Below are 140,358 nucleotides of genomic sequence, written 5' to 3' on the forward strand. Positions count from 1 at the left end.
CAGTATTCGAGTACCACCTGTCGCCTAGCAAGGTGTCAAAAACGATGACCAAAAAAAAGGAAAAAAAGTGATAAAGTACAGGTACAGGTAGTCCTCGACTTACAACAGCTCGCTTAGTGACTGTTCAAAGTTACAACAGCATTGAAAAAAAGTGACTTATGACCATTTTTCACACTTATGACTGTTGCAGCATCCCCAGGGTCATGTGATTTACATTCGGATGCTTGGCAACTGATTCATACTTATGACGGTCACAGTGTCCCAGAGTCATGTGATCACCTTTTGCAACTTTTTGACAAGCAAAGTCAGTGGCCAGTGGTGGTGGTGTGTGTGGCCAGCTCAACGTCACTCAGGTTGTGGGGCGCCTGTGGGGGGTGCAGGCAGGGCTGTGGGAGGGATTCAGGGGTCTCCGGTGGAGAGGGATGGGACTGGGGTGGGTGCCAGGGTATGTCCACCAGAGGAGACTCGCTGTCCCTCTTGGGCCGCACAGGGGACTCCCGGACAGTGGCGTGGGCTGCCCAGAGCTCTGGGCAGAGGAGGGCAAGTGCCCAGCCTGGCCCTCGAGCTCCCGGGACACCGGGCCCTGCAGCCCAACCCACTCCAGCCCCACTTCCCCAAGGGGGCACCTGGCCATGCTTATCTCCTCATCAAGGCTGCTGCTGCTGCTGCTGCAGTGCTCACTCTCCTTGGCCAGGTTGCTCATGGTGGGTGCAGGAGGGCAAAGTGCGTGTGTCAGAGGGAGGCCCATTCCTTCTCTGCGAGGAGATCCGGCTTTGCAACCAAAGCATCCTTAGCGATAGGATGGGAGACCATCAAGATAGGCCAGGAGGAGGGGGCAAGGGGATGGCGAAAGGGCAGCAGGGCTGCTGGTGGCCAAGGCAGGACTTCCCTCAGACCCTCCCTCCCTCTCATTCCAATTTCCCTCTTTCCTTCCCTCCCCCTCCCTCCCCAGGGAGAGACAAGGGGAGGGGACAGGCTGCCGGCACCCGTAGTGCCAGTGACCATGACTTGAAAGGCCACAGTAAATTCCTGGACAAGAGCTGCACAGCCTTAAGAGCAGAGTGGCGGGAAGACATTTGTAATGAGGGAGGTAGAAAAACAGACAAGAAACACAGATGGGGAGGAATTCTGGGAGGAATGAAGAAAGGCAGCATCCCCTGAAGGAGATCAGCAAATGGCCCTCGTCCACTTCGCACATCCGTGGACTCTGGGGAAGGGGACGCCAAGAGTGGCATGAGAGTCCACATTACCTCTGCTACGCCACCCAGACCCCAGCCTCCCATTTCCTCACTGTGGAGAGGCTGGGCGGGGTGAGGTGAACCGGCGACAAGCTGAACCCACCTGCAGAGGTGGCAGCGAGCGCCTGGCACCTGGAGTCTCAGGTGAAAGGGAAGCGCTCAGAACACGGTCAGCCTATGGGGCAAAACAGTCACCCTGATGCCAGGCATCGTGCGCTTGCCACCGCCTCTGTGTGTGGCCAGGCAGGTTCGGCTTCTCGACGGTTTGCCTCGCCCGGCCCAGCTCTCTGAGCGATGAGAACACACCGCTGCCTGCCGAAACCGGGCAGGCTGGGGTCTGGGCGGCATAGCGCAGGTAACATGGACTCTCATGCCGCAACCCTTCCCCAGCTGCGTTTCTTACCTGTTTGTTGCTGCCACCTGTGTGCGCACCTGGCCTGTTTTTTGTCCTCTCCTCTCTCGCCCTTCCTCCTCCTCCTCCTTCTTTTACCTTCGGTGCAGCTGCAGCTGCCTCTTCCTCCTCCTCCCAAGGCTGCGTCTTTTCTTTCTCTCCCTCGCCCGCCCAGACTGCCTCCTTTTATAGCCTCTCCTGTCTCCACCCCCTCCCCCTCCTTTCTCTTCCGGGTGTGCCGGAAGTGCCGATCACGGGGCCTTTGCTTCGCCCCAGCAGGACTCTCTCAAGGCAATCCTGCCCTGTGCCACTTTGGCTTGTTCCCTCCCCCGCTAACCTGGGCTGGGCAGGGCCATGTACCACCTGCCACATGCCAATGTACCACCGGTGGTACCGGTTGAAAAGCCCTGCTTTAGGAACTCAAGGCAATATATGTAATGCTCCCTCCTTCTGCTTTTCTCAACAGCAACCCTGTAAGGTAGATTAGAGAGAGGTGTCAAAGTGGTGGCCCATGGGCCGGATGTGTCATGCGCAGGCCACACCCACCCCAGCTCCACAAAGGGGAAAAAATGTCACAATAATTCACGTGATCCAATCAAGTCTGACACCCGTGGACTCTAGAGTCCTCTTGGGAGCTTCCATGGGTGAGGGGAGAATCCAGTCTCAGATCCCAGATCTGGTCTCCTCCAACAGATTCACAGCCCTTGTGAAGCAACCCTTCAAAATCTCAGCTGGAAACAACAGCAGTGCCCTAGTTTAGCATCTACTTTTCAGAACTTCTTTCTCCAGCCTTTGGAGACATGACACCATGGAGATGGATAAAAAAAATGTAACCCATTTATTTTCTGGACATGGAAAGTAGTTCCATTAAGCCAGAACTCACTGTGATCTATTTCCAGAAGCTTGGATCTGACTGTCCTTATTTTTCAAGAGCTGTACTTCTTATTTAGGCTGTGAAAAGGCTCCAAAGAACCCTGGTTCTACCTAGACCAGAGAAGAAGGAAACACCGGAGTGAATTTCAGACTTTCAGCCGGCAGCAGCTCCAGAAATGCTCCAGCTCTTCACTCCTTGGCACTTTCCATCAGCCGAGTGCCCCGCTGAGGACTGGCATGGAGACAGGCACATCGGCTGCCACCACAGGGGTGCCGACTTCAGCACTGGCTCTCTTGCCCGGGCCAGAGCCCAACCCCCGGCCCGGAGTGGCAGCATTGCTCCTTCAGGAGGAGTAAATGTGACAGGGCTCCCAGGCCAAGGTTTTCAACGAAGGTCAGTCAGTAGCTCTCTCAAGCCAGAGTGTCAAGTTTCCAAAGTATGGGCTTTTCAAGTGACTCTGAGGCATTGTTTACCTTAAAAGTCTTTTATTTAGCCTAATACACCGGCAAATGCTTGCTCGAAGGAAGCTGGAATCTGAAATCTCCGCCCCCTTGCACAATATATTAAAATACAATTCTCCACCTTTCTAATTTTGTCATTAATCATATTCTCCAATTAAAGAATCAAGTTTTCCTTCCATTAGAAAACCCGCCAAGTTCTCATCTTCTTTAATTTCATGGCCTTGAGCTACAATCCTCCTCCTCCCAGCCTTAATCCAAGCAATACACAAGTTTAACATATAAAATAGCTGTTTCTTCAACTCTTGTCAAGCAAGAACATTGGATGTTAGCAGTGTTGAGACAGAGTGAGATGTGGGCTCAGCTTCCTTCCGGTGCTCTGCCTGTCTAGGGTTTCCTGAACCTCTTGGCCCCTAGTTGCACACACTGTCTCAGTTGTGGGGTCTCTTCCACCTATTCTAAACTGTTGGCTGCCTCGAATTGTATTCGGCCAGGAGGGCATTTTTGTAAGAATTACAAATGAGTTAATGTCTGCACTTAGAAGAGGTAATGTGTCTTTTCAGCAGCAGCCATCAGCCTTGCAAGAAAGAGACTTCTCTCCCAGTTGAGGTTGCTGGTTCATTTAAGTTCTTTGACAGATCGTAATATGCAGCATGTCCTTCAGGTTTATAAAGCACTTCTGCTTGATTTAGGCCAGGGGTCTTCAAACTTGGCCCTTTTATGACTTGTGGACTTCAACTCCCAGAATTCCTCAGCCAGGCACGCTTGGCTGAGGAATTCTGGGAGTTGAAGTCCACAAGTCATAAAAGGGCCAAGTTTGAAGACCCCTGATTTAGGCAATCCTCACAACAGACCAGTTGGTAGGTCAACCTGTTGCAGATTTCAGCCTGAGATTAAGAAAAGGGAATAACTTACAGGAAACTTATTGTGCTTGCTTTGCAAAGTCCATTCCTTCCAGACAGCCTGCCCTTAAAGGGCCAAACTGTTTGCAGAGCAGGATTTACTCGTAAGCAAATGGTACACAACGGTGATGAATTGTGTAGTTCTTTATTATACATGCTCTGACTCAACAGAGTAACCTAGATATTTCAAAACAATCACTTAGGCAATAATCAACCAGCTAGTGCAATCTGAAACTCTGTGGCTCCATCTGGGGCCAAAGGAGAAATAAAACCATGATAAAACCAGGAATGTCTACAAAGGGAGGGACAAAAAAGTCAAGCTGTAGCTAAGAGAGAGACCACTTGGTTGGTGCAATCTGACTAATGATTATTTTATGATTACATCACATGACATAATCAGGAAGTAACTGTGATGTAATCATGATATGATTGTATTGTGATGTAATCAGGATTAATACATTTTTTTTATTTTATTACATTTATATAACCGCCCTTTCCCTGAGGACTCAGGACGGTTTACAGGGAGTTAAAAAACCAGCAATACAAAAGTTAAAACCAATTTAAAAAAGATTAAACTAACCCTGTGCAATTAAAACCCCAATTAAAAATTTCTCCTCAGCCTGGGCCCGAGAGCTCGAAGAGCCATGTCTTCAGGCCCCGGCGGAATGACCGGAGGTCGGGGGCAGTCCTCAGCTCCACTGGCAGCTGGTTCCAGAGGGCAGGCGCCCCCACTGAGAAGGCCCTATCCCTGGGTGTCACCCGCCGGCAATCTCTTACCGGCGGAACCCTGAGCAGACCCTCCCTGTGGGAGCGCACTGGGCGAAGGGCGTTTGATGCCGGCAGCAGGTGTTCCCTCAAATACCCCGGACCCAGGCCATGTAGGGCTTTATAGGTGATAACCAGCACCTTGAATTTCACCCGGAGGGCAACCGGAAGCCAATGCAGCTCGCGGAGTAGAGGTGTTACATGGGAGTATCGGGAGACCCCCATTACAACTCGCGCGGCCGCATTCTCCACCAGTTGAAGCCTCCGAGTGGTCTTCAAGGGCAGCCCCATGTAGAGAGCGTTACAGTAGTCCAAATGGGAGGTCACGAGCGCATGAGTAACTGTGCGTAGGGCGTCTCGGTCCAGATAGGGACGCAACTGGCGCACCAGGCGAACCTGTGCAAAAGCCCCCTGGTCACGGCTCCTATGTGGTCTTCAAAATTGAGTTTCCGTGATGCACGCTAGATCCGCACATTCCTCCTCGATCAGATCATGGATGAGGGGAGCTTTGTTAACTACGGATCTAGCGTTAAAATAGAGCAACCTGAGCTCAGGGACCTGATCACCCTCATCCCTGGGTAAGAGGGTGCTAACCGGAGGGTCGGAGCGCGCCACCGCTCGGAGATAGCGGGGATGCGATCCCGGGTGTTGATATGGCCCTCCGCGCGAGCACCTGCTGCCATTCCCTATCGCCGTGGGGATTTGAAGCCCCACCCCCACGTTCCCAGAACCAGTAGCCACCTCCCCCGACCCCGTCCCGTCAGGACCCCTAACAGGTCCAGACTGAGTGCCGGTTAAAGATTCCCTCCCTGCCCCCCTATCCCTCCCCCTCCCTAACCTTTTAAAATAACCGGCTAAAAAATTTATCAGGGGCCTCTTAGCACGTCTCAACTCGAGGCCCCTATCTAAGCCCAGCCACCTCTCGGAGTCCCAACACTTGGGCTCGTCATTAAGGGGAGTGTGGAAACAGGCGGTAGGTCGCGCCCAGGAGGCAGGAACCCCCCTGAGGGCATACAGGTCAGCTTCGGAGTAACGGAGGTAAACCATACAGCGCTAGGATAGTCTCATAGGGCAGATGTTATAAATATGTCCAAAGGGTATCTCAATGATGTTATATAGATGGAAAAAGAAGTCCAGTAGGCATATCTCTCAGTCCACAGGACCATCACAGTACAAAAAAGACACTCAAATCCTAGAAAGAGCGCAGAGACGAGCAACAAAAATTACTAGGGGGCTGGAGGCTGAAACATATTAAGTACAGTTGCAGGAACTGAAAAAGTCTAGTTTAATGAAAAGAAGGAATAGGGGTGACGTGATAGCAGCCCCCCCCATTGCGGCTTTTCCCCTCCCCCCAGTCATTTCCACACACCATTGCAGGCTGCCACAGAACACTCTGCTGTTTGACTGTCCCAAGCAGCTGCTTCTGCCTCCCGCTGGGACACTCACTGGGCCCTACATTGTCTGCAGGGACTCAGAGCAAGGAAGCGGTCTGTCTCCCCCAACCCGGAGCAGTTGCTTGGGGCAAGGCAGCTCTTGGCCTCAGCCAGGTGGACTCCGCTTGTGCTGAGAGCTCCAACCAGGTTGAGATGGTGAACAATCCGCCCATGATTGCCTCAAACAGCCTGGCCATTAACGCTTCCAGCCCAGCTCACCAACAGCCTGATGGCTCGTTTATTTCTTTGCTGTCCATCACCATTAAGACACTGGATTGCATGCAAAAAATATCTGGACTTGCATGGTGTGCTAAACCATAAATTGTTTCTGTAGGTGCTTGTGATCTATTGTAGCTTCTAAAACAGTGTTGGGTTCAGGGGTCAGGCAACACGATTAACTCACATTCTGGGCCAACTATTGGGGGGAGGGGTTTAACTAAATCAGAAAAGGGCAAAGGGGGCTGTTTTCCACATCACAAAAGGGGGCAGAGAGCCATAGGTGGAATTAAAAAAAAGCTGAGATACAACTCTAGGCAATTAAAACCCTGACCTTTTATTACAGGCATTGGTTGTCTGCTTGGGGCAGCCACATCTTTTAAATACAGCCCCCTCCTGGCTAGAAAACGACTGGTTAGTCATTAATGCAACCAGGACTGTCCACAGCGAGCAAGACGGAGAATCAGAAGTAACCTAACAGACATAGCAGTGGAAGAGATCCAAAACCTCGATGACACATAATCAATTAGGCAATCCACAGCCACTGAGCAGGGCAGGCCTGCTTCCCACAGATGTTTTGAGGCAGTTTCGTGTCCTTACCTCTGTACAAAAGGTGGCAAAGTGGTTTGTTGGTTTATTAAATTGATACACCATCCATTGTGAAGTGATTGTGGGCCGTCTGTTCAGGGACGTGTTTATTTCCAACATCCCATCCAAAGGTTCGCCCCGCCCAAAGGAGCAGAGCTTCGTTCACTGGGTAGTAATCAGAGAAGGACTGGAAGAACGGGCGCATTTCCCCAAAGCATCTGGTCAACATCCACTAATCGCAACAACAGAATGACGAGAGTTGGCAGGGACTTCGGAGGTCTTCTAGTCCAGCCGCCTCCCCGAGCAGGCGGCTACCGTTCGCCCTCCCCGACGAATGGCCCCCCACTCTCTTCCTACTCTCCGCCAGTGATGGAGCCCCCAGAGCGTCTGGAGGGAAGCCCCTCCGCGGGCTCCTTCGTGCCGCTGCTGTCCTCCCGGCCAGCGGCAAACCGGGCTCGCGGCTCCGCATCCCCGGGCTCCCGCGGAGGGGCGGGGCGGGGCGGGGCGGGGCGGGGCTGGCCGCCACCCCGCCCCCTTCGCAGGCGGGCGGGGCGGGGCGGGGCGAGGGGAGGCGGCGCCGCCCGCGCGCGCGCGCTGCCCGTCCGGCTCCGCAGCCCGTGCGGCATGGCCGAGGCGCAGCAGCTGCGGGTGCAGGAGGCCATCGACGGGATGGTGCAGGGCCTGGAGCGGGAGCACATCCGCAAGATGCAGGTCGGCGGGCGGGGGGCGGGCGGGGGGCCCCGGCTCCTCCGGGCAGAGCCACGCGGCCGCCCCTCGGGCGCTGGAGCCGGGCAGGCGGGCGGGCCGGGCCCCCGCGGCGCTTCCCTCCCTCGATCTCCCGGCGCCGGGCGGGTCGGGCGGGCGCGCGAGCGAGGCCTGACCCTGAGCGCCGCTCTCTTCCTCCTCCTCCCGGCAGGGCCTCATGTTCCGCTGCAGCGCGACCTGCTGCGAAGACCAGCGGGCCTCCATGCAGCAGGTGCACCGGTGCATCGAGCGCTGCCACGCGCCGCTGGCCCAGGCGCAGGCGCTGGTGACCGGGGAGCTGGAGCGGTTCCAGGTGAGGCGCCGCGGCCAGAGACCGTTGCGCCGCCGCGGGGCCCGGATTCTGCTGCCCTCGAGAGCGGCGCCTCCTCTGGCAGCATCGCAGGGGCTCGCCGGTCTCCCGAGGAGGAGAATCGTCCCCTCCGGCCCCTCCTCTCCTCCGGCCGCTTGGGCTGAAAATCAGGCCTCCGTTTCTCTCTATTGGCCGCAGGAAACATGAAAAGTTTGTGTGTGTGTGTGTGTGAGACACATAAAAACAGGCAGAGATTTGACTGGGCTGTTACAGCTGCCCTCTTGACTTGCTTTGCCATACTGTGAGGAATAAAAATTCAACTCCGAGGGTGCTGGAATCCAAAGAGGTTTTATTGACGCATTTGCAAAGGCTCTTGGGCCCTTCTATGGGCAAGGAAAGGGCCACACTTGAATCATTTCAGCACACGCTTCTATGTCCTGTCCCTTAGCCACATCCTTCTGTTCCAGACCCAGTTGATAGGTCCATTCTGGTCACATTCTGGTCACGTGCTTTCCGACCGCCTAGCAACCAGACCCTCCAATTATTAGGTCAAAAGCCCCTTTTGTTTCTGTCTTATCTCTCCTTCCTTATCTGTGGCATGATTTGTAACATCCTGCTAACTCAGGGTGTAGCTTATCCACAAGGTGAGCCTGTCTACCTGGACTGGATAATTGCAATTACAAAGCATTTATATCTTCCCTGGTCTATAAGAATGCCTGCTTTTCATCTAGAAGCTGTGTACGTAACGGAGTTCATGCTTCAGTTAAACATGGCTACACTTTGGTTCATAGTTATACTTTAAAATGCTAACTCTAGGCAGTTTTTATAAAGAATAAACCTTATATAAATTGAATTATATGCCATTCATAAACTATGTGCCATTCTACAATAATGTGCTTTGAGTCAGTGTATATAGTCCTTCTCTGTTCTTACTACATCTTCTTTCCTAAAAGCACCTTAGCTACTGTAAGTGCCTCTACATGTCTATTCCTTAAGCAGAAATGGAAAATTACAACATGTACATTTATCGTGTATTTCACAAATACTCTTGGCATCCCTGCCTAAGAAGCACCCCTGCTAAATTAAGGAGGGGGTGGCGGAACTGTTTGCACCACTTCCTCTCTCAGGATGGCTCCTGGCCTTGCAGCCCAAAGGTTCCCCAACCCTGAATTCCAAGGAAGCCCATCCTTTTACGAATCCGGGATCAGCTGATCTTCCTGTTGCATGAGGAGACGCCCCATAACTTCTCCGCTTTGCACGGAGCCTTCTGGCTGTGCTCACCTGTACCCACCTCTGGTTTTTCCCCACAGAACCGCCTCTCTCGCTGCACCATGCACTGCAATGACAAAGCAAAGGATGCCTTGGACTCTGGGAGCAAAGAATCGCAGGTGAAGCTTCAGCTGGAGAGCTGCGTGATGAAGTGTGTGGATGACCATGTTCACCTCATCCCCAGCATGACAAAGAAGATGAAGGAGACCTTGACCGGCATCACGCAGTAGTCCTGCCCTTGGGCACAAACCCAGGTCCGCCTAGGAAGGGTGCGGTAAACTTGATGAAACTAGGAAACAAAAGTGGGAATAAATTGGGTGCTTTCTTTGGGGTGGGGTGGCCCAAGAAGCACCCTGTCTTGTGGAGGAAAGGCTGCCAGTTGTCAGAATGGGAAACGGGTGGTTGGGTTTCCCCTAGCAGCTTATGGATACGTTCACAGGCCCAGGGAATTTCCCTGCCTTGTTTTGGCCAACTCTCCCTACCCTTGTGGTGATCGTGGGGAGGGAGAGAGGAGAGGGTGCTTCGTTAGTCACCCTGAAGTTTGTTCGCCTGTTGTCTTAGCAGGGCAGATTAACTTAGGCCAGTTAAAATTAATACCTCTGGTGCTCTATAAAGACACAAAATGACTATTTCTACAATCCTGCTAAAAGAGATGGCTTGTTCTGGGCTTTGTGATGTAACTGAGTGACAGAAGACACAATACTAAACCTTCTGAATTCTCCAAAGCTGCTGAGAGCTATTTGTGCTTTCATCCAAATCAGGCAGGGTTTGTTTGTTTTTTGTTCAGACAGCAGATATGGATATGTGTGCCTTAATACGTCCTGAATAGGGGAAAACGCACTCGTGTGTGCATCCACATCTGGGCCAGATCTAAGCAGAAGTGTTGTCACTGGCACCGATGACGAGGGATTCAAACAGGAAAGGAGCCATCGGAACCTGGAAAGCTGGGCTGCTTCAGTTGCTGAGTGAGTCAGAAATGAACATTTTAAGGGGTTTTAAAGATGCAACATCAAAATGTGAACTTTCTATCAAAATATGTGAGGTCTTTTTAGTTACTCCCCAAACAAATGTTTATTAAATTCTTAAAATCTTGTATAGTTTTGCATTATTTGCATTTGGTCTGTGTTTTGAGTTCATTTCGATATGGAGAATTTCTGTATTTGGCCGAGTAACCTTATTGGCTACTCCCAAGGCATTGTCCTGTTAGGGTTTTTTACTTGGAAAAGTGAGCTGGAAAGAATGGTTCCTTCTCTTCATTGCTGGCTTCGAGGGCAGAATAAATAGGAGCAGTGCATATATAAGAGGCAAGGAAATACCTGTGAGTGATTGACAAAAGTGATTCTTCCACCTTTGTTGATTTCTCTTAGCTGAAGTCAATTTGCCGACATAGCAATACCATGGCACACTCCTTAAGGTAGACATGTCAAACTTGTGATGTCACATGATATTGCACAACATATTGGAGCTTTTTCACCATTGCCAGCAGTGGGGTGGGCGCAGTTTCTTCATGATGCGTCCGGCCCATGGGCCGGCAGTTTGACACCCCTGCCTTAAGGGCTCCAGCACTCCATAATTTTAGCTTTGTCTGTTAGTACTTTGCCTTTAGTTGTTTGCTCCTAATTTTAGAGTCAAATAGTAACTCAGCTGTGGTTGAATGGAAAAGAAACTTGGCTGTATTTGTGGAAAGAGACTGAATTTCCTCCCCGCAGGCTTCAAAAAACAGGGAATGCTGGTCACTCCACTAAACTTATAGTGATCCATATTTCAGAAAAATAAAAATATACCTAAATGCTTCACACTGTCTCAAAAAATAAATTTTCTGTTTGTGCAGAAGAACATCTCCATCACTGGAGATTTTTAAGAAGAGACTAGACATTCATTTGTCTGAGATGGTATAGATTCTCCTTCTTGAGCAGGGGGCTGGACTAGAAGACCTCCAAGGTCCCTTCCAGCTCTATTCTATTCTATTCTGTTCTGTTCTGTTCTGTTCTATTCTTTAATTGACGTATTTCTTTGGTACAATTAATCTGCATTGACCTGTGGAAGTTCAAGGGAATTCCGAGTTAGCATTGCAATTAAGTACTATCCTGCAGTTGAACAATTGTGCACTGCTCCAATCCCCAGTGGATCCACAATTCTCTTAAATAATAAATAATATATGGATTGTGGATCCATAATCCACAGAATCTTTGGATATTGGGGTCACTGATTGGTGATCTTGTGGTTTATGAGTAAAATAGAAAATATTGCTTATGGGTTGGAAAAATACTGATCTGCAATCAGCTTAAGATCCCAATGGCCCTGTTTTTTTCCATCTCTTTGAATGTACGTTATTTTCTAAAAATGTGATTAGATACATTTTAAGTGACTAAACTATTGTTGCCTGAATTTTCTATGGGCTATACAGGTAGTCCTCGAATTACAAGTGTAATGGAGCCTCACCATTCCACTCGTAACTCAAAAACTCATAGAGTGAATCACTCCCTTTCTCATTAAGACGCACGCAGCTCCTTAAGTGAACATGAGGTATCTCAGGATGGGGAAGGCCATGGAGGGCCTAGTGATAGAACAGGCCCCCAAGGTGTCCACGACCCACTAAGATACCTCATGCTTCCCCCTCCCTTCCTGCCGCACCGGATTCACCTTGCAAAATCTGTCTCCTCTCTGCTGCAGTTCCTGCTGCCACCCAGATCTGAGGCCTTGGAATGCTTCCGTGCATCCTGCGCAGCCCAATCCGGACTCTGGAGGCCTTTTTCAGGCTGCTGCCGCCCGGATCTGAGGTTGGGGAACACTTCCATGCATCTCGCACAGCCCGATCCGGGCTCCGGAAGCCTTTTCCAGGCTGCTGCTGCCTGGAAACTGGCCGCCGAAAGGCTACGTAAGCGTTCCCTGGCCTTAGATCCGGGCCGCAGCAGCCTGGAAAAGGCCTCTGGAGCCCGGATCTAGCCTGCTGAGACACACAGAAGCATCCCCTGACTTCGGTTCTGTTCTCTGTTGCACAGAACAGAGGCCTAAAGTACCATGAGATCATGCAAGATCGGTAGCATGAGATCTCGCCCCACTGATCTCACGTGATCTTGCGTTACTTTAGGCCTCCATTCTCTGTGAATGCACCGAAAGCCTGGGGCAGCCAAGAAAGCGAAGGATCTCGACCTTTGCAGGGCGAGTATTGGAGGCCTGGTGCCTGGGGAGACTTGGGCAGGGCTGGGGAGGGAATAACCAAGGTGAATGTTGCAGAGCCACTGCGGTTGCTCAGAAGGGCGAACGGCTGCCGTGGTGCTGCAATATTCATAACTTCAGGACTTGCTCATAAGCACTAGGGGGCGCTCATCACGTAACTTTGAATGAGCGTCAAGTGAACGCTCCTAACTCCGGGATTACCTGTATTCTAAAGTATTTAAGAAATTTGTAGATTACTATAAAATGAATTCAACCCTGATGTTGGGAAACCTCATAAAAGTGTCCAAGACTGAATTTCTGGTGACGTCCAAGTCATACTCTTGCAGCTATTTCCTTGACAATAGGACAGAAGTAGCTTGCTATGGCTACCAGGATAGTTTTCAACTAGGGATCTGTAGTAGTTTCCATCCAGGTACTAGTCTGGTCTGATATTTCTGAGGATCAGCCAGGGTTGCCTAGATGTTCCACCTATTTTAGTGGATCACAGGCTAGTGCAGAAGAAACTTTCGTCGATTAATGAATAGGTCTGAGATATATATTTTTGTTAAAGCACTGTTTACTTTGGTATTGGTGGAGCAGTGGGCTAATGCCTCCTTAAGTAACACCAGCTGCCTGCAATTAGTGCAGGTTCGAGTCCCACCAGGCTCAAGGTTGACTCAGCCTTCCATCCTTCCGAGGTAGGTAAAATGAGGACCCAGATTGTTGGGGGCAATTAAGCTGACTTTGTAATAATGCCGCTTGGGGTGTGTGTGAAAGCCCTAATGTATACATAGAATGAAGGCTACTGCTAAGCTTGTAAGCTGCCCTGAGTCTTCGGAGAAGGGCGGGATATAAATGGAATTAAAATAAATAAATAAAATAAATAAATATTGGAAGTAGCTGAGGCTACCCTAAAGAAGAGAAGTGCTCTATGGCTGTTTATATAGTTAGGCTAATTACAACAGGCTTAATACAGCAAATTGAATGAAGATAGCATAGGATAGGATAGGATAGGATAGGATAGGATAGGATAGAACAGAATATCTTTATTGTCATTGTGTAACTCACAACAAAATTAATTGCTGTCCACAGTGCACACTACACACAAGTAAAAACCATAATAAATAAGCACATACATTCCACACACACATCCTTCACATATTATTCACCATTGTGCTCCCCCTAATATCGCACTTCAATGTTGCACTATACTGTGGTATTTAATATGGTTACAGCTCTGGGATTAAAATCTTTTTCAGCCTATTTGTCTTTGTTTTTATTATCCTGTACCGTCTGCCAGATGGTGATAGTTCAAAAACAGAATGTCCGGGACGAGATGAGTCTTTAAGAATATTTTGAACTTTTCTAAGACAACAGGAACTGTACAATTCTTCCGGCGGAAGGGGGGGGGAGAGGAGAGGGCAGCCAATAATCCTCTGGGCGATGGTAATGACCCTCTGGAGCACTTTCCTATCCGCTACTGTGCCGTTGGCAAAGCACACACAAATGCAGGTCAGAATGCTCTATGGAGCAATGGGAGAAGGTCACCAGCAGTTTTTCATTCAGTTGTTTCCTGAGAAATATAATCTCTGCTGTGACACGAGCACTCCAGGCCAGGTCCTCCTTTAGGGTAACACCCAGAAACGTAAAGCCGGCCACCCGCTCCACACAGTCTCCGCTGAGGATCAGGGGCTGAATGTCTGATCTATTCCTCCTGTGATCTACTATAGCTCCTCGGTCTCAGCTGTGTTGAGAACCAAATTATTGTCTCTGCCCCACGAGAGCAGCCGCCCCACCTCATCCCTGTAGGCAGCCACATCCCCCTTGGAGATAAGCCCACCACTCTTGTATCATCCGCAACTTTAACAGTAATATTGCTGGTATGAGTGGGGGTGCAGTCCTAAGTGTATAGCATAATCTGATTGGGTATGTACATACCACAGATTCAATGAAATAAGGGTACACTACACAGGGTGTACTACACAGACAAAAGCACTTACTGTTTTTGCCTGAAAGTAAGACCCGGTCTTTCTTCTGGAATCTGAAATAAGCACTAGGTCTTACTTTTGGTTAGGGCTTTTACTGGTACCAGCAGGCTGCAAGTGTGCGGGGGTGGGGCCTGCACATGGGGTAGAGATGCAACATGGCGGTGAGACTATGGTGGTAGACCAAGCCCTTCCTGTGCCAGGCCAGCCCCTGCAGCCTTGGGGCGGCCGTGTTGCCCGGTGGCGGGAAGGGTGCCGAGGTGGGGGCAGCCAGGCCAACGCTCCTTCACCTTTGCCCTGGGGATCCAGAGAGGCTGACTCCATGGCCTGGCTGAGCCCACCTGAGAGGTGAGCAGGGAGGCGGCAGCCCAGCACCAAAGCGGCAGGTGTTGCACTGGAAGCTCAGGGAGGGAGAGTGCTGAAGTGAGCAGGCGTCCTGCCATCAGCAGCCACGCCAGCTGCCCCTTCCCCACCAGAGCCGGAATGCCGCCACGTTTACCATGAGTGCCAGTAGATGTTGGCCTTCCTTCCAGCAGGCCTGGGCAGCTGTGAGACAGAGATGGGCCCATTTCAGCATCTTGCCACCTGCTTTGCAGCTCCGTAGCAGTTCTCTGCCACCGTGGAGCTGGAGAGCTTGCCAGACCAGATGCCCTCGCTTCCCCCAGGAATTGCATGTGTTTGCTTACCTGACTTCCAGCCCTGTCCCATTTCTTCTTTATGCTCCTCTGCCGCCCCATGCAGGGAAACAAGTTTGGGTGTGTGGCGTGTGTGTGTGTGTGTGTCAATCAATCAATTCCAACTTCCAGAGATCTTTTGTGAGAAGTTGGAATTGACCTTTCCCCCCCCCCAAGCTTCTTGTGTTTCCCTGCACGCAGCAGTGGAGGAGCATGAAGGAGCAATGGGACAGGGCTGGAAGGTAGGTAAACAAAGACATGCAATTCCTGGGGGAAGCGAGGGCATCTGGGCAGTGCTGTGGTAAACTCTCCACCTCCATGGAGAAGGAGCAGCCAGCATGGGCGCTTACGGCAGGACGCCCACTTGCTTCAGCACCCTCCCTCCCCGAGCCTCTGGCGCTCCACCTGCCGCTTTGGTGACTGTGGGCAGAGCTGCAAAGAGGGCCAGGTGGCCAAAAGCACCAGCAGTCTGGCTTGGAAGTGAAAGGGAAGAGGCTGGGCAGGGGAGTGGGGAATCTGCCCCACTTGTTCCATGGCTGCTTTCAGCTGAACCTCTTTGTGCCCAAAGGCGCAGCCATGAGGCTTGGCAGATTTCCCCCATCTGACCCACGGGAGGCTGTAGCCAGGCCTCCCATGCCTAAGGTAACCCTAACCCCCATTCCCACACAACCCTATGTGCAAATAGGAAGCCCTGGGGGGGAAAATTGAAAACGTTGGGGGGGGGGACCAGGGTTTTTCCTGTTTCCAAATTACTTTGGCTATGGCCTCTCGTGGATCAGATGGGGGGGGGGCTGCCAAGCCTCTTGGCAGCGGCATTGGGCGTGATGTGGCAAACTGCTGTGGCCAGCTGAAACTGGCTGCAGAACAAACCGGGCAGCATGAGAGGTGGCGGTAAGGTATACTATAGGTTAGCGGGGTACATGGGTCAGATTCCCCCTTCCCCACAGGCTTCGCCTTGTCGCAGAGACACTGGCAGCTCCTGTCAGAATCCATTCCCCCCCCCCCCCAACCTCATGTCTATGGTAGAAACCAGACGGAATTGGCGGCCGACTGCGCAGGTTCTTGAAGTACTTTCAGAGGGGACTTATATTAGGCCACCCCAAAAAACAAGCTGGGGCTTATTTTCGGGGAAAACACGGTAGAATTAGACAACCTTTGTATTTTAGAATAAGAATTATAGGTCCTCCTCATTGAGCAACCATAGTTGTGACCAGCGACTTTGGCATTAATCAAAGCAGTTGCTAAGTGAAATCATCAATGTGCTTACAATGTTCCTTCAGCTTTCCAGACCTGCAGAGATTATAAAAAGCATAAATGTGAGGATTGGTTGCAAAGTTACTTTCTCATCATTGTCCAAAATGCAAATGGTCACTAAAGGCAGTTGCTAAACAATACTACCTATACTGAATTAAGATTGTAGGCTACTGTACTATTTATTTCTTAAATTTAGTTGCTGCCTATCTCTAGGCAGCTTGCAACAAGAGTATAAGATGACCTTTATTGTCATTTTTTTACTGTGGGTACAACGGCACACATCAAAAATGAAATTTAGTTGCCCACTCTCAGTGAAACACATACACGACACACCTAAAACATACTACATACAACATATGTATAGACCCACACCCCCTACATATCCATAACAATAAAATACTAAATACTGTCCATCTTGAATATATAACGGAAGGAGGAAGCCTGAGAGTTCACAAGGTTAATGCTATATGGAATAAAACTATGGTTGAATCTGGATGTTCTGCTACAGATACCACGAAGCCATATGGATACCATGGAGAAGGTAACAAGGAAAACCGGTGGTGAAGAGGATGAGTAGTGTCCCAGACAATCTTACGGACCCTCCTCAAGCAACGCTTCTGTGCTGTGTCCCGGATGGGAGGGAGGGAACTGCCAATGATCTTTTCGGCCATCCTCACCACTCTGCATCGCCTTCCTGTCTGAAGCAGGGATGCTTCCAAACCAGACTGTGATGCTGTATGACAGGATGCTCTCGATCGTCCCTCTGTAGAAAGTGGTCAGGACAGGGGGAGGAAGATGAGCTTTTCTCATCCGATGCAGAAATGAAAGGAAAAAAGATAAAATGAAAAAAATACATCAATATTATAAAAAGATGAACGGTAGAGCAGCCACCTCCATCCAGCATGCAACTCCCCCATTGGGTTCCTAAGTTTCAGTGGTCTGGCTTCTATTGCATTTTTTTTTGCCTCAACATTTTTATGTCTGTTATTACGTAGACAAGAATTTATTTTGGCTTTGTGTAAGGGGTAATTGACTTGCCTTAATTGATGCCATTCTCCTACAATATCCAACCCGTTCTTACTTAGTTTAGGCCGAGTGAAGCCAGCCAGTGCTTGTTCTTTCCTGATGGGAGAGCAGCCCTGTTCTGCTTCCCCGGCCGGCGCATCCTGAATTGCGGGGTGGAGGTCACGTGACGGCGCCTGTTTCTCACGAAGGAGCGGATTCTCCAACCTGCAATTGGTGGTTATTTACGGCCCTTCCAAGAGGAGGAAAGTGCAGCCTTCCGGGAAGAGCTGCCTCTGCCCACCTTCCCCCCAAAGCAGGGCCGGCAACCTCGGCCCTTTTAGGACTCATGGACTGACTCGGGAACCCTGGGAGTTGGAGTCCATGAGTCCTGAAAGAGCCGAGGGTCTCCCACTGGCTTCCGGAGAGAACGGGGGGGGGGGCTCCGATCCCCACCGTGCCTGGTCCCCGGGGGTGACGAGAGTCCGAAAGGCTCGTGCCGCTGGTTCCTCCCACGCGCGTGGCGACCGAAGCCCGGCGGAGCCTCTACGGCAGGGGTCTTCAAACTGGGCCCTTTTATGACTTGTGGACTTCAACTCCCAGCTTTGCTGGCTGAGGAATTCTGGGAGTTGAAGTCCACAAGTCATAAAAGGGCCCAGTTTGAAGACCCCTGCTCTACGGAATCCAAAGCGCGCCGGCCAAAGGCCCGAGAGCGGAAGCCGCCCCCGCCGGAGCGCGCCTCGAGAAGGGGGCGTTCCCAGGGAGCCGGGGATTGGTCGCTAGGACGGGCGGCCCCGCCCTCCGGGACCGTTTGGGCGGGCTCGAGGTTCGTACGCATGGGCGTCCTTTGCGCCTGCGCCTGCGACGCCTGGTGATTGGGCAGAGGAGCGAGCGCCGTGGGGACGTTCGACCGCAGGAGTGAGGAGCGACAGACGCTTCGCGAGGCGGTCGGCTTGGAAAAGGAAGGATGAGCAAAGCGCACCCGCCGGAGCTGAAGAAGTGAGTGCGCGCCGGGGAGCAGCGTCGGGGCGCTCCGCTCGGAGGTGCCGCGGGGCGGGGGCGCGGCAGCCAGAGAAGCGAGCGGGAGGCCCTAAGGCCGCTCTTCTTCGGCCCATCATGCACTGCGCGGCGTGTGGCCATAGAGCTGCTTTCCTAGAGGTGCCTTTCTGGGCCCACGTGGCCCGTTCCTGCTGGGCGCTCCGGAAGCCCCCCCCGAGAGAGGGAAGGGACCGGCAGGAAGTCTCTGCGAGGCTCTCCCTCCTGCAGCGGCCCATCTTCGGGTCTGTGCTGGGCCCGTTTCTTGGTCAGCCTGTTCGTCAAGCGACGCTCCTTCCCGACCGGTTTATTCTTCAGAATAACAGCTGGAAGGGACCTTGGAGGTCCTCTAGTCCAGCCCCCCGGCTCAAGCAGGAGACCCTGTGCCATTCCAGACAGGCGGCTGTCTACCGTCAGGAAGTTTCTCCTTGATTCCAAGTTGCTTCTCTCTTTGGTCAGTTTCCACCCGTTGCTTCTCGTCTGGCCTCCTCCGGTGACCCCCTCTTCCCTGTGGCTGTTCATCCTGTAGGCTTTGTCCTCCGGTCACCCAATCATCTTTGTTGCTGTTCTCTGCCCTTTTTCTAGAGACGCAACATCGTGATAAACAGAAGTGGGCTCAGTATCCCAAGTGTGGCCTCACTAAGTGCAGCATAAAGCAATGGTATCGTTTCGTGTGATCTTGATGCTGTCCCTCTGTTGATGCAGCCCAGGACTGCATTGGTTTTCTTGCCGCACACTCCTGACTTATATTTAAGTGGTTGTCCACTAGCACAGGGCTTTTCAACCAGTGGTACGGGTACCCCCTGTGGGACATTGGCACCTGGCAGGTGGTACGCAACCATCCTAGAAAAGTGGTAGCGGGGGAGGGGAATGAGCTGAACCGGTGGCAGCACCGCAGAAGCCTGAGCGAGAGACGGCTGGAACTGCAGGGCTGTCAGGGCTCAGCGGAAGCGCCAGGCTCAGCGCTTCTTCGGGGCTGTCAGGGCTCAGTGGAAGTGCCAGGATCAGCACCAGGCTCCAGCTGGAACTCAGTGCTGATCCTGGCGCTTCTGAGCCCAGAGGAAGCACCGATCAGCTGGAATGTTACAGCATCTCCAGGATCTTGTGATTTACATTCAGATGCTCGGCAACTGATTCATCTTTATGACGGTCACAGTGTCCCAGGGTCATGCGAAGTGACCAAAGCAACCACCCAGCAGACGGGGGAAATAAAAACCAAAAAAAACCCCACCCCACCCCCGCTGCCAATCCTCAACAGAAATGCTCACAACAATGAAAACCTCGGACAGGAGGAAGAGCGCCCCCGGGCAGGCAGGCAGGTGTCTTGCTTGGCTGTGGCTTGGGGGGCACTTTTCTCAGTGCCATTGTCTCTTCGAACAGGCACTAAGTGAACTGTTGTAAGTCGAGGACTACCTGTACTTAATGACCTTTTTTCTTTTTTTGTGTCATGAAGTTTTTGACCCCTTGCTAGGCGACTGCTGGTCCTCGGATGTTGCCATATCCTACAAGTGGTACAATCAGTGAAAAGGTTGAAAAGCCCTGCACTAGGACTCCAAGATCCCTCTCGCAGTTACTGCTATTGAGCTTACTTTGTACCTGTGCCTTTGGTTTTTCTTGCCTAAGTGTAGGACCTTGCTTTTCTCCCCACTGAATTGTATTTTGTAGGAATGGGGCCCAGGGTTCAGATCTGTAAAGAGCCTCCTGGTTCTTCAGCCTATCTTCTAAAGTGCCATCTGCAAATTTGATGACTTCCCCTAATATCCCCCTCATCTAAATCGTTTATGAAGATGTTGAAGAGTTCTGGGCCTAAGAAAGAACCTTGGGGTGCTCCATTGCATGCTTCCCTCTGTGTCAATGTGGTTATGTTGAGAACTATAAACATGAGTGCAGTAATCAGCCATGTGCGAATCCACCTGGTGGCAATGCAAATTCTTCTCACCAAGAAGTAGGTTGTGGTCTACTTTGTCAAATGCCTTAGTGAAGTTCAACAACGTATCCCTGATCCACCAATTTAGTCATTTTGTCAAAGAATGCATAAGATTTGTCTGGCATGATCTGACAAACCCATGTTTGGCTTTGTATGTTTCTAGGTGTTCACAGATCCCTTACTTGACTATCTTTTCCAGGATCTTTGAAAACATTGATAGTTGATTGGTATGTAGTTTTCTGGGTCCCCTTGTCTCCTTATTTGAAGATCAAAACCATATCTGCTCTTTTGCAATCCTCTGGTATTCCTTGATGCTCTGAGATTTTTAAAAGATGTGGTTCCAAGATCACATCTGCCAGTCCTTCAGAATCCTGTAATATAATCCACCTTGTCCTGGTGATTGAATCTAATCTAGCGTAGATAGGTGTTGTTTTACCAATTTTTTTATCTACTTTGACTTGTATTCTTAATCTGTCTTTTACAATATTGCTTTTGTGAGGTTGGATTAGTTTTTCCTTTTATGTAAAAACAGATGCAAAGAATGAATTAAGCCATTCCGATTTCTCCCTGCTATTCATCACCTCCTTGCCATTTCCTGTTAGTGGACCAATCATTTCCTTGATTTCTTCCTTGTTTTTTACATTTTGAAAGCCTTTTTTTTATTTGTGACATTTGCTGCAAATCTTAGTTCATTCTGAGCCTTAGCTTTCCTGACCCTGTTTGCAGATTCAGGCTATTTGCTATTATTCTGCCTTAGTTATGTGACTCTCTTCGCATTTTTTATTCTTGTCTTTGAGCCATCCATCTCTTGTATATGACCTTGGGCAGCTTGATTGATTATGTGCCATTAAGTAGTTTTTGAATCCTCGGGACCACAGATGTTGAGAGTCTGGAAAAAATTCAGAGAAGAACAACTAAGATGATCAAAGGCCTGGAGTCCAAAATGTACGAAGAAAGGCTGCGGAACTTGGCTTTGGCCAGTCTAAAGAAAAGAAGAAATAGGGGAGACATGATAGCAGTATTCCAGTGTCTGAGAGGCTGCCACAAAGAAGAAGGGGTCAGATTGTTCACCAGAGCACCAGAGGGAAGGACAAGAAACAATGGTTGGAAGCTGATCAAAGAGAGAAGCAACCTGGAATTAAGGAGAAACTTCCTGACAGTGAGGACAATCAACCAGAGGAACAGCTTACCCTCAGAAATCATGGGCGCTCCATCGCTGGAGGTTTTTAAGATGAGACTGGACAATCTCTTATCTGAGATGGTATAGGTTCTCCTGCTTGAGCAGGGGGCTGGACTAGAAGACCTCCAAGGTCCCTTCCAGCTGTATTCTGTTCTATCTTTCCCATGACTGGGTAGCTTACAAACTTTATTAAATCAACTATAAATACAACAAAAATTGATGTGGTGGCTCAGTGGGTTAGGACGCTGAGCTTGTCGATCAAATGGTCGGCAGTTTGGTGGGTCAAATCCTGAGTGCCGCGTAACACAGTGAGCGCCTGTTACTCGTCCCAGCTTCTGCCAACCTAGCAAATAAATAATAAATAAATAACAAACCTTTATTGTCAAAGTACAACATGTGTACACTGAGATTAGCTGAGCCTCCCCCCGTGCTCTCTCCCCCCAACACACAGTGACAACAAACCCTCCATCCTACCACACCATGTGAACCAACTACACCACACACCGGCCTCCCAAGTCAATTCTGCATAAGATTATGTCCCATTTAAAAGCCTAACAGCCCACGGATAAAAGCTATTTTTCAGCCTGTTGGTACAGCTGGCTATATTCCTATATCTCCTACCGGATGGTAGGAGAGTAAAGAGATACCATCCAGGGTGTGAGTCACCCCTGAGAATCTTCCTCACTCTTCCAAGGCAACGAGCCCTGGCGAGGTCATCCAGTGGTGTCAGGGAACAGCCCACGAAGTCTTGTGCTGTGCTCACTACCCTATTTAATAGTTTCCTATCCTCGGCTGTCAGGCCAGCATACCAGACCACAATACCATACGAGAGGACACTCTCTATAGTAGACCAGTAAAAGAGGGTCATTAGCTGTTGTTCTACCCTGTTCTTCCGCAAGACCCTAAGAAAGTGAAGCCTCTGTTGGGCCTTTCTAGCCACCTGGGTTGTGTTAACTTTCCAGGTCAGATCTTCACAGAGGTAGACTCCCAGAAATTTAAAGGAGGAAACTCTCTCTACACAGTCCTCCCCGATGTAAAAATGCAAGTAGAAAAATAGGGACCACTACGGTGGGAAGGTAACAGTGTTCCGTGCGCCTTTGGTGTCTAGTCATGCCGGCCACATGACCTCGGAGACGTCCTCGGACAAGCGCTGGCTCTTCGGCTTTGAAACGGAGATGAGCGCCGGCCCCTAGAGTCGGAAACGACTAGCACACATGTGCGGGGGAACCTTTACCATTTTAAATACAACAAAAGAGAACAATTTAATTTAAAAATGAGGGGAAAACCATACAAAACAATTTTTAAAATCTCAAGGAAGTGGTGAATTAGTGAGATAGCTGTATTGCCTAAAATAACTCTCTCTACTAGTAGTAGTAATTCTAATTGTTCTTAACTGCAGTGTTTTTGATTGTTAGTTTTGCGTGATTTCTTTTTATTATTCACTCGCCAGTCACATCCTGTATAAATATGATTGATTGATAAAACTATAATTCTTATCTATAAGAATATAGATTCCAGTAACTATAAGATAACACATAAAATACATGAACCTCCCAGCCAAGGTAATTCCACAAAACCACCCGTCCCCATGCTCGTTGGCAAAACATCTACTTCAGGGCCTTGCATCTAAAACAAACGACACGTTTGTTCCCGCCATTGGAAAGGAAGCGTCTTTTCTGAGAGCAACTTCCTGTTGTGTCTCTTCTTGCACTATTTTATGCTCAAAGCTTTGGAATTTCCCATTCCTCAGTCAGGAAATGGGTAAGACGCACAAAAGGCCAGGTGACAAAGAGAAATGACAGAAGCTTGGTAAGATTGCTTAAGACACTGTTTCACAAAGCGTGGTCCTAGGACACCTTGGTGCTGCCCTTCTTAGGGGTACTGAGAAATCAAAATTATTTGCCAGTCTATTTTAAAATGTAATGCAATATTAAAATCCCAGCAAACAATTGTGAGAAGTGATAGCAGCACTGAATCCATAAATTTTAATTTTTAATACAATAAATATTGATAAATATTCATACAAACATAACTTTTCAAAGGGGGGGGTAAGAAACAGTAGTTTAAGAAAATGGGGAAAACTAGCTATGAATGGGCATGTATCCTTTCCCCGTTGATAATGAACCTCTTGGTTTCTTGCTCATTGTTGCCCAATAGAGAGAGAGGCTTACATCCGCAGAACTGAAGCAGCATGAAATTGAAAGAGAAAAGTCATAGCTTCCTCATGCTAAATGGCAGATTAAAACAGCATCCCTGAAACAGCCTTGCAGCAGTTGTGAGGCTAGCAGATGTGTTGTCTTTTTAAAGGCTGTGATCCTACACGTTTCTTATATTTAGATGAAATTAGTTGAATTAATTTTTCTTTATTATAGACTTGACTTGCATGAGGCTTATTTCCTCTGTTTTGAATTTTCAGGTTTATGGACAAGAAGCTATCATGTAAGTGAACTGACTGAAGGTTCTGTTTTGCATGAAAAAACTACAATTTATTTCTTATCTGGTTACCTTGTGTAAATAATTTTCCTAAGACGTGCTGACTTCCCCTTATTTTCTTTATCCATTGCATCTATTTCAGTACTTTTTCAAATCTTGGTCTTTTGTGCTCTAAATATTTCATTAATTTTGAACTGATTTTCAAAATTCATTAATTGTTTAGTCTCCCTATATCTATTTCCCTGTATCCATGTCAATTCTGGTCACCACAATACAAAAGTGCAGAGAAGAGCAACAAAGATGATAAAGGGTCTGGAAGCTAAATCACAGTGATGAACAGTTGAGGGATCCTATCGAAGAGGAGAACATAACTGTCTTCCAGTGTGTGAGGGGCTCTCACAGAGAAGATGCGATCGACTTCTTCTCCAAAGCCCCAGAGAGCAGGGCCAGAAGCAGTGGGGGGAAGCTGGCTAAAGAGAGATCCAATCTAGCAGGAAAGAGGATTTTTCTGACAGGGAGAACAATTAATCAGTGGATAGCTTACCTCCTGGAGTTGTGGGGGCTTCATTACTGGAGACTTTCAAAAATAAACTGGACAGCCACTTGACTGAAATGGCAGAGGTCTTTTACCAGGAGTAGGGCCTTGGATTTCTGAGGGTCCTCCCTCCCTATGAGTCTATTTTTTAGGCTTAAGCAACCCGTTTTTTTCAGTCTTCACATTAATAATTTCTTCACAATTTTATTGTAGGTCACTGAACCAAGCTGCATAAAAATACACTATGTAATATAAAATACAGTATTGCATAAAATTGGTGATGGCACTAGGCTAGAAAGCAAGATGCTGTGAGTTCTGGTCCTCCCTTGGACATGAAAGCTGGCTGGGTGACTGGATCACTGATCACTGGTAACCCTAACCTTACATAAGTAGGAAAAACAGGGAAGTTGAGGTCAACCCAGAAATGATTGTAGTAGAAAAGAAATGATGGAGACAGGTTTGGGGGAAAAAGATAAAACATACATTTTATGTGGTACCAGACCTCTTTCTTTCTCCAAATATTACCGTGTTTTCCCAAAAGTAAGACTTACCTTATTTTGGGCTTTACTTTCTTTTTGCCGGTACCGGCACCAGTAGGCCGTGTGGGGGTGGGGTGGGGCCTGTGCATGGGGTGGAGAACCAACACGGCGGCTAGAGCATGGTGGCGGACCACTTGCTTCCCTCCCCCCGCCAGACACCTCCTGAAACTGCACAGGGTAAGGTTGCCGCCCCTGCCCCCGTCCAGATGCCCTCGCCTCCCGCAAGCGTTTCTTTACTAACCTGCCTTTCAGCTGCATTCCGTTTCTCCGCTTCTCAGCCTTCACCGCGTGTTTGTGGGACCAAAAAAAAGAAGCTCCATCAGACTTTCTAACTTCTCGCAAGATCTCAAGAAGTTAGAAAGTCTGACTGAACTTTTTTTTTTACCGGTAGTCCCACAAACACGTGGTGAAGGCTGAGAAGCGAATGGAGAAACGGAATGCAGCTGAAAGGCAGGTTAGTAAAAAAAAAAAACGCTTGCGGGAGGCGAGAGCATCTGGGTGGGGGTGGCAACCTTACCCTGTGTGGTTTCGGAAACCAAGTTTTTTTCGGGGGGAAAAGGTCAGTCAATTCCAACTCTGCGAGATCTTTGCGAATAGACCTGGAAGGGACCTTGGAGGTCTTCTAGTCCAGCCCCATCCTCATGCAGGAGAATCTACCGTTTCAGACAAGTGACTGTCTAGTCTCTTCTTAAAAACCTCCAGTGATGGAGCACCCACGATTTCTGAAGGCAAGCTTGTTCCACTGGTTAATTGTCCTCACTGTCAGGAAGTTTCTCCTTAATTCCAGGTTGCTTCTCTCTTTGATCCGTTTCCAACCATTGTTTCATATCCTGCCCTTTGGTGCTTTGGTGATAACATGACCCCTTCTTGGTGGCAGCCCCTCAAATACTGGGATACTGCTATCATATCACCCCTATTTCTTATTTTCTTCAGACTAGCCCAGGGGTCGGCAAACCTTAAACACTCAAAGAGCCACTTGGACCCGTTTCTCACAGAAAACATTGGGAGCCACAAAACCCTTTTGACATCTAAAATGAAGATAACACTGCATATATCATTTTTACCTTTATGCTATGTATAAAAAACTATAGTGTGTTGCATTTATGAAATCAATGAACTGCTACAAAGAAAACCAATTTTTATGCTGGAGAAAGAGGGAGAAAAAACCTTTCTCCATCCCAACAGGTGAAAACAATTTTAGTAGCTTATCTACCATCTTTACATACAGCATAATTACGCCCATACCTCATCTTTTAATTTTAAAAAAATCAAAATATTTCATTAAACGTTCTTTACTAAAAGTCCAGTAAGGACAACATATATTCATATTTTCTCTCCCTCTTTCCTCTCCCTCTTTTTTTCTCTCTACCTCTCTTTCCTCTCTCTCTTTCCTCCCTCTTTCCTCTCCATCTCTCTTTCTCTCTCTTTCTCTTTCTCCTTCCTCCCTCTCTTTCCTCTCCCCCTCTCTCTCTCTCTTTCCAATCTTCTGCTCAGCTGGCCTCACGCTGTTCTCCAACAAGCTGACACACATTCTTACTGGGCTGGGTCTCCTGACCTTGTCTGCCAGTCCTCTTCCCCCACTAAGTAAGTAAAAGGGGGGATGTGAGAGAGAAAGCTGCTGCTTTTTGCTGCTTCCTGGGGGGGGGGGGGGAGAGAAGGCAAGTGCCTCTCTGTGCAAATGGCAGAGCAGGACTGGGAGTCGCAGTAGAAGGCTGACAGAGCCACAGGCAGCGTGGACTAGCCAAACCCAAATCCCACAGCCGTTCTTCAAGTTTTAGTCTCCAGGCCTTGGATCATCTTAGTTGATCTTCTCTGAACTTTTTCCAAGGTCTCAACATCTTTTTTGTAGTATGGTGACCAAAATTGGTTGCAGTATTCCATGTGTGGTCTTACTAGGGTTTATAAAGCAGTACTAATACTTCGCGTGATCTTGATTCTATGCCTCTGTTTATACAACCCAGGATTGTACTAGCTTTTTTGGCTGCTGCTGCTCACAGTTGAGTAATCGTCCACTCCTCACAGTTGCTGGTTTTGAGCCAGGTCTCGCCTAATCTGTACTTATACCTTTGTTGGTATAAGTTAGGGAAGGCTATCACATAGCTTCTGCTCCTGGACTTGAGCTGTAGGATAATTGTATTAAATAGTTGCTACTGCTTTCAACCTTGTCCATGGGAAAGTAATCTCAGTTGCTTACAATTCTTTATCCTTTGTATTCCCTGCTGAAGAGATCTTAAAATGGATGCCTCAGTGAATATGGTCTATCTTTGCATGAAATAGCAAAGGACATTCAGCTACTGGTGCTGTTTGATGCTTGCCTTTAACTTGTTCTAAGTATACATTTAAATGTTAATGATGAAGGAGATGGTGAAAGAATTGATCGTGTCTACTGGGTCTTAGTTGCTCATGGAATACAACTTTTGTTTAAAAGAACTGGGATTTAATGAAAACTGTTGGAAGCCTTTTGTGCTAATTTTTCACCTTAGTTCTAGTGGGAAGATAACCATAGCAAAATATATTGAGGACCACTTAACTTGCTGTCTGTTCTTTGCAGTAAAACTAAATGGAGGTCGGCATGTTCAAGGGATATTAAGAGGTTTTGATCCATTCATGAATTTGGTGATAGATGAGTGTGTGGAAATGGCACCTGGTGGACAACAGAACAACATAGGGATGGTGGTAAGCAAAAATAAGTTAAATTAAGAATTGTTGAAGCCATTTTACCAGGGAAGGGAATGATAAGCTGTTGCATTCTGTCATGGCACAACACAGTTTATATCTCATGTTCAAGAACCATAAAAAGTTGCAGTATAAATCAACTTGTGTTGGTTCTAGTAGTAAAGGAAGCAGTTATCATTTGCATTTGTGATTTAGGTCAAAACTTTCAAATTCTCCTTCAGGCACTTTTGACACTAAGAACCCTGTAGTATCTTTGTCTGTAGTCTTAGATTGGGGACACCAGAAGCATTCATCAAATACTATCCTAGTGAAGTAAAATATGTCTATAAAAAACTAAGTAATCTGTCATGGATCTTTCTGGATTAGTTATAGAACAATCCACCATATTAGCGGTCTTTAGCCATCTTGAAACTATTTTTTTCTTCAAATTCATTCTTAGGTATGCTAGTGATAATTATTTGTTTTGCTTTCTAGGTAATACGAGGAAACAGCATCATTATGCTAGAAGCCCTGGAACGAGTATAAAAAATGAAGTACTGGCTCTTACTACTGTGTGGGCAATTTTTATTGTTGGTTCTACAGGATCATTCCATGTTTACATTTTTTTAAAAAAAATAAATTCTTAAAAATTGGTATAAATTGCTTCACAATGTTGAAAAATTTGGGAATAGGATAGTATCAGTGTTCCACATATTTTGCCTAATAACCAAGTGGAGAATTCCGAACAAATTGAATGAGAAAGGAGCTTGTGCTGGCAGCCGTCCTGATCCTTTAAGATCCTGCTTTATGACTTTTGAGAAGTCCTTGACTAATGGCCAGTGAAACAAGTATGACAGCTTGGAAAGCGGCTCTTCCAGCCATCATAAAATATTTTGCTCTGATGTGATTGTGATCTGGGCATTAGCAACCTGGTCACACAAGCGTTGCCAAGCACCCCTCAATCATGGGATGGCCATTGGCAGTCTTCTCTGCTGGCTTCCTCAGAAAGTCAGTGGGGAAGCTGGCTGGGAAAGTTGCACTCCGCCGCCACCTCCTGCCAGGAAATTGGGACTCTCTCCTGGCAGGCAGGTCTCTGGGAGTGAGACGGCTGTCAGCTGGGAAGGAAATTTGGTTTCAGTCACATCTGGAAGATCTGAACTCTGTTTCTGCAGCCCTTTGAAGAAAGAAGCTCCCTTCTGTGCATGGGAGAGGAAGGTCACATCTCTGCAGCCGACCAAAACTGGAGAGGAACTTGTGTGGCAAGCTGTGGAAACAGCTTGGAGCTTTGTCTCTCTGGCTCACCATATAAGTTCCCTTCCACACATTTGGGGGGGGGGTGTGGCTACTTGCCCTTCTTTTGACAGGAGCTCTTCCTCTCTGTTCGCTTAACCTGTACAATCAATGATTACAGCTAATTAGAACCAGGATTGCAGTCACTGAGCAAAGTGATCATGTGGGTGTCTTGCTTAATGACCACTCTGCTGGTCTTCCTAATTGTAGCCGTGATTCAACTCAAACCTCCCATGATGTAGCCCTCTTATTGGTGTGACATCTTTCTAGAATTCTCAGTTGTAGATCCTTAGCCATACATTTGTTTAAAAAGGCACAATAACACCACAAGAATGTGTTTTTCCCACTTTTAATAAAGTTAGTATATCTGATCTCTTACCTGCGAATTATTGCTACCCACTTTTATGCCTAACACAGTCACGCCTGGATGGCATGAGCAGTTCATAGAACCACACACCTTGCAGTAGAGGTATGTTTTTTCCTACTGCTTTCAGGTGGCTTAAATCTTTTATTACTTATCTGCTTTTGGAATAGTGCCCCCAGCACCTCTCAGTTAAACAGAGCCCTATTGTGAATTGTTTTTCTACACCATAACACATTGCTCTCCTTAGCTGCTAAAACTAATCACACTCATCTAAACAAAAGGTGCATAAAATGACAAGAAATATCCTTCCTACTGGGTTATGGTATAATGAATAAATAATAAACAATTATGGCTTCTGACTTCTTTTCCAAGGATATTAAAAAAAAATATCTGTTTGCTACTACCATTTTCCTGGCTGCCTGAATAAGCATCAAAAGGCACAAAATATAATTTTGATTACTCCTTCTCGACTCCATTTTATACATTCTTTATTTTCCCCTCTCAAGTTATATTTTTTAATATGAAGTTTGGCCTAGTGGTGAAGACACCAGGCTAGCAACCAGGGGACTGAGTTCCAGTCCTGCCTTCGGCATGAAAGCGGCTGGGGGACTTTGGGCCAGTCCCCTCTGCCCACAGCAAGGGGCACAGGCAACAAGCCAGTCGATTCCCATCGCAACCAAGTGGATCCCACTTGGTGAATTTGCTACTTATCTATGGAGTTTGTCAAAAGAAATCCTGAACGTTTTCTTCCCATTAAAAAAAAGAAGGGGCTGAATTCTCCTCTTACAAGTCCTCATTTGCATAACTACACTACTAAAAGCTTATAAAATACAAATTTTATAACTTCAGTTATTTGAACAGCCCAATTTAGAGATTCAATTTGGGCATATCCATTCTCTCATTCCCCAAACGAACGGCTTCCAGAATTGTAAAAATGTCTTCTAATCAAAACTAATGAGCTGTTGGGAGTCGCCGTCTGCCAGGCTAAGTACATGAAGTCTCTTGGCAACTTTATCCAGTGGCTTTAGGAAACTGCTATGTAAAATACCTGAGTTGTCAGCCCGAAGGCTTTTTATTCAAGGTTTTTCTTGTGCCCCAAAGAATTACTTATAGCACGTAATGTGATTTGCAAAAGAAATCCAGAAGGTACAGTAGTTTTAAAAAGGCTAGTGCCAAGAATTCCCTTTACGCCTGTTTTCTTGGAGTAGCAAAATAGGTTCAACAGTGATGGTTGCAAACTTTTAAGCTTGAAACATTTTCAAAAGCTTTCTTATCTCACTAAAAATATTTTGGCCCTTGTAGGAATGTTGAGCTTAAAATGACATTTGAAGCTTAACATTTTGGGCTTCAAATGCAGCATTTCAAAGTTCAGACATTTTGCGCACTCCTACCCAACACCCAAGATACGTTGCAAGTTTCCCACACCCTTTGAGGCCTCCCTCCAATCCTTGGGATGCCAAATCAAAGTTCTGTCTTGAGTCTCTCATGCAAGTCCTCTTGATCAATCATATCCATCTTATTGTACCAACGATGGTGAGCCAAGAGGGCCGCATTTTTGGCAGAGATGGCACTCATCTCCATGGCGCTGGCTACCCATTCTATGGCGTTGACGTAATACACGTGGTCGTGGAGAATGAAAGGTGGGCACTTCTCGGGGGGACTGTAGCGTGGGTAGGCCAGCCATTTCCGTACTTCCACCAAATCATAGGATGAGAAAAGCAGCTTCAGTTGCTCCTTGGTCAGCAGCTGACGGGAGAACACTTTCCAGACAGGAGGGCCCAGCTTGCCTTGAACCGGAGAAACCACACCAAGGCTGTTGATGAACAGGTGAGGGTCTTCCGTCGTGAAGATGGTGTTCAGGTGGAACTGAGAAGGATCCTGGTAGCCAAAAAAAGAAGCATTGATGTGCCCATGGACAAATGTTGCCACCGTCTGGTGGTAGGGAGCAGAGAACTCGGGGATCTGTGGGTTGAAGTTGCGGAAAGTTATGTTGGCGATTTTGCGTTGCAAGGGAGTAGCGATGAGTAGGATGTCGTAGGCATCTGATGTTACTCCAGATGTAGAGTTGTAGGTAACCTCATATTGCTTTGTCAGAGCACCTGTGAAATAACCAAGAGAAATTAAAGCAGCAGTTTTGACGTTACTATAATTTTTACTGCCTGAGATGAGATTTTGGGGGTATTTTCCAAATGTGAAAGAGTACCGCCGAGTTAACTTTTTTCAGAGAACAGCATAATGCCAGGGCTGCACAATTCCCAAGCTACTCTTTTCCCCTTTCCAGCCATACTCGGGCACACCTTGTGACAACTTTCTCCATGTTGTGACCACCATCGGTATAATTCACTCTGAAGCAGTGACCTAATCAGGTGACCCGTCTGTCAAGTTTCATCATCTCCAAAATGGCAGATGTGGACACCAAAGGGGGGGGGGGGGGTTTGCTGTTCAACTACCTGGTCTCTGATGGAAATCCTTCCCAACAATCCAAGAGGGTTTGAAAGGAAGGAGTGGAATTTCCATGTTGTGTTTGGGGGACGGCAACCCCCCCCACACACACACACACATCACCAGTCTGCTCTGTCTCAATCATCACAGAGCTTCTTCAACACCTCTCTTCCAATCTGGAGCTGCTGCTTCTCAGTTTTGGTTCTAGGAAGCTTTCCACGACCACCCTGTTCATGGGGTCTGCTGAGGTCCCACCCAACTTAGCTCCATTTAAAATGGCTTAATTTTTAGAAATGGAGAGCTTGCTTGCAGCAAAGCTCCAACTTCCAGTGCCATCTCTTTTCCCAATAATGACATTGGACTCCCAATAGCCATGGGGGAATTGTATCTTGATGCCTACCTGCAAGCAGAAAGGTATGTAAGGCTATTTGAGAGCATGGAAGGAGGGAGAGAGCAAGAGTGGGAAACAAATCGGCAGCTACAATTTGTGGAATTTCATTCTTTACAGCTTACGTCTCTCACAGAAGCCATCTCAGGAGAACACCTACCATCTGTTCTCTAAATCTGCTCTCTGGACATATGGAGATCTGCAAATGTCCAGGCCTAACCAGATGTTTGGATGAGAAGCAAAATGTTTTCAAAGAAAAAAAAACAGTCGAATTGCCTTTTGAAAAGCACCTTTGTAACATCACAGACGTTTCCCCAGATCTTTGTATCTCCAGAGAGCAGCGGACATATGCATTGGCTTGAATGGAAGCCCGACACTACTTTCTCATTAACACTGTTAAACACAAAAGAGTTTGACTTATATACAGGTAGTCCTTGCATGTGACTGTCTGAAGTTATCACAGACCCTCCAGAAAGCTACTAACAACCTGTTCTCAAAGATACAAATGCCACACAAACCCTTCCCAGTTGCACAATCATATTTCAGGCACTTGGCAACTGACTCATGTTTATGACCACGATTTGTGATGTTTTCACCAGTTTAATGACATGATTTGCCATTGTAAACACGGTCATAAAGTCGGTGTTGTAGCCTATGCAATGATTTGGCTCAACTGTGGTCGTTCAGGAAGAAAACCTGCATAAGCAGCCCAAAGGTGCTTTTCCACCATGACCTGGATGATTGCGCGTCTCCACAGACATCTGCATAAGCAACATTATGCAGACACTTTGGCTCAATCTCAGGTCTGGGGCTAAAGGAAGAGGGTCAGAGGACACTGGAAGACACAGCAGGACGACTGACCGGGGGGGGGGGAGAGCAAAGGGCAGCAAAGGCTATCCTTGCTGCAGTTGCTTAGAGCCTGATCTATTCCAGATGCAATCCTGACAATGGAGACAAAAAAGCTTCATATAATCTGGGAGCAGATTATTTAAAAGATCACCGTCTTCTGCCTAACAGTCCAGTGGCCATCAGAGACACCTCGCAAAAATACGAGAGGAGAGGCGACCGCTCTCTGCTAGACACTGAACACTGTTGCCTGAATTATTACCAGACCTGCCACGATCATCCTCCCCATCTTCACCACCATCATCATAGTTTGCCACTGAAAATTGCTCTTTTATTTCAGAATTTCAGCACAACAATGTTGCCAACTTTGGAGATTGCAAGAACTGAGTTTGGTTTGCCTTCCACTCCTATCCATAGTCAATGGCCAACCAGCATGCCTTCCTTAACTTACCCCAAACTTTGAGAAAAATAAGACAAAGGCCTTTTCGGCCTGGACTTCTCCAGGGACAGCCTGTACCCAGAAGGCCTGCGCTGGTTCTCAGGAGGCCCACTGTCGATCTACCCTGGCAGAAGGCAGCTTGTGCTGAGCCATCTTAAGATTGCAGACCTTGACGCCCATCAGCGCCAGCACTGGTGACCAAAGACAAGGAACTGGGGAAGTGGCGGACCCAAACTTCTGGAAGGCGACAGATTGCTCACTTCTTTTTCAATCTGTCAGAATCCATTTATATTTCATTTCTAACTCCCTCCCTGTGCAAACCCGAATCTCACCCCCACCCCTTTCTGGATTCTGCCATTCCCAAGGAGGAAACAGAATAGACAGGGGAGTTTATTGCCCCCATCTCTTTCCCTTAGATGTAACTTTTGTTTATTCAGCCTGCCTCTTGGCCATCACAAAAAGACCCATGGAAGGAACCCTCTCCCTCCCTGATCTACGAGCAGACAAGAAAGGGGGTGGGGGGAATTCTGGCTTGTGTCTCCGGATGGAATGTGAAGGGGAGGAAGTAATTGTGTTGCGAACGGACTGAGGCTTCTCCCTTTCCCACGAGGGGTTTGACTCCTGAGACTTGACTGATCCGGGACTGACCAAATGGACTGAGGGGGTGGGGTTTTGCTCGGGGACACTTTAAAAATACTGATCTGTGAGAGAGTTTTCAGATCCTGTCTATTATATCTTCTGTCATCTATGTCTTAGTAAAAGTTCCTGCTTGGACAATCTTGTCTCCAAGAGTTTTTCTTTCCTAAGATGTGGATTGGAGTGGGTTCTGACACACAGCTTTCATGCTTGATAAACTTATCTCATATTTTGCAAATCTGAAATAAATAAATATTAGGCAACCACACCTGAACGACCCTTCAGCCTTGTTTTTTCTTCTATGGAGATAACAGGACCAGAAATCAGCTGCGCTTTGGAAGCATACAGAAGGCCTGTACACACCAATTTATTACCACCTTCTACCGACCAAAGTCCTCCACTTGCTCCAGCCAAAGATACAGCTCCTGCAAAGAAACAAAGTCCAAGACCAAAATGGTCAGACACACCTAAACAAGACAGTAGCTGAGGCTAAAGTGATTCAGTGACAGGGTCAGAAATAAAACTAAGCCAAAAATTAAAAAACTGTTTTACAAAATATGTGAACCCAGCCACTGGACACTTGTGTTTATGACCTACTCTTATGAGCAAATGAAACGGCTATGGCTTACTGAGTAACGTGCAAAACCAACTATCCTATAATGTAACAAGAGAAGTAACTGTTAATGCTGCACTTTCAACTGGCTCTGTCATTTGCTACCTGTCAAAGAAGCATGCAAAGTCCCATCTGTTTGGGGCAGAATTTGCTTCCACCGTTCATTTTTTGACACAGGGACTTCCAGAAATGAAAGTTCCCCAAATGTATGCCTGAAGGTCTTGGTACATTTTTCTTCCTTCTGTTCAATCGTGCCTGATTCTCAGAGAGTGTCTGGACAGGTCCCTGCGGTTTTCTTGGCCAGGTTTTTTAGAAGTGGTTTGCCACTGCTTCCTCCCTAGGGCTGAGAGAGTATGACTTCAACAACAGAGGAACTGTTGGCTGGGATATTTGGGGTGTTGTGGTTTCAATCCAATTAGCAACAATGGACCAATAACAACACAAGTGTCACCCCAGAAGTGACACAAATTACAAAATCTATGTAATTTACAAGATGTCCCAGGTCATGTTACAGTGGTAAAAATCTCCAGCCCAAAATATTCCAGAAAACCTAGCTTCTGGGTGGCTAGTGCACTTTGTGTTAGCAAGAAAAGAAAAAGGCAATACATTTAGTGCTGGCAAAATATAATAGTAAGAGCTTGCAGAGTTTCAAGACTAAAATGATCCTATTTTAATAAGACGCCTGTGAGGGATCAGAAGCGCATACAGCTCCCTAATGGCCTTGTTTGAAAGAGTCCCCTACAAAGAGGGCAGGATGAAGTCCTGCCCAGAAGCTCACCATGGATACAGAGGGTCTCAACTCCCACCACAGGGAGCCAGGGTCAAGATCCCTTCACCAGATAAGAAAGGCGACAGATAAAAGTAACCAAGACAAAGGAAAGATGTCACCTGACTCAGACAAAACAAGTTTGGCCTGAGCACAGTGGTGCCTCAGTGTCCAGCTGAAGGTGATTTGAACGTGACTGTTGACCAGGGTTGGAGAGAGTGGTAGCGATAGCACTTAAGGCTCACATATGGCTTTACAGCCTTCTCTAAGCAGTTTACAGAGCCAGCCTATGGCCCCCAAGAATCTAGGTCCTCATTTTAGTGACCTCAGAAGGAGATGGAAGGCTGAGTCAACCTTGACCTAAACCAAGTTAAATCTGTATATCCAAGTCCTCAAGATAGAACAAAACTAAAAAATACCCTCTTCTCTGCAGCTTTCTCTATCCTCAAGTCACCTATAGGTGGACTCCTTGAAGCAAGCTGTGCAAGAAGCACACATGGCCGTCCAGGGGTGCAACGCTTCGGAACAAGCGCCACTTACCTACGAAGCCGTTGATGCTGGCACCTTGCCCATAGTTGACTCGCATGACAGGGGTTACCATCTCGTTGATGAATGCCTGAGAAAACCTGGCCTTCTGCAGGGACTCATCGATGGTCTGGTTCAGCATGCGAAGAAAACTGTCCCCTCCGAGGGCCTGGAGCAGGTGCTCAGGGCTGCTGAAGGCGTAGTCGCGGGACTGGAACCGATAGACCCTGGACCAAAAGAGGAAGCGGGGGGCGAACAGGCTAAAGATCTTACAGCGGTGCAAAACAGATCACGCAGTGGGGCAACTTATGCCTTTGGTAACGAATATTTTGAGCTGATGTTTCTGTCTTGTTTTTGAAGAAAACAAAACTAGAGCTGCCGCTTATTATCCTTGTGATAATATCAAATAACATTTCCAAGTTGGTGCAGAAAATTGTGCTTTCGTCTTCCATCTTCCCCCAGATGATGAAGACAGTAGAAATCCACACAACGGGGGATGTGATATTAACTCATCCCAATGGACTGCAAAGCCTAGGAAGATAAGTTAGAAACCCAGATGGAGTGTTTTAAATACAGTGCATTCAGAAAGCATTCAGATCCCCTTCACTTCTGTCAATTTTGTTATGCTGCAGCCTGATTCTACACTTGTTGAAATTCATTTTTTTCTCATTAATTTGCACTCAGTACTGCATAATGACAAGGTGAAAGCAGAATGTTAGAAATGTCTGTAAATATCTTAACAAGAAAAAAAATGAAATATCACATTAAGTATTCAGGCCCTTCACTCAGTACTTTGTTGAAGCACCTTTGGCAGCCTAGTCTCCTCCAGACATAACATCTAGAATTGAGGCCAAACGGTTCAATCTTGATTTCATCAGATCAGAGAATCTTGTTCCTCACAGGCTGACAGTCCTTCAGGTGCTTTTTTGCAAACTCCAAGCGGATTTTCATGTGTCTTGCACTGAGGAGAGGCTATCGTCTAGCCACTCTGCCATAAAGCCCAGATCGGTGGAGGACTGCGGTGATGGTTGTCCTTCTGGAACTCTACCCCATCTCCAGGATCTCTGGAGCTCAGTCAGAGTGGCCATCAGGTTCTCGGTCACCTCTTATTAAGACCCTTCTCCCCGAGTGCTCAGTTTGACCGGGCGACCAGCTCAAGAGAGTCCTGGCTGTGCCAAACATCTTTCATTTGAGAATTATGGAGGCCGCTGTGCCCTTAGGACCCTTCAGTGCAGCAGAAAGTTTATTGCAGCCTTCCCCAGATCTGGGCCTTGTAATAATCCCATCTCTGAGCTCTGCAGGCAGCTCCTTAGACCTCATGGCTTTTGCTCTGCTACACTAGGCATTGTCAGCTCTGAGGCCTTCTATAGAGAGGTGTGTGCCTTTCCAAATCATGCCCAATCAGTTTAATTTACTACAAGTGGACTCCAAGGTGTAGGAACATGTCAGCAATGATCAAGAGAAATGGGATGCCCCACAGCTAAATTTCACATGTAGTTGCAAAGGGTCTGAATACTTATGCCAATTTCAGTTTTTTTCTTTTTAATTTATAGACATTTCTAAAATTTTGTTTTCACTTTGTCATTATGGGGTGCTGAGTGTAGATTGAGGAAAAAATGAATTTCAGCAACTGTAGAATCAGGTTGCAGCATAAGGAAATTGTCAAAAGGGAGCCTGAATACTTTCTGAGGGCACTATAGCTTGTTAACCCTGCTGAGTGGGCACAATAGTTTTCTGTCCCTCACTTCTGAAGGTAAGAAAATCCCTAGATGAAGCCTCTTCTTATTACATGTTTTAATGCAGTATTTTTTAACCACAGCAAGTTTTAAGATGCACGGGCTTCAACTCTCAGCGTGCTGGCTGGGGAATTCTGGATGTTGAAATCTTAAAAGTTGCTGAGGTTGAGTAATAATTGCTTCAGGAAGTGGCAAACTGGTTTTCTTTGCAGGTCATCTCCTGTTTCATCTGCTGTTGGTCTTTCACTTAACTGCAGAGCTGATTTTGTATCTACCTCTTTTACTGAACATGCAGGGTGTTACTCTGTGCTCATGTTTTGATACTAGAATCTGCTACCAGCAGTCACAGGCCGTGTTTGAGATTTCAGAAGGTAAAGAAGCCCCTGAGTTAAGTGCAGCTCTTGGGGGATTGGTAGCCCCAAAACTAGGAAGGGGGTGCCCAACTTCCTCTTTGGGATGTTCTTTGACTCTCCACTCTAGCCTGTGGTAGTCTTGGCCACCCATCCAAGTATGAACCAGCCTTGACTGTACTTACTCTTCAGATCTAGAGAAATTCACGAAGCTCTGATTAATTTAAACCAAGCCATCCAGCGGTCCTCTTCACAATTATATGATAAAGCCACACAGCGACTTTAGAGCCAAGCAATTTCCTGATTTTTTTTCTTTCCCTGGCAGACTGAGCCTTGCTTCCCCCAAATAAAAGGGCCCAGGGGAAAAGCAAAATGCATTTCATTTGAATACAATGAGCATTAAATCAATTAAGCCTGGTAATACGATCATCCTCGCCCATCATGCCCATTGAGAAGAATTTGGGGGAGGGAGCCCCGAAAAAACTTTGGTGCAGCGGCTGTGCCAGAGAGGCCATGGCGCCCCTGTCACCCGGCAGTCCTCCGCTTTGTGCTGCTCCTTACCTCATAAACTTCTCCAGGACTTCCTCCACCCACATGTAGCTTCGCAGGGGGTTCAGTCCATAACGCCAGAAGAGCTTCAGAAGAGTCCAGACATACCAGCTGCTCTCCTCAAAGACAAATTCCTCCCCATTGTAAATGCCAAGGAGTCCATCTCGACTCTGAGGAACAGAAAGCCCTGTGGATTTAAAGACAGAGCCAGCAACTTGAGGGGGAGAACCACCCAGTACCCCAAACTTCTGAGGCCCTCCCTGCAGTCGCCGGCCCTCAAGAACGACAAAAACTGGCCACTGTTTGTTCTTAGATGGAGGGGAAAGGAAAAAGAGAACCAGGATGCCTCCTTGGGTATTACTGGGACAAATGCAAATTGTACGTCTTTTCAAAATAATTATGTTAAAGCGTGGAATGACGTTAAGGAGGGCATGGGAGAAATTAAAATTCTCAAAAGCGGGGGGAAATTTCTGTGATAAAAATGATTGTTTTGCCTAAAATGATGTTTTTGATTCAGATAATATCTGTTTTGACAACTGAAGTACAATGTAAACAATGGGAAAAAGATCTATCTAAATTTGCATGGAAAGGAAAAAACACGTTAAATACAAAATGTTACAAGACGCAAAGGGGAGGGGAGGACTGGGTTTACTGAGTTTGAAGTGTATTTTGCATCGTTTGGTTCGGATGAAAGAATGCAAGTTGCTGAGAAATCAAAGAGTTTTAGAAGGGCATCATTCCAGTTTGAGTGCCACGGATATTTCGGGTATGATAACTGAAGTTAATATGGATTTTAAAAATCACTTTATTAGCTGTTCCATATTAGGAATACGGAATCGGTGTAATTGCAAGCTGTGCCCAAAAACACCTTTATGGATCTCAGCACAAGCACTTTACAGAAAAGAAACGGGCAAAGACAAATGGTAAACATACCTGGAATTATTAGAGAATCAGCAGGGGGGATATAAAATTAAATAAAGAGGCCGAAAGAGCGCACTCTGAGCCTGCATCCCAGCCGGCGCCTTTGGGGAGCCCGCGCAGCCCCCTCCCAAGCCCGAGTCCGGAGGGCAAAGAGCCCCCGACGGGCACCTGCCCTTCCCCCAGAGGAATCCCTTCTCGGCCCGCGGGAGAGAGAAACGCGGGGGGGGCTGGGGGCTCACCCAGTTCTTTGACGAAGTGCTTCAGGTGCAGGTTGAGCGGGTGCAGGACGGCGCCGCCCGCCTCGTAGTCCCGGCCTTCCAGCCGGACGGTGGCCAGGCGGCCCCCCACCTCGCCCCTCTCGAAGACGTCGATCCGCACGCCGGGCCCGAACTTCTGGCGCAGGAAGTAGGCCGCCGAGGTGCCCCCGATGCCGGCCCCGATCACCCCTGCAAGAGGCAGCCGCGTGGCTCCTTCGGCCGAAGGGGAGCCGGAGCCCCCCCCGCCAGCACCAGCGCCCCCCCCCAGCGCGCCCCCCCCGGCCTCGGAAGCCCCGCGGGCGCAGCGGCCCCCCGCCCCCCCCCCCGGCGCCCCCCCTCAAGGCCCGTCAGGGGCGGCTGCGCGGCGCGACTCGGGCCCGGCCTCAGCAGCTGCAGGAAGGCCCGTCCGCGGCCTCCCCCGCCTGCCGGGTCGGACGGGCCGAGGGAGGCGGGCCGCCCGAGTCCCAGAGCCGCTCGGCCCGGGCCGTCCTCCCGGCGCCAGGCGGCGGGGGAAGCGAGGCGTCTCCGGGGAGGAGGCCGCCCCCCGAGCGAGGCCTTCGGGCGCCACCGCCCGGCTCCGGCCCGCCCCTGCCGGCCCGGCTACCGATGCGGGCGGGCGGACGGCGCAGCTCCGGAGTCCCCGAAGCGTCCCCGCAGCAGAGGAGCAGCAGCGGCAGCAGCAACGGCGGCGACACTCGCGGAGCCATGGCCGAGCGAGGGAGGGAGGGAGGGCCCCGGCCCCGCCTCTCTGGAAGGGCAGAGGCCCCGCCCCAAATAGGTCCCCGGGTCCGATGCCCGCGGCGTTGCCTTGGTGACGGATGCTTCTTGCCGTCCTCGTAGAATGTCTTTTTATTTATTTAGATTTTAAACGTTTCCTGGGCTTGGAAAGAATACCGTGAAACTGATTAGCCAAAGACTTTGTTCTTTAGAATATTCATTGTACAACCAAAAGCTGAATTTGTTCAGAACGTTATTTCATTTACAATTTTTGTATGCTAGCTACTCAAGTGACTCTAGAGGATTCTAAACATTAGAGAAGTAAGAAACGAGGTTTTCATTTTAAGACAGTTTTGAGGAATACTTTCTTCGTTTAAAAATTAGTGTCTTATTTTCTTCACTGAGCCTCAAAAATATTTTCTTGGAACAAATAGACCAAAAAATACACAAAATATGCCAGTACTATTCAGTTTGTATGTGTAACTTTAAGTGTTGTTGATTTACATTATTTTTTTAAATGTGATATAAAGAATTTCTATCACATTCGAACAAGGCATGTTTTTCAAACAGAGAATGTTCATCATTGGTTTTTGTATGAATTATGACACCTGGAGTATAATTTGTTCTCTTTTTAATAACTGCTATGCAACCTTTTAAAATAACTGAAATATTATTTCAATAAATTCAGGGATAAACTTTTTTTTAAATTAGTAAGCTATCCAAAAGATATGGGGGACCCAAAAGATAACAACACTCATTTGGGAGCCTATCCTTTGATTCTCTTTGCCTGGGTTCTTCAAGTGATTTTGGGAGATACTAGAAACTTTTTAGAACAATATTCTTGTGTGGACGAGCCTTTTTGCAATTCAGATGTATTCAGTCCCAGGAAAGAAAGAAGTTTGAGAAGGACTTATCTTTTGGACTACAGGGAGCCCCTGCGGTCTTCATGCAATTGATTAACGAGGTCCTACATGAGCATCTGTACAAAGGGGTGTAGGTGTATTTGGATGACATTTTGATCTACACTGAAACAAAAGCAGAACAACATGAAAATAGTGAGGGCAGTTTTCCAGAAACTAGATGCTGCCCAATTGTACGAAAAACTCTAAATGTGAACTGCACCAAAGCAAAATAGACTGCCTGAGTTACCACATCTCATTTGAGGGGATTGAAATGGACCCCAAAAGGGTCAGAGCAGTGCTAGAATCAACACTACCCCAGACTAGGAAGCAAATGCAAAGCTTCCTAGGGTTCACAAATTTTTACAGGCAGTTCATTCCTTCGTTTGCCCAAATAGCCCTCCCCGTTATGAACTTGATCAAAACTAAAGGAGGGGATAAACCTAAATCTAGTCAATCATTAAAATGGTCGATGGAACGTGAAGCCGCATTCGAGAAACTCAAGCCCATTCTAAAGCACCTGATGGGCACAGTACTTCAGCTGCTTTGATTTCACCCTGCACTATCTCCCTGGGAGAAGAACTTTCTAGATGACACACTGTCATGCATGCTGCAATACAACTGCTCCAAAGCAGAGATAATCAAGCCAGTACTGCCATCCCATCAACTGGCGTCCCAAGTAACCACTGGAGTGCAGATAAAAGGAAAACCTTCAATAGACAATGATGTGACTTCCGCCCTTACAGCTGCATTAACAGACGATAAATGGTTCCAAACTCACTATAATGTTTGCTCAACTCAAGATGGACTAGGTGGTGGTGAAGCTTGTGGTACCAGCCAGTCAGAGACTCATGATCCTAGGAAAGTGCCATGATTCCAAAACGGTGGGACATTTTGGATTGTGAAAACACTACACTTAGTGAAAAGGCAATTTTGATGGCCATCCTCAAAAAAACCATGGAAAGTTACATGGCCAGTTGCCCTTGTGTGCCAAGCAGCGGCAAGGAAAGAAGCTGGGACTCGTTCAGACAGTAGCCAACCCGTCAGCACCTTGGAGAGAGATCTCTATATTGGCTGCCAGTAGACTGGTTGGGGATGTGCGTGTGTTGAGTTTTGGAATGGGAGGAATAGCTTGGTGCTTTGTGCAGCACTGTTGGATTCCGCCTGTCTTTACTGCAACCACTTTCTCTCAGTAAAAGTTCTTTTGATTAACCACATAGAGTCAAGAGTCGGGCTTTCCTGAAAGGATCGGCTGGAGCAGGTCCTTACTTTCTGGAATGGAAACAACATGGTTTAGCTTTTAGTGATGTAGCTTTTCCCTTCCTCGGTCAAGGAAGACTGGTGGCAGGAGAAGGTCCTACAGAAAACAAAACAACTCTCCACAGTGGGGTCTGTCTGGTAGATTTCCCTTGCTGATGGAGGTTCTACCTTGCAGTCCTTTGCAAGGGAAGAGGAAGGCCTGCTGGATACAGCCCATTCAGATTCCTGTAGGATAAAGGAAGGAGGCTTCGCTTTGGTGTCCCCATTTTACCACTGCAAGACCCAAAGAAGAGGGGCTGATTGGTAAAATAGAGCTGCCAAGACTGGAAGGCGAAATCAGGGAGCATGCAAGTGAAAAATAAAACCTGGATAAAAATTCTGGTGGAAACTGCATGTGATTACTGAATCATGGTTCGACTTTGGACTCAGTATAAGCTAAGTTTGCACCAGGCTGTGCATATCCATGAGTGTGAGAAAAAGAAGCTGGCCAATATCAATATCAATCAGGATAGAACTGGAAGGGACCTTGGAGGTCTTCTAGTCCAAGCCACAGCCGAGCAAGACACCTGCCTGCCTGCCCAGAGGCGCTCTTCCTCCTGTCGGAGGTTTTCATTGTTGTGAGCATTTCTGTTGAGGATTGGCAGTGGGGGTGGGGTGGGGGGTGTTTGGTTTTTATTCCCCCCCTCTGCTGGGTGGTTGCAGCAGGTTTTGGTCACTCCACATAACTCTGGGACACTGTGACCGTCATAAATATGAATCAGTTGCCAAGGATCTGGATGTAAATCACAAGATCCTGGAGATGTTGCAAAATTCCAGCTGATTGGCGCTTCTTCTGGGCTCAGCAGAAGCGCCAGGATCAGCGTCAAGCTCCAGCTGGAGCCTGGCGCTGATCCTGGCACTTCCACTGAGCCCTGACAGCCCCGAAGAAGTGCTGATCCTAGCGCTTCCGCTGAGCCCTGACAGCCCTGCAGCTCCAGCCGTCTCTCGCTCAGGCTTGTGAGGTGCTGCCACCGGTTCAGCTCATTCCCCTCCCCCGCTACCATTTCTCTAGGATTGTTACGTACCACCTGCCAATGTCCCACAGGTGGTACCCGTATCACTGGTTGAAAAGCCCTGATCTATACTCTCTGGGGCTCTTGAGGTTGTTTCCTGTTCCTGTTTGAGACTTTGTATTTCCTGTGTCATGTACTTTGACCTGAGTCTAAGTGTGTCCCTTTGGCATCTGTGGGTTAATCCTATTATGTCCCATCTTAGATTTTGGGTGGGGTATGTAGATTTTAGGTCTGTTTGTCTTCCTAAGCTTCTAGCTGAGGTATATCAAACTGCCGGCCCGTGGGCCAGATGCATCACCACGAAACCGCGCCCTCCCCATTGCCGGCAATGGGGGAAAAGTCACAATATGTCACATGACATCACGTGATGTCGCGAGTTTGACATGCCTGCTCTAGCTGGAAGGCTTCAACCTTCCTGAATGGATTGCTTACATCTGCATTTCTACAGAGCTGATTTCTGCTTGGGGGAGGGAGATTTGGGGATATTAAGAAAAAAACTGGGCATGCTTTTCTGCCTTTGAGGAAATATAATATTCTGCCCTTTTAATATTTCCTTCTGGGGGGGGGAGGAGGGGGACTGACTTCCCACAACTCTGAACCTGCTCTGTGCTAATTTCCAATATACCTCAGACGGGTTTTAAATATGAGTCTACCTTGCAAAGTTGTTGCAAGATTAAAATAGATTTGGGGGTGGGTTTGGAGTCACTAGGGCATTATCAGTAAGTGTAAGCCATGTTAAAGAGTCCTGTGTAGAAAAAAAGGCTGAGGAAGAGAGATAGTCTGATTAAAAGTAATAGGTACTGCAAATTACACATTCCTAAAAAGGACTTGCAATTTTATAGGTCAATTTGGTGCATGTATTTTTGAAAGTATTTTCTGTTCAATTTAACACATTCAGTTCACATTTTTTTTCCATCTTTCGATTATTGAATTTCCATCTTTCAATTATTGCTTTCAGTTTTGGAAGAACCCACTTTGACGATACTGTTTCTGACAGCTTGTTTAGTTTTTATAGGCAGGCTGATCTTTTGCCTTTGCTTTCTAGAGGATTCTTCCCAACAAAATCTACAGCAGCGCCGCTGGTGTAGTGGTATCATGCAAGATTCCCATTCTTGCGACCCGGGTTCGATTCCCGGGCGGCGCAGTTCTTTTTTTTTCCCCTTCATTCAGCATTCCTTAAAAAAGCGCCCATCACCAAATTTGCCTACTTCCTCCACCCAAACGTTGACTTGATTCTAATTTTTCTTTTTTTAGAATAAACGAAAGAAAGCCGGAAGGCTCTGTAAAACGGCAGTACTGCGCAGGCGTTCTGGAGAGATCTCGCGAGACTCGCCGCCGAAAGGCCAGCCTCCAGGGGAGGCAGGATTGGATGAGCCCCCAAGGAGGTGGCGTTTCCTCGCGCGAGCGCCCTGGCGGGAGACATGGCGCATGCGCGGAAGCGCCTTTCCGTCGGCCGGCCGGGCCTCTCCGCCCAGCAGCGCCATCTTGAGAGGACGGGCGGCGGGTTCGTTGTCCGTCGGGCCTACGTGAGGGCCGCCTGCCTGCCTCGCGGACTCGGCCCGCGGGTCGCACACGCCTGACCGGTGGCCGAGGGGCCGCCGCCGCCGCCGCCGCCATGGAAGACGAGATGCCGAAGACGCTGTGAGTCGGTTGGGAGCCCCGCACGCGCAGGGGGAGGGCCCGGCCACGTTGTTTGGGCGCCTTCCCGCCGGCAGGCAGGCAGGCGCGAGCTCGCCGGAAAGGCCTCGCCTCCCGTAGCCGGTCGCGGCGTCCCTCGACCGGCGCCTCGTCTCCCCGGGCTTCGGCCGCGGCGGGGGATGCCAGCCGGGGAACCCGCCTTCGGCCGCGGCCTCCGGGCTGGTCTGCCGCCCCGAGGTGCTACGCGGCCTCGTGAGCTGCTTTGGGGCGGGGATGCCGCGCTGGGCTTTAAATGAGAGGAACCCCGGCCCACCTGGCAGGGGCGTTGTTGGTGGGAAAGTAGGGTATCCCAGTCGCCTACGCGTCCATAGATGAAAAAGGCGGGATAAAGTCATCGTGATACTGGCGGCGATGCGCATTTGGGCAGGGGGGACCTTCCTGGTCGCGGTTCGCTTGTAGTTGTAAACTTTTCCATCGGAGAAAATTCTGAATTTACAGCTCCGCTTGCAGGTTTCGTTTCTTTTTTCCTGGTGATTCCCAGCTTTCCCCCCTTGTCTGTCGCCTCTTTCCTGGCCCGACCCTCCCTCGTGACGCTCCTGGCCCAGGACCAGGGGATGTTGGGCTGCCCTCGCCCGACTCTCGGCTTGAATTCGGGGGATTTGGAGCCGGTCTTTTCCCGGACGAATCGCCTTCATCCAGCTGGGATTGTATTGCGTTTTGCTTGAGCCCAAGCAAAAGTCTCGGGGAGGCCAGCGTCCTTTTTCCTAAGGAGCCGCTAAGCAAAAGACGCCACCTTTTCTGCCCTCTCTCTGGCTCTTCTTCTGTCGAGCTGGGTCCATGTGGCAACCAACCACTCCCCCCCCAGCGTCGTTCTGCGCCTAGTTGAGGTTCAGCTGCTCTGGCCCTGGTGCTTCCCACCTTCCGAAGTGCGGCTGTTTCACTTTCCCAGGGTTGTTAAACTGCAGTACCAAATGCCTTGGTTTAATTTGATGATTCAAATTAGCCTTAGCCTATCCTAGTTCCTAATCTAGTTTTTAAAATGCGCTTTTCTGTTTATACTACCTTCTGCTTGGTTGCTTTTTATGCTAATGTGTTATATATTCATATTTTGTTTTAAAGAATAATTTTCAGCATTTCTTTGCAATATTTTGATACATAGGAAACTTATGGTATGTATGTATTAACATGAAGGTGCCCCTCAAACTTCAGTCTTGAACTTTCTCATGTTAACATATTTTTATTGACCGTTTGCATTTTAGTTGCTTATTCTTCTAATTAGTTTTCTCGATTACTTTCATTCAAGCCTCACAATTTCTCAGCCAGGATGGCCAATAATTACATTGTTGTTGTTGTTAGTTGCAAAGTCGTGTCCGACCCATCGCGACCCTATGGACAATGTTCCTCCAGGCCTTCCTGTCCTCTACCATCTTCTGGAGTCCATTTAAGCTCACGCCTCCTGCTTCAGTGATTCCATCCAGCCACCTCGTTCTCTGTCGTCCCGTTCTTCTCTTGCCCTCGATCTTTCCCAGCATTAGGCCCTTCTCCAGTGAGTCCTTCCTTCTCATTAGGTGGCCAAAGGATTTGAGTTTTAGCTTCAGGATCTGGCCTTCTAAAGAGCAGTCAGGGTTGATCTCCTCTAGGACTGACCGGTTTGATCGCCTTGCAGTCCAAGGGACTCGCAGGAGTCTTCTCCAGCACCAGAGTTCAAAGGCCTCAATTCTTTGGCGCTCAGCCTTTCTTATGGTCCAACTTTCACAGCCATACATTGCAACTGAGAAGACCATAGCCTTGACTGTGCTGTCTAGATTTGCCATGGCTTTCCACCCCAGGAGCAAGCGTCTTTTAATTTCTTGGCTACAGTCCCCATCTGCAGTGATCTTGGAGCCCAGGAAAACAAAATCTGTCACTACCTCCATTTCTTCTCCATCTATTTGCCAGGAATTGAGAGGGCCGGATGCCATGATCTTGGTTTTCTTAATAAATAATTATTATTATTATTATTATTATTATTATTATTATTATTATTATTATTATTATTATTATTATTATTTAATTTCTATACCGCCCTTCTCCCGAAGGACTCAGGGTGGTGTACAGGGCAAATACAATAAAAATACAATATACAAAAACTAAAAAGGAATTAAATAGTGCAGCCCAATAACAATAAAAATAATGTGGACTGAAGCTGAGGATATTTGGAATAACTGGATTCACAAGGATTGCTGTAGCTAGAAGATGAGGGGGTTTAAACACATATTACTACCCTATTAGCACTTTGACATTTTGTTTACTTCAGGAATAATTTACAAATTAAAGTTCTAATGCAGTCGTTTAAAACAAACTACTAAATATAAACTGGTGTTTAATCAATTATTGGACATAGAGCTTAGAACTAAAAAAAATTGATCAATCTTTAAAAGACCTTTCCAGCTTTGTAAAGCTTCACACCTATGAGCTTAGTTTTTACATATGATTATTATCCCTTCTTTTGGCATATCCTCTGTGTTTCTTCGTTACCAGGCAAAGACTCATTTGAGAAGGAAGTATTAAGAATCCAGCCACTGGACATTAAATCAGTATTAACTGGGTATGGAATCATATCTGTAGCCTGTGGAGCAGCTTTTAAAACAGGTGGTACATTTTGCACTGAGTAGTTTTTCAAACCTCATGCTGAATATATTTTGATGGAGTCATCTGCAGGTCACAAACCATGAAAAACAATAACCAATTCCCTGTCCTAGAATAGGAGATGCCTTTATGCCTTGTAAGAGAAAGTGTACCCCCAAAGTCTCAATTGTAACCTGGTCCTCTAGGGCTGAAGCTGTTCCCTGAAATACCAGTGAATATTTATTTAGAAATGAGCAGCTTCATACTTGGAATAATTTCGTATTTGTTAGTTCATAGATAAGTAGTAAATAAGGTGCAGTATTTCTTAACACTTAAAAAATAAGGCAAACATATTAATGCAGTAAAATTGTGAAACCAAAAAATTAAAATTAAATTCAAGAGGCTATCAAGTACAATTTTTCCATTGTCCTTTACTTGAAAAAGTTTAAATTAGGTAAACGGCTTTGATTAAGGAAGGGTTAATGCATAGCAACTACAAATATACAAACAAAATAAATTCAAATTTAAAAAGATAATATCTGAAGGATAAATATAATATGGATACTTTGTGTAAAAATGCTACTAACTTTGTGCAGAATGTTAAGTCATAGAATAAAATAGCTTAGTGGTCTTCTCCAGGTAGTCCTCGACTTACAGACGTTTGTTTAGTGACCTTTCAAAGTTACAACGGCACTGTGATTTTGGCCATTTTTCACATGACCGTTGCAGCCTCCCCATGGTCACGTGATCAGATTTTGGATGCTTGGCAACTAGTTCATGTTTATGATGGTCGCAGCGTCTGGGTGTGTGTGTGTGTCACGTGATCCCCTTTTGCACCTTCTGACAAGCCAAGTCAATGGGGAAGCCAGATTGACTTGACAGCTGTGTTTTTAACCTAACAACTGCAGTGATTCGCTTAACAGCTATGGCAAGAAAGGTTGTAAAATGGGGCAAAAATCACTTAACTGTCACCTTACCAACAGAAATTTGGACCACAATTATGGTTGTAAGTCTATTAGTAAATCTACTAGCTGGAGCAGGAGACCCTGTGCCATTTCCCACAAGTCAGTGGTTCAATCTCTTGTTTGCACTTATTTGCACAGCCTTCGTTACTACTGTTAGATCTTAATTTTGCCTTTGCTCAGTCAGAAGTCAGAGAGGTTTTTTTGGTTCCTTAGGTCTTCTAAACACCTTAGATATTTTAGTAATTGCTAAGCTGTGGGACAGTCCAGTTGCTCCCTCTGCTACCCTTTTGTTACGTAAGACTTACAAGCTTCAATGTGCATATTTTACAGGTATGTGGGGAATCTGTCGAGAGATGTTACTGAGGCCCTAATTCTCCAGCTGTTCAGTCAGATTGGACCGTGCAAAAATTGCAAAATGATAATGGATGTAAGTTGATACTAGATAAGAATTTTTTATATGCATAGAACTTGGTCATACATCAGTCAGAAATATAGGACTGTGTGTGTGTGTATTTGGGTACTCATGCACAGGAGTATTCTTAACTAATGATTAGCACCTGCTTGGAGTTAGATAAGGGTCAACAGAATTCAAGGGAGGTTGGAATTTATTTAAGTTTATTGGCTGCCCATCTTACCCTAGGGTAACTGGGTAGCTTACAGGCACATCTAAGTTAAAACATCAAAAGTTAAAATCAAACATTAAAGAAACATGGGGGAAGGTGGGGGGGTCGGGGGGATGGGATCTGTTATTACTCAATCAACCATTGTGTTGTTCCCCCACTGGGGTCCCAAGCCAACTGGCAAAGCCACATCTTTAGGCCCTTATGAAAAGATAGAAGGACTGGGACCAACCTCACGTTGGGGGTCAAGATGTTCCAAAGGGCAGGAATAACAGCAGAGAAGGCTCTCCTCCTGGACCCTGCCAGCTGGAATAATCAGGCTGACCTGCAGCATGCCTCTGCTGCACGAGTGGTACGGGCCAATCCCAGTGGGGTGAGACGGTCCCTCAAGTAACCCGGACCCATTCCATTCTTTCGACATTCTTTGACCGGTGGCACCCTGAGGAGGCCCTCTCTGTGGGAGCGTACTGGGCGGAGGGAGGTTGACGCCGGCCGCAGGTGCTCCCCAAGGTATTCCGGACCCATGCCATGTAGGGCTTTGTAGGTCATTACCAACACCTTGAATCTCACCCGGAAGACAACTGGAAGCCAATGCAGCTCGCGGAGCAGAGGTGTAACATGAGAGTGTCAGGAAACTCCCAACACAACTCTCGCGGCTGCATTCTGTACCAGCTGGAGCCTCCGAGTGGTCTTCAAGGGTAGCCCCATGTAGAGAGCATTGCAGTAGTCCAGACGAGAGGTCATGAGGGCGTGAGTGACCGTACGTAAGGCATCCCGGTCTAGATAGGGCCGCAACTGGCGCACCAGGCGAACCTGGGCGAAGGCCCCCCTAGTCACAGCTACTATATGATCTTCTAGAGAAAGCTGTGAATCTAGGAGGACTCCCAAGTTGCGAGCCCTATCTACAAGGGGTAATAACTCACCCCCCATAGTGAGAGATGGGATATCCTGAATATCCCGAGATGCCGGTACGCACAGCCACTCAGTCTTGTCAGGGTTGAGTCGAAGCCTGTTCCTCCCCATCCAGACCCGAACTGCCTCCAGGCAGCGGGACATCACATCGAGGGCATCACTGGGGTGGTTTGGGGTCGAAATGAAAAGCTGGGTATCATCAGCATACTGATGATACCCAACTCCAAAACCACGAATGATCTCACCCAGCGGTTTCATGTAGATGTTGAACAGGAGAGGCGAGAGGACTGACCCCTGAGGGACTCCACAAGCGAGAGGCCTCGAGGTCGACCTCTGCCCCCCTGCCAACACCGACTGCGAGCGTCCCAGGAGGTAGGAGGAGAACCACTGAAGGACCGTGCCTCCCACTCCCAATCCCCTGAGACGCCGCACAAGATACCATGGTCGATGGTATCGAAAGCCGCTGAGAGGTCTAATAGGACTAGGACAGAGGAATATCCCCTGTCCCGAGCCCTCCAGAGATCATTCACCAGAGCGACCAATGCCGTCTCCATGCTGTACCCGGGCCTGAAGCCCGATTGGTACGGGTCTAGATAATCCGCTTCATCCAGAACCAGAGGGAGCTGATGCGCCACCACACTCTCAACAACCTTCACAAGAAAGCGAAGGTTGGAGACCGGACAAAAGTTATTTAACACAGCTGGGTCCAGGGCAGGCTTCTTGAGGAGAGGTCTCACCACCGCCTCCTTCAGGGCGGTGGGAAAACTACCCTCACTCAACGAGGCAGATATAACCAGCCTCGTGTCCCCTCCCGGGCTGCATAAACCAGCCAGGAAGGGCACGGGTCCAATAAACATGTGGTGGAGCTCAGCCTCCCCATAATCCTGTCCACTTCCTCCGGAGTTACAGGATCGAACTCCTCCCAGTTCACATTGACAAGATCACCTGTGTCCTGATCGTCTGACTCTGCCCAGTCGGAGTCCAAATCGGTCCGAATCCGAGCGATTTTATCCAACAGATGTTGACTAAACTTCTCGGCACGCCCCTGCAAGTGTTCCTCCCTCACCTCCTGATTGAGGAGGGAGCGGGTCACCCTAAACAGGGCGGCCGGGCGATTATCTGCGGACGCGATAAGGCTAGCGAAGTAATTAGACCTCGCCACCCTTATCGCTGCGAGATAAGACCTAATATGGGCTCTTAGTCGCAATCGGTCGGATTCAGATCGGCTGGACCTCCAACCGCTCTCTAGGCCCCGTCTCCGACGCTTCATCTCCCGGAGCTCCGCGGAGAACCATGGAGCCCACTGGGATCTGCGCCGGGTCAGGGGCCGCAAGGGTACAACTCGGTCAAGTGCCTCCGTGGCCGCCCTTTCCCAGGCTTCCACTAAGGCATCTGCCGAGCTGTGAGCAGAGGAGGCAGGTGGGGACCCCAGCGCTGCCTGGAATCTCTCAGGGTCCATTAAGCGCCTGGGGCGGAACCATCTAATTGGTTCAACACACCCACGGCGAGGAGCAGCAAAGCGGAAGACCAGCCGCAGGAGATGATGATCGGTCCATGACAGGGACATAACAATTGGAGAGCCCCCACCAAGATCATCTAACCACCGTCCGGATAGAAAAACCAAATCAAGGGTGTGGCCTCCCACATGAGTCGGTCCATGAATTACTTGCGTCAGGTCCATGGCCGACATGGAAGCCATGAACTCCCGAGCTAACTCAGAAGATCCTCCCAGGGATGGTAGATTGAAGTCTTCCAAGAGCATGAGTTTGGGAAACTCAATCACCAGTCCCGAGAGGATATTGAGAAGCTCAGGCAGGGCTACTGCTGCGCAACTAGGCAAAAGGTACACCAGCAGCAAGCCCAACTGTGCCCTAGGGCCGCATCTCAGGAGGAGAGACTCACACCCAACTATCTGAAGAACGGTGGCCTCCTGCGGACATAAGGTCTCCCTCATAACTACCGCCACTCCCCCGCCCCTACCCTGAGCCCGAGGCTGGTGCAGCACCTGGAAACCTGGTGGGCAAAGATCAACCAGGGGGATACCACCCTCTGGGCCCAACCAAGTCTCCGTGATGCAAGCCAGGTCCACGTGCTCCCCCTCAACCAAATCCCGGATGAGAGGAGCCTTATTGGCAACGGACCTGGGATGCATTACTAGCTGTCCAGGACTGCATATAGCGAATATAGGTTGGACGTGCCTGCCCTAAGCATACTCACACTACTAAATGAAACCAGCATCATTAATTTAGAGGGGTCCTTGCAAGTTACCTTCCTGTTGCCTGCATCTCATCAACCTTGTGATACATGTAGGATACTGAATCATATTCTGAATAGCAAAACACAATGGGTAGTGTTTCTGCTTTTATATGGTAAAGTTTAATATTAAATATTTAATATTAAAACTCATTCTAAAAATTACTTTCAAAGGTTCATGAAATCAATTAGAAATGCTGTAATCCTGTTAAAGGAAAAATAAATGAGATTATAAAGAAGTACAAAAGATAAAAGGAATGTGTGCCTGCTCAAAAATATCCATCAGATTTAGTGATTCAGATAGAAATGTATAGGATTGCACTTTCAGTTTGGCCGTTAAAAAAATAATGCATCCATTTAAGTGGTCTAAAACAATTACTTTTGAATACTTTCTTTGGGGATAGAATGTCACTTTCTCTGTCAATATTTTGATGTGGCTAACATCCTTTGTCCAAAACCAAAATCTTCCTAGAGGCTAAGAGTGACTGTTTGTCCTCTCTGTTTAAGCAGACAGCTGGGAATGATCCGTACTGTTTTGTGGAATTCTATGAGCATCGTCACGCAGCCGCAGCTTTAGCGGCAATGAATGGGCGGAAGATAATGGGTAAGGTAAGCTCTCAGGTCTAAACGGGACATGGAGCAGACTGTGGCTTTAAATAGATGGATGAAAACATGTTTTAAAAAAGAAACTCTAAAGGTAAACTTTTATCCTGTTTGAGCCTTGTATATTACAGAATTGAAGAACATTTTGAGCTAAAACTGCATGATGACTTCACAAATGAAATTTGGGGAAACTAGCTTGGCAAAATAAAGCATAAGGTTATAAAAAGGAAAACTATTTAAAATTACTTGCTATTCAACTTCATTTGTGGGAGAATCTTGTTATTTTTGATAAACCACTTAATGTGGCAAAGTCATGGTTTGAATGCTGCAAAACCTCAATGTAACGGATGCGTTTTTAGCAGCCTTTGGATTTTGTGGATGAATTTTTTGCCTGGACTTACCAGAAGCAGTGGACAAGTCTGTTGCCACCGAAGTATATAAATCATCAGTTTAAATTTATGTTAATTTAATAATAATCACAGTGACTTATGTCATTTTTATAATGATGGCATAGCCCATGTTGACAAATTGCCATGAATGATATCATTTGCAGTTCTCTTTAACATTCAGGAACAATGTTTCTCCCCCCCCCCATCTGTTAATTCAAGGTTTCACTGTCTCATATGTCAAATCATTGACAGGACTGCAGATTATATTAATCTTTGTTCTAACTTTCCTGGATATAATTCAAGTAAATATTATTTCTAGGAGGTCAAAGTGAACTGGGCAACAACCCCCAGCAGCCAGAAGAAAGATACCAGCAGTAAGTCCCTTCCTATCCTGAGTCATTACTCTTTATTTGCACAAAAGTCTTTTTAATGTTAAGCAATAAGCATCATGCAAATATTTGCCCTATTATTTTGATCATTATCCTAAGATATTATTTAATGTGTTTGTGTTAATAAACTTAAGAACAAATCTAATCTTTGTCATCAGGTAGTACCGTTGTCAACACACTGCGTTCACAAGGTAATTGTATCTTCTTAAACATAAAATGAAATCTCTCAGGGGTATCTATTCACTAACCGCCTGAAGCTATTGGGGGGGTGATTATGTTGTCGCAAGCTTTCTGCCTCCTCCTCCTCTCTCAGATGGATCAGGATGTGGACTGTTGCCGACTTGTAAGCCCTGTGACCCCAGTGGGCGTGTCCCCTCTGTGAGGGGAAGCTGCTGCCCGTGCTGCACCCCCCACACTTCTTGTGGGGTACCATTTGCTCCTCAAATTGGATCTTCCTTCCCTCCTGTTACTTGGCAACCCGGGGCTGCCTCTCTACTTGCCCGGCCTGAGAGCTGTGAGAATCTGGGGAGGATGTAAAGGGATTCTTGCCAGAGTGGTGCTGTTGCAGCGCCAGGTGTGCCGTGAAACCTGCTAGAGGTGCGGAATATTGAAGTGGGCTTTGTGTGACTATGAAGAACCTCCTTAGATATGACACCTGTGTTTCGCCAGTTCTTATGTAAATGGATCTAATCTAAATTATGAAGGGATTACTCTTTCCGTTCTGTTGCCTTCAGTCTTAGTTCACTTGCTCATGGATTTCACATACTTTGAATTCACATGGATTCACATGGTGTAAAGGCTGGGCAACCAAAACTCTTGGCTTTTCAGAAAACTGTCAAATACTTTAACATCAAACTGTTGCAATGCAAGGTATCTTTTTGACTGTTATTCACACAATATGACTAAGTTTGAGCTATATGTAACTTAGGTTTTCCATAACTAGTTTGTGTAAATTTTATTCTCTTGCTCACAGAACCAGTAGATGTGGTAGCTTTTTTAATGCTAGTTTTACAAAATAAAGCTACAAATGCAGCATATGTTTGTTTTGGATTTGAGCTAGATGAGCATAGTTCTGATGGTAATACATTTTCTGCTATGAATAATTACAGATAATATAAAAACAATAAATGTTAGTTTTATGTAATTTTCTATACATTTGTACTGCCATGTTTCCTGATGGATATATAATAAAACAATGTTGTATTTTTGTTACCTGATAGGTTAATAAAATCTAGTTTTCATGTAGTTTCTGTTTGTGTGGAAATCAGTACAAGATTTTTAAAATTACCATCACCTATACATCTATGAACACTCTGCAAACTTGTACATTTTTCTCTTTTCTTGATAAGACCACTTCCATGTCTTTGTTGGAGACCTCAGCCCAGAAATTACAACTGAAGATATAAAAGCAGCTTTTGCACCATTTGGAAGAATATCGTAAGTAACATCTTATTGTCAGATATTGGGGACAATCAAGTATTCAGTTGAATGCAATGAATAGAGTGTTGGCAAATTAATTTATAGTCTCTAAAGAGAAGCATCTTTTTTGTATTCAGATTATCAAATAATTAGTCTTACTAATTTTGCTTAGTGTTTTAGAAAATACATATATTTTACAATATTGGAAAATCTGTGTTCTAGGACTTATAATTTAGTTCACATTCTAGAATGGATTCTCATGTTAAGTAAGGTCTCTGTCTCCTGAGGCATCATATAGTCTCATTAACGCAGCTTTAAAATTCATCGGGTTTCATAGAAAATGTGGCTTGCAAGACTTTGGCTTTTTGTGAAATGGGTGCTCTATTAAATAAAATAAACTAGAAATTGGTGTCCAGTGTAGTGCATTGCTGCTGTTGCTACAGATGTCCAGTGAAGCTAGAGTGACATGATAACAATGTTACCATTTTACGTAATCTGATTTGAGTACTCACCAAAGGTTGAATAACAATAGCAATAGTTTGAAAAGTAATTTCTAAATGTAGAACATCATGAACCGATTCATTAGTTTTGTAACTTGTGCACACCTCCTGAGACCCAAGGGAGATGAATGGGTCTCTTGCTTCCTCCTATCGAAGGCTGGTCTTCAAATTATTTCTTACTGTTACAAACCTTGATTCAACAACACTTAAATTAGCTGTTCTCAGGACTGACAAAAGCCAAGAAGAAGTTTTCTGGCCTGCTGCTCACATTGCCTGGATCTGCGCAGGACAGTGCAGGGAAATGCTCTGCACCCTCAGCAAAGGTCCTAGTCATTTGGGAGAAATCACCTCCCAAGTGCTACACAATTGGCTGGAAATCTTCCCTTTATTGCAGTTTAAAAATGTTTTAGAAAAATTAAATATCAGATTGCCCAATTGGGATTACATTAATATAGGTGAAATTAGGGTGCGTGGTGCCCTTTTTCATCCTATGTGGAATGAGCAATGAGGAGTAAAGTGGAAAAGAGGAGCGAGCGTTCCTGGAGCAGCTGGTCTGTGCTGGCAGCAGGATGAGAGAGTTCACTCTCTTGCCCCTGTTTGCATGCTACACATTACTCGAAGAGACCACTTGAGCCTCAGATGACTTAGAAGCTGTTCTGAGCCAAAAGGCCCGCTGCTGAGTTGAGTTCAGCCGTTCATATGATATGCCCCCCCCCAGCCTAGTTAGGGTTTATCCGTCCATTCTGAATGGGTGACAAGAGGCTGTCTGTTCTTTCTCGCAGTACAAATGCTTCCCTTCACAAGGCCTCTTGCTAGTGCGAGTGTTCCTGCACTGCACTGCTCTGTTCGTGAAGGTCCCATCAAACAAAAATGGGATCTGTGACCGTTCCTGGGCCAGCCAAAGAAAGAATGAGGCTTCCCCCCATCCCTAGAGAGATCTCTTTCTCTCTTTCCCCCGCCCCCCATGTTAGACGTCAGGCTGCCCTCTCTGCCTTGGGCCTAGCTGTCAAGAGATGCTGTGGCAGGATTGCCTAGTCTTAAAGGTCCCCAACTGTCTGGGGCTTTGGGGATATTGGGAGTCCCTTATGGCCACTCCCTCAAGAAAGCTGCTGTTGTAAACATGGTGACATTCTTCCTTCTGCCCTCTGAACTTGTAGGATGTTCCCCTCCTAGCTTTGCCTCTCTGTCTCTCCAGTCCTATCCCAAACAAGAATTGATCCAAACAAGACACTAAGCTTCAACCTGATTCCTGAGGCTTCTGCTTCTTTTCTTTACATCATGACAGCCATCTTATCTATCATCTGTCTGTCTTATCGATCTATGGATCTATCAATCTATTTATTATGGCTGCCTATCTTAAACAAATAACTGGACAACTAACAAACAATACCTTAAAAGCCATGTTAATGGAAAATAACTTAAACAATACAGAATTCAGTTAGGAATCATAATTTTCTTACAAAATATATATTTAATAATCAAATTTGTATAGCCGCCCATCTCACAAAAAGCGACTATACTACATATTCTGAAAAAAGCAAAGTATTTTATGTTGTAATTAGGTAGTAATCCTAGTGCATGTCAAGGGGTACCATGTTTAATATTAAAATACTTAATGGTAGGGTCTGATTTGTTCTGAGAAAAAGTATTGCTTCTGGGGGGGGGGTGTGGAGGAAAAGTGAAACCTTTGACCAAAGTTTATTCTTAGTGCTCTTTTTCCTAAAGAAGAAATTTTGCTTAAAATATTTTGGATGCTAGGATTTAGAAGCAAAAACTATGTGTAGATATTCTTCTGAGATTTATAAGCTAAAAATTATTTCAGTTTTTGTTTAAAGGACAAACCAGTTTGGTGTAGTAGTTAAGACATCAGACTAGAGACAGGGAAACTCTGAGATCTAGTCCCTCCTTGGACATCAAGCTAGTCACTTCTCTCAACCCCAGAAAGGAGGCAAACCACTTCTGACAAATGTTGGCAAGAAACTGCAGGGACATGTCCAGGCATTCTCTGAGAATTGGACACGATTGAATGGAAGTAAAAAGGAACCTTTAATATTTATAATGCATTGAATACCAATATAAAGTTTGTTGTTTATCAGCTGCAGTTGAAGTCTCTGATTCATGACCCCTTTCAGGGATCTACTAATGTCAGTGAAGGCGAATTGGCCTGTGCGCTCCAATCCCAGCCCTCTGCCTCCCTGAACGTGGTGCAGAACTGACCACAGATAACATGAGCTGCACAGGTTTGCCATTCTCATGAAGACATCCATTTAGTTGCCCATGGTTGTGGTTCCTCTTCAGATCTTCCATATTCACATGGGAGCCTGTGGGATGGAGGAGGGGAGTGCATTGCCTCCCCACGCTCCTACAGTTACATTTGTAGGCCTTTAGAGAGTACAATACTTTTGTGGAGGTCTCTGTAGCCCTTACTACTGGTAAAGATGGTCTGTCCTTGTTTTGGAAATAGTTGTTTGATTTTGATTCGTACAGACTGAGATAGAAGATGACTAAGCGAATCTACAATTGGCAGCGCTTAAGTTCTTCCTCATTCAGGTGTCTGGTGTAGCATCTTCTGGACATCATTTTATTCTCTCTTGAGACCTGAGATTTTCAGGGTACCAGAAACCAGTCTTCACAACCACAGTGTTTGGATTTACACTGCAGGATACATAGGATATATAAGAACAAAGAAATATAGAACCCGATGAGGGCTTGGTTCATGGTCTTGGCCAATTGAAGGCCTAGGACACATTCCAGAGCAAGATTTGCCCAAGTTTAGTGTTTTAAGTTTAAATTTTTGCAGTCGTAGTCGGCTCTGTTTTTAATGTGATAAACTTGTAAACTCCAGACGTGAGTGAACGTAAAAGTTCTGCTCCTGCTGTGCTGTACGTCTGCAGCTGATTCTTGAAAGGGAAGGCCTGTCTCCTAGTCATCCCAGTGAGCTTCATTCTGGGTGATTCTGAATAGCTTCATTGAGATTTGTGTCAGCCTAGAGGTAGGAAGGGCAGAATACATGTTGGAAGCTAAAGAGTCTCTACGCATCCATCCTCAAAACCCAAAACCTCTACCCCACTAGCTTGTGATCCAGAATCACTCTGGCAGCATGCTGGTGCTAATCCTAAGCATGGGTGGTGTGTACAGGTGTGCTTATATTACATCAGTAGCCAAAACTCTTGTTCCTTAACCACTGAAAGAGATGTGAGAAGAAAGAACATTGGAATATATTTAAGAATAAAAACACAGCCAGCGTGCAGTCTTTCAAGTTTCCTTTAATTCAGAAAGTAGAAGAACGTGTACTTCATCTGTTATTTTTAATAGCTGAACTATAATGCTACATATTTAGTATATTGAAAACATTAAAAATAAAAAATGTTATTTTATTCTCTTGAGGGGTGGCTTTCAATTTCTGGGTGAAAATAATTTGTTGTAGTCTAGTGATAGTTCCAGAAGTATTGATTTGAATAATTCAGTATTTGTATAAACTTTAATGTATAGTTAGAACAAATTAATAATTATATACTTCTGTATAAATGCATTTATTCTATCAGGGTTTGACTAGCATGTCCATGTGTTAGTGGCTTGGGTTCTTATTTTAAAAAATGATAGTTAAGTACAGAGAATCATCCATGTTATTATGAAATTAATTGTTCCCTGTTCTAACTTAGACAACTAAAAGTTTAAGGCAAATATCCATTTCTTCTGGATTTTTGGGTTATTTTCTTTCTTATAGAATAATATCTTTAATGATCTTGATACCTGGTTGGCTGTTCAGTGATTTTCCAATTCCTTAGCTTCTCTTTCTTGTAGATACTGAATGTCTATAGAAATTCTTTTGAGGACTGCTTGGCATCACATGAAGCCTTTTCTAGATTTAGTGTATGGGACTGTCTTTTGGGTATCCTGCATGGCCTCCCCCCCCCCCCCCCCGCTTTAAGTGTCTACGTGTCAAGTGCCTAAATCATTGGGTTGGGGAGGGTAAAGCTGGCTGCGTGTCTTAAGCCTTCTCGATAGTGCACCCTTAATGCATAAATTATCTGAGGGGCCCTTAATTAATGAAAATGGCAACTTCCACCAGTGGGGTTTAGCTATTGTAGCTGGGTCTTTGTCTTTTTTAACTCAATCTCAAATAATAGGGCTCTGGTTATTTTGCAGAATGTCTCTGAAGAATGGACAGCATTGCCATGGCTAACTGCAAGCTACAATTCACAGTGGACAAACGTTGTAGTTTTTCTATTTACTTTTATAAATTTTTACTTTATATACTTTGTAGTTTTCAATCAGTCCTGTATGATTGTTAATTACGAATGCAGTTTTTAAAAATTATTTAATAGTGTATAGTTTAAAAAAACATGTTAGTGTTTATTTTCTTCCATAATGCAACCATTTCTGAAAATGTCAATTTCTCAAAATTTACAGCTGCCCAAGTCCAAAAAGGGGGTAACGAATTGACCTGAGAAAATTAAAGAATTCAGTTAACAGGCGACGTATGCCTTTTAATTCCTATTTTTTCATTTTTTCTATTTTCTATTTCTAATAAGTAGGTAGAATGTGTTGGCCAATAGTAAGTTTATAAATTGCATGGTTCAAGAGAGCCTGTTGCTAATATGCTAGTCAACTCCATGCCCTCAGTTATTCCTTTGAATAGCTGCTTTGACCATGCATAGTGTTTTTAACAGTATATAAGAGCATTGAACTGTGAACCAACGACTGTAAAATAGTTGTTTTTAAAGCTATTGATTTTGCATGTTTACAGAATTAAGTTTAATTTTTGCTATCATGTGATAAGACTTTAGTAAAAGGGAAAATTGCTTTGTATATTGCTGGTGCATTTAAGAAGTTCATTTTATTAAAGGAGAAACATGAAAAATGAGCTGCGTGTGAGACATTTTTACTTAAGATTCTGTTCAGTTGATGTTTAATTGGCTTTCTCTTTCCTTTTTAGGGATGCCCGAGTTGTTAAGGACATGGCAACAGGAAAATCAAAAGGATATGGCTTTGTTTCTTTTTTCAATAAATGGGTGAGTTCCTGCGTTATGATGGATGGTTTTACACCCAACGCACAGCTGGTCAAACGTATCCAGCAACTATTACGGAAGGCATCTTGATGAAGCTGGTTGTGTAATAACACAAAATGCTGAAATAGTTAGATATGCTTTATTTCAGAAATCTTATGGCAGTAAATTACACCATGTTACTAATAATCCAGAATCTTACAAGCTAATTCGTTATTACTAACAGTCCGGATGTACTAAGTAATTTTTCAGCAGTATAGTTCCAGCAACATAGATTTCCACTTGCTCTAATTTTACAAGACTATAATATTTCATTGTCCCCACACTAATTCATTCACCCCCTGAAATCTATGGAAAACAGATTCTCTTCTGATCTCACTCTAAGAACAAACACGAGCATGATTCCAAGTTAGCGTTTATACTCCATTTTTGGAATGGTGGTCTCAGTGAAGCTGAGATAGAGACTGCAGTGAATTCTGCATGTGGAGAACAGATGAGATTTGAGGAATGTGTAGGTAAAACTTTGCACCATTTATAAAGAAAATGTGGGCAGCTCATCTTCAGGCAAAATGGATGTTTGCTTACAGCGTTCTAATGACTCCTCCTTAGGCATTTTCAATTCTTGAACTGAGTTGCCCAAGGATGAATAATGGATGAAAGCTATCAGCTGTGGTGAAATAAGCCAAGAAAGGGACTGAGAATCATTTGCCCCTTGCCCTGTGTGGGTAGGGTGGGGGGAGGTATTGGCATGAAAGCTCATTCCCTCACCTGTTCGAACTGAGAGGTTGCTAGCAAGGTGGCTTGAGCAAAGCACTCCCTCAAAGCTGCTTTGGGGAGCGACGTGGCCCCTCACTTTGCAGTGCCTCGTCAGTTGCCCAAAATCTGCTCCTAGCTTTAGCAAGTGCTGCTGAACAGGAGCCACTTGATTGGAGCAAATCTGAGTCACCTCAGGCAGGCCTAACATACGTTTCCCCACAATTGGTTAGACAATAAATGAATGTTTCCTCATAGGCCTTTGTGTTGTGCACCAGTGACGCCTTTTCCTGGATAGGGAGGCTCCATCACTCATGCCCTTGTCATCCCCTGTTTGGACTATTGCAACGTGCTCTACATGGGGCTATCCTTGAAGAGTATCCAGAAGCTTCAACAATTACAAAATGCAGCCCTGCAGGCAATTTTAGGTGCCCAAAGAACACCCAGCTCTCTGAGCTCCACTGGGTGCTGGTTTGCTCTGTGGTCTTGTTTGGGAGGCACAGAGGACCATGCAACTGTAGAGCTGACAGGCCCCAAGAGAAACACACCCCGCCTGTATTAACGCTAAATGTCCATTTTGAATTCTTTTCCCTTTTTGAAATGTTATAATAATTTTTAATATTAAATTAATTTTATTATTTTAATTACAATTTTATACATTGTTTATATACTGATTATATTGTGCACCACCCAATATAATCAGTATATAAACAATGTATAAAATTGTAATTAATAAAATTATTATTATTTATTATTATGAAGGAGATATGCAGTTTAGACAAATCAAGCAAGCAAGCAGACATAGCCCAAGATAACTCTTTTTACAATTTTTAAATTTTATATATTATGTGTTATAATTGTGTGCAAGGGAGAGAAGGATGATCCAGACACAAGAACAATAGGACAACTGCAACACTTCCCTTTGTTTGGTTTTGGAAATAATGATCAATCTTATCTTCAACTAATACAATGAAACTTAAATTGCTTGCGGTTCATAAAATTTCACTTCATAATGCTTGTATATTCACATTTATTTTAAAATAGATACTGCTCTTTTCAGAAAAGAAGCATATTCTTTTCAGTCTTAATTTGTTAATAAATTATTTTTATGATACAATTCTTGAATTATGTGGGAAATGTGGAGAATGGTGAGCCACAAATAACCCTTTTGTAAATCAGAGTGATATCATTTTATTCCTCTTGGTAAATTTAAAGACAAGACTTTTGTAGATGTGATACTATTATAAATGTTTATGACAGGCAAAAAAATACTATGATTTAGTGTTCTTTGAAAGGTTTTTTAAACATTTTTTTTCTGGATAGGATGCAGAAAATGCAATTCAACAAATGGGGGGACAGTGGCTTGGTGGAAGACAAATCAGGACTAATTGGGCAACCCGCAAACCTCCAGCTCCAAAGAGTACATATGAAAGTGAGTAGACTTCAAAATAAATTAGGCATTTCTAACTATAAGAAACAAGCTTTTCTGAGTCCAAAAGCACTATCCTTCGCTAAGGACAAGTATATCCGATTAATGGGCTATTGCTGGCGCTGAAAGATTTAATTCTTTAAATTTTCAAACTAGGCTTTGAATTCCTACCAGTGTTAGATTGTGAACTAAATATTTCAGAGATTGAAATTAATACCATTTAAAGTTAATTGTAAAAGGAAATCAACTTTGACTGTCCTTTGGAAGGGCTGAAGCTGAAGCTCAAATACTTTGGCTACCAAATGAGAAGAGAGGACTCACAGGAAAAGAGCCTGGTGCTGGGAAAGAGTGAAGGCGAAAGGAGGAGAGGAGGGCAGAGGAGATGTTTAGATGGGGTCATTAATGCAAGGAATATGAATTTGGGCAAACTCCAGGAGATGGAGGGAGGACGGGGAGTCCTGGGATGCTGTGCTCCATGGAGTCGTGGAGAATTGGACAAAAATTAGCGACTGAACAAAAAGAAAAAGTTAATTGTAAATCCTTAGGATAGAGCGTGATAGTTTTGGAAAATAGTTTTTCAAATGTAATTTCTTGTGTTTCATTATATCCAGTATTTTTAGACGTCTTCACTTTATTGTAAATAAATCAGAGACTGTTAAAAGCTTTGTTTTTTTACATAGCAAATGCCAAACAGCTCTCCTACGATGATGTTGTAAATCAGTCCAGTCCAAGCAACTGTACCGTGTATTGTGGTGGTGTAACTTCAGGTCTGACAGGTAGGATATGTCGTTAATTTAGAGTGACCTTGTGAAGAGCAGCTGAGGCGCACATTCTGAAATTTTTTCAATCTCCTTGTTTGCAGAACAGCTCATGCGCCAGACATTTTCTCCGTTTGGGCAGATAATGGAAATCCGGGTCTTTCCAGATAAAGGGTACTCCTTTGTACGGTATGAAAATTTTCTCTCGCCCACCCTGTTTGTGTTTTCAGAAGTTTTCTAAAACCACCTCTAGTTCGTCTCTAACTAATGTCAAATTCACGTTTAGAATTAGAATTTTTTTATTGGCCAGTGTGATTGGACACACAAGGAATTTGTGTACATACCAACAAGTGATAAATCATGATCATAATCATAAAATACATTCATTAATGATAAGATACAGCACTCGGTGATAGTCATAGGATACTAAATAAGCAATCAACGTAAATCATACTAGGATACTAAATAAAACTATAAAGTAATTCACAGAGAGATGTATAGTTGCAGTGTGCAAAACGTTTTTAACACAGTTTCATTAATATTTTAAAAACACAACTGAGGCTTTGGCAAATGCTATAAGCACTTCGGCCAGCATGAAGGAGTTGGTTGAAAGAAGCCTCCGCCTGCAGCCCTTGACCGCAGCAGGATCCACCCAGACGGCTTCATCAAGGCAAATTCCGTGGCTCCCTTGTTTCAGCAAAAGTTGCCTCTGCAGCCCTTTGGAAAAGCAGATCTCTTTCTTCACTTGGCCCTAGAAATAATTTACTGTCTTATCCTTACATCGAATTAAGTCATTTGGGTCACCAACCTCAGCAGTTTTACAACGTCTGGACATCAGCTCCCTAAACTCCTCACCGAGTATCTTGGATGTTCACAAATCCTAAACTTCCTGAGGTTGAGGATCACTCGTCTTGAATGTTTCCATCCTATCCTGCACCTATCTATGAAGAGAGAGAGAAAGAAGAGGTAGTAGGAAAATGAGCCCTGAAAAGATTTGGGGAAGAACATGGGACATCTTGATACTGAGCTGGATACCACAGCAAGGAAGCGATTGGGAACGGTAGAAAGAAAAACGAGTGCAAACATTTTCATCTTTCAGATAAAACAGATTTCCAAGAGTCCATATTAATCTAAAAAGCTCATTAAGTGACACCAGATACCTGGTAAAATGAGGCTTCCATATTTTCTACTTTATTCTGTATACTTTAGTACTATATGCATTATTTTAGAAGTCTCATAGAATAACAGAGTTGGAAGGAACCTTGGAGGTCTTCTAGTCCAACCCCGTGCTCAGGCAGGAAACCATTTGCCATTTCAGACAAGTGGCTGTCCAAAAACCTCCACTGATGGAGCAGCCACAACTTCTGGAGTTAAGCTGTTCCACTGGTTAATTATTCTCACTTGTCAGGAAATTTCTGTGTTAGAGCTACGTTTAATAATCTTCCATCCTGCTCTCGGGTTTTGGAGCATGTCAACCCCCTGTTCTCTGTGACAGCCCCTCAAGTATTGGAAGACTGTTACCATATCCCCTCAGTCCTTCTCTTTGCTAGATTAGAAATGCCTAATTTCTGCTTTGTTCATTGTACAGTTTAGCCCCCAGCCCCATAATTACCTTTGTTGCTCTTCTCTGCACTTTTTTTAAAAGAAAATTTTATTGGTTTTATTGGTTTTCTAGTTTTACATTTACATATTGGAAAAGCAACATGGTGGCTGAGTTGGTCAATAATTCAATAACATACAAATATCTTTAGTACAGATCTCAAATTATTACATTAAATGTTTCCCCTCTTTTCCCCTTAGTATTTACTGTCTCATCTTTAAATTAGTACAATTCTTATTATATCAATTAAAAAATAACTTTCTTGCATTTATCAATAAATTTTTAGTTTATACATATCCTAGTTGTTTTAACATTCAATCTTTTTAGATAATGTCCTGGTTAATTTTTCCCCATTTTTGGTTTCCCATTAATGTTTATCTTTAATGCTTGATATTTATAATTTCCAAGTTTTAAATAACCCCAATTCATCACAAGATCTAATGTTCAGAATACACGTCTATTTGAGTTCTCACCATTTTATATCAACTATTTAGTAATACAATATAATCTTCTGGTAATTTCCAGATATCTTAAATTTAGTAACCAAAATTCCTCCTATTTCAACATTTAATACTTCCTGTCTTTTTCTCTTAATATCTACCGTATTTTCCGGCGTATAAGACGACTGGGTGTATAAGACGACCCCCTACATTTCCTGTTAAATTATAGGGTTTGGGCTATACTCGCCGTATAAGACTACCCCTCTTCCAACGCACACCAAATAAAAATTAAAAAACAGATTTGATTTTAATATGGCAATTTTAATTTATGACATGCAGGTACTTAGTAGGAAAACTGTCACTTATAAACAAGGCTGTTTATCATCAAACGTAAACATAAAACAGTGCAAGTGGATTAAACATAATAATAATAATAATAATAATAATAATAATAAGAAGAAGAAGAAGAAGAAGAAGAAGAAGAAGAAGTAGTTGGAAGGGACCTTGGAGGTCATCTAGTCCAACCCCCTGCTCAGGCAGGAAACCCTATACCATTTCAGACAAGTGGCTGGCCAGTCTCTTCTTAAAAACTTCCAGTGTTGGAGCATTCACCACTTCTGGAGGCAGGTTGTTCCACTGGTTAATTGTTCTAACTGTCAGGAAGTTTCTCCTTAGTTCTAGGTTGCTTCTCTCCTTGACTAGTTTCCAACCATTGCTTCTTGTCCTGCTTTCAGGTGCTTTGGAGAATAGCTTGACTTCCTCTTCTTTGTGGCAGCCCCTGAGATATTGGATCACTGCTATCATGTCACCCCTCACCCTTCTCTTCGTTAAACTACACATACCCAATTCCAGCAACCGTTTCCTATTTTCCTAATTCACTTTTTCACTTTTCCTAATTCACTCTAAAGCTTTCCCTGCGCAGAGCCTTAAATAACACCAGCTGCCTGCAATTAGTGCAGGTTCTCATCCCACCAGGCTCAAGGTTGAGTCAGCCTTCCATCCTTCCGAGGTAGGTAAAATGAGGACTCAGATTGTTGGGAGCAATAAGCTGACTTTGTAATAATGCTGCTTGGGGGGGGTGTGTGAAAGCTCTAATAAGCAGGCATATACATAGAATGAAGGCTATTGCTAAGCACATTGATTTGTGCTTTAAATTGTAAGCCGCCCTGAGTCTTCGGAGAAGGGCGGGATATAAATGGGATTAAAAAAAAAGACCAAATGGGAGATCCGCTCCAGGTTTTCTAGCCAGCCCGCCCAGTTCCTGAGTCAAATGTGTCCTTAGAGCTAAGCAGCTGCTCTGGCTACGGCATTCCCCACCTGCCTTTCAAGTTGCTCTTGCATTCCCCACCTGCCTACAGCTGCTCTTCAACTTTAGAAGGAAAGACGCCCAGACCCCAGCCTGTAAAAAAATCACAGACTGCAGCTTCTACTCCAATTGGTCCCGCTTTCCCTGCGCAGACTAAATGGAAGATCCACTCCAGGTTTTCCAGCCAGCCCTGTCCCTAAAGTTTCAGCACCTGGCGTATAAGACGACCCCTGACTTTTGAGAAGATTTTCATGGGTTAAAAAGTCGTCTTATATGCCGGAAACTACAGTACTATCTCATAGCAGTCACAACTGCAACAATCATTATTTGCGTACATTTGTGATTGCCGTCTGTGGACGGCCTGAGTGGGCTGATACAGGCAAAAAGATTTGGCCCATATTTGGGCTGACAAGGTGTTCAAAATACTCAAGATATATCTCCCCTGTCTCTTCCTTCCCCGATGCAGCTGACAAAGTGAGAAAGATCCTGTGGCCTGGAGGTTAAAACAACTGCCTAATGTGCAATCAGCCCAGATTTGAATCTCAGAAGGGTGTGGCTGACTGATGAGAACAAATAAGTTTGAAATAGCTATATCAGTCTCCCTTTAATTCTTTGTTAGCAATCCAATAAAATTTACCTGTGTGTGTATATCTATCTATATTAAATTACCTTAACATTTAACCTTTATAAGCAAATCAGTGTTCAAATTTAACTATTAATATTTATACTTCCAAGTTATAAATAACCAAAGTTTTGTCATCTCATAATATCTAATATTTCAAAGTACACATCTTATTTATTTGAGTATATTCTATTTTAATTCGCACAAGTAAGTCAAAACCCCAAATTTCTTCAGTCTTATTCTAGCTTGCTTTCTTTGCCAAATCGTCTTCCATGGCTGTGCTTTAGAGTCATCAAACAAATCTCCCGGTATTGTTATATAGATTGTTTGACGTAGGAAAAACCATCTGGTCGCCATTTTTGGGGGAGGACTAACAAATCATCTCTTTATTTTTCCATCTTGATGTAGTTGTCCTGAACTGTTTGTCTTCTCTTCAATCTGTTCTTCTTGATCCTCAGGTTCTTTTTGATTTATGTAGAAAGTCTCTTCCTTTTTTCATATTGTCAGTCCCTTTTCTGGGTTTTCCATTGACGGTACTTGTTGATCAATTGAATCTTCTGTCATAATCTTTAATTGTTCCACCTTTTCTGTTATATTCTATGTAGTTGTTTTTTTCGATGTAATCAAAGTTTGAGTTTGTATATCTGGGCTGACATCTTGTTCTTTTCTGTAACCTCTTATTTCATCAGTAGCTGTAGAAATAGTTTGATGAATTGCTTTCAACATAGGGAGAATCTGTTCCTGATCTTCATCCATATTCTCTTAGTAATGTATTAGGATAAAAGCTTTACGATCAGAAAATGCAAAAAAAAAAAAAGATTTTGTCACTGAATAGGGAACACAGCTGGACTTCTCTCAGCTAATGTCTCAAGGTTGCATAAGTCTTATCGTCTGGGTTGCTGGCCAAGTGTCTTTTAAACAATAACAAATTGTAGTATCAGGTTTAGCCACAAGATGTCACCCCTACCCTTAAAAGTTTTCTTTTAAATTCAAAGTTTTTATAACCTTTTCAGTTTTGCTTCTTTCTTATAAGTAAAACCCCCAATCTTCAATAAACATAGAAAATCTTTTAGTCCACAAACTTTAAAAAATAGAATTCCAATTAGGATCAAGTTATTCTTTAAACTCCCCTGGATAGTCAGTCACCGCTGTTTCTAGAGGGAAGGGTAAAATCTCCCTTCCCTCTCCACAGGGGGGAAAGTACGTAAGGCAGCTTATGCAGGTAAAGAAAATAGTCAGGATTTAAGATCGGTAGATCTCACCCAGTCTCATCTGCACTGCTTTAAAATTGCCTGGTGGTAAGTGTGACTTTGGCTGTCTGCAGCCTAGTGCCGAGCCATATTGCTATGGCCGGTCTTTCGTCTGCCGGTTTGGAGGGCTGCCTTGGATCAAGCGAAAGAGCTACCGCCGTCCCGCAATCCAACGGGCATCCCCTCCTTGCTGGTCACCCCTACAGGGCGACTTTTGACCCTTTCCAGGGTCCCCCAGCAAAGCGAAACTGAACGTGGAAGACGGAGCTTGCCTTTCAGACATCCATGGCGGCTGTCTTGGCAAGCCGGAAGCCTCCTCTGCACTCTTTCCAGAACCTCAACATCTATTTTGTATTGTGGTGACCAGGCATTTGATGTAATATTAAAGTGTGATCTTAACAGTGCTGTATAAAGTGGTAGTATCACTTCATGTGATACAGGTACTATTCCTCTGCCAAGCACCAGATTGGCTTTTTTGGCAGCTGCAGCTGCAACACACTGCTGACTCATGCTTGATTGATTGTCCATTAGGAGTTTTAGATCCCTCTCATTGTTAACTGCTGTTGAACCAGGTACCACCTCTTCTACACTTGTACGCTCTTAGTTTTTCTTGCCTAAGTGTAAGACCTTATGTTTCTCATAACTGAATGGCATTTTGTTGGATAGGGCCCACTCTGCCAACATACTTCCAAAGAAGGGTCAAATAAAGTAAAACAAGTATTTTTGTCATGCTGAGAATTCTTCAGACTTACTTTCTGCACGTGTCACTTATGATGTCATCTGACTTCTAGTGCAGGGCCAGAGCAGAGCATGTGGCTTTAGATTCTGTCTTTCAACTTGTCCTCAAAACTTACTTTCCCAGCATTGTTATCTTCCACGTGGACAGCATGTGCCTATTCCTATTAATAAAGAGTTGCTGCATCGTCTTTTATAGGCTGTCTCATTAATGAGAGCGATTGTATTAATTCCTTGGATGCTTTACAGGTTCAATTCTCATGAAAGTGCTGCACACGCAATTGTTTCAGTCAATGGCACAACAATAGAAGGACATGTGGTGAAATGCTATTGGGGCAAAGAGACACCAGACATGATCAATCCAATTCAACAGGTAAGAGTCCTTTGCTATTACTTGTCCTGCTAAAAAACATTCCAAAAATTACTATATAGATATTTCCTCAAGATGGACCCCCATATCCCCCCTTTTTTGTTATTCATTTATACTCTGGTGATCGTAGTTGGAAGGTGGGTAGAAATTAGCTATATTATGTGACATAGTGAAGAACTCTTGCAAATTCCAATATGATGTAAAATGATTTCGCTGTACTTTATTAGACATGAATTTGCAAAGTGATTTTTCCTGCAAACTTTGAATAATCCTTCACATTTTCAGCAGAATCAAGTGGGGTATCCGCCCCCTTACGGGCAGTGGGGCCAGTGGTATGGAAGCGCCCAGCAGATTGGCCAGTATATGCCTAATGGTTGGCAAGTCCCTGCCTATGGGATGTATGGGCAGGCATGGAACCAGGGGTTCAGGTGAGTGTTGTAGTTTGCTGAGGCTGGCTGGCGGTAATGAAAATGAAAGTGCACATAGTTGGAGCACTAAGTTTTCATTTTTAAATGTTCGTAGATTAACTGTTACGTGCTTGTTTGAAAGACAGCATTTGTGTCTTCACCAGTTCAATTATTTTTATATATTTATAGGTTGCATACATAAAAGGGATAAAATATTAATTAAACCAGCATTAAAAAAGCCTACTACAAAATAGTAAATAGTAAACCACAGTTGTACCTGGAATACCAAATAGTAATAAATTTTATTCACCAAAAGGTTAATTAAATAAACAGCTCTTAAAAGCTAGCAGCAATGGAACGTTTGATGAACTGAGTTGCCTTCAAACATGCCTAGTTCATAGTTACTGCTACTTTAGTCTCAAAAGGTGAAGGGGTTGTGATCCCAGACTTCTGGTGTTATGGAAAATATAGAAGAAATACTCAATTCGATTGCTTGCTGTTGTCTATTATAATGCAAGCTTTATCTAATCTCATTTCCTCTTCCATTCAGTCAGACACAGTCATCTGCAGCATGGATGGGTGCAAATTACGGTGTGCCACCCCCTCCACCGCCCCCACCACCACCGCCCCAGGGGCAAAATGGAAGTGTCCTAACTAGTCAAACTGGATATCGGATGGCAGGTTTTGAAACGCAGTGAGAGACAGAGAAGGACTCTGGAATAGAACACCTGTGGCTTTGAGGCTGTATGGAGCATTGTAAAATCCTTTGTTTACTTAAAAAAAATCTATCCAATCAAGTCAGTGCAAAAGTCAAACAGTATTTATTTTTAATCATGAAACGTTGTCCACGCTTTTTTTTAAAGACACACAGGAAATACTAGATGCTGGATATCTGCCAACTTTTGCCTTCTTTTCCTCTTTTGAGATGTGTTTCTTAAGATCCATGTTTGAAACACAACTAATGCAGGGATTTCTGCCACTTAGTATGGCGGCAGGAAATTGCACAATATCAAACTTTTTTTTCCCACTGAAGTAGTACGCAGTCTAGTTTGCATTCCTAGTATGACTTAAATGTACATGAAAGAAGTTATACAAGAGAAAAAAAGACACGCCAAAACTGTGTGAATTCTGGGGGTTTATTGAAATCTTCAGTTTGTGCACAATTCTGTTTTAAAGAGAGCCTGATGTATAAAGTGTCCAATCTCCTTGCTTTTGTTATACTGGGATTTCAAATATAACTTATTCGTTTACATTATTTTGTAGCTAAACATTTTTCGGAAAATGGTTTTTGCCTTACTATCACTATTAAATTATGAAGTAGGAATCAGGATGTGGGCAGGCACCTCATGCTCAGAGAATCCAGCTCTGTGGCTCTATGTCAGGCTGTCCCTGTTCATTGACTCAATGATGAGCATAAGCCCAGTTCAGATCTTATTAAAATGTGACACGATCTTAGGAGCCAGCTTTTAAAAACCTGTCCGTTTTTACATTTACATATATCCTTTATCATGTAAACTATTTTAGCAAATTAATATTTTCACAAAAGTCGCTCAGCTTTTGTATGTCTCCTTTGAAAGAGTAAGAGACAGAAAGACCTACACGACTCATGGCTATAATTTAAGCTTTGACTTTTGCATGTGAATATCTAATACACTGTTAGACTTTGAATAAACAGTCATGCTCTCGTTTTTCAGAGATAGAGAGAATACATCGGTCTTAGCTTTTTACTGACGTGGAACAAGTCAGACTTGATTTAGCATGTACAGATAGAGCTGTTAAACTACATAGCGTTGTGTCTTATCAGGCCAGGAGTAAAAGGAGGGCTTCAACTGAAGCCTGAAGGACCAACTGGATAAAGCTTTTTTGAATTGTTCAGAGGCCAAATAATAATAATAAATAGCGTTTTCCTACCTCCTTGGCTAGCTTTCAGATGATGCAGAAGGAACACTACTCTAGGTGTAGTGATTATCCCAATTAACATCTGGGCACGTGGAGATGTTTGCTTTCCATTTTGCTTTGGTTGTAGTGGAGCAACCTGTTGAGAAGTTGCCGGTATGCACAATACAGTGACCAGCCACCTTCATTTGATGGAACGAAAAAGGGGCCAGAACCAAAGCAGAGGGTTGGCTGCTAGGAAAACAAATTGTTGTTTTGTAGACAGGTCCTGGCCCTAACGTTTTATAAATAAAGCATCCCCAAAAGATGCCATTGAATTTGTAGATTAATTTCACTCATGTCTGCTTTAACATTTGTATAAACCTATCTTTTTTCTGCTTACTATCTCTGCCTGCACAATTCTTTTAAAAAGAGAAATGTGAATAGGTGTGAGGAGCCTAGTGCCATTTGGGTAGTTTTCTTTGTATATATTTTCAATAGAATTGGGTACAGATGTCTTTCGCAGAAGCCAGCGAAGATCCCACAGCCAGCAAACCAAGAAAGTTTTCAATATCTTGACAATATTTGTTATTGACCCCGGAGTAAGTTGAGTAACACAAGCTTTAGTGTATTTCAACAATATGTAAATATTTGAAAGGGTAAGGCAAAAAAAGATTTTCAGTATTTTTTAGAAGTTGTATTACCACTTCAGTCTGACAATACTATGAAAGCAAGGGATTGCTCTGTTGGTTTCCTCGGAGGAGACCCTTCCCTGCTGAGCCTCTGTGAACCAGACCCGATTTTGTGTCCCATTAGTGGAAGCTTTTTAAGTGCCACTGTTGCTGCAACCAGGGTGTGGGGCTCCAAGGAAAAATGAGGGACTGTTTCTTCTCACGGCTGCCCTCTCCCCCAGCTTCTCTCATTCAGGCATCGGCTTTCTTACTCTCAGATGTGCAAACAGATCTAACAGTCTTCAGGCAACAGGAGAAAATGCCGCCTGGGTGTGTTGTTTTTTTAAGTAGCCCGTTTTTTTTTATTTCTGTATGAACTTTGGAAGCTTCATTTAAACGAATGTGTTTTGATACTTATGTACAGAAGTTGAAGAACTTCACTCCAGAAGCCCTGACTTTTGAAAGCCATTAAGATGTTAATAAAAGATGTGAGCTCGCATTTACCCTTGTATATTTTAAATGCTTCTTTTTAGCTATTCCAAACTTGCAGTGGGGGAAGGGTTGGCGGCAGAACGGTAGCGGAGTGTTCGCCGCGAGGCCGTCGGGGGTTTCCATTGGCTTCCCCCGGAGACGAGCGGCCTTCCCCCAGGATGCTGCTCCGAGGGCAGAAGCGGCCCTCCCGAGAGGCGAGGCTGCTGGGCGGGGGGGGGCTGCGAAGCGCCACGTGCCTCTCCCGGAGGAGCGAGACCCGGACTCGGTCTCCCGTGGTGCTTCGCGCGCCCCGGCCCGGCCAATGAGAGGCTTCGTTACAGAAGGATTTCGCGAGCCGTTTGTAAGAAGCCATCGCGGAGGCCGCTCGCCACCTTTCCTCGCCGGCCGCCGGCCTGGGACGCTGGGCGGGGAGCCGCCAGGTAAAGGTGACGCGGAGGGACCCGGGACGGGGGCAGGAAATGACGACGCGCGGTCTTCTGGCGGTCCCGGGTTGCCAGGGAGAGCGGCGGTAGCGGGTGACGTCGCAACGGCTTCCGGGTGTCTGGACTCCATCTCCCAGGACTCTCGGCAGGGACGATGCTCACGAGGGCATTCTGGGAGCTGAAGTCCACCCATTTTATAATAACCTAGCAGGAGAATGGCTGAATTCGGGTCCGGATACGAAGCGCGGAGCTCGAGGCTCCTCCGAGGCGTCCCGGTTTGGCCAGGCCCTTCTCGCTCTCCGCGCGACCCGGACCGCTACGGGGCTTCCCGAAGGGCTTGGCGCGGACCCGCCTTCCCGTCGCCTAGGTCCGCATTTGCCAGCCGTGGCCGCTTCCAGGCCGGGAAACTCCAACTCCCAGAATCCTCATCGGTGGCCGCCCCGGCTGTGGGGTTGTGGGAGTTGAAGTCCGCTCGGCTGGAAAGTGCTGCGGTTGGCACTCGGGCCGAGACGAGCTAGGCATCTCCCCCTGCAGAGATCGCCCTTCAGACGCTGCAGTTTTCGTCGGGAACGGATCCCTCCCAAGCAGAATGAGCCGGAGCATAAAGATCACAGGGCTGGAAGGGACCTCGGGGGCTTCTAGTAGCCCAAGGCAGGAGGCCAGGAGCCACGCTGTCTGCTCTTTTTCTGCCCCAGTGATGGGGGACCCGCAGCTTCTGGAGGAGGGAAGTTTCTCTCAATGTCATTTCTCCTGGAAAGTGAAGGGCCAATATTTTCTTCTGTCAGATGAAACGGGTTCCCAAATGTCCAAATTAATCTAAGAGCTCATTAAGTGACACCAGATGCTTGTTAAAATAAGTCTGCTGTATTTTCTACTTAAAGTACTGTATTCAATATTTTAGAAGTCTCATATAGTAACAAAGATGGAGGGAAACTTGGAGGTCTTCTAGTCCAACCCTGCTCAAGTATTGGAAAATTGCTATCATATCCCCTCAGTCCTTCTCTTTGCTAGATTAAAAATACCTAATTTCTGTGTTGTTCATCATTCGTTTTAGCTTCCCATCCCCTAATCATCTTTTTGCTCTTCTCTGCAATCTTTCCAGAGCCTCAACATCTTTTTTATATTGCATTGTGGTAACCAGAACTAGACATAGTATTCCAAGTGTGGTCTTAGTGCAATACAAAACAGTACTAACACCTCATATAATCTTGATTCTGTCCCTCTGTAAATGCAGCCTAGAACTGCTTTGGCCTTTTGGGCAGCTGCCGCACATGGCTGGCTCAATATTTAAGTGGTTGTCCAAGATCCCTCCCTATTTACTGCTGTTGAGCCAGTTACTTCCTATTCTGGATCTGTGCATTTGATTTTTCCTACCTGACTTCTTTCCACTGAATTGCATCTTTTTGGATAGGCTCAGTGCTTAAGACTGTCAAAATCCTTCTGGATCTTGAGCTTGCCTTCTAAAGTGTTGCCTATTCTCCCCAGTTTGGTATCAAATTTTGGGAATTCCCTTTCTACCCCCTCATTTAAACTATGAAGATGTTGAAGAGTACTGGTCTAAGACAGATTCTTGGGGTACCCCATTGCATGCTTCTGTCCATGTGGATGTAGTTCCATTGAGGACAACACATTGAGTTTAGTTAGTCAGCCAGTTATGCATCCATCTGCTGGTGATGCTGTCCTGTTTTTCTATCTTGCCATGAATAGCGATAGCACTTAGTCTGATATAACGCTTCATGCTGTTTTACAGCACTCTCTAAGTCAGACGTGTCAAACACAAGGCCCGCAGGCCGAGTCCTGCCCGCGAAGGGCCCAGATTTGGCCCCCGGGGCTGTTCCAGAAATGGCAAGGGACCGGCCCCTGCTCCCCAGCCCCAGCCCTGGCCCACCCCAACCCAGCTGGATGCCCTCCTGGTGCATGCACAAAACAACAAGCGCTCGGGAGCTGGTGGTACACCCCATTCCGCCCCTCCCGGCCTCACCCCACCCCTCCCGGCCTCATCCCGGCCATGCCCTGCTTTATTGGGTTTCTCCTCGTCTGGTCTGCTTTGCCAGGCTTGGCCTCACCATGCTCCACTTTGCTGGGCCAGGCACCAAAGCGCCGCTGAAAACAGTGGAGTCTGTGTGCATAGCTGCCTTGCCCGCTTCAGCCCTGCTCTCCACAGTGCGCTACAGCTGATCCAAGGTGGCCGGCCAGACACCGAAACACGCTGAAAAGAGCAGAGTCTGTGTATGTGCCTGCTACACGCTCATCCGTCAGGCAATAATAGATGGAAACTAATTAAGAAGAAAACCAGCCTAGAACTAAGGACTTGTGGAAAAAACTAATCAGTGAAAAGGCTTGGAGGCTTTTAAGAAGCGTTTGGATATTCCATTGTCTGGAGTGGTATGGGTCTCCTGCTGGAGCAGGGGGTTGGACTAGAAGACCTCAAAGGTCCCTTCCAACTCTGTTATTCTTTGGGAGAAGCGCTGCCAACCTCCCCCCCGCCTGGTCCCTTCCTGGGCACAGAGAGAGGGAAGGAGGGAACGAAGGAGGGGAGGGAAACAGGAAGGAAGGAAGGAAGGATATGGGAATGAGAAGGAGGGAGGGAGGGAGGGAAGGAGATTGGAATGAGAGGGAGGGAGGGTCTGAGGGAAGTCCTGCCTTAGCACTTGGCCACCAGCAGCCCTGCTGCCCTTTCGCCATCCCCTGGTGGTCTCACATCCTATTCCTGAGGTTGTTTTGGTTACAAAGCTGGGTCTCCTCACATGGGCCTTCCTCTGACCCACGCACTTTGCCCTCCTGCACCCACCACGAGCAACCTGGCCAAGGAGGGTGAGCACAGCAGCAGTAGCCTTGAGGAGGAGGTAAGTGCAGCTGGGTGCCCTCTTGGGGAAGTGGGGCTGGGCTGCAGGGTCCCTGAACTCGAGGGCTGGGCGCTTGACCTCTACTACCCAGAGCTCTGGGCAGCCTGTGCCACCGTCCGGGGAGCCCCCGCACGGCCCAAGAGGAACAGTGAGGGTCCTCCAGTGGACCGTGCCCCGGCGCTTGCCCCAGTGCCACCCTCCTCCGCCAGAGACCCTTGTGTCCGCCCCAGTCCTGTCCAGGCCCACACAGGCGCCCCTGACGCGAACAATGTTGAGTTGGCCAAGCCCACCCCAGCCATGCCCACCCAGCCCCCTTAGGGCAACCGCAATGCTGATGCGGCCCTCAATGAAGTTGAGTTTGCTCTAAGTGGTTTACAGAATCAGCTCATTGCCCTCCAGCACATTTCAGAAGCCCCCCCTTCCTCTTCCTATTCTTTGGCAATTGGCATGTATGATGCTGTGTGCAGATAAATGGGGGTTCTTTTAAAAAAAACATTGATTTTTTAATACAATTCAAAAGTACTTATTCAACAAACGTGTTGTTTGAGTTTATCATTCACTAATACAGATTGAATTCCTAATCCCTTATTCTTTTCTTCAGCTGATAAAATAAGTCCCAGGTTTGAAAGTATTCTGTTTCTTCTTTTTCTTTCAACCTCAGAGTAAGTCTGCCCATTTCTGCACAGTCTAGTATTTTTTAAATTATTTCTTCCTCTGGTGGTATTTCTTCATTTTTCCAATATTGTGAGAATATGATGCTGCTGTTATCACATGTAAAATCAAGTATATACTTTGTCAAGCTTTTCTGACATTATACCTAATAGAAAATGATCAAGTTTAAAATCTATATGTTTTCCCAACATCTTTGCTAACCGAGTATGTATTTTTGTCCAATATCTCTTCGCTTCAGCACATGTATATCATACTTGGTAATAGCTACCTGACTTGTGATTAGATTTCTAACATCTATATGACATATTTTTAAACATTTTTGCTAGTCTTGCTGGTGGCAAGTGCCATCTATAAAACATTTTATATGTTTTTTTGTAAGAGGTTGAAATTGTCAATTTATAATTTCTTTCCCACAAGTTTTGCCATTTCTCTAAGTCTATATTGTATTCAAAATTCTTTGCCCATGTTATCATTGTTTTTTACTTGTTCATTTTCCATTTTCAAATTCAATAAAAAGTTGTACATTTTCTTAATTAGTTTCTCATCAGGGGTTAATATATCTGATCAAACGTCTGCTCTTTATAAAATTTGTACAATTTAACATCTTTTTGATATCTCACTTGCATTTGTAAATATGCCCACCATGATAGATCAGTACCCTGATTTTCCGTCTCTTGTTTAGATTGTAAATTACCTTCAGAGTTTAGAATATATTTATATGTCCATATTTTCTCAAGACTGACTAAATTTCCATTGTTGAAAGCCATCCTGAAATTTTCAAGTATATTTTACATTTTATTTTTTCCCATGTTAGTAATAATGCATTTCTAATACAGTGGTTTTGAAAATATTTATGAATTTTATTTTTCCCATACCGTAAGAAAGCGTGCCAAACGAGTTGTAAGTCATGTCCCTCCAAATACAACAAACTTTTATTTCTAAGAGTGATCCATTCTTTTACCCATGTTAGTACTGATGCTTGATAATATAAAACCCACTCAGGCCAAAACATTTTCCTTAGCTTCTTGTAACATTTTCAATTTAATTCTAGCTTTCTTTCCTTGCCAAATAAATTTTAAAATTAGAGAATTTTAAGTCTTCAAAAAGAATATTCTCCAGTTTTATAGGTATCATTTGAAATAAAAACAATATTTTTGGTTGTTGTTGTTAGCTGCGAAGTCGTGTCCGACCCATCGCGACCCTATGGACAACATTCCTCCAGGCCTTCCTGTCCTCTACCATCTTCTGGAGTCCATTTAAGCTCACGCCTACTGCTTCAGTGACTCCATCCAGCCACCTCATTCTCTGTCGTCCCCTTCTTCTATTGCCCTCGATCTTCCCCAGCATTAGGCTCTTCTCCAGGGAGTCCTTCCTTCTCATTAGGTGGCCAAAGTACTTGAGTTTTAGCTTCAGGATCTGGCCTTCTAAAGAGCAGTCAGGATTGATCTCCTCTAGGACTGACCGGTTTGATCGCCTTGCAGTCCAAGGGACTCGCAGGAGTCTTCTCCAGCACCACAGTTCAAAGGCCTCAATTCTTTGGCGCTCAGCCTTTCTTATGGTCCAACTTTCACTGCCATACATTGCAACTGGGAAGACCATAGCCTTGACTATACGCACTTTTGTTGACAGGGTGATGTCTCTGCTTTTTAGTGTGCTGTCTAGATTTGCCATGGCTTTCCTCCCCAGGAGCAAGCGTCTTTTGATTTCTTGGCTACAGTCCCCAATTGCAGTGATCTTGGAGCCCAGAAAAATAAAATCTGTCACTACTTCCATTTCTTCCCCGTCTATTTGCCAGGAATTGAGAGGGCCAGATGCCATGATCTTGGTTTTCTTAATGTTAAGTTTCAACCCAAGTTTTGCACTCTCCTTCTTCACCCGCAACAAGAGGCTCTTTAGTTCTTCTTCACTTTCTGCCATTAGAGTGGTATCATCTGCGTATCTCAGGTTGTTGATATTTCTTCCGGCAATCTTAATTCCAACTTTTGATTCATCTAGCCCTGCCTTTCTCATGATGTGCTCTGCATATAAGTTAAATAGGCAGGGCGACAGTATACATCCTTGCCGGACTCCTTTCCCAATTTTGAACCAATCAGTGGTTCCGTGTCCAGTTCTCACTGTTGCTTCTTGACCCACATATAGGTTTCTCAAGAGACAAATAAGATGGTCTGGTACTCCCATCTCTTTAAGAACTTGCCACAGTTTGTTATGATCCACACAATCAAAGGCTTTAGCATAGTCAATGAAGCAGAAGTAGATGTTTTTCTGGAACTCCCTAGCTTTCTCCATGATCCAGCGTATGTTGGCAATTTGATCTCTAGTTCCTCTGCCTCTTCGAAATCCTGCCTGTACTTCTGGTAGTTCTCGATCCACATACTGCTGAAGTCTAGCTTGTAGGATTTTAAGCATGACTTTACTAGCATGAGAAATGAGTGCAATGGTGCGATAGTTTGAACATTCTTTGGCACTGCCTTTCTTTGGAATTGGAATGTAAACTGATCTTTTCCAATCCTGTGGCCATTGTTGAGTTTTCCAAATTTGCTGGCAAATTGAGTGTAGCACTTTTACTGCATTGTCTTTTAAGATTTTGAATAGCTCAGCTGGAATACTGTCACTTCCACTAGCTTTGTTGTTGCTCAGCTTTTCTAAGGCCCACTTCACTTCACATTCTAGGATGTCTGGCTCGAGGTCAGTGACCACCTCATTGTGATTATCAGGGACGTTAAGCTCATTCTTGTATAGTTCTTCTGTGTAATTTTGCCACCTCTTCTTAATCTCTTCTGCCTCTGTTAGGTCCCTGCCATTTTGGTCCTTTATCATGCCCATTTTTGCATTAAACGTTCCCTTCATTTCTCCAATTTTCTTGAAAAGATCTCTGGTCCTCCCTATTCTATTGTTTTCTTCTATTTCTTTGCACTGTTCATTTAAGAAGGCATTCTTATCTCTTCTAGCTATTCTCTGGAATTCTGCATTCAATTGGGCGTATCTTTCTTTTTCTCCCTTGCCTTTCGCTTCCCTCCTTTCCTCAGCTATTTGCAAAGCTTCCTCAGACAGCCATTTTGCTTTCTTGCATTTCTTTTTCTTTGGGATGGTTTTGGTTGCTACCTCTTGTACAATGTCGCGAACCTCTGTCCATAGTTCTTCAGGCACTCTGTCTATCAGATCTAATTCCTTAAATCTATTTGTCACCTCTACTGTATATTCAACAGGGATATGATTTAATTCATACCTGAGTGGCCTAGTGCTTTTCCCTACTTTCTTCAGTTTAAGCCTAAACTTTGCAAGGAGAAGCTCATGGTCTGAGCCACAGTCAGCTCCTGGTCTTGTTTTTACTGACTGTATAGAGCTTCTCCATCTTTGGCTGCAGAGCATATAGTCAATCTGATTTCTGTGTTGACCATCTGGTGATGTCCATGTGTAGAGCCGTCTCTTGGGTTGTTGAAAAAGAGTGTTTGCTATGACCATCGTATTCTCTTGACAGAATTCTATCAGCCTGTGCCCTGCTTCATTTTGCACTCCAAGGCCAAACTTGCCTGTTATTCCAGTTATCTTTTGGCTTCCTACTTTAGCATTCCAATCCCCCATGATGATAAGAACATCATTTTTTGGTGTTAGTTCTATAAGGTGCTGTAGTGCTTCATAGAACTGGTCAATTTCATCCTCTTCAGCACTGGTGGTTGGGGCATAGACCTGGACTACTGTGATATTGAATGGTTTGCCTTGGATTCGAACTGAGATCATTCTGTCATTTTGAGGATTGTATCCCAGTATTGCTTTTCCTACTCTTTTATTGACTATGAAGGCTACTCCATTTCTTCTGAAGGATTCTTGCCCACAATAGTATACCTGATGGTCATCTGAATTAAATTCACCCATTCCTGTCCATTTTAGTTCACTGATTTTTGGTAATGTATACATTTTCACTGTAGCAATTCTTCCTAACATCAACAGTTGCAAGTTTTTCCAAGTCAAGTTTTATTTGATTCAGTAATTTTATATGGTTACCTTCGTTTATCATTGAACATATTCCCAAGTATTTAACCTTTTTGACTATTTGTAATTCTATTTTTTCTGACATTTGTTTTTTGTTGTTGTTTTATCTATAAGATTTTTAACTATCACTTTGGTTTTTTCTGTTTATCTTCAGTCCTGCTATCTCTCCAAACTGTTCTATCTTTTCCAATAATTTAGGAATCATCTCTAAAGGTTCCTCTAGGTCTAGGATGAATACCAAGTCATCTGCAAATGCTTGCAATTTATAAGTTTCACCTTTTATTTCTAGTCCTTTAATTTCTGGGTCTTGTCTGATATTTCTATTTAAAACTTCCAACAATAGAGATAGTGGACATCCTTGTCTTGTGCCTTTTCTTATGTCAAAATTCTCTGTATACAATCACTTTTGCTGTTTGTTTGTGATATATTGTTTTAATCATATTTATAAAATTTTGTCCAAAGTCCATTGTTTTTAGTTGTTGAGTCATAAATTACCAGGAAACGTTATCAAATGCCTTTTGAGCATCTATAAATACTAATGCCAATTGTTTCCCTGGATGCATTTCATAGTATTCCAATATGTCCATTATAACTTTTAAATTATTTTTTATTTGTCTCTTTGGTAGAAATCCATTTTGATCTGGATGTATAAATTCAGTTAGAAATCTTTTCAGTCTCTCCACTATTATTGAAGATTTTGTAGTCTACATTTAGTTATCAGTCTGTAATTTTTTTATCTGTGTCACATCAGAGTCCTCTTTTGGTATCCAGGTAATATTTGCTTCTGTCCACGTGTTTGGAAGTTTAGCCTCCAACAAAAGTTCATTACACGCATCTTTCAACAGTGCACTTAATATATCTTGTAGACATTTGTACAACTCTGGCGGGAGCCCATCTGGTCCCAGAGTTTTATCATTTTTTTATCTTCTTATAGCCTCTGTCAGTTCCGTCATTGTTATTTTCTCATTTAACATGGTTTTAAAGTTTTCTGGAATTTGTGATAAATTATTTTTTCCATATATTGAATCATTTTCTCCCATGAAATTTCTTCTATATCATAGTTTCTCGTAATATTCTTTGTTGTTGTTAGCTGCGAAGTCGTGTCCGACCCATCGCGACCCTATGGACAACATTCCTCCAGGCCTTCCTGTCTTCTACCATCTTCTGGAGTCCATTTAAGCTCACGCCTACTGCTTCAGTGACTCCATCCAGCCACCTCATTCTCTGTCGTCCCCTTCTTCTATTGCCCTCGATCTTTCCCAGCATTAGGCTCTTCTCCAGTGAGTCCTTCCTTCTCATTAGGTGGCCAAAGTATTTGAGTTTTAGCTTCAGGATCTGGCCTTCTAAAGAGCAGTCAGGATTGATCTCCTCTAGGACTGACCAGTTTGATCGCCTTGCTGTCCAAGGGACTCGCAGGAGTCTTCTCCAGCACCATAGTTCAAAGGCATCAATTCTTTGGCGCTCAGCCTTTCTTATGGTCCAACTTTCACTGCCATACATTGCAACTGGGAAGACCATAGCCTTGACTATACACACTTTTGTTGACAGGGTGATGTCTCTGCTTTTTAGTGTGCTGTCTAGATTTGCCATGGCTTTCCTCCCCAGGAGCAAGCGTCTTTTAATTTCTTGGCTACAGTCCCCATCTGCAGTGATCTTGGAGCCCAGGAAAATAAAATCTGTCACTACCTCCGTTTCTTCCCCATCTATTTGCCAAGAATTGAGAGGGCCAGATGCCATGATCTTGGTTTTCTTAATGTTAAGTTTCAACCCAAGTTTTGCACTCTCCTTCTTCACCCGCAACAAGAGGCTCTTTAGTTCTTCTTCACTTTCTGCCATTAGAGTGGTATCATCTGCGTATCTTAGGTTGTTGATATTTCTTCCGGCAATCTTAATTCCAACTTTTGATACATCTAGCCCTGCCTTTCTCATGATGTGCTCTGCATATAAGTTAAATAGGCAGGGCGACAGTATACAGCCTTGCCGGACTCCTTTCCCAATTTTGAACCAATCAGTGGTTCCATGTCCAGTTCTCACTGTTGCTTCTTGACCCGCATATAGGTTTCTCAAGAGACAAATAAGATGGTCTGGTACTCCCATCTCTTTAAGAACTTGCCACAGTTTGTTATGATCCACACAATCAAAGGCTTTAGCATAGTCAATGAAGCAGTAGATGTTTTTCTGGAACTCCCTAGCTTTCTCCATGATCCAGCGTATGTTGGCAATTTGATCTCTAGTTCCTCTGCCTCTTCGAAATCCTGCCTGTACTTCTGGTAGTTCTCGATCCACATACTGCTGAAGTCTAGCTTGTAGGATTTTAAGCATGACTTTACTAGCATGAGAAATGAGTGCAATGGTGCGATAGTTTGAACATTCTTTGGCACTGCCTTTCTTTGGAATTGGAATGTAAACTGATCTTTTCCAATCCTGTGGCCACTGTTGAGTTTTCCAAATTTGCTGGCAAATTGAGTGTAGCACTTTTACTGCACTGTCTTTTAAGATTTTGAATAGCTCAGCTGGAATACTGTCACCTCCACTAGCTTTGTTGTTGCTCAGCTTTTCTAAGGCCCACTTCACCTCACATTCTAGGATGTCTGGCTCGAGGTCAGTGACCACCTCATTGTGATTATCTGGGACATTAAGCTCATTCTTGTATAGTTCTTCTGTGTAATTTTGCCACCTCTTCTTAATCTCTTCTGCCTCTGTTAGGTCCCTGCCATTTTGGTCCTTTATCATGCCCATTTTTGCATGAAACGTTCCCTTCATCTCTCCAATTTTCTTGAAAAGATCTCTGGTCCTCCCTATTCTATTGTTTTCTTCTATTTCTTTGCACTGTTCATTTAAGAAGGCATTCTTATCTCTTCTAGCTATTCTCTGGAATTCTGCATTCAATTGGGCATATCTATGTTTTTCTCCCTTGCCTTTCGCTTCCCTCCTTTCCTCAGCTATTTGCAAAGCTTCCTCAGACAGCCATTTTGCTTTCTTGCATTTCTTTTTCTTTGGGATGGTTTTGGTTGCTACCTGTTGTACAATGTCGCGAACCTCTGTCCATAGTTCTTCAGGCACTCTGTCTATCAGATCTAATTCCTTAAATCTATTTGTCACCTCTACTGTATATTCAACAGGGATATGATTTAATTCATACCTGAGTGGCCTAGTGCTTTTCCCTACTTTCTTCAGTTTAAGCCTAAACTTTGCAAGGAGAAGCTCATGGTCTGAGCCACAGTCAGCTCCTGGTCTTGTTTTTACCGACTGTATAGAGCTTCTCCATCTTTGGCTGCAGAGCATATAGTCAATCTGATTTCTGTGCTGACCGTCTGGTGATGTCCATGTGTAGAGCCGTCCCTTGGGTTGTTGGAAAAGAGTGTTTGCTATGACCATCGTATTCTCTTGACAAAATTCTATCAGCCTGTGCCCTGCTTCATTTTGTACTCCAAGGCCAAACTTGCCTGTTATTCCAGTTATCTTTTGGCTTCCTACTTTAGCATTCCAATCCCCCATGATGATAAGGACATCATTTTTTGGTGTTACTTCTATAAGGTGCTGTAGGGCTTCATAGAACCGGTCAATTTCATCCTCTTCAGCACTGGTGGTTGGGGCATAGACTTGGACTACTGTGATATTGAATGGTTTGCCTTGGATTCGAACTGAGATCATTCTGTCATTTTGAGGATTGTATCCCAGTATTGATTTTCCTACTCTTTTATTGACTATGAAGGCTACTCCATTTCTTCTGAGGGATTCTTGCCCGCAGTAGTATACCTGATGGTCATCTGAATTAAATTCACCCATTCCTGTCCATTTTAGTTCGCTGATACCTAAGATGTCGATGTTCAGTCTTGTCATCTCTTGTTTGACCACGTCCAGCTTTCCTTGATTCATGGATCTTACATTCCAGGTTCCTATGGAGAAAAAATCTTTACAGCATCAGACTTTCCTTTCACCACCAGACATATCCACAGCTGAGCGTCCTTTCGGCTTTGGCCCAGTCGCTTCATTCTTTCTGGCGCTACTAGTACTAGCCCTCTGCTCTTCCCCAGTAGCATATTGGACGCCTTCCGACCTGAGGGGCTCATCTTCCAGCGTCATATCGTTTTGCCTTTTGGCACTGTCCATAGGGTTTTCATGGCAAAGATACTGGAGTGGGTTGCCATTTCCTTCTCCAGTGGATCACGTTTTGTCAGAACTCTCAGCTATGACCTGTCCGTCTTGGGTGGCCCTGCACAGCATAGCTCATAGCTTCATTGAATTACACAAACCCCTTCGCCACAACAAGGCAATATTCTTTAATTATCTTTTTATTGCTTCATTTTTAAATTGTGGACAGCCTTTTTCATCTAGTAAGTTGTTTATCATTTTTTTTCTCCTGTTTTTTACGTTTGTAAGCTAGCCATCTTTCTGGTTTATTTGCATTTTCAAAAAAAGTTTTGTTTTGTTCTTTTAATTTGCTGGGCCAATTTTTCTGATTCTATTAAATTTATATTTTATTGTTTCCATTGTCTCTTCAGTATTTTCTTTTGTGGATTTATTTGTAGTTCTAATTCTAATTTTTAAAATTCTTCCCTTAACAGTGTATATTGTTGTCTTTTTTCTTTGTTTTTTCTTTTTTTTTCTAAAATATGCTTTGCTGTATCCCATACATTTTGTAATCTTGTATCTTCTTTTTTATTATTATTTTTTTAAAAAAAGCTCCGTTTCTTTTGTTGCTAATTCTATAAATTATTTCTCTTTTAATATGGATTGGTTCAAGGTCCATCTTAATTTTTTTTGTATTCCTTTCTATGTCATTTTTACAGGATTATGGTCTGCCCAAGTGCCTAATTCTGTTTCAATCTCCTGCATATTAGTTCTTAATTCAGCCATCATCCAAATCATGTCAATTCTGGACCAAGATTTATGACTGTTCGAGTAGAATGTATATTGTAGTTTTTCTGGATTAGTTTCTCTCCAAATATCTTGTATACCAATTTCCTCTATCGTTAAAAAAAAGTCTTAGGTAATATTTTTCTTCCTCGTTTTCCTGTTTTGCTACTTTTATAACCTAATGTCCTGTCTACTATTGCATTAAAATCCCTTACTAGGCAAATGTTTTGATATTCCAGTTCTGATATTTTTCTGTGAAGATTTTGATAAAATTTTCTTGTTTATTGTTTGGTGCATATATTACTACCAAAAGTACCTGTTTTTGATGTGAAAATATTTCTACCGTCACCATTCTTCCTTCTTCATCTGAATAAATTATTTTAGAATCTATTGTCTCTTTAACGTATACAGCTACTCCTCTTTTTTTGTCGTGCTGGTGCATAACAGAGTTTCCCAATTTTGGGGTATTCCAAAGGTTTATAGTATTTGTTTTATATGTGTCTCTTGCAGACAAATTATATCAATATTTAATTTCTGCATTTTTTTAAAGATTCTGTTCCTTTTTGATGGGGAATTCAGTCCATTTATATTCACTGGAAAAAATCCGTTTTCCTCCTCCTCCTCCTCCTGTTCTTTGACAATTGGCCTGTATGATGCTGTGTGCAGATAAATGGGGATTCTTATAATGATATGTTTAAATGAAAATTTAGTGGCCACATGTAGATGAGAAACTGGCCTGTCGGCCTCCTCTTATTTTCTCCCTGTGAGGGAAGGCCGCCTTCTCCTTCAGCTGCGCCAGTTGCAGAGCCTTGGAAGGAGGGATCGGGACGCAGGCAAGCCCCTCTCGGCATGGCTGCAGCAGCCCCTTCGGAAGCGCTTCCTGGCTGCCACCGCTGGGCCAAAGGAGGAAGGGAAGGGGCTGCCCATGCCTTCCTTCCGCCCCTGAGAGCGGGAATGGCTTCCGATGGGGCTGCCCGAGCCAAGAAAAGGAGGCAGCTACTTTCACTCCTCCCTTCCACCCCCAGCGCCCTTTTACTTGTCCAGGGTGGTTGCCTGTACAAAGGATCACACTGCCACGGCCTTCATTGTGACACACGCACACCCCGGTGACCACCTCTGGCAGCTTTTCAACCCCAAACTTTCTGCTGATTTGGCTGCTCTGCAAGGCTTCAGTGGGCAAGAAGGAATCCTTTTGCTGAAGGAGTCAGACACTCATTTTGCACTCAAAAACGCCCTACAAAAGCTGATGGGGTTCATCCTGCCCACTCCATTTGCTTGATGCCATTGCTGGGCCCAGTTTCACACTTGCAGCTTCCTTCAACGTGGAAATCAGCCACAAAAACACACACTCACACCGCACTAGATAGCCCTAATCTTGCACCAAAACTAGCTGAGGTTTTGATCCTCCCTTTACAAAAGTCTGCTCAGCTTTTGGCTCTGACTCCTCTTCAGGGCTGCTCTAAACTAAGGAGGAGAGGCTTCCTTCTCTCCTCTTTCCCGTGTCAGGGAGTGGATCCTGCTGGTTGGAGAACCCGAGAGGGCCTCCCTGAGGCTTCAGAGCAACAGTGGCTTCATTGTGACAGCCCCACACAGGCACTCTGTATTCTCACCAGAATCCTGAAGAGGATTCCTGACATTCCACCCTGTCCCTTGCAGGTCTGGGACTGGCTCAGGGTGGCTGCTCACAGACACTCCTCCTCCGTCCAGTGTTGAGCCACTTGGTGAACCACACTCTCCAGGCAATGGTGGGTCATCAGATGATGGGGAAGCGGGGGGGGGGTATGTTTTCAGCTTCTTGTTACTTTAGATATTGGGTTTCACTTTCTGCAACTCAGCTCAGCCAGCTCCTCTGAAGAATAACTGTGCAGAAATGTCGTTCTCTCCATTTTAGCAGATGGCACACTAAGGAGTTGGTCAGCACTGCCCAACTAGAACTTTTTTTGTTTTTCTGGTTACAAGGGTTGAGGGAAGAAGGCTGAGCTGAGTGTGCTTGGGCTAGTTTTGTAAACCAACTCTCTTCCATGCGGTCAGCTCTGCTGTTTGTGCCAGAAGACTCAGTCTCGGCAGCAAGTGGGGGTGTGAGTGCAAGAGGCTTGCAGGCAAACTTTCTGTTCTTCCATTGAAGAAGGCCAAGTGTCTGAGCAAAAGGAGGCCATCTCAGGTGCTGAGTGTGGCAATTAGATCTGGCTGATGGCTTGTAAACTCTTTAGGAAATTATCCTATGCAAACCATGGTAAACTGAAGTAGTGGGAAAGGCCTCTGTTCTGTCACTGTCTTTAGGATGGGGATCAAACTGCCAGCCCACGGGCCAGACACATCACATGGAAGCCGCGCCCACCCCACTGCTGGCAATGGCATGACGTTGCATGATGTCACGTGACATCGTGAGTTTGACATGTCTGCTTTAGGATAATTCCCCAGTTGGTTGTACTTTTTGTTTATTGTCTTACGGTCCAACTTAGATCTCCCACTTTTGGCACCAGGATTGCTCTCTGAATTTCATAGAATCATACAATAATAGAGTTGGAAGGGACCTTGGAGGTCTTCTAGTCCAACCCCTTGCTCAGTCAGAAAACCCTATACCATTCCAGACAAGTGGCTATCCAATCCCTTCTTAAAAGCCTCCAGTGAGGAAGCACCCATGACTTCTGGAGGCAAGCTGTTCCACTGGTTAATTGTTCTAACAGTCAGGAAGTTTCGTCTTAGTTCTAAGTTGCTTCTCTCCTTGATTAGTTCCCATCCATTGCTTCTTGTCCTACCTTCAGGTGCTTTGGAAATGCCCCCCACACATACACACATCGTCTTAGTAGGAGCTCCTCAAATATTGGAACATGTCTATCTTGTCTGCCCTAGTCCTTTGTAAAGGTAAAGGTTCCCCCGCACATGCGTGCTAGTCGTTTCCGACTCTAGGGGCCGGTGCTCATCTCCGTTTCAAAGCCAAAGAGCCAGTGCTTGTATGAGGACGTCTCCATGGTCATGTGGCCGGCATGACTAGACGCCAAAGGCGCACGGAGCGCTGTTACCTTCCCACCGTAGTGGTCCCTATTTTTCTAGTTGCATTTTTACGTGCTTTCGAACTGCTAGGTTGGCAGAAGCTGGGACGAGTAACGCGCTCACTCTGTTACGTGGCACTCAGGATTCGACCCGCCAAACTGCCGACCTTCTGATCAACAAGCTCAGTGTCCTAACCCACTGAGCCACCCCGTCCTTTTTACTAGAAGACAATTCCTGCAATCGTTTTTCATACGTTTTAGCCTCCAGGCCCCTAATCATTCTTGTTACTCTTCTCTGAACCCTTTCTGGAGCCTCAACAACTTTTTTTTATTGTAGTGACCAGAACTAGATGCAGCATTCAACGTGTGGCCTTACTAAGGCTTTGTAAAACAATAGTAGAACTTCACAAAGATCTTGATTCTGTCTATTAATTCAGCCTAGGATTGCATTGGCTTTTATTGGCTGCTGCCACACACTGCTGGCTCATATTTAAGTGACTGTCCACTCGGACTCCAAGATCCCCCTCACAGTTGCTTGCTTTAAGCCAAGTTTCCCCTAGTCTGCACCTATGCAGTTGATTTTTTTTGCCTAAGTGTAAAACTTTACTTTTATTTATGTTGAATTTGTTAGATGAGGCCCAATGTTCAAGTTTGTCAAGATCTTTTTGGATCTTGAACTTGTCTTCTGGAATGTTGCCTGTCTCTGCCAGCTTAGTGTCATCTACAAATTTGATCCCTTTCAAGTCCCTCGTCTTGATCGTTTATGGGCCTAAAACGGAACCTTGCAGTAGTTCACTGCTTACTTCCGTCCATGTGGATGTAGTTCCATTAAGGACTCCCTGTTGAGTATGATTTGTCAGCCAGTTGCAAGCCCATCTGGTGGTAGTGTTGTTTATCCCACATTTTTCTACCTTGCCAAGAAACAGATTGTGGTCTACTTTATCAAATCCTTTACTGAAATCTATGACCACAGCATTTTGCTGGCCCACTAATTCCTCCAGTCTGTTTCTGGTGCTTTTCTCAGACAAGAATCAGGGATGGTAAATATTCCCAGGGAAACAGCTTAAACCCATCCCAGAAGTGCCCCAGGACCTGGCCAGGGCTTTTCTACCAAATCAAACTTTCCCACTCCTCTTTCGCCCAGGTTCTCTGAAGCATGGAATCCAGCTCCCTGAGGACTAAAGTCCCGGCTTTCTTATCAGACCTGGGGAAAGCGACCTTGAGAGGCATCAGGAAATGCCCCCGGTGTGGCACCTACAACGGCACTCGCGGGCTGAGCTGCAAAAACAAGACCTGTGGCACCGTCTTCCGCTACGGCTCACGGAAGCCGGCCGGCATTGATGCCATCAAGATCATTACCGGCTCAGACCTCCAGATCTACTCGGTGCGGCAGAGGGACAGGGGCCCCGAATATCGGTGCTTTGTGGAGCTGGGCGTCTCAGAGACCACCATCCAGACCGTGGACGGGGCCATCCTCACCCAGCTCAGCTCTGGGCGCTGCTACCTCCCGGCCTGTCTGAAGGCAGCGACCCAAGGGGTGGTGGAAAACCAGTGCCAGCACCTGAAGCTTGCTGTGAGCTGCCAGGCAGAGGCCACCCCCTTGACCCTGAAAAGCTCCGTCTTGAACTCGATGCAGGCCTCGCCCCAGACCAAGCAGACCCTCTGGGAGCTGGCCACCCAGCCCTCGGGGCCCCTGGTACAAAGAATCACTAAGAACGTGCTGGTGGTCAAGTGCAAGGCCGGCCCGAAGCACAGCTTGGGCTATCTCCACATCACTTTTGCTCCCAGGTCTGGCCACAAGCACCTAGCGGGGCCCCGCTTTTTCTGCCCCTGCCAGTCCTTGAAGGCCAGCAAGGCTGGCCCTGCCACGGAAGAGGGCAGCCAGAAATGCATCCATTTCTTTGCCTGCATCTGTGCCTTTGCCAGCGACGAGGCTTTAGCCCAGGAGTTTGCGGATTTCCTCAGCGATGAGCCTGGCGGTGGGTATGCACAGAGGACGGAGCAGCCATTGGGGGGTGGGGGAGGAGACCAGCCCCCCCTTGGCCTCCTGAGCTTCAGCACTGATGAATGGGCAGCAGAACGGCCCGGGCAGGCCTGGCCGTCGGTGGGTGGCGGGACCAAAAGCCGTCACTCAGGCCGGTCCCTGGCTACGGTGCCGTGGCTGGTCGCCAGGCTCTTCCAAGAGACGGGGAGGCTCCTAAGCGGCCCTTTTTCTTTCTTTCCCAATTGCAGGCTTGCAATCCCCGGCAAGCGCTCCACTTGCTCGCCAGCCAGAATCGCCTCTGACCTCGGGAGACTCTGTGGCCTCCAAAGCGAAGCGCAAGAAGAAGGACGAAGGGCCGGGTAAGAAGCTTCAATGTTGGCTCATTGTCTGGGCGGACCTGGGTTCCATGTTGACAAGCTAGAACAGGAGTTTCTGAACCCATGAAGACACATGGAGTTCTACTGGGGAATTCTGGGAATCGACCCACCTTAACATTGTTAAGACCTGTGATGCAGTCTAGAAACTCCATGCTAGAAAATGTGGATGAGACCTCCTTTTTTATTTGTCCTCAGTCCTTATTTCACTCACAAAGTACTATGAAATATGAAATTGCAATTATTCAAGAAATACAGGCAGTCCTCAACTTACCACCCAAAATTTCTTTTGCTAAGCAAGATGATTGTTAAGGAGGTTTAGCCCCTTTCTTGCCACAGTTCTTAAGTGAATTACTGCAGTTGTTAAGTTCGTAAGAAGGTTGTTAAACAAGTCCAGCTTTCCCCATGGACTTTGCTTGTCAGGAGGTTGCAAAAGGGGATCACGTGACCCTGTGACAGTCACCAATAGGAGTCAGTTGCCAGGCGTCTGAATTCTGATCACGTGGCCCTGGGGATGCTGCAACAGTTCTAAGTGTGAAAAATGGTTGTGACACATTTTTCATTGCCATTGTAACTTTGAATGGTCACTAAACGAACAGTTGTAAGTTGAGGACTACCAGTAGTTATTTAAGGTACAGCATGACAGAATAGCATCAAAGTTATGGAGATTGCTAACACAAAAATATAGTCCTGAGCTCTAACTACAAGAACTCTTGCTATTAAAACTGTCAACGGGTGATCAAAAGAAGCATGGGGGGGGGGGCTGGCTCTCAGTCTGCTTTCCTCCTCGTGTGCCCCGTAACACCCGGGAGGAGGGCAGGGGGAATGCACACGGACTGTAAGGGCGACCAAGTGGCGGAGGAAGGCTGTGAATCCAGGAGTTGGGTGCGGTTATTTTTTCAGGACTGTTGTAACTTAATAAACCTTTATTATCGAAGTACAACATGTGTACATTGAGATTAGCTGAGCCTCCCCCCATGCTCTCTCCCCCCAACACACAGTGACAACAAACCCTCCATCCCGCCACATCGTGTGAACCAACTACATCACACACCGGCCTCCCAAGTCAATTCTGCATAAGTTCACAGAGATTATGTCCCATTTAAAAGCCTAACAGCCCACGGATAAAAGCTATTTTTCAGCCTGTTGGTACGTCTGGCTATACTCCTATATCTCCTACCGGATGGTAGGAGAGTAAAGAGATACCGTCCAGGGTGTGAGTCATCCCTGAGAATCTTCCTCACTCTTCCAAGGCAACGAGCCCTGGCGATGTCATCCAGTGGTGTCAGGAGACAGCCCACGATGTCTTGTGCTGTGCTCACTACCCTCTGTAATACTTTCGTGTCCGCGGCTATCAGACCAGCATACCAAACCACAATACCATACGAGAGGACGCTCTCTATAGTAGACCGGTATAAGAGGGTCATTAGCCTGAACAAGGCAGTCAGTAAGTGAGGTCTGCCTTACCTCCTAACTATAGTTGGATGTTTAGTTTGGCCAAAGAAGTGGAAGAGAGAGAAGAAATCTCATACAGACATAATCAGTGAGTCCTGAAAAGAAAGAAGGAAAATCCCTGTTAGGTCAGAGCTTCAGATCTGTCCTGAATAGCCCCAGGATAGCATTTATTTCCTAATGGAGGAGTCTGGGAACCCCTGTCCCCCTCCCCAACCAATTTTATTGAAAGAGATTAATCTGTGGTGAGTTGCAGCTCAGTTCATCAGATGCATTCATGAATATTCATGATTCATGTATAGATTTTGATCTACTTACAATAAAGTTAATTAGTTGGAGAAAGGGCTATCAAACTCCAGATTTTTTTAGATTGATATACCTCTGCTCCAACATCCTACATACAACTGTTGCCTGATAGCTTTAGTTCCAGCGATAATTTTGCCTCCTTATAAGTCATACCTAGATTATAAAACATACAGTAGCTGTAGAATCCACCACCAGATTGTAACTGGCATACAAACCATACTCAGTGAGTAATCCTTAATGGAACTGCATCTACATGGAGGGAACTAAGCAGTGGGATACCCCAGGGTTCTGCCTTAGGCCAAGTAGTCTTCATAAACAATTTATATGTGTGAATAGAAGGGGAACTCATTAAATTTGCAGACAACATTAAACTGGTAAGAATAGCCAACACCCCAGAAGACAGGGTCAAGATCCAGATGGATCTTGACAGACTGGGCCCTATCTAACAAAATAAAATAAAATTGTGAGAAAAGTAAGGTTTTACACTTAGGCAGGGAAAACCAAATGTAGAGGTATAGAATAAGTAGAACCTGACTCAATAGCAGCAACTGTGAGAGGGATCTTAGAATCCTAGTGATCAATCATTTAAATATGAGGCAGCAGCCACCAAAAAAGCCAATGCAATCCTTGGCTGCATTAAGACAGGAATAGAATCAATATCATGTTAAGTGTTAGTACTGCTTTATAATGCCTTGGTAAGACCACACTTGGAATATTGCATCCAGTTTTGAGGTATGCCAGGATAGAAGGATGTTGCAAGAGCATTCAACTGCGGTGATCTCTCACTCCTTGATGCCAAAGAAACTTGTGGGACCCCTTGGGTGTGAAAGTTCTCTGGTGAATAAGGGTGAGGCATATCAGGATAGAATGATGTTGCAAGAACGTTCGGCTGTGGTGTAGTCCCTAAGGCTTGTGCTGGCTGTCGATTCAACCGTTGTTTATTGCTGGAAGTTACGTTGTCATTGGCAGTAGGTGATGCAGTTTGAAGTGTTGGTGCACCTGTGTTGTGGTGTTGAAGAGGTGCAGGCTTTTGCAGTTCTGGGGTCTCTGTGTGGTGAGTCAGGACAGCGTTGTTCGTGGGAAGTACAGAAGACGGCTCTGCATCATTGCAAACATTATGCTTTAGCACATATTGACTGGTGCGTTCCATCGGATCTTCCACTTCTATTGGGATGGAACAATCTACATCGGTGCTTTCCTGCATCACCTGTTCATAGACCTTCAGCTTTGCTCGGGCAGCTGCTTCTTCCCTTTCCACTTGCAGAATCTTTAATTTAGATTCTGACTCTGCTTGGCGGGCTTTCTCCTCTGCTTGGCGGGCTTTGCTCTGATTGCTCTGAGCTTCTATTTCAGCTTCCTTTCTGGCAAAGGAAACATGCACTTTCTTTGCCTCTACAAGTGCCCAGGCCTCTACTAGCTTGTCACTCAATGTTGAAGCTCTGGAACGAGAGGATCTAGCAGAGCGTACTGTGACTTTAGTTAATGTGGATCTATGAGATCTGGTCTGCAGTTCAGCAATACGGATTTCTGCCTTATTCTTTGCATCTTGCACTAGGGAATCTCTTTGCTGGTTTAGTTCATCAATTGTGGTTAGCTCTGCTGAGGAATCATCTACATTAGAGTCATTCAAAAAACCTGTGTATTTTGCAGACAGCCGCTGGTAACATTCATAAGCTGCAGATAGGCGATTTATAGAGCCTCTTAATTCAGCAGGATTATCATTAAGGCTCATCAAATTTGACATGCAGTGTGCAGTTTTGTCCCATAGGTCTGACAGATTACTGGAAAATTCACCTTTAGTTGCCTCATAGTTTTCCCTGAGTTTCTGGGTTGGTCTTATTGTACGCACACTCAGCACACTCAGCTCCCTGTATATCTGTGTGGCCAGAAGCCTGAGGCATCTGCTTTGATTCAACGCTAAAAGAGAGTTCTGAGTCTTTTCTAGACATTTTTCAAGTTTTGCAAAGAAAAAGGTACTGTCTCTTTAAGCAGACGAACTGTAGCTTAGATAGGGTTTAAACAAGGTTTGATGTACAACAGTTTTCAGCTTTGAAGATAGTATAAGTGTTTTAGTTTGGCCACCAGGGGTTGCTGCCGCTTGGAATTAGGGCTGCCTCCGTATACCATTCATTAATTCCGAAGGGAGGGGAGATATCTCTGATCTTCCCAGTCAAATTTGGGGGAAAGACAGTTTCCCTTTGGAGAAGACAGGGAAATTTTGGTCCTGCATTTGATTTCACAAAGGCTTAGAGATTGCAAATAAACAGTCTCTCTTTGCAATAAGGAACATTTGTAAACATTCAAAGTAGATCTGAGGAGAAACCCATTTGCATTTCAAAGTCTCTCCAAATTACCTTAAGACACTGGCTAGAAATTCAGTGGCAAAAGAGGCAGTAAGATTTTAACTTGGCTGGTCTCCTCAGGAAAACAGGAAGAGACAATAGTTCACACAAGCACAAATCCTAGAAGCACGACTCTGCCTCTTGCAGAATCAGCTGGAGAATGGTGAATTAAATCATCTCCTTTTTTATTGCAGGCAGGCAAGGAATTCAAACTATCTTTTGACTATTCTGGATCGGACTGTCGTTTAATGATTTTTTCCCTTGCTAAGACCCCTGTGCTGGCCTGTATAAGCGGATTCTATCATTGATAACAGTCTTTGCCAGATAGCAGAACTCATGAAAGTATCTTTTATCATCCAGAAATACCTTTATTTGCATGCAGAGAAGAGTACAGCAGTCAAGGTGAGGTAGATGATAAACGCACAATATTTCCAAGGTCAAAAGACAGTAACGACTCACAGTGTCTGCACGTGTATCTGCCGGTTATGGAGGAGGAGAGTCCCCAGGGAGAAGAAGGAGGAAGTCCGTCCCAGAAAGGGGGAGGGGTAAAGGCACGGAGTCAAGAGGGAGAGGAAATATGTCATAGGGTAGGAGGAGTTGGCTGACCAAATTAGCATGCTGTAATTTCCCCAAAACAGCCACGTGGTGGCAGCACACCTAAAGTAATGCAAGGTCACGTGAGATCAGTGGGGCGAGATCTCACGCTACCGATCTTGCGTGATCTCATGGTACTTTAGGCCTCTGTTCTCTGCAACAGAGAACAGAACCGAAGCCAGGGGATGCTTCTGTGTGTTTCTGCAGGCTGGGTCAGGGTCAGGGCTCCAAAGGCCTCCCGATTGGGCCGCAGGGGGATCATGGTAGTGTTCCCCGGCCTCACATCTGGGCGGCAGTGGCCTGGAAAAGGCCTCCGCAGCCTGGATAGAGCTGCATGGGGTGCACGAAAGTCTTCCCTGACCTTAGATTCGGGATGCGTGGAAGCATTCCAAGGCCTCAGATCCGGGCGGCAGCAGGAACTGCGGCAGAGGGGAGATGGATCTTTTCCAGGTGTGTCTGGCGCAGCAGGAAGGGAGGGGGAAGCATGAGGACCCAGATTGTTGGAAGCAATAAGCTGACTTTGTAATAATGCCGCTTGGGCCCCCCCCCGAAAGCCCTAATAAGCAGGCATATACATAGAATGAAGGCTATTGCTAAGCACATTGATTTGTGCTTTAAATTGTAAGCCGCCCTGAGTCTTCGGAGAAGGGCGGGATATAAATGAGATTAAAATAAAAATAAAATAAATAAATGAGCATGAGGTATCTTAGTGGGTCAGGGATGCCTTGGAGGCCTGTTCCATCACTAGCCCCCCCCATGGCCTTCCCCACCCTGAGATAGCTCATGTTCGCTTAACGAGCTGCATGCATTTTAACGAGCAACAGAGTGATCTCATACCTCAAACGAGATTCACTCTACGATTTACGAGTGGAATGGGCAGGCTCCATTACACTCGTAACTCGAGGACTACCTGTATAAAAAAGATGTTGAGACTTTGGAACCAGTGCAGAGAAGAGCAAGAAAGATGATTAGGGGGCTGGAGGCTAAAACATCTGTAGAATGCTTGCAGGAATTGAGTATGTCTAGTCTAGTGAAAAGGACTAGGGGAGACATGATAGGCGTGTTCCAATATTTCAGGGCCTGCCACAAAGAAAAGGGGGTCAACTTATTTTCCAAAGGACCAGAAGGCAAGACAAGAAACAATGGATGGAAACTAGTCAAGGAGAGAAGCAACTTAGAACTAAGGAGAAATTTCTGACAGAACAATTAGCCAGTGGAATGGCTCCCCTCCAGAAATTGTGGGTGCTCCATCATTGGAGGCTTTTAAGAAGAGATTGTATAACTATTTGTCTGAAATGTTCTGGGTTTCCTGCTTGAGTAGGGGGTTGGACTAAAAGACCTCCAAGGTTCCTTCCAATTCTGTTATTCTGGAAGAGACTTGATCTATGAACAAGTCTGAATTAGAAAAGCTTAAACTTAAACACGTGTTCCAGTTGTTCATCTTGCTTAGAACCCCTTGTTGTCATTCTTGCTTTGTTTTTTGTTCTCTTGAATGAAGGCACTTTTGCCAGGTGACATCAAAGCCCATGAGTTTCTTGCAATCACGTCTGAGTTTTAAAAAGGGATCACCTTCATTCTCATAAATGCAGAGTACAATTCTCTCCCTTTGCCATTTCTGGAGAAGGTGCTCTCTAGGAACATCCTTTGTGTCATGATTGTTCCACAGTCAGAAAGGTTGTCCATTCTGAAGGCATTCAATTTGGCCTTTTAGGCGTGCAGGCCAGCAGCCCCCTCTTGTCTCAAGATCTGGCAAACAGCTCCTTGCAGAAAAATGGACTGAAGAAGGCATCCGTTGCATCGCTGAAAAGGCAAAGTGAGTTCATTCCCTTCCAGACTACAAGGCTGCAGAGCCCCCTCCCCCAACAACCCCCCCCCAAGCCTAGGCAAGGCTATTTGGAAGGCCCGTCACTTGGGCTTAGGGAGACCGTCAGTTGTGAACTTAAACATGAGCCAGGAAGAAACAGCAGGTTTATTTAGCTTTAAAATGTCCCTGGCAAGGAACAGAACAGCCAGAGCTAAGCCTGCTTTCAGGGCCTGTCTGCATGGTGTTCCTAGTGAAATAGATTTCTGCGGGTTGGTGGTATGTGGAACGTGAGGGAGTCTACCTCCCACCAGCCTTTGGGGCCCCAGAACGGAACAGTAGAGACTAGCGGCTTGGTCAAACTCCCAGACTTTTTCATGTAGGTTTTAGTTATCTGAAAATGCAACAATCCAATTCCTGGTAGAAGGTTTGACCCCCTAGAACAGGGCTAGGCAACCTTGGCTCTTTTATGACTCGTGGACTTTAACTCCCAGAATTCCTGAGCCAGCCATGCTGAGGGGAAAGGGAGAGGTTTCCAAGCTGAGCCAGGCTGGCTCAGGAATTCTGGGAGTTGAAGTCCACGAGTCATAAAAGCCAAGGTTGCCTACCCCTGGCCTAGTCCTAGGCCGCTTTATGACTCGTGGACTTCAACTCCCAGAATTCCTGATCCAGCCACCCTGAGGGGAAAGGGAGAGGTTTCCAAGCTGAGCCATGCTGGCTCAGGAATTCTGGGAGTTGAAGTCCACGAGTCATAAAAGAGCCAAGGTTGCCTACCCCTGGCCTAGAACAAGATCTGGCCAAGTCAGTCTGGCAGGTCCCAGTAAGGACGAATCTGATCCCGTATTGCCTCTTGGTAGTCAGAGGACTTTGGAATGCCACCTAGGTGTAGTTGTGAAAGCGCTGGGTTAGAAACCAAGAAACCCGAGTTTGAGTCCTGCATCAGGCACAAAATTCATCTGAGTGGCTTTGCACCAGCGCACGGCTCTCAACTCAGCCCACCTGACAGGGTGGTGGTTGTGAGGAAAGTACGAGGCAGGAGCATTATGAACCTATTCTGCCTTCAGCTGACCAAAAATAAAGAGCAGGGATAAAGATCTAGTCAATCAATCCATAAAATGCAGCCTGGAAGACCCTTTCAGACACAAAATGTAGCTGGAGGGGGGGCTTTCTGCCCTCCCTTGCAAGTGCCTGTTTCTTTGCAACAGGATGCAGTCTGGGGGCCGGAATGGGGAGGGGGCCACCAGCACTCCGAGCAAGGCTGCAACTTGCCTCCCTTTCGCTTAGCTGGCGGTCAGGTGCTGGAGGAGTCGCAGGTGGCCTTGTCCTTCCTGGAGTGGCTGGCCAGCGCCACGGAGCGGATCCACCAAGCCATGCACTACCAGTTTGACGGTGAGTCCTTCCTGCCAGCCACACCGGCCTCCCCTTGCCCCCTGGAAGGTTGCTTAGCAGAGGAGGACGGTCGGAATGGAGGAAAACCGAGCTCTTCTCCTGTGGCAGCCAGAGGTTGCTCACAGCAGCCGGGCACCGTCTTGGCTGCCAGCTGCCTCTGGGGAGGGCCCCATTTGGATTGCTGCTCCCAAAGGCCCCCTGGACGTCGTAACTGGCCCAGAAAGCAGCAGGGGCAGCGATGGACAGGTGTCTCTAGGCTAGCTCACGTTACATCCCTGTTGGGGTAGCTGCACTTCCGGGTGCAATTTGAGATGCCACTTCTTACCTGTATAACTTTCCTATATGGCACAGACCAGGTGGCATCTTTGCAGGATGACCTCTCCCTAAGTACACATCAGACAGGGTGGGCTCACTCCTACTTCCTTCCCTTAAAAATGTTGCCGTCTCACGGGTGCTCAGAAGGGTGCGTCTTCCGTGGCAGCCCCTGCCCTGGGGTAGTGGCTACGTGGGAAAACCTTGGGAGGCGAGCTGGAGACAGGCTGCCCGGGCAATGGTCAGAGAAGAGAGGTCAGAGCCCGGGTCTGCGTAACGAGCAGAGAAAGGAAGAAACCTCCCTTACTGTAAAAAAGTTGCAAAAGAGACGGTGGGAATTTGTACTAGCAGCCTTACAAGGTTCGTGTCAGCCTTTCCAGATGGACCAGGCAGGAACTCCACACCAGATAAGCTAATTCTATTTTATTGTAATGCGACTTCAGCAGAATCTTGCAAGTCTGTTGGTCTCTTGCTCTGCTCCTCACAAGCTCTCCTGTTTGGCTGTTTCCTAGGCAGCCTGTCTTTCCCAGCCCGCCCCCCCCCCCGCCCCCGCGTGGTCTTTCCCACATACCTTACACCTGTGGAAGCCCTTCCTCCAGAGGTTTGGCCCGCCCCGCCCTTTGAGCCTGCCAAAAAGTGCTCGGCCCCCGGGGTGCACATGGGAAGCTTTAGCTGTGGTGCCAGGCCTTTGGGGTTTAACGATTTGACTCTAGAGAGATGCTGTTTTACTTTTGGGTGTGAGTGTCTCAGTTTGATTCAAGATGGGTGGCTATATAAACTTTTTAATGTTAATTAAATTTCCTATCTATAACTTAGTGGGAGAGTGTGGGTAGGAAATCGTAGGAAAAGTCTAGGATTCAGAGGCAGTTTCTGGTGACTGAAGAGCACTTCGAGGTGCCCCCTAGCTCAGGGCTGTGAGCCCCCCCCATTTGCACCCCTTTACCTGCTCACTAACTGCAGTCCTGCCCTGCAGTACAAATCTTTAAAGGGAAGGCAGGGAAGAACTGTGCCGTCTCCCAGTGTTTCGGCTCTGCTATTTTGCCAGTTGCTCCCTCTCCTTTCCCCTTCAGGCCTTTTCCCTGGCAGAGAGGGTGGGAAGCTCACGGCAGCTGTCCCTTGTTTCCCAGGCCCAGAAAGACGGGGGGGGGGCTTGTGGCCAGGGGTGTCTCAGCCCTCTTCTCAGCGGGGAAGGGTCTTGCACAGCCTTTCCCAGGCTGGTGGGCCACTGGTGCTTTGGGCCTATAGTGACCAGCCTGGCAGAGGTTTGGGGGGTCCAAAACGTTCTGGGAAGTTCTGTTGGCCCCTCCAGACTGGGAAACGTCTGCCATGTGGGTAAAGCTGCAGTGAAGAAACTTGCAAGTCTGAATGCGCTCTCCCTCCCTCCCTTTATCCCTGTGAGAACGGGGTGGTGGTGGTGTTTGCCTGAGACATTTTCTCACGTGACTTTCTCAAACTGGGGCTCAGGCCTCTCTTCTCTGACCGTCCCTCAAGACCATTTTCCTTCCTCTCCTGTCTGTAGGCTGTTTACGCTGTTTGTCAGTGGGGTGCTTTTAGTCATCCTGGACGCGTCCGCTCTTTGTTGTTGCTGTTTCAGTTTATGTTCTGTCTGAATCCCGAGACTTTCCAGCCCCAGTTTCTGAGAGGCCCTTAATCACCGCCTGCTCCTCCTGCCTTTGCGTGTCTCCCCAGGCAAGCCGGATCCCCTCGTCTTCCACGTCCCGCAGGCCTTCTTCGAGGCTCTCCAGCAGCGGATCTGCCTTGGGAGCACCAAGATGCGGCTTCCCAACTCCACGACAGGTGCTGGTCTTCAGAGCGTCTTTCCCCTCGCTGCCCCCTCCTTCCCTGGCCCTGCGCCCACAACAGCCTCTCCTGGGCCTGGGCACAAACCCAGCCAGCCTGAGGCCTCTGTCCATGGTTGCAGCTCTGCTTTATGGCTGGTGTCATTTGTGCAGAGGAGGTGGAGCCATTGAACCCTCCACCTTTGCTTCCTTGCCCCTTGCTGGGTCCCACTGCTGGGCAAGGAGCCACCTGCCTGTGCAGAGCTGCAATGGTTGACTGTTCCCGGGTGTTGGCTCAGTCCACGAATTTTTTTTGGTGGGGGAGGGGGGTTGAAATTGCTGGGAGATGAAGCCGCCTTCCTTGCTTGACTGACACAGAGTGGACACTGGGCTTGCAGCTGATGAGCATCCTCAATAAAGCTGCCTTTTCTGGGCAGCCCTGTCCCCCAAAAGTGCTCGGCACTTGATGTGACACAGGTGATGGTGCTCGTTTGAACCTGTGTTCCCCAATGGCTGCTTTTAAGACCAGGTTTGGTGTGTTGGCTGGCTGCTGTTTGGGGCTGATGGAAGAGGCTGCTCTGGCTGTTTCTGCAGAGACAGATGGGTGCCTGATTGGCAGGGAGAAGGTCCCTGGTGTATGTGTGTGTGTGTGGGGGAACAGTGGTTGCTGAAAGGGCCCAGGCCTTGGCTGCAGATGGCAATGTGTGGGGGCTCTCTTCCAAGGCCTCCCCCACTTCCTGTTGTACGAACCAGCCAGGTGCAAGCAGACCTGGCCTTGGCAGTTGTTGCTGCTGCTTCTGACTGGCATTCTCCTGGGCTTCCTGGAGCAGCAGAGGCAGCCACAGCCAGCAGGACCTCAGCCCAGCTTCAGCCCCAGCCCAGCTAGGCAGTTGTCATGCACTTCGCCCTTGTAGACAGGCCACAAGTTGCAGTTGATGTGAAATCTAGCAACCGGGAGCTTAGCAGGAGAGACGGGTCACCGATACTCCAGCCACTCTGTAAATCTCTAGGTTGTCGAGTTCTACTCCCATCCTGGTTTCAGCCTGTAAAATGCTTGGATTCAAGCTTCAGGATCTCTTAGGGCACATTTCCTTCCCTTCTTAGGATCCCGACTGGCCAATATGAACAGGATAGAAAGGGATGTCATACATCATACTGGAATTCAAAATAATGCAAACACAAGCAATCGAACATAATTCAACCAATGTCTTAAACTTCAAAAGAGCTGACTTAGCAAACTCAGAGAGAACCAAAGAAAGATCCCATGGATGAAAATCCTAAAGGGGAAAACAACCCAAGAAGCGTGGGAAACTCTGGAAAATGCTATCATAAAAGCCCAAACCAGCACAATACCGCTGAAAAAGAGAAACAAGAAATTCAAGAAGAAACCAGCATGGCTGCACAAAGATCTCTCTGACAAACTGAAAGACAGAAAGGACAAGTACAATAAATGGAAATAGGGGCACATAACTAAGGCCGATTATCAGCAGACAGCCAGAACATGCAAAGACGAAGTCAGGAAAGCAAAGGCTCAGAATGAATAAAGACTTGCAACAGAAATCAAAGATAATAAAAAAAGTTTAAACATTAATAACAAGAAAAAGTCAAGGAAACTGTAGGTCCACTAAAGAGGGAAGATGGCAAGGAAGTAACGCAGTAGGGAGAAAGCAGAGTTGCTTAACTCACTTTGCATCAGTCTTCACACAAAAAGAAATTATAACACAACATATCAAAAATACTACTGCAAAAGACAAACTAGAAACAAAAATTAAAATAAGCAAGAAATGGTAAGAGAACACCTATCCGACCTTGATGAATATAAATCACCGGGACCCTGACAGATGACATCCCAGAGTACTGAAGGAGCTACCAGATGTTATCACAGAACATCATATCTTTCAAAAATCCTGGAGCACCGGGGAAATACCTGAGGACTGGAAAGGGGCTGATGTGGTCCCCATCTTCAAGAAAGGGGGAAAAACAGACCCAGGAAACTACAGACCAATCAGTCTAACATCAATACTTGGGACGATCCTGGAAAAGATAATCAAAAAACAGATCTGCGAACAACTACAAGCAAACAAAGTTATAACTAGTAGCCAGCATGGGTTTGTTAAAAACAGATCATGCCAAACCAATCTTATTTCATTTTTTGATAAAGTGACTAAATTAGTAGACCAGTGAAATGCTGTGGACATAGTATACTTAGATTTCAGTAAGGGATTCGACAAAGTAGACCACAACCTGCAGCTTAGAAAAGTTAGAAAAAGGTGGGATAGACAACATCACCACCAGATGGATTTGTAGCTGGCTGACAAACTGTACTCAAGCGAGTAGTCCTCAATTGCACTACATCCACATGGAGAGAAGTAAGCAGTGGGGTACCACAAGGCTCCGTCTTAGGCCCGTTTCTGTTCAATATCTTCATAAATGACTTAGATGAGGGAATAGAAGGGAACTCACCAAATATGCAGATGACACCAAACTGGCAGGAGTAGCCAACACCCCAGAAGACAAGCTCAGGATCCAAAAAGATCTTGACAAACTGGAATATGGAGAAAAGCAAGGTTTTACATTTAGGCAGGAAAAGTCAAAGATATAAGTACAGATTAGGTGAGACCTGCCTCAAAAACAGCAACTATGAGAGGGACCTTGGAGTCCTAGTGGACGATCGATCACTTGACCATGAGCCAGCAGTGTGCAGCAGCAGCCAAAAAAGCTAATACAATCCTGGGTTGTATAAACAGAGGCATAGAATCAAGAACACACAAAATATTAGTACCACTTTATAAAACCCTAGTGAGACCACGCCTGGAATACTGCAGCCAGTTTTGGTCACCATATTACAAAAAAGATGTTGAGAGTTTGGAAAAAGTTCAGAGAAGAGCAACTAAGTTGATCAAAGGCCTGGAGACTAAAACATATGAAGAATGCCTGCAGGACTTGGGTTTGGCTAGTAGTCTAAAGAAAAGAAGAAATAGGGGTGACATGGTAGCAGTGTTCCAATATCTCAGGGGTTGCCATAAAGAAGAGGGAGTCAAGCTATTCTCCAAAGCACCAGAGGGCAGGACCAGAAAGAACGGTTGGAAACTGATCAAAGAGAGAAGCAACCTGGAATTAAGGAGAAACTTCCTGACAGGACAATTAACCAGTGGAACAGCTTGCCACCAGAAATCGTGGGTACTCCATCACTGGAGATTTTTAAGAAGAGACTAGACCAGGGGGGTCAAACTGGCAATGTCACATGATGTGTCGCGACATATTGCAACTTTTTTCCATTGCCGGCAATGGGGTGGGTGCGATTTCGCCATGACGCAGCTGGCCCACAGGCTGGCAGTTTGACAGTCACTAATCTGAAATGGTACAGGTTCTCCTGCCCGAGCAGAGGGCTGGACTAGAAGACCTCCAAGGTCTCTTCCAGCTCCTATCCTATCCTATCCTTATTATGGATGCTGGACTCTCCCCCCCATGCATCATGGTCCAGAGGCATCCCTTTGCAACACCTTCCCTCCACACATACTTCTGTTTTGACAAAAGAGGAATCCACTTTGCTTACACTGGCCTTTGGTAGGTCCTGTCTGATTTGGATGCAAGTTTATAATGACTAGACAGATGTTTTTATTTGGGATGTTTTGTATGCCTTTGCCCTGCTTTTATTTATGATGTATTATTGTTAATACTAAGTTTTTAATCTTATTAGCATAAAATGCCCAGAAATATATATGTGATTATACATCACCAATAATTTTTTTTGTTTCCAGCTTTCGTCCGCAAAGATGCCTTACCGCTGGGTACCTTTTCTAAATATACCTGGCACATCACCAACATCTTGCAGGTGAAGCAGATCTTTGACACTGTTGAGGTAAGGCCCGTTTCTCCTTCTGGCTTACAAGCTCTCCGCTTCTGAGCAGAGGAAGAGGAATCCGGCTTGTTTGTTGAGAGAGGAACAATGGAAGTGGGTCTCTCCAACCACCTCTAGTTGCTCTAGACCAGGAAATTTAAAAAGCCTCATTTTCTTGGGACTTGCTTTCAACTTTCTAGATTTCCTCTGTTCCTGTTCCAGAACGAATGTTTCCTTCTGGGTTTTCTGGGGATCTCTGCTCTTCTGCTCATCCCCTCTCATTCCAGATGCCTCTGGAAATAACCCGCAGCTTCATCCAGAACCGGGATGGGACCTACGAGCCCTTCAGGTGCCCCAAAGTGGAGGTGGAGAGCATCGCTGAGACCTACGGACGCCTGGAGAAGCAGCCTGTTCTTCGCCCCCTGGAACTGAAAACTTTCTTGAAAGTTGGTGAGTTTGCACAGCAGGGGCCAGAAGAGCTGGCTTGTGGTGATCTGGGAAGTGGCTTCTCTCATTCTCCTCCTCTCAGGTAACACATCCCCGGATCAAAAGGAACCGACGCCTTTCATCATTGAGTGGATCCCGGACATCCTCCCCCAGTCCAAAATTGGTGAACTGAGGATCAAATTTGAGTACGGCCACTACAGGAACGGTCACCCTGCCGACTACCAGGAGCAGCGTCCTCCCCTGGATCAGGCCCTGGAGATCATGCCGCTCACCACCCTCACCTTCCCCTGAGCGCCTCGCCTCTCTTTGTGTGCACAGCTGCACAGGCCCCCGTCCTAGCCAGCCACTGGCCAGAAGAGCTGCAATCTCATGCGGCCTTGCTGCCCAGCCCTGTTCTCAAGGAGCTTCTCACTCGGGCCTTTTTGCAGACAGCCACCTCCCAGCCTCCTCAGGCAGTGGAATCAGTCCTCCCTGAATCCCCAGGCCAGCTGGCGGCTCCAACACACCCAGAGGGACCCAGCTAACGTCTGTCCCTCCTGTCTCCCCGAGATGTCTGTTGTTCCAGCAGTTCAAAGGGCTGGGTGGCTGGATGCTACGATCTCTTTACTGGCATATTTTACAGTATATTTTTAAAATAAATTAAGGCCATGACGATGTTGTGAGATTAGTCATGCATATAAAAGAAAGTGAATCCATTCCCTTACAGTTCAGTCCCTGAATGGGCTCTTTAAAAAGACAAGGGGAGGGGAACAGCCTGCACTCTGTTGGCAGCTGCTAGAAGTTCAACAGGTGATGCTATAGCTACGTTTACTTTCTACCAGTGGTGTGACTGTGGGTCAGAAGTCAGCACCTAGTATAATTGAAGAATAGAACAAAATAGAACAGAACAGAACAGAATAGAATAGAATGGGATCTTGGAGATCTTCTAGTCCAGCCCCTGCTTAAGCAGAAGAACCTGTATCGTCTCAGACAAGTGACCGTCTAGCCTCTTCTTAGAAATCTCCAGTGATGCAGCACCCACAACTTTCTGGAGGCAACTTCTGTTCCACTGGTTGATTGTCCTCACTGTCAGGAAGTTTCTCCTTAATTCCAGGTTCCTTCTCTCTTTGGTCAGCTTCCAACCGTAGTTTCTTGTCCTGCCCTTCGGAGAATAATGTGGCCTCCTCCTCTTTGCGGCAGCCCCTCAAATACTGGAAGAGCAATAGATTGTTTTTGACTTCTAAATGCCTTGAACAGCTCAGATCTCACAGAGCATACTTTGCCTGGCCTCCATTCAGTTCAGCGCCTGACTTTGTCCTGCTGCTGTGAGAAGGTTGGCCAGCAGGGAGCCTCCCTTTTCCCAAGGATCTCTGCTGCCTCCTCCTGGCATCATTGAAATCTGCTGCTCTTTCTGGTTGTGGGAAAAAACTGCTGGGTCAGGAGCAAGAAGCAAGAAGCCGGTTATGTCCTTATGAAAACCCAACCTATATAAAATTTCAGCGCAAAACTAATTACAAAACAGAAAACAAATGACAGGGAAAATGATTGACAGAATTTCCATTCTGATGTCTTTATGATTTTTCATTCATGTTTCTCTAGATAATTTTAAAGAGCGCTTACTGTTCTTTTCCACCTGAAATATACTAACGCTCACCATTTGCCTTCATGCCTTGTGGTGGGGATGACAAGTGAACAAGAAGAGGCTTAGCATGAACATAAAAACTCCTAAAAACCTGCATGTATATATTTGCCATTGTTTGCCCTCAAGTACATGTCGTTACTTGTAGGTGGAGTAATGCCTAGGCAATGTTATGACCCAGGTCGTCAAGCAAGGCAAGTCTTTGGAGAGCCCTTTGTTGCTCTAAGTAAATGTTCCAACGAAAGGCCCTCCAACGACCAGTAAGTCCCCACCCTCAGTCCCCCAAACAACAGCCCCTATAGTACAAAGAAAGCCCACCGAGTAGGAGCCCACTCACAGGGGCCAGGTCCAAGGTCCCAAGCCCAGTCCATCTGGTTAAGCGAGTCCAGAAAGCAAAGGCGAGGCACAACACAAAAGGCAGGTCGAAAGGCACGCGTCAAAGACGGGGAGTGTGAGCCAAAACAAACCACTGTTCCTGGCAAAGGCTAACTCCCCACAGCTTCTCCTTGATTCCCTGCCCTCCAGCTGTGAGGAGGGCTGGGGCGGCCTCCTCCCTTGCAGCCCTTCTCTGGGTTCGCCTGCACTCCGCTCTCCTTGCCCTTGGATCCCGTGGGGGAGGCAGCTGCTCCTCCTCAGAGGGGATCTGCTCCCTTTCAGCAGCCGATCCTCCCCTCTGTCTGTGCAGACAGGCAGCTCTCCACCCAGCTGGCCACCTCCCAGGAGGCCTGAGGGCCTGGGACAGCCCCTGGCCTCTCCAAGCATTCCCAGTGAGACTTGTTGTCGCGGTTCCAACTCCTCCTCTGAATGGGGCTCTGAAGGGCTGCAGTAGGTCAGAGATGCCCAGCCCCCTTTTTCCCTTGGGACGTCCAGAGCTCAGGACAAGGAGCCTTGCAGACCTTCCTGTCCCAAACTCTGCCGTCTGCAGTGAGAAGCGTCTAGCCCGGCAGGCTGCTATGTCACATGAATGAGGAGCCTTCGATTTTCTTCCAACTTTGCTTCAATCCAGATATTTTATTGTTGGTCCCTGCAGCTGCTTTCCCTAACTTTCTAACTTTCTGGAAAGATGCACATTTGCTTTGGGCAAATGAAATTGCTTCAGTTTGCTTAGAATAAATGGAGAAGCTGGTTCTGCATTTCGTGGCTTTCCAATAGGGAGGGAACATCCCAGTGCCTTGCAGTCACTGATCTCTGCTGAAAGGACAGCACAGGGGATCAGAAGCAACATTGCACATCTTTTAACCGAGATCCATTTGTGCCTTTTTTGCTGTTTATGCTAACAAAGAGATGGGAAACAATTATACACTTTATGCCACAAGCAAAAAATCTTGATGCTAAATATGACATTGCCCTTGTGTATTTCAGTAACAACTGTTAGGGCTGTTTCAGAGGCGGTCTAAAAATCAATATTTTGCAGCAACAATAAATGTCTTTGGAGACCTCAGAATAAATTGCACTGCAACAACACTTAGAACCAAACCTTTAATAGTAAAAATCACAACAACACCATTCCACTTCTAAGTTTCAGAAGTCTTCTAAGGAACAACATCCATAACTAACCAAACGAGCCTAACATGTCAAAAACTAGCAGCAACATTTATTTTCCTTATACAATTTGATTTAAAAAATAACCAATTAACCAAATGATCCTCACTAACAGAGATGAAATCTCACTAACAGATGAAATGATAGAAGGTGTCGAAGCCACAGGAACCTTGGAGGGAAGTGATCATGCAATATTGGAATTCAACATTCTGGAAGCACAAGCAATAGAACACAGTCAAACTAGAGTCTTGGACTTTAAAAGAGCTAATTTCAATAAACTTAGACCTTGGGAAGAATTCCATGGATGAGAACCCTAAAGGGGAAAACAACTGAAGAAGCTTGGGAAATTTTGAAAAGTGAGATAATAAAAGCCCAGTCTAGCACAATACCAACAAAGAAGAAAAACAACAGCTCTCAAAAGAAACCAGCATGGCTGCATAAAAACTCTCTGATAAATTGAAAGATAAAAAGGACAAGTATAAGAAGTGGAAAGAGGGGCACATAACTAAGGCAGAATATCAGCAAATAGCCCATGCCTGCAAAGATGAAGTGAGGAAAGCTAAGGCTCAAAATGAACTAAGGCTTGCGACCAAAGTCAAAAATAACAAAAAAAGCTGCTTTCAACATATAAAAAACAAGAAAAAAATTAATGATTGGTCCATTAGTGGGGGAAAGTGGCAAGAAGGTAACAAGCAACAGGGAAAAAGCAGAACTATTTAACTCGTTTTTTGCATCTGTCTTTACACAAAGGGAAAAAACAGTCCAACCTACCAAAAACAGTGCCATAAAAAACAGAATAGAAACGCAAGTTAAGATAGGCAAGAAAATGGTAAGTGAGCACCTGTCCAGCCTAAAAAGGTAAAGGTTCCCCCGCACATGTGTGCTAGTCGTTTCCGACTCTAGGGGCCGGTGCTCATCTCCGTTTCAAAGCCGAAGAGCCAGCCAGCGCTTGTCCGAGGACGTCTCCGTGGTCATGTGGCCGGCATGACTAGATGCCAAAGGTGCACGGAACGCTGTTACCTTCCCACCGTAGTGGTCCCTATTTTTCTACTTGCATTTTTACGTGCTTTCGAACTGCTAGGTTGGCAGAAGCTGGGACGGGTAACGGGCTCACTTTGTTAAGCGCCACTCAGGATTCAACCTGCCAAACTGCCGACCTTCTGATCGACAAGCTCAGCGTCCTAACCCACTGAGTCACCGTGTCCAGCCTAGATGAGTTCAAATCACCAGGACCAGATGGATTACACCCCAAGGTTCTCAAGGAACTGGCAGACGTGATCTCAGAACCACTGAACTATATTTTTCAAAGATCCTGGAGCACTGGGGAACTACCAGAGGACTGGAAGAGAGCTGATGTAGTTCCCATCTTCAAAAAAGGGAAAAAAATAGATCCAGGAAATTACAGACCTATCAGCCTGACCTCAATATCTGGGAAGATTCTGGAAAAGATAATCAAACAACAAATCAGCGAACACCTTGATGCAAACAAAGTTATCACTAAAAGCCAACATGGGATTGTCAAAAACAGATCATGCTAGACAAATCTTATTGCATTCTTTGACCAAGTGACAAAATTAGTGGACCAAAGGAATGCTGTAGATATAATTTACTTGGACTTCAGTAAGGCATTTGACAAAGTAGATCATAACCTACTACTTGATAAGATAGAAAAATGTGGGTTAGACAGCATCACCACCAGATGGATCCGTAGCTGGCTGACAGGCCGTACTCAGTGTGTGGTCCTCAATGGAACTGCATCTACATGGAAGGAAGTGTGTAGTGGGGTGCCCCAGGGCTCTGTTCTGGGCCCAGTGCTCTTCAATATCTTCATTAATGATTTGGATGGGGAACTCATCAAATTTGCAGACAACACCAGGCTGGCAGGAATAGCCAATACTCCAGAAGATAGGCTTAAGATACAGGAGGATCTGGACAGACTTGAACACTGGGCACTATCTAACAAAATGAAATTCAGTGGTGAAAAAAGTAAGGTTCTACATTTAGGCAGGAAAAATCAAATGTACAGGTATAGTATAGGGGGTACCTTGCTCACTAGTAGTAACTGTGAGAGAGATCTCGGAGTCCTAGTGGGCAATCACTTCAATATGAGCCAGCAGTGTGCTGCAGCTGCCAAAAAAGCCAACACAGTGCTACGCTGCATTAACAGAGGGATAGAATCAAGATCACGTGAAGTATTAATACCACTTTACAATGCCTTGATAAGGCGACATCTGGAATACTGCATTCAGTTTTGGTCACCACGATGTAAAAAAGATGTCAAGACTCTAGAAAGGGTACAGAGAAGAGCAACAAAGATGATTGGGGGACTGGAGGCTAAAACATATAGGGAACGGTTGCTGGAATTGGGTATGTGTAGTTTAACTAAGAGAAGGGTGAGGGGTGACATGATAGCAGTATTCCAATAACTCAGGGGCTTCCCCAAAGAAGAGGGAGTCAAGCTATTCTCCAAAGCACCTGAAAGGAGGACAAGAAGCAACAGATGGAAACTGATCAAGGAGAGAAGCAACCTAGAACTAAGGAGAAACTTCCTGACAGTTAGAACAATTAACCAGTGGAACGACCTGCCTCTAGAAGTGGTGAATGCTCCAACACTGGAAGTTTTTAAGAAGAGACTGGACAGCCATTTGTCTGAAATGGTATAGGGTTTCCTGCCTGAGCAGGGGGTTGGACTAGATGACCTCCAAGGTCCCTTCCAACTTCTTCTTCTTCTTCTTCTTCTTCTTCTTCTTCTTCTTCTTCTTCTTCTTCTTCTTCTTCTTCTTCTTCTTCTTCTTCTTCTTCTTCTTCTTCTATTATTATTATTATTATTATTATTATTATTATTATTATTTGCTGGGAACCTTCTGCTTGTGCAGCCAGGTTGAGAAATTAGCTGCTGGTGAAGCTGGGCAGAGGCTGCTCCTGCCCAGGGTTGGCACCCATGAAAGAAGGACACAGAGATCTCTCAGGAGGGAAGGGCTCCGCTGCTCCTGGGATGCACTCTCCACTTGGGATGCACTCTCAACCACGAGGAGCAGTGGACCTTGTTTATTTATAGTAAAAGCAAACAATCGTATTTTATTATTGTCCAAATAGACCAATCATGATTACACATGTGTTCTTCTAAACTATCCTGAACGGACATTGGTGTAAATGGTAGATTCAAATACAGTAATGACCAATCATCTGCAGGAGGCGTCAGAATTTGCCCTATATGGAATAGCCAATGGTGTGAAGGAATTCTGTGATTATGCCCTTATCTGGCTGTAGCCAATGACATCTCTCCTAGGTTTCTTTGTTTACTAGGTTTATGGCTTACTTCCTTATACATGGTTCACTGAAGACTTTCCATGGTAGAAAAGTACTAGCCAGAAAAGTACTAGCCAGCTTCATGTATAGGAACAGAGATCATGGTTATTCCAACAATTATTATTATTATTACCATCATCATCATCATCATCATCATCAATAATCTACCAATCCTAATTGGGAGACTAGGCTGTCAGTCTCCAAAAACCAAAAAACACATTCCAATACTTCTAAGCAGATTTATTTATTGTTTGTCACCTATAGACAGAATTCTTGCCAAATGAAAGCTAAGAAAAAGGAGCACATTTGTTGGTCCTGAAGGACTTTAAGGAGACCTGTATAATAATTACAGTATATTTTCTTGGAAAAAAAATAAAAGACAATCTGGATAAAGAGGCAAAACTGAAAGAGATTCATAAGGATACATATATTAATTGTTCATTTTAATTTCTTTTGTTCTACAAAGGAAAATTCAAGAGCAAAACTAGGAAAAACTTTAGAAAACAAATTGCAAAAAGCTATGAAATAGTAGGAAACAAATATTAAAAAGTATTTCTGTAATCACACTGCATTAAGTGGTACCATTGTTACAGTTAAAGGGAAATAAGCCAAAAAAGGACAAATGTGAGTTTTTGAAAAAGAAATACATTGAAAGCACAGTGTTCTGAAATAAAAGGCTGTCCTTATAGTAAAGCAGACGTGTCAAACACAAGGCCCGCAGGCCGAGTCCTGCCCGCGAAGGGCCCAGATTTGGCCCCCGGGGCTGTTCCAGAAATGGCAAGGGACCGGCCCCTGCTCCCCAGCCCCAGCCCTGGCCCACCCCAACCCAGCTGGATGCCCTCCTGGTGCATGCACAAAACAACAAGCGCTCGGGAGCTGGTGGTACACCCCATTCCGCCCCTCCCGGCCTCACCCCACCCCTCCCGGCCTCATCCCGGCCATGCCCTGCTTTATTGGGTTTCTCCTCGTCTGGTCTGCTTTGCCAGGCTTGGCCTCACCATGCTCCACTTTGCTGGGCCAGGCACCAAAGCGCCGCTGAAAACAGTGGAGTCTGTGTGCATAGCTGCCTTGCCCGCTTCAGCCCTGCTCTCCACAGTGCGCTACAGCTGATCCAAGGTGGCCGGCCAGACACCGAAACACGCTGAAAAGAGCAGAGTCTGTGTATGTGCCTGCTACACGCTCATCCGTCAGGCAATAATAGATGGAAACTAATTAAGAAGAAAACCAGCCTAGAACTAAGGACTTGTGGAAAAAACTAATCAGTGAAAAGGCTTGGAGGCTTTTAAGAAGCGTTTGGATATTCCATTGTCTGGAGTGGTATGGGTCTCCTGTTGGAGCAGGGGGTTGGACTAGAAGACCTCAAAGGTCCCTTCCAACTCTGTTATTCTTTGGGAGAAGCGCTGCCAACCTCCCCCCCGCCTGGTCCCTTCCTGGGCACAGAGAGAGGGAAGGAGGGAACGAAGGAGGGGAGGGAAACAGGAAGGAAGGAAGGATATGGGAATGAGAAGGAGGGAGGGAGGGAGGGAAGGAGATTGGAATGAGAGGGAGGGAGGGTCTGAGGGAAGTCCTGCCTTAGCACTTGGCCACCAGCAGCCCTGCTGCCCTTTCGCCATCCCCTGGTGGTCTCACATCCTATTCCTGAGGTTGTTTTGGTTACAAAGCTGGGTCTCCTCACATGGGCCTTCCTCTGACCCACGCACTTTGCCCTCCTGCACCCACCACGAGCAACCTGGCCAAGGAGGGTGAGCACAGCAGCAGTAGCCTTGAGGAGGAGGTAAGTGCAGCTGGGTGCCCTCTTGGGGAAGTGGGGCTGGGCTGCAGGGTCCCTGAACTCGAGGGCTGGGCGCTTGACCTCTACTACCCAGAGCTCTGGGCAGCCTGTGCCACCGTCCGGGGAGCCCCCGCACGGCCCAAGAGGAACAGTGAGGGTCCTCCAGTGGACCGTGCCCCGGCGCTTGCCACAGTGCCACCCTCCTCCGCCAGAGACCCTTGTGTCCGCCCCAGTCCTGTCCAGGCCCACACAGGCGCTCCTGACGCGAACAATGTTGAGTTGGCCAAGCCCACCCCAGCCATGCCCACCCAGCCCCCTTAGGGCAACCGCAATGCTGATGCGGCCCTCAATGAAGTTGAGTTTGACACCCCTGAAGTAAAGGGTGCTTGGTCATTGTAGCCGTAATGGAAAAAAAATCAATGGCAATTCAGTTATATTTTTATGGATCTTGTCAAATCATATTTATGTTCATATTTCTCCCTTTCACAATGTTAATGGAAGAATTTTTATAAAGATTGTTTAAATTTGATTACAATAGAAATGTTAAATTATATCAAGGGGTAGGATTTCTGCCTTTTTATTATTTCCCACTGTCAAAGCTGGGAAGGAAGGCCCCCCTCCTCCAACAGGCTTTCCTTGGAGCCCCAATGCTCACGTCAAGCGGCTGGGAGCCCCCCCGACCAAGGAAACCAAATTCTCACTGACCAGGTTTATCGGAAGGGAAAAAATGGCTTACAGAAATCTTGGCAACCGACCCATCTACTTTAGTGCTGGAGCCTCTAGCAAAGACGGGGTTTCCGGGGTGCTTCTGGGGACCCAGCCAGACGAAGGAAGCCTCCAACTCCACACTTGCAACCTTGTGTGAACAGCCGTCTTCCTCGGGCCTGAGAAGCCCATGCGATCCACGGCTGCTCTGATCACAGTTCTCCTTGGGATACCATCAAGCAGTAGCAGAATCCCTCCCCCCATTTAAGGGCCCCTTCAGGTCTTTTCCTTCCTTGTTCTTTCCTAAACGGTTTTTATCCAATTCCTTCTCCAACTGTTGCTCCAGGATCAGTGGACGTCCTTTCGGCACTGGTGCAGTGTGGTGCCATTTAACAGATGAAGGATTCTGTCACGGAAGGCTTTGTGCCAGTTCGGTGCTAAATCCATTCTGGATTTCTGTGACTTATTCATGCACATCTGGGATGGGACAAAGTAGAAATTTAAATAAAGCTAAGACGTGGTTCATTGTGAGCAAGTGCTTTGAAATGTCTTAATGGAACGTTTTCAACCTAAGGCACAAACAGTCCCCCACCCAGGGATTTCTTTCCCTGAAACTGACTCTGTGTTTTGACTTCGGAGGAGGGCAGCCGGTCTGCCGCTTCCCCTGCTCTGCTCAACTGCCCAGCAAGTGGTGCTCTAAGCCGCCTTTTCAAGCCAAGCGGCTCCTTGTGGGGCTGAATCCAGGAACGGGCAGGCGGAGGGGGGATCCGAGGGAATGAAGGAAACGATAATGCCAGTTTGGCTCTCTCCCATTCCCTGACACTCTGAAGAAATGAGGAAAGGCTCCAGAACATTCTCTCGGCCCGATAAAGGGGAGGCTTGCCTGGCACAATGACGCCACCAGTTTAATGTTTGCTCTGTTGAGGTAATTTGACAAAGGCAAAAAGGGCACTGTGAATTTCTGAAATTTATTTATGTGGACTGCCTGCCAGATTTGGAGGTATGTTTTTCCCCCTATCCAGCCATGATAGAGAAATCTCTCGTCAAATAACATCCCATACATTTTATCCTTTCACAGCCAATTTTTCATAAATGAAGGCTCACAGTCTTTCATGCTCTGTTGGGCAGTTAACACTATCCATTAATCTTCATTAAGCGTTGAAACATAAATACAAAAAATAGTCCCCTGGGGCAAAGCTATCTCCAAAACCCCTGCAGCATAGGATATTCCACCCCATCTGACTGGAAAGTGAAAGGAAAACATCTTAATAAAATCTGACACAAAAAAACAGCTGAGCCGAGAAAGATTAAAGACAGAGTGGCTGTTGGTGTTTGCAACTCACCTTCTGAGCAAGAGCCACGGTGGGTGATGCTCTCCAAAAGAAAATTGCAAGTCTTTCTAAGAGACATGAAGTCTCACTGATGGAAGAATTAATTCCCAGCTAAGAAAACCTTTGCACAACTTCAGGTTTTGCACCAGTTGTGGCCTTTCTTCGATCAGGACTCCCTGCCTGGTCATCTCGCGGCTGGACTATTGTAATGGTGCTCTACATGAAGAGCATTGGGAAGCTACAGCTGGTGCAGAGTGTGGCAGTGTTGGGGGCCCCAAGGGTGGCCCCTGTGTCACCACTGCTCCACAAGCTGCCCTGGCTGCCGGTTTGCTTCTAGTGCAATTCCAGGTGTTGGCGATCCCCTTTACAGCCCTTCATGGCAGGGGTCAGGCTATGTGAAGGACCCTCTCACCCCACTGGGAGTGGCCCATACCACGTGCACCGCCAGAGGGGGCAGACCCCATTGGCTGGGGAATTCCAGCTGGTGGGGTGCAGGAGAAGAGCCATGTTGACTGCCCCCCCCCGTGAGGTCTCGGGTCCAACCCTCCTGGCCTTCTGCAGGAGCCTGAAGACCTGGATCTGCCAGTTGGCCGGGGCTCCAATGAGGGGCATCACATTGGGGGGGGGGAGGGTTGACAGGTTAACAATAGATCCCACTCCCACCCATCCTCCCTCCCCATCTTTTTAGCTAGATTGATTTTTATAGTAGTCATATTTGTATTATTAGGGGGCACGATGGCTCAGAGGTTAAAGACGCTGAGCTTGTCAGCTGGCAGGCCAACAGCCCAGGGTTCGAGACCCGAGCTCCAGGCACTTGGGTGGTCTCCTATCCCTTGCCTGGCTCCTGCCCACCTAGCAGTTTGAAAGCACGCAGATGCAGGTAGATTAATAGGCACCAATTCGGTGGGCAGCTGGCAGCGTTTTGGTTGCCTTGGCATGTAGACCTGCTGGCCACAGAAATTGTCTTCGGACAGCCTGGCTCCTCGGCCAAGAAAGGGACATGACTGGCAGGGAACCCTTTACCTTTACCTCTCTCTATTATTAGGTTTTATGTAGTTTTATGTTTTTATATTGTGAGGGTCCCAGAGTTGCCCTGGGGTAAGATGGGCAGCCCATACATTTAACAAGTTAAATGTAATAAATAAATAAATACCCCAACATCTGTTGAGAGGTAAATTCTGCAAGGATGGCCCCTCCAAGAAAGGGTTGACTTGCTCTGCTGACCATCCTATCCAGCCCCCCCAAAAGTCTAGAATGGCACAGGGGGCTCTCCTGCCACGGGCAGGGGTTGGGCTAGACCTCCTAGCTCCCTCCCAGCCCTGTTATTCTATGTACTGTGTTCTAACTCTCCCCTTCCAATGGTGGAAGCACAAGCGCATCTCCTTGCTCAGGTGGATCTTACAACTAGGCAACTGGGTTGAGGAAGGGCGAGAGGAAGGAGAAGGATGGGAGCAACAGAAAGTAGTAATTTCCAAATCGTGGGAAATAATATTTCTGTTTATTCCCTCTTCCTTAGATCCACCTCAGGTATGCGGTTCTGATGCAGAGAAGTGCAGTGCGCCTGATCAGGGGCCTCTGGAACCTTGGCGGATGAGGAGAAGCTGAGGGCACTGGCCCCATCTGGCCCTGGAGAGAGAAAACCTCAGGGGGGACTGAAGCGCAGTTTCCAACAACTTCTCTCCACCCTCACAAAATTGAGGAATAATGCATTTAAATTACAGGAGGACAGAGTCCAAGGAAAGAATAGAATAGAGCTGGAAGGGACCTTGGAGGTCTTCTAGTCCAGCCCCCTGCTCAAGCAGGAGAACCTATACCATCTCAGACAAGAGGCTGTCCAGTCTCTTCTTAAAAATCTCCAGTGATGGAGCACCCACGATTTCTGGAGGCAAGCTGTTCCATCGTGTCCTCGCTGTTAGGAAGTTTCTGTGCAGGTGATGGCCACGGACGGCCCAAAAGGCCTCAGTGGTCCCTTCCTCTCTGGGATTCTTTGACTTATGAAGACTCTACGCCATTAGGAACAAAGGAAAACCGCATTTGCTTAGCTTCAGCGAGGATGTAGAAAAGGCAGGAATAGCCCTCCAGAGCTGGTAAGTGCCAAGGGAGCTTGTTTCTGCTGTGGCTGGTGGTCGGGGCCACCCACTTTCCCCTTTGTGCGAGGCCACCTTAAAAGCTGGGGGAGCTTCAGCACAAAGCCTAAAGGGTGTTTTATCATTTGTTGCAAGCTCCAAGTTGGTCGTGGTGCCTATCCCCAAATATTAAATGGGTCATTCTGACAAGTAAAATCTTAATGGTTCTCTGTCATCCAATGAAACCTGGAGATAACAAGATAATGTACTCTGCAATTGTTTAAGTGTAGATAATGTAAAATGAGCCTTCAGAAGGAGTTTTGTGTTCTTCCAGACCAACTTGGTTGCTTAGCAAGTTCATCTCTCTCTGTCTCTCTTCCCATGAGTGCTGCCTTTCTGCTTAGGTAATCAACTTTGTTTAGACCCAGACCTATAAATTTAAAAAAATGTTTGTAGAAGCAGAGGCTATAGGTTGATTAAATATTCCACGATGGTAAATATATGTCACAATAGGTTTCTAAAAGCTTCCACCAAGGCTTGGTTGCAGAATTCCTTGGGAAAGTGTGAGAAACAGTCCAACTCATCAGTTAAAAATATTATTCAGTTTTTCCTTGAGCAGGGTATGATGCAACACCCTTTATGGTCAGAAGGAAGGAAGTGAGTTAAACAAAAGCAAAACATTTCTTGCAATGGCTGTGATGTCACAAGATGGTTCCAGGAGAACTTCCTCTATCAATTACTGCTTCAGTACCTGGAATCAGCTTTCCTGTAACAGCAGTCTATTTCTAGGACCTTCCTTGGGCCTTGCTGATTTCAATTGTGCCAAAGAAATTAATGCAATCTATTTCATTTGTTAATCCATGACAGGAAAAAGTGTGCATTAAGTAATTGGGACATTCCTTCAAGGGCATTTCACAGGTTAACCTGTCTTAATGTCTTTGAATTGGACCACAGGGAGAGAGTTCATTCTTTGTTTACAAATATATCTTTAACTTGTGCAAAACTGGTAAGATCAGCAAGAAGGATTAAAACCAGTCTTTCAGTTAGCCAATCCATTGCAGCCTGGAGGAGCCACTGGTCATGTTTGTAAGGTTTTTCAGCTCAGAATCCTAATAAATTCCAATGAGACTCTGAACACGAGGCTGCTGCAAAAAAAACAAAACAGCTTTATTCTTTGGCCAAAGGAAAGCCGGGTGTCCCGATCTCCTGCTCCCGACACAGCAAGATGTAGGAGAAAAGGCACACACAGTAATAACTTTTTTTCCATTTTATAGCTAAGGCACTTTCTCAGGCTAAAAGACTTATTTTTCGTCTGAATACTTTTTTTAAATTTAATCTATCAGGTTAGTTCACTTACAGCAGGGGTGTCAAACTCAATTTCACTGAGGGCCACATCAGCATTGCAGTTGCCCTCAGGGTGTGTGTGTGTGGCCTGGGTAGGCGTGGCCTACTGGGTGGGCGTGGCTAAAGTGCATATGGCCTACTGGGTGGGCGTGGCCAGCTCTACATCGTTGGCATCAAGGGTGCCTATGGGGGCCTGGGCAGGAGTGGGACAGATCTGAGGGTCTCTGGCAGAAGGAGGGTCTCTGGGCCAGGGCCAAGGCAGTGGGGGCCGTTCCCTCACTGTTTCCAGGATGGCTTCACAGGCCGCATGAAACCACTTCTCGGGCCGGATCCGGCCCCGGGGCGTTGTGTTTGACATGTCTGACTTACAGCTTGTTACAGGGCTTATGCTTCGAATACACAATTGCTGGCAGGCAGCCCAGAACTTTCTCCTTGAGCGGATACATTGCAAACTATACCTGATGCATTTAAAGTTACAACTAAGCTTTTTCTTTCTCCTTGGTAATTTTAAGTTATCTCTGAGCAGAGTACAGAGCACAAACAAGAAAGAATGAAGGATGGCTGGGTTATACATAAATGATTATATTTTGATCCCTTCATGTTCTAGAGCTCTCAGCCAGGCCCCTCCCGTCTGGTTCCTCCTCAGACCCAGCTGTGTGAGCCTGACAGCTTGGACAAAAACGACCCACAGCTGGCCTTGTTCAAGGACGCCTGAAGCAGGAGGCAGACAAGCAGGAGTAAACAAAGGAAGGCAATGGGGCACCTCGGGAGGAGGCAAAGAGAAGCCACACCTTGAAACTGTTTAAAAGGGGAATGTGTGGGAGGTGCTGGTTGCTGGAGGCAACCGTTTGAACAGCTTCTGATTTAGTCATGGTTCGTATTTGTTTTGCTCTGTTTGCTCTGTTTTGGATCTGTTTTGTGTAAATAAATTTGGCAGGCTTACTTCCAGCCTATTGACTTTTGAAAAGGGTTTGTCCCTGACATTTCTGCAGGGACGGTAGTAGGCTGGAACAGAACACTCCCCTCCCGGAAAGCCCAATTTTAAAAAATACATCCTGACTAAAAAAGAGCAGACAAATGGTCTCAAGCTTTCATAGCCTCTTGGGCAGGACAGATAGTTGGGGGTGAACGTAGCATTTTCACCAGGAAAAAATGGATTTGGTTGGTTCAATAGGCCTTTGAGCTGCAGGAAAGAAAAAGACAAGAGGCCCTCTCTGTAAAGTCGCGTGCTTCACATAGAGACGGACACAGAGCTGGGGCAAAGATGAGTTTATTCTGAACAGAACGAACTGGGGAAACAGGGAAGCCTGGCGTTTATTTGTACCTGCCCAGGTGGATGGCATCCAATCAGTTCAAACCTGGGCTTCCTGACAGTGCAGGTGACAATGGATGTAGATCCTGGCTTCCCACCAGGCTGACCATGCCTGGGGCTGTCAACAGCTTAACTCATTAGGCTTATCCTGAGTGAGCAGTTATCGCCCGGAGCTGTCCAACCCCTCTGCTGATCTGCACCATCAGCCTCCTGCTGTGCTGTCCTTTGTGTATGCTGGGAGGCATACACTGCACTCTCTAAGATCTGAAGATCCCCAGACTTTCAAATCTTTCTAAGATGGAACTGAACTGGCTTCAACAGGCACAACCAATGAAGAAGCCAAATGGTGTATTTACGGCTTTGCTTTCCAAAATCTAAACTGCTCAGTTTTTCAGCTTTCTAGTTCCAGGGCCTTCTTTGCATATTGGCCAGGGAAATATAATATAAGTTTAAATAATAAATAAATAATAAATAAATAAGTTGGGAAGGGCCTGGTTTCATTTAAGCAAATTACATTACTGGATGACGATATTCTTCCTTTGTAAATTTGCACAGAAGACTTCTTTTTAAGCATCTGTTCGATACACATATTCTGCATATGGTAAACTAGAATAGAATAGATCTGGAAGGGACCTTGGAGGTCTTCTAGTCCAGCCCCCTGCTTAAGCAGGAGAACCTATGCCATCTCAGACAAGTGACTGTCCAAGTCTCTTCTTAAAAACCTCCAGTGATGGAGTGCCCATGATTTCTGGAGGCAAGTTGTTCCACTGGTTAATTGTCCTCACTGTCAGTAAGTTTCTTCTTAGTTCCTACCAGTTTGCCCAAGGAGGTAAAATGGAAGCTTTAAGGTCTTTTTAGTTTAGAATGAAGATGAGCAAAGATAGATGGGACAGAGTCATACCTAGATTGAAAACTTCCTCTAAGTGAAGTTTTTCTCCCTTTCCTACGAAGCTAAAATCCAGGGCCAGAGAATCATGCAGTTGGAAAGCAGGGTGCAGGCTCCACTGAGCATCTCAGAGGAACATCCAGCCTGGGTGAAGACCACTCTGAGGGAAAACGCTCCATTTCTTGGGTCAGCCTGCTTCCCTGACTGAGAGGTTGAACAATCAGGAGCTCTGCTGAGAACCTCACCTGGCACTGCATTTCAGGAAGGATGATGACAAACTGGCATCTGTCAGAGGAGAGAAGGTTGCTGGTTGCCCAGAAGAGGGCCTGAAAACCTCTGAGGATCCTTTGGTCTGCTCCTCTTGGAGCCACGAGCACTTTCTTCACTGCTAAGTCCACAATGGATTCCTCTGCTGGGAAGGTGATGTCCTTTCAACCCTTACATTACAGGATCCTGTTTACTTTGTGGGCGCGTCTAGTAAGACCAGCTGGTCCGCATGCCAGACCTTAAGCCTTCATTGGGTGCCCATCCAGACAAAGCCTGCCAGATGGGAAAACTATGTGGAAGATTCCCTTAGAGCCAAACACATTTTCTATTTTTGCTCTTTGAATGTTGCAGTTTTTCAATCAGCTTATTTTATGACGTTGGATCATATTTTGCTTCTTTCTTTTTATCCTGAGTACAGGAGTGACCGTGAGAAGGATCTAGGAGTCCTAATAGACAACTGCTGTGGTAGGAGCCAGCCGTGGGCTACAAAAACCACTGCAGTCCTGTTGCTGCAAAAACAGATGGATAGAATCAAGATCACACAGCTTTATAAGGCCTGGTAAGACTGGAATCTTGCATCCAGTTTTGGTTACCATGATACACAAAAGATGTTGAGTCTCTAGAAAGAGTGCAGAAAAGAACCACAAAGATGATTTGGGGACTGGGGGACAAAGCATATGATGAACAGTCACAGAGAAGAGGGGGTCGGCCTATTCCCCAAAGCAAAGCCAAAGGCAAGACAAGAAGCAATGGATGAAACTAATTGAGGAGAAATTTCCCGACAGAACAATAAACCAGTGAGCAGCTTCCCTCCAGAAGTTGTGGGTGCTCCCTCACTGGAGGTTTTCAAGAAGAGACTGGACGGCCATTTGTCCAGGATGGGTGTGGGTCTCCCACCTGAACAAGGGGCTGGACTAGAAGACCTCCAAGGTCCCTTCCAAGTCTGTAATACTGTATTCTGTATTTAATTGTGTTATTCCCTTTTCCCTGTTCGCTTTTTTTCAGAAAGCCCAGGAAAGAGGGAGGGAGACGGGGAGGAAAGAAAACCTTTTATAGTAAGACAGTCTGTGTGCAGAAAACAAAGGCTGGAGGGTGACGCTCTGATTGGGGCACATAGGCAGAAGGCTGAACGGCCTGGATTAGGGTGAGCTGGTGAACTCAAGAGATTGCACTAGGAAAGCCTCAGTCAATCAGGGCAAAAATCCGGAGTCAGGTAGCACCGTTTCCATCCAGCAGATTCCAGCAGATGAGTTAAAGTTGCCCTTAGATTCTGCCTGATGTTCAGAGGGGAAGAATGTTTTTCAGTTAGGAAGAATCAGCTGGTTTTTGCACCCATCTGAACCCTGAGATCACACTTCCTTGTGATCACAAAACTGTTGAGTCACCTGTCTGGAATTCCCTTGAAACGTGACACTCGGGCTGCCTGCATTGGCTTCCTTTGACGCTGGCTGAAGGCTGGGGAAGGCAGGTCCTCCAGAGCAGAATTTCTCAACTTGGCAACTTTAAAATGTGTGGTTTTCAACTCCCAGACTCCACAGCCAGCAGGCCAAGGTTGAGTAGCACTATTTTGGAGGATTAAGGTAGCTTGCACAACTCAGGCCCAATCACTTAGAATCATCACATTGCGGGGCTGGAAGGCACCTTGGAGGTCTTCCAGTCAAACCCCCTACTCAGGGCAGGTGACCTTACGACATCCTGGACAAAAGGTTGTCCAATCTTTTCTTGAAAACTTCTCACGAGGGAGCACCCACAGCGAGGCAAGCCATTCCACTGATTAATTGTTCTCACTCTTTAGCGTGGATCAATGTTTCATGATCTTTTACACATTATTTTTTTGTCCTGCCCTCAGGTGCTTTGGCAAGTAAGTTGATCCCTTCTCTGTGACAGCCCCTCAAATATTGCAAGGCTACCATCGTCTCACCCTCGATCCTTCTCTTCAGGCTAGACATACCTACTTCCCTTAACCATTCATCACATGGCTTAGACTCCAGACCCTTCATCATCCTGGTTGCTCTTCTCTGTACTTTCTGGGGCTGCAACATCTTTTTTATATCATATATAATTCTCCTCTTCCTTACAGTTGCTTTCCACAATAGCAGAGAAGGTGTCAGCAACAACGTGTCCTTGCTGAGGCAGGGCCTTGGGACTGTGTCGGCCTCCTCCTAGCCCCACGCTTGGCCTGGCCATTCTCAAGCCAGTATACTTCAGATGTGTTGGTCTCCACCTCCCATCGTACACCTCCAGGATGATGCTTGGAACGATGGAACCGACTGCCCCAGAGAGCATCCTAACTGAGAAGCCGATCTACCCTGCTCGGGTTGCTCTCCCACACGTGGCAGCCAGAGGGAAGACGGGCGACGGCCCCTTGGCATCGGAAACGGCCCCTGCGGCTTCTTCCCACAGGGGAGCGCATTCCTGGGAAGGGGCCACTCTGGGCTCCTCTCCCCGTAATTTTGCCCAGCCCTAGTTAGTTTCCTCTGCTTGCTGGCAGGCAGTGAGCCAGCTCCTCTCAGGGCAGTAAGAGACTTTGGTGGGAGGGGGAGGGGGCAAACTCTACCTGTTGGTGTTCCAGGTGAGAATCTCAGAGGATGGGTTCCATAACGACCTGATTCACAGGGTCAGTATTTCTCCACCCTGGGTCCCCTCTGACTTCGTTTTTCTCCTGTAGGCCCCTCCAGGTCTCATTGCTGGATATGGACACAGGGCAGTGGCCGATGTCCGTCCTGTTGTCAGTAAGGCAGCATTGGCAGGAGAACGCCCTTTGCTTTTCTGTGGTTCCGTGGCATCTGCTGTGCCCCCCCAATTATTCAGAGGCCCCCTGCTTGAGAGCCGCTGCCTCAGACTAAGGAAAAAGAGCACGGGGACCTTCTTGTGCATCCAGAATAGAATAGAACAGAGCTGGAAGGGACCTTGGAGGTCTTCCAGTCCAGCCCCCCCCCCCCCACTTAAGCAGGATAGCCGATACCATTTCAGACAAGCGACTGTGCAGTCTCTTCTCAAAAACCTCCAGAGATGGAGCGCCCACGATTTCTGAAGGCAAGCTGTTCCACTGGTTAATTGTCCTCACTTTTGGGAAGTTTCTCCTCGATTCCAGGTTGTTTCTCTCTTTGATCAGTTTCCAAGCGTTGTTTCTTGTCCTGCCCTCTGGTGCTTTGGAGAATAAATTGACCCCCTCTTCTTTGTGGCAGCCCCTGAGATATTGGAACACTGCTATCATGTCACCCCTATTTCTTCTTTTCTTTAGACTACTAGCCAAACACAGGTCCTGCAGGCATTTTTTAGTCTCCAGGCCTTTCATCAACTTAGCTGCTCTTCTCTGAACTTTTTCCAACTCTCAACATCCAGGTGCTGCCAGGTGTGCTCAGAGTTGGGTAAGCCTGGTGCCAGGACAGTGGTGGGCATGGCTCTCGCAGAGCCCTTTCTCCTCCAGAATTTCAGAACTGCTTTGCCAGAGCCTGGCTGAGAGGGGAAAGGCTGTGTTGAAAGAGTCGTAGCTGGGCTCCCACTGGCTCCCTGCCAGGCAGGTGGGGGGCTGCAGGCCCAGGGCTTCTCCCTGCCCCACCCAGGGGAGCAGGACAGGCTGCAGGGAGGCTTCGAGGGAAAGCCTGCTCCAGATCCAGGAAATTTCAAAAGCCCCTCCTCACTTTTGGGCACAGTTAGGAAGGGAAAAGAGGGCTGGGGGGGGCTGGGGGGTGCCCACAGCATCCCAGGAAAGCCTCCCGTTCAGAGGCGTGACTTTTCCCAGGGGCGTTTAGAGCAAAAGCAATGAGGAATGTCTGCAAAATTTAAGGCACTGGTGTGGCCTTTAACTTGGACTCTCCCAAAAGGAAAAATGCCCTGGATGGGGTGGGGGGTCGGCTGCCCTCCGGGCCAAAAGCTCCACTGCTCGTTCTGAACCTGCAGCAGGCCGGCGTTGTTCCCAGGCGGGGAGCTGTGGCAAGGCCGAGCGAACCTTTGGACGCGCCTCTTTCCAGCTGACCCCGAGGGGGCGCCCGGAGCCCCCACCTGCCCCCGGGGCTGTCGGGCGCTCCTGCCCTGGTGCTGTGGAGTTTGGCAGGCCACTTGAGGGCTTTCAGCCTGTTGTGAGAGCCCGGCGCGTGCCGCCATCCCTTCGCCTGCGCTCAAAGGAGAGCTGCCCCTTCTCCTGATGCGCCCTTTTCTGAAATGGGGCAGGAGGGGAGGCCAATGGCCAGCAAATGCCCGGAAGGTTGAAGTTCCGGGCTGAGTCTGGTGCAAGTGGGGGGGCAGAGGGTGGGGCCCATCCGTGCCTGGGCCACAGAGCGCCTTACGGCGAGCTTCCCTGCCGATCAGAGGGTGAGTCAGGCAGTTGCAATGATCAAAACAGAAACACAGTGCAAGACAGGCTGAAGCAACCCCCCTCCCTCCCCACCCCACCCCGAAGCCCAATGTCATCTTGACAACAAAAAAAACACAAACCCGTTGCCTCGAGTCACAAGGAGGGTCAGGAAGGGACACCTGAGGGAGAGAAGTAGAATCTGCTGAAAGCAGCCCTTTGCGGGGAGACAGGAGCACGGGAGGACGCTTTGTGCTCGGAGCTGGCTGAGGACAAGCATGTTTGACCTCCCGTGCCCTCCAGGGCTGGGCTGCCTGGCAGCGGCAGGAGACAGAGGAGCAGCAGCTGCTGAGCCCCCACGCAGGAATGCCCCTTCCCTGCCACCCTGGTCTTCCGTGGGCCCCGGGCATAGAGCAGTAGGGCCTGGTGGGCAGCCAGTGGGGTGGCGGAGGGGTCCACAAGAGGCAAAGGCCGTGCGTGGCGTTCTCTGCTTGGACATCCTGGATGGGCACTCGAGGTGTTTTTTCCACGCAGATCCTATTAGGGGAGTTCCTGCTTCAAGATGGTGGAAACTAATTTGTAGTACTAATGTGTAGTGGTTGTGGTGATTTGGGATTCCAGGGGGTGCACACAAAGAACACAGAGGCCCCATAGTGTCCTGGGCTTCTGGTTACTCTCCAAGGGGCATCTGTGGGGTGTGCAGTCAAAAAAGAATCAAGATGGCAGCTGTGCTTTTTACTTGCATTACTCATTTAAAAAAGGAAGAAGGGTTTTGATTGTGTGGATGTGGCCATCATCTTGATGGTGTTTGACCCTCACCCTGGGGAAAAATTAGGCTCCAGCCCAATTGTGACTTTAGTGACCACACTGTGAAAATGGTCCTGGGGAACTCTGGGGATCAAAGTCCATCCACCTTCAGCCTACCAAGGTGAAGAACGCTGCCCAAGAGAATCTAGTCCATTCACCTTTTCAAGATCGTCTGCCAGACCAGGCTACAAAAGTTCAGAGCGATCATCGCCGGAAAGAAGTTGCAGGCTTTGCCAGGCCAACGTCCCAGGCTCCCCTGCGGCCGCTTTCCCCTAGCTCCAAGGGGGCAGTGGCCCCGGTCCGGGGCCTTGCTTGGCTCTCTGGCATGGTCCATTTCTGGCCGACCAAGGCAGCAAGAGCCCCAGCATGGAGGAGGACGAGGGATGCCCGTTCTCGCTCTCAAACTTAGATAGCCGCCCCTCTTGCAACTGACTCAGCGGCACACAACAAAGAAAGCTGCAGTTGTGTAAGTGGCCAAACTGTACAGTGTGTGAAGAGATGGCTTCAGAGCCCGTTTCCTTCCAGGGGTTACTCAACAGCAACATTAGTTGTCACAGTAGTAATGGTGGTAATCACCACGGCACATTAATCTCAGGGGGACCTGGTCCTCTGTGGAGGGATAACAGCCCTGGGAGGCCATGTGAAGCAGCTGTGTCTCCCTAAGGGCACAAGGGCCTCGAGGGCGGCAGGTGCTGGGGGCCCTAACTTCCTCTTGGGAAGTACCTGGCCTTCCCCCCCAAAGGGGCTTACGAGCCCAGGGCTGCTCCCTGCCTGCGTTGGTGTTGGCTCACTAGGGCAGGACGGCCTTGTCACCAGTCGGCTGATCTGGTGGGAGGGACGTTGGTCAAGACTTATAAATAAATAAAGGCAGGAAACCAAAACTGGCTCGTGTGTCATTATCCCTTCAAAAGGAAACACCTTGCTGAATCATGGCTGGCTCAGAGCCTCACGGGTCCTCCTCTGCAAAGGGAAAACAGCCGCACACTGCAACGAAAAGAGAGGCAGTGCTGCTCCTGAGCACAACTGGCCAAACCAGCTGTCCCAGCTCTCATAAATATTGACACCTGCCTGACAGGTGAGAGAGACAGGTTCTCCAGGCTGATGGGCCAATTGTACCCAGCTCTGCCCCTGCCAAGGAATGGCCTCCCATCAGCTCCCATCAAGGAGCTGATGGGAGGTCATCACTAGCTTGACAGCTGCTATTGCCTGATCCCCAAACTTGACATTTTAGGAAATTAAGTGATTGCTTCTATGTCAGATCCTTTATCCAGCCGAAGATCCCAACAAACTGCAACCACCCTATAGTTCCTGTTCAGTTCCTGGAGTGGGTGGCTGGGGATTGGAAACCTATTGAAAGGATATGCCCCCCACTTGGAGGTGAACCCACCCAAATAGCTGAAATGGTCAAGTGGATCTTCCAGGCGTTAAAATTATTTTGTGACCCAAAGCTAAAGTTGTTTCAGACTTTTGGTTTTCCCAGATACTCCTGTTTCCTGGCCTCAATGGACAAAGAACTCTGAAGAAAAATGACGGTGAAATCTCTCTCTCTCTCTCTCTCTCTCTCTCTCTCTCTCTCTCTCTCTCTCTCTCTCTCTCTCTCTCTCTCTCGGGGTGGTGTCTCTAAGCAGACCAGATGCAACCAATGGGGAGGGGGGATCTTCTGCGGACTTCAGCATCAGCTCACAGGGCAGGTACACACAGGTAAGATCACCTGGCTACACTGCGTGCCTGAGATTAAAATCTCACCGCCCTTGAGGCCATCGCAGCAATTTGATTTTGGAACGTGACACATGTTTGCTACAGAAACAGGCATCACAACAGTGTGACTCACTTCCGGAACATCTCTTGCTGCGAGACTTCATGGCCTCACAGAGCAAGAGCTGCTGACTCCCTCCTGAGGTGTGGTGCAACTCTGGAGGATGCTCAAAGATTTCCTCTTAATCTCACCTAGTCTTTCTCCCTCTTCACAGTCGCAACATACTCACAGTGTCTAGTCATCAATGGAACTATGCCTACATGGAGGGAAGCACGTAGTAGGATGACACAGAGTTCTGTTTTGAGCCCAGTACTCTTCTATATCTCCATAAATGATCTAGACGAGGGATGGAAGGGAACTCATAAAATGTACCGAGAAGACCAAGCTGGGGGGAATAGCCAACATCCAGAAGATAGGCTCCAGATCCAGAAAATATGCACACTGGGCCCTATCCAACAAAATGCAGTTCAGTGGAGAGAAAAGTAAGATCCCACTCTTAGGCAGGAAAAAACCTCCCAAATGCTCAGGTATAGAATAGGAGGAACCTGTCTCAAGAACATTAATTGTGAGAGGGATCTAGGTGTCTTAGTGAACAACCAGTTAAGTACGAACCCGCAGTGTGGTGCAGCTGCCAAAAAGGCCAATGCAATCCTGGGCTGCATTAACACAGGGAGAGCATCAAGATCACAAGAAGTGATAATGCTGCTTTATACCACGCCAGTGAGGCCATACTTGGATTCCTACATCCAGTTCTAGTCACTGTGATATAAAAAAGATGTTGAGATTCTAGAAAGAGTGCAGAGAAGATCAACAAAGATGATTAGGGGGTTGGAGGATAAAACATGGTGAATGACTAAGTGAACTAGGTACATCTAGTCTAGAGAAGAGAAAGATTAGGGGTGACAAGATAGCAGCCTTTCAATATTTGAGGGGTTTTCACAGAGAAGAGTTGGTCAACCTATTTTCCAAGGACAAGAAGTAACAGATGGAAGTTTGTTAAAGATCGGTTCAACCTAGAATTAAGGAAAGCAATTATCATTGGAACGGTTTGCCTCCAAAAATTGTGGGTGCTCTATCCCTGAAGGTTTTTAAGAAGAGACAGGACAGCCATTTGTACAGAATGGTATAGGGGTTCCTGCTGGAGCAGGGGTTATACTAGAAGACCTCTGGGGTCCCTTTCAACTCTGTTATTCTATGATTCTAGTCTGGTAGGTTTATTTCCTTGGAGGTGAGCTGAGGCTCAGAGTGACTTACCTGAAGCATCGTATGAGCAGAGACGAGGAAGGAACTGACTCTTAACATTCAGGATTCTTGTAGAGAAGGGAAACACAGACCCTAGTTAGAGGTGTTTGCATCCATTTGACTCCCATTATTTTCTTTCCCAAGACACCACCGGTTTAGTGGATTTCATGATGTTGAATTAGATGATTAATGAATCCTTCCAGCCTATACAGTCTGCGATTTCATGCTTACAGGAGGAAATGGCCATGACCATGGGCTGAATGTCCTTCTCATTACTTAGCAGTTGTAGGTGCCAGCTGGGGTGTCAAACTGACGGCCCACGGGCCGGTTGCATCATGTGGAGGCTGCGCCCACCCCAGCTCTGGCAATGTGAACAAAGTCGCAATACGTCACAACACATCACATGACGCGGCGAGTTTGACACCCGTGCTCTATGGAATTAAACAACAGAATTATCACAACTGCAGCCACTGGCAATTCCTCCAGGCTCATGCTGGATGGCCACAACATGGGAAGACTGGGCCCTTGTGAATCCTGGAAGCAGATGGTTCATCAAAGTCCCCACACATATGCTGTTACCTTGGGGGCTGAGACTCCTCCTGCACCCCACTCAGATCTTGGCATTGGCGGGCAGGAGGACCTCTCCACCCCCATCGTTCCCCCAACCAGACTGGCAGTGTGGGGCAGGGACACCATTCCCAGGGGCAAAAAACCAGCCAAGTGGAGGCAGCCCAGGCAGAGCTCTCGGCCTCTCTTCAGTGCCACCCAGGGGTCATCAACATTTTTGTGGCTCAAGGCCAGGAGCAGCAAACAGCCTCTCCTACGCTGGTCAGCTGGGGCCCACCCACAGCAGGGTGGTGCTGCCAGGGGACCCTTCCCAGGAGCCCCCTTTACCCAGGAATCTATTGCCTCCCCCGTGTCTAATTGACCTCCTGTGCCTGGGCTGCAAACATCCAGACAAGGGTTGACCTCCTCCCAAATCTCAAACGCTCCCTTGCTGCAGTGTCATTCTCTGCGTATGTTTATTTCACACTACCAACCCCCGCAGTCCTTCCCTGCTCCCACGAGGCTCCCCCCTCCTGAGGAAGATGAGACCACAACCCCCCCACCCCCCGAGACTTGCCCTACCGAAAGCAGGTGGCTGAGATGGGCAGTGAACGCAGCATCAGGAGTCACAACTGGTGCGGCCAGAGCAGATCAATCTGTCTGCCTGCCTGCATGTGCGCGTGTGTGTGCACGTGTGCTCCCAGAGAAAATCTCAGTACATGCTGAAAGGTGCTCATTGCACAACACATGTGCCATAGGATCAGGTTTTGGGCCCCGGTTTGTAATTAAATTCATTCTAGGGGCTCTGTTGGAATTCTCTTGCAGACATGGGAAGCTTTTGAAGGAAGGAGTTGGAGCTGACTTTGGATTCCTGCTTGCAGCCCTCTTGTGTTGGCAATGATGGGGACCCCCCTTGTGCCACGGCCACTCAAACTGGAACTGCCTTCTTTAAACTAGTTTCTCTGGGCCTCTCTGGGCTCTCTGCTTGGCTTCTGCCGGCTACTTCCACGCAGGAACGTTCCTGCTCTGGGCCAGGTCCTGTCCAGAGGCCGGCAGTCAATAAGCCATGGGCTGGACCGGCAGAGATTCTCTGGGAGGACACAGTCAACCTGTCAGCTCAGAAACACCACTTGCTACAACAGAACTGAGCAGAGCCTTGGGGGAACTTAATTCATGCACTACGGCCAGTTTTGGGAGATTCTATGGGGCAAAGAGTTTTCCCTGTCTAGTTGCGTCCAACTCCAGGGCCAGTGCTCATCTCCATTTCGTAGTTGAGGGAGCCAGTTAGAGCTGTATAGCATGACTATACGCCAAAGCGCACAGAATGCTCTTACCTTTCCACCAAAGTGGTACCTATTAATCTACTTGCATTTGCTTGCTTTTGAACTGCTAGATGGGCAGGAACAAGAGCTCACGCTGTTGCGTGGATCTCCAGCTGACAAGCTCAGTATTTTAAACCACTGACCCATCGCACCCTCTACAGACATAAGCCATGAAACTCATACCTTCTCAAAAGCACAACGAGCATGGAACAAGCAGCTCCAAAGTGCATGGCCCCATTTTAATCTCTCCCGCAACCCCAGAGGAAGCATGGAAGCTTATGCTGGTGAGACCCTCATGCCCTGCAGGAAATGGTGACGAGGCATGAGGGTGGGGTGGACAAAAGCAGGCATTCTTTTTTTTCTGGCTGACGACATCCTTCACCAGGTTGCATCTTCAGTTTGAGCCCTTGGGTGCGACCCAAAGCAAGAGGAAGTCACGAGAAGGCCTTGGTCCCTGGCATTCCGGCCAGCAGGAAAGGGACACTCTCTGAGTCCTGCAGGCACCAGCCACGGTGTCCAAGGTGTCCTATCCGACAGAATGAAGGTGGGCTTGGATTGGGCATTAAGCTCTCTTAGGGCCGCAATCTCATCTACAATAGCCATGCTTGGGGTGACAATTTCACAAGGCCTTCAATTCAGCAGCCATAGCAGAAGGACAGAGCAGAAGATAATGGCCTGCAGGTAGCAGTTCTTCTACCTTATCATAGTTGGAACACACTGCCTGCTGAAGATGACTGATGGCTCATTGCCTCAGTGAAATCCGAGAAAGCTTCTGGGGCTTTTCCAGTGAATGTGCAAATTCAAATGGAAACGAAAGAAACTGGACTGAAAACGCATTTATTGTGCTCTGGCGAAAGAGCTGGAGCTTTTCAGAGCAATTCAGGACAACTTGGACCATGGCCCGATGGGAATGAAAGTAATCTTGGTGACAGATTGGCTGTTGTTTCTTTACACTCTTGATCCTGAAATTAACACTAGCCCAACACACCGCTGAATGATAAATTAATCCAATGGACCAAGACTGCACAATGCACTAATTTACAAAAAAACTAGCTAAGCTTAGATGGTCTTCCCGATGCATAAAGTACGACTTCAATTGAGTATGTTGAATAGAACATAGAATAATAACGTTGGGAGGGACCTTGGAGGTCGTCTAGTTCAACCCCCTGCTTGAACAGAAGACCCTATACCATTCCAGACAAACAGTTGTTCAAAAACATCCAGTGTTGGAGCAGCCACAACTTCCAGAGGCAAGCTGTTCCAATGATTGTTCCTAGTCTCAGAAAAATTCTTAGTTCTTACTCAGATCTCTCTTTAATAATCTTTCACTCATTACTTCTTGTCCTGCCCTTGCATGCTTTGGAGAATAGGTTGACCCTTTCCTTGCTGTGACAGCCTCTCAAGTATTGGAAGGTTGATCTCATACAATCTCTAGTCTTTCCCTTCATTAGACTAAACCTAGCTAGTTCTCTCAACTGTTCATTGTATATTCATAACCTTTATCATCTTTGTTGCTCTTCTCTCTACTTTCTAGGGTTTCAGAATCTTTTGTGTATCATGCTGACCAGAACTGGACTCAGTATCCCAAGTGCGGTCTCTCTACCGCAATATAAAGTGATCTTGACGCCATGCCACTGTTGATGTAGCCCAGGACCGCATTGACTTTCTTGGCAGCTGAAGCACACAGCTGGCTCCTACTTAAGTGGCGGTCCACTAGTAGAACTAGATTCCTCTCACAGTTAAGCCACTCTCACTGTTGAGCCAGGTACCACTTATTCTATAACTGTACATTGGGTTTTTCTGGCCACTGAATTGTAGGACCACTGAATTGTATTTTATTGAATTGGGCCAGTATTCATATCTATCAAAATCCTTCTGGATCTTGAGTCTATCGTCTAAAGTGTTGGCTGTTCCCCCCAAGTTTTTGTCATCTGCAAACTTGATGAGTTCCTCTTCTGTCCCCTCATCTAAATCATATATGCAGATGTTCAAGAGTGCTGGGCCTAAAGACAGAACTTTAGGGTGCCCCACTGCATGCTTCCCTCCATCTCCATGTGGTTCCATTGAGGACTATCCAGTGAGTGCAGTTGGCTAGCCAGCTGTGAATCCATCCGGTGTTTATGCTGCCTAGTCCAAATTGTTCTATTTTGTCAGAAGTAGGATGTGGTCTACTTGTTAACTGCTTTACTGAAGAAAACTATGCCCACATTTACCCGGATGCCAATTATAACTGCACAGTAAAATGGATGCAAAATTCAGATTCAATAATTGATATATAAAATTTAGATACAATAATTGATATTAAAAATAAGTGATAAAAATAATGGGAATTTCAGTGGAAGAAAAGCAGTATATTCACCGATGTGTAGCTCCAATACTTTGCTTGGTAAAATAGGAAATTCATTGTCCCAAAATTGATGGAAATGAAAAGGACAGTTTGTGGAAACAATAGTAAAGCTCAACAATTTTAGCATTTTTAAAAAAATATCTTATACTGTAATAATGATTTGAAATTTTCAGCTATATAGTTTATTTAAAAGTAATCAATGAAATAATGAACATTTTAAACTAGTTATATGCTTGTAAAATTTCCTTAGTTAATCTTGTCTCCTAGCGTCCCTTTGTATTTTTTTCTTAAAAACTGCTTTTTTTTAAAAAAAAAACACCTGTCAGCTCTAAAATAAAGGCACATGCATACTATTACCACACTTCAAATATATAGAAGGCTCTTAAAAGAACAAGTCATTAAAAAAAGCTCCAGCAGTTTCTTCTGAGGAAACAGGGTTTGCTCAGTTTTATAGGTGGACCCCCAGTGAACACAGGAAGCGCAGCAGAGAAGCAGACAAGGGAGACGGTCCGTCCTAGCTCAGAAACCACATAATGCAAAATTCACCTTTGGGATGCAGAGGTTGCATCCGCTCCCACTATGGACCACCGGCAGCTAGAAAAGACACACTAGGGCTCCGCACACAGCTTCCGAAATGCAACTAGGAAACAACCAAGAGAATCCCTGATTACGACGGGTTCTGCAACATTGACCTGGTTAGCCATTAACCCAGTTAATGCCCCTTATTGTTGGCTCTGATAGCACCCAGGAAGCACTGTCCACTCTTCTTATTTTTAATCTTCTTATACTTCTTATAAGATGCATATAAAACATTGTATTATTTGACAGAATATTTACACAGTATTAACTATAGATCGTTAGCACCATGATGATTTAGATAACCCTTTAAAGATTAAGAAAAAAGAGTTTATAGCAATATTAATAGTTTCTGGCAGGTGAGTATAAGGTTGTTTAAATTACAGCTGAATGTAACACTGATATGCAATTGAAAAACATTATTTTGTAATACGGTAAGATTTATATCTTAAGCTTAATACTATGTATTAAGCTTTGAATTGTTGATTTGTTGTTGTTTATAAGTATTAGAAAAGAAAAATAAAGCAAAGGTATAGAGGAAGCTGCTTGAAAAACCAGTATTTGGTTTCTATCCCTCGCCTGGCGCCCCTTAAAGGGAGCAACAATCCAAGCTGAGTCTCCCTTTGCGACTGCGCCCCATTTATGCTGCAGCTCCCTGGCCAGCACCCCCTGCAGCATCCAGCACCCCAAAACAGCCCAGGGATAAAATGCACCCAGTCCCCTCCTTGCTTTGCGAGGAAAGTGAGGAAGCGCAGTGGCAGCGAAGAAGCCACTCATCTCAACTGGGTTCCTACAAAATGCACCATCTAACCCAGTAGGGCCCCAAGAAAGCAGTCTGGGCCCAGAGCTCACAGCTCAGACGGGGAGCCTTTGAGGAGGGGGACGCCTCACCCGTGGCCCCCTCAGGAGCGCAAGCTGTGCACCAAGGGGCTCCCGGGGAGGGCTGCACCAGAGCCTCTGCCCTCCTTCTCATCTGATCATTTCTGCAGATGTGGGCTCAGCTCCCAAACCCACCCACCCTCTGGCCAGGACTTTGGTAACATGGGCAGCCACCCCTCTTGGGGGTGGGGAGTGGGCTCCCCAATAAAACCAGTGCTGCTCTGTAAGGATCAGGTCTGGGGCAGGTGGCATGCACACGCGCGGGCGGGGGGAGGGGTGTTAGGTGGCCTGTGACTTGCTCCAGACAAATTATAAATATTACTCTGAAAGAGCTTTAGAGTAATTGGAATAATTTCAAAATAAAATCATTTTTCAAGCAAAACCTCAAGGCTAGAACAATTTTAATAACGAAATAATTTATTTTCTAACAGTTGAACAATACAGAAGTATACATATACACAGCAAGTTTATCTAAAACATGTAATGTCTAAAAATGCATGTGCTAACTGTAATAAAAAGCACCATTATATGGCCTTGACACAGGATTTGTAATGATGTGGTATTTACATCTGGAAACCAAGTCCTCCCCCCCCTTCCCCTTTCGCTGCTCCCTGCTTAGGCTGTTATAATTTGGAAGACTCCAAAACCAAATTCAAAAGTTCAGAATTGCGAGTGTTGTTCAGAGTGCCTACTTGATGCAGGTTCATAGGTAAATAAAAACGAACAGCACAAAACTAAAACAAGTCAAATTTGGGGGTATGTTAGGAGGGAAGAGCTAGTTTCAACAAAAAACGAGCAGATGGCAGTTGGGGAGAAACAGACTTTTAAGTGTCCTTCAACCAGGCAATGCAGTTAAAATAAAGAAGTTTGCTAAAATAATCTTGATACATACACTTTGTGGCATAAAAAGAAAAATCTTCTGCTGAATAATTTAGGATAGCTATTCTTTCAAACAAAAGCATCATTGATTCATAGTTGTACAATGAAGTTCAAGTAACCATAACAGGAAAAAAAGCCACTTGTGTTAACAGGAAGGGGAAAAAAAATCTAAGGATGCGACTTACTATTTGTAATTGGGGAACAAATGCATAACTAGATATGTAAAAGCAATATTTGTCCCAATACAGTTAAGTGTCAAAACCTGAATTTGTGACCAAGGGGGCAAAAAGACTCTATGAGTCCCATTATATTGCTGTACATCAGATGCCAAAATTTAATTAGGCAGTGAGCACGTAAAAAATACCCCCCCCTCCCGCCCCCACTTCATCCCTCCCAGAGAACACAGAGGGCTCTTTCCTCCGGGCTGTGTTTGTAAACTTCATTGTGGAAATTCAGTTCTAAAGAGAAGCAAGAGAGATTCTGGGTACCCAGAAAGAGAGAAGGGCCCATTGCGGGAACAAAGTGCTAAAATGGCAGCTGGCAGTTGGCACACCCTGCTAATGCCCAGAGCTCTGCAACCTTGCAAGGTGAACATGTTTATGGCACCTAATTACACATTTCAAATAAGTGCTTGGAATTTGAATCAAAAACAGGCATTCACACAAACCCTGGAAAAAAGTTCACGAGATGTGTCTATCAGCACCTTGAAAGCTCTGCTTTATTAAAAAAATACACAGTAATAAAATTTCTGGGTGTTCAACACTCAGGAAAAGATTTACCAGGTAAAGACAATACTTTTGGGACATTTTAGATTGTCACCCTGACAGCCGTGTTTATTTTTGATAAAGAGCACAAATTCTCAATTTCCAACCAAGTGTCCCCTGGATTTTCTGTCTACAAAAAAGTTGCTCAGTGCCGCAGTGTTGTGATCTTTTAAATGCGCACACGCACACAAACTTCCAGCTGTAAACACAGATACATACAGAAACACAGCTCCCCATTAATGATCTACAAAATTAATTTTCTGTAGCTTATTACATAATAATGCTGGTGGATCAGTGAATACGGCAGAAAGGCTGGCCACAGCAGAATGTCGCATTTTGAGGGCCCAGTTCAGACGTTAACGAGACAGCGGAATCCCTGCTGCTTGCACGACTGTTCCCCAGCACCCTGGCAGCATAAAAAACTCATCTCACTTGACAGGGCAGCTGGTGTGGTGATTCACCCACAGCTACTGAACACCATCCCGAGTGCGTGGGCAGGTTCAGACGTTATGGAGCCTGCATGCAATGGGGCAACTGTCTCAGGGATGGACCAAAGGGAGACAGATTCATGGAGCAGCCAAGACCAGTCCTCACCAAGACATTGGGAGGGGTCCTAAAAGCCTCTAGGACAACTCATTTATTCATTTAGATGTTTTTGAAACATCACACATAGCTTTAATCTAGCTTTTGAAGTTAGTGCATCCTTTATGGAGTTGTAATTATTTTCTGTACCACCCATATTTTGAAAGGACCACATCCAGAAAGTGCAAAGCTCCAATTACTGATTCGCAATAAGGACAACAAAATAAAACCCCGAACTACTTTACCGAAGAAGAGAATGGTTACGCCCCTCCAAAATTTATTTTCTCAAATCCACTATGGATATATCTGCAGCTTCCATTTATTCAGAGGGGGGGTGCTCCTAGCCAGGAGAGGTCTGAAGCAAGCTGTGCCCAGTAACTCACGAAAGGCACAATAAAAAAAACGACACACCACATAGTATACTAAATTTACCCTATCAAACACCTTCCAAATCAAAGGCTACTTTGAACTCTAAGATGACAACATGGAGTTGAATTTGAGAGGCAATTTTATGCAACTCATTAACCGATAGAGAAACTCAAAGCCCTCTGGTAAGAGACCTTACAAATCGCGGGGACTCAAACTGCACGCTGGGGGAGCTCGGTCTCTGAAGGGTTTTCAGCAGGGACTGCTAGATGCAAGCCAGCTGCCAGACTGATGCAGGAGTCTCCAACAAGAAAGAGGTCAGTGCAAGTCAGCAGGACATCTGAGAATTCCAGCTCTCCTTCCTTCTATTTTGTTTCGTTTCAAGACAGCGCCAAGAAAATGACATGGAGATCTTTAGCCACCCACTCACCCCACTTCCCATCTCAAAAACTGACTTTCTTAAAATATATCCATTTTCTTATTATTTGCCTGGGTATCTGGGAGTGGATACAAGCAAACATGGAATTCATAGTAAAGCGCAACTTGCCACAAAGCCCTTTGAGAGTGAAGTGAGAGGAAGTTGCTTGACTGCCTCTCTGACAGTCTGCAAGTGCCGGGGAGGAACCCTTGTTGGAAGTCACTGGCAGCCGATTAACTGGGCGGTGCAAAGCAAAAAGAAGAAAGCTTCCTTAGACCTCGACATACAAAGTTTCCTAATCATCTACAAAAGCACAAAATCATAAGAATAGTACATCAGATTGATATAAAAATGAATAAATACTATTTATAGACCACATTATGTACATTTGCATGTGCTCTACTTAGCTTAAATGAAAAATGCTGCGGATGTCAAGAGTGCAGAGACAGGGCAAAAAGGGGCAGAGAAGAGTTCCAACGTCCAAAATCCAGACGCAAAACCGCACACGGCACATCGGTGTGTGTGTGTGTGTGTCCCAAAGGATTTCAACTGGTAAAAGAAGTGCAAGGATGCCAAGAGGGCACCATGAAATTCCTTTGGGGCAGTCTCCTCAGCCATTAATGGAAAGCTAGCGCAGCTAACTTTGTCACTCGGTTATTGCTGATTTTTTAAGGAAACAGGTGGGGCTAGTACCAAGTATACAAACGAGGCATCATAATTCATTTGTGCTAAAGGGGTTGAGATCAGCTTTGTTCATCTCTCTGAGGTAGAAAGAAATTGTCCCAGAGACAAAAAGCAACTCAGCAGCCTGAAGAGCTGCTAGCAACAAAAGGAACATGCAGCTGTCAATGCAAAGACGACATAATCAAGATTGCACAAGCGTAGTATTTGGTCATCTGACGTGAAAATATAGAGATGCGCTGAAGCTAAGGCCTCCTAGCAGGATAGGCTGCTCAAAGAGAAAACCACCCCCCAACTCCCATTTAGAGCCTCCAGTACAATTCCACCCGGCCGGCTCTTCTTCTGTCAAACTTAGTTAGTCCCTTAGTTACCTTTCTCAACCCTATGTCCAACCTCAGGTTGGCTACTTTATTACTATAATGACTTGGGACATTTCAGAATAATTTTTGAACAGTGACTGGAAAGATTCACTGCAATTCCCTAACAACCAGATGCTCTTTCAAACCTGTCTTATCATTTTTAACTTCTGCCTGCTACTGTGATACAACGAATGTCCAAAAAAAAAAGAAAAAAGGAAGGGTTCCTGCTACAGTGGTCATGCCTGAAGACTACTCCGGATTTTGTTTCCAAACAGCATATATCACCATCTGCCCTACTACCTCGGGGTGAAGATCTTCACCCAGAATATTAAGCAACTGCAGCACAGGCCCAAAACAC

At 46.1% G+C, this 140,358-nt stretch overlaps 6 protein-coding genes and 2 long non-coding RNA genes across 26 annotated transcripts in view; 5 read left to right on the top strand and 3 right to left on the bottom strand.

The window, feature by feature from the left end:
- The first annotated feature begins 7,405 nt into the window (after positions 1-7,405).
- On the top strand, positions 7,406-10,281 carry FAM136A (family with sequence similarity 136 member A). Of its 3 annotated transcripts, none has more exons than XM_083368140.1 (4): positions 7,406-7,576; positions 7,782-7,922; positions 9,230-9,457; positions 9,976-10,281. In XM_083368140.1, the coding sequence occupies exons 1-3, from the start codon at positions 7,490-7,492 to the stop codon at positions 9,416-9,418; spliced, it is 417 nt and encodes a 138-aa protein (XP_083224266.1). In that variant the 5' UTR covers positions 7,406-7,489; the 3' UTR covers positions 9,419-9,457; positions 9,976-10,281. The 3 variants fall into 3 exon arrangements, with proteins under 3 accessions (XP_083224266.1, XP_083224265.1, XP_083224267.1); XM_083368139.1 differs by having other exon boundaries at positions 9,230-9,442; XM_083368141.1 differs by having other exon boundaries at positions 9,230-9,442; positions 10,018-10,281.
- Positions 10,282-15,312: 5,031 nt separating this feature from the next.
- On the bottom strand, positions 15,313-17,959 carry LOC310643669. The gene is made up of 3 exons (XR_014493110.1): positions 17,719-17,959; positions 17,342-17,490; positions 15,313-17,060 (listed from the first exon to the last, which is right to left on the bottom strand). It is a non-coding gene; the product is annotated as an uncharacterized lncRNA (long non-coding RNA).
- Positions 17,960-18,093: 134 nt separating this feature from the next.
- Positions 18,094-28,218, top strand: SNRPG (small nuclear ribonucleoprotein polypeptide G). Of its 2 annotated transcripts, XM_083368189.1 has the most exons (4): positions 18,094-18,261; positions 23,821-23,843; positions 27,463-27,587; positions 28,062-28,218. In XM_083368189.1, exons 1-4 carry the CDS (start codon positions 18,230-18,232, stop codon positions 28,110-28,112), a joined length of 231 nt encoding a protein of 76 aa, XP_083224315.1. In that variant the 5' UTR covers positions 18,094-18,229; the 3' UTR covers positions 28,113-28,218. The 2 variants fall into 2 exon arrangements, with proteins under 2 accessions (XP_083224315.1, XP_083224314.1); XM_083368188.1 differs by lacking the exons at positions 18,094-18,261; positions 23,821-23,843 and having other exon boundaries at positions 26,585-27,587.
- PCYOX1 (prenylcysteine oxidase 1) lies at positions 28,135-45,100 on the bottom strand (the record flags this gene model as incomplete). Its single annotated transcript, XM_083368870.1, has 7 exons — positions 28,135-31,319; positions 34,241-34,396; positions 35,891-36,102; positions 38,523-38,697; positions 39,671-39,877; positions 40,293-40,436; positions 44,914-45,100. 7 exons carry the CDS (start codon positions 45,098-45,100, stop codon positions 30,682-30,684), a joined length of 1,719 nt encoding a protein of 572 aa, XP_083224996.1. The 3' UTR covers positions 28,135-30,681.
- TIA1 (TIA1 cytotoxic granule associated RNA binding protein) lies at positions 45,056-73,635 on the top strand. Of its 10 annotated transcripts, none has more exons than XM_083368170.1 (13): positions 45,056-45,257; positions 49,157-49,253; positions 53,119-53,220; positions 53,923-53,977; positions 54,151-54,183; positions 55,342-55,429; positions 60,851-60,926; positions 62,997-63,105; positions 63,783-63,878; positions 63,965-64,049; positions 70,063-70,186; positions 70,469-70,611; positions 71,141-73,635. In XM_083368170.1, exons 1-13 carry the CDS (start codon positions 45,232-45,234, stop codon positions 71,286-71,288), a joined length of 1,182 nt encoding a protein of 393 aa, XP_083224296.1. In that variant the 5' UTR covers positions 45,056-45,231; the 3' UTR covers positions 71,289-73,635. The 10 variants fall into 10 exon arrangements, with proteins under 10 accessions (XP_083224296.1, XP_083224299.1, XP_083224298.1 ...); XM_083368173.1 differs by having other exon boundaries at positions 70,472-70,611; XM_083368172.1 differs by having other exon boundaries at positions 53,122-53,220.
- Positions 73,636-73,923: 288 nt separating this feature from the next.
- LOC310643678 (uncharacterized protein C2orf42 homolog) lies at positions 73,924-106,726 on the top strand. 6 transcript variants are annotated; one of them, XR_014493112.1, is made up of 9 exons: positions 73,924-74,047; positions 90,556-91,390; positions 91,644-91,754; positions 98,175-98,276; positions 99,549-99,653; positions 101,560-101,762; positions 105,505-105,605; positions 105,872-106,034; positions 106,114-106,172. XR_014493112.1 is itself a non-coding variant. In XM_083368165.1 (9 exons), exons 2-9 carry the CDS (start codon positions 90,568-90,570, stop codon positions 106,320-106,322), a joined length of 1,722 nt encoding a protein of 573 aa, XP_083224291.1. In that variant the 5' UTR covers positions 73,927-74,047; positions 90,556-90,567; the 3' UTR covers positions 106,323-106,726. The 6 variants fall into 6 exon arrangements, 5 of the variants coding, with proteins under 5 accessions (XP_083224295.1, XP_083224294.1, XP_083224291.1 ...); XM_083368165.1 differs by having other exon boundaries at positions 73,927-74,047; positions 101,655-101,762; positions 106,114-106,726; XM_083368167.1 differs by lacking the exon at positions 73,924-74,047 and adding an exon at positions 88,788-88,802 and having other exon boundaries at positions 101,655-101,762; positions 106,114-106,726.
- Positions 106,727-118,308: 11,582 nt separating this feature from the next.
- Positions 118,309-122,022, top strand: LOC310644039. The gene is made up of 3 exons (XR_014493217.1): positions 118,309-118,394; positions 120,325-120,590; positions 121,981-122,022. It is a non-coding gene; the product is annotated as an uncharacterized lncRNA (long non-coding RNA).
- A 12,370-nt stretch (positions 122,023-134,392) lies between these two features.
- MXD1 (MAX dimerization protein 1) overlaps positions 134,393-140,358 on the bottom strand; it is a 16,129-nt gene continuing 10,163 nt past the window's right edge. The window contains exon 7 of one of the 2 annotated variants that reach the window (XR_014493113.1): positions 134,393-135,136. The gene's annotated coding sequence lies outside the window, so the exon portion shown is untranslated. Of the gene's footprint in view, positions 135,137-137,522 lie in introns of those variants that run through there. The other variant, XM_083368185.1, reaches the window with a different exon arrangement.

The sequence above is a fragment of the Vipera ursinii genome, assembly GCF_947247035.1.
Source record: "Vipera ursinii genome assembly, chromosome: 8".
NCBI classification, from domain to species: domain Eukaryota; kingdom Metazoa; phylum Chordata; class Lepidosauria; order Squamata; family Viperidae; genus Vipera; species Vipera ursinii.

What these genes read in the sequence shown, in the direction of transcription:
- FAM136A (XM_083368140.1), top strand. Translation starts at nt 7,490, where the DNA reads ATGGCCGAGGCGCAGCAGCTGCGGGTGCAGGAGGCCATCGACGGGATG. An exon ending in AGCACATCCGCAAGATGCAG is followed by an intron (nt 7,577 to 7,781) that starts GTCGGCGGGCGG and finishes TCCTCCCGGCAG; the next exon opens with GGCCTCATGTTCCGCTGCAG. An exon ending in GGGAGCTGGAGCGGTTCCAG is followed by an intron (nt 7,923 to 9,229) that starts GTGAGGCGCCGC and finishes TTTTCCCCACAG; the next exon opens with AACCGCCTCTCTCGCTGCAC.
- SNRPG (XM_083368188.1), top strand. Translation starts at nt 27,315, where the DNA reads ATGGAATACAACTTTTGTTTAAAAGAACTGGGATTTAATGAAAACTGT. An exon ending in AGAACAACATAGGGATGGTG is followed by an intron (nt 27,588 to 28,061) that starts GTAAGCAAAAAT and finishes TTTGCTTTCTAG; the next exon opens with GTAATACGAGGAAACAGCAT.
- LOC310643678 (XM_083368165.1), top strand. Translation starts at nt 90,568, where the DNA reads ATGGAATCCAGCTCCCTGAGGACTAAAGTCCCGGCTTTCTTATCAGAC. An exon ending in CCTCAGCGATGAGCCTGGCG is followed by an intron (nt 91,391 to 91,643) that starts GTGGGTATGCAC and finishes TCCCAATTGCAG; the next exon opens with GCTTGCAATCCCCGGCAAGC. An exon ending in TGCATCGCTGAAAAGGCAAA is followed by an intron (nt 98,277 to 99,548) that starts GTGAGTTCATTC and finishes CCTTTCGCTTAG; the next exon opens with CTGGCGGTCAGGTGCTGGAG.
- TIA1 (XM_083368170.1), top strand. Translation starts at nt 45,232, where the DNA reads ATGGAAGACGAGATGCCGAAGACGCT. An exon ending in ATTGCAAAATGATAATGGAT is followed by an intron (nt 49,254 to 53,118) that starts GTAAGTTGATAC and finishes TCTCTGTTTAAG; the next exon opens with CAGACAGCTGGGAATGATCC. An exon ending in AAAGGGTACTCCTTTGTACG is followed by an intron (nt 64,050 to 70,062) that starts GTATGAAAATTT and finishes GATGCTTTACAG; the next exon opens with GTTCAATTCTCATGAAAGTG.